Raw genomic sequence first — 144,179 nt, 5'->3', positions numbered from 1 at the left:
GAACAGAAAGTGACTCATGAAATATTTCAGTCATACCAGCTCGACAACAAAATTATGATATTATTATAAATCTCTAGAGAAATGCGGTTTGTGTCTTTACTTTACTTTAAATGGTTACATTTTCCATAACAAAGCAATTATTTGGTCGTTAATTAGCATTCAAAACGCTGAATATGTCATGTATATGTCTACACCGTTGTTGGAATTCAAAGTAGTGTCAAATTAAAGCTGACATATATTTCTGATGTCATTTCAATAGAATTTAGAGGAAAAATGGTCCACATGAATTTTGTTCGAAAATGTGTCTACTTAATGTCAGCCGGTTTACTGACACCATTAGGGGGATTTTCTGAAGTTCATTTGGTAGAATTATTACATTGGAAGTACCCTTATATAAAGTACCCTTATATAAAAAGAATGCAGAGTGTTTATTCTCCCTGAGAGAAAAAACATCTTTCACATTTTGTTTCAATAATGTAAAAATGGTTCAAAAGAATTCTTTACATTCTTGGTTTACATTGCTTTGTAAAACTAATTCACTGCTGTTGGGCTGGTGTTAAAACTTTGATAGTAAATAGTATGAAATTTGATTTTATCAATTTGAAAATTTTGTTTTATGGGGCTGTTTTGGATGATTTACTGAGAAAATTGGTGTACTTTGTAAAGCCTTTAAAATTTACACCAGATTTGCACTTGGTTTGAGATGAAGATCGGATACATGTAGGAAATGAAATATGCTGAATAAAGAGTTAGGGGGCCCTTACTCCAAAGTTGTGGGTGAGTTCCACAAAAACAGGAAATGAAATTTGCTGAATAAAGAGTCAGGGGGCCCTTACCCCAAAGTTGTGGGTGAGTTCCACAAAAACAGGAAATGAAATTTGCTGAATATAGAGTCAGGGGGCCCTTACTCCAAAGTTGTGGGTGAGTTCCACAAAAACAGGAAATGAAATTTGCTGAATTAAGAGTCAGGGGGCCCTTACCCCAAAGTTGTGGGTGAGTTCCACAAAAACAGGAAATGAAATTTGCTGAATAAAGAGTCAGGGGGCCCTTACCCAAAGTTGTGGGTGAGTTCCACAAAAACAGGAAATGAAATTTGCTGAATAAAGAGTCAGGGGGCCCTTACCCCAAAGTTGTGGGTGAGTTCCACAAAAACAGGAAATGAAATTTGCTGAATAAAGAGTCAGGGGGCCCTTACCCTAAAGTTGTGGGTTAGTTCCACAAAAACAGGAAATGAAATTTGCTGAATAAAGAGTCAGGCCTCTAACCCAACATTTGTGGTTGAGTCCCATAAAAATCCTTTATTTGCCAATCAAGTCAAGAAGACCTATCCAGGTGTAAGCTGGTATTCATGCAGCATCGTAAAGAAATAAAGGCAGAGGAAGTCATTAATTTGTGTGTTTCATGAAATAATGAAATCTTAGATATGAATGGCTTGGAGGTCATGTTGCACATTCTCGGCTAAGGTTTCCATGTAACATCCAACCTTTGAACCTGTCAGGCCCAAATATTCCTTTTGTCTGCTCACACATGTACATAAGCATTTCCTTTCACTGAAATTACATAATTGTTTTATTGAGTTAAATATAAAGATTTCTGCCGAAGAAATAATAAAAACCTTGGTCCTGTATTATCTTTGCTGGATGGCAGAGACATGGTCACATGCAGTTGCTAAATAACTAGTATTGAATTAATGCAGACACTAGTTTCCTTAATGAAATAAATTGTTAATATCAATTAGTGTTGAAATATGATTTAATGCTGTATTTTCCAGACTTGAATCGTATGACGCATTGCTCATATGATATAAGTGGAATCCCATGAGATAAAAATAGATTTAACTAACAAAGGACACTCTAAATAAACATAAAACAATCAAAAACAATAGACCTTGTGTATGAATACACTCAAACTTAGATAACACAACGGATATGTCCTCTTGTGCTTTCATATAAAATGTAAGCTAAAAATGACATCCGTTATTAATAAGTGAACAATATATCAAAATATATACATGTTTATGTATCATTTATTTACATACAAATATTGCCTAGCTATGTATCTATAATATTACTATTCATTTTACAAACATTTTGTAACCGCTATACATTTATCATTTTCTCATTGATGGCATCATGTTATGCCGTTAAATTATCAAAATTATTTTATTCGAATAAATCTGCACCATATTTTTTTCAGACGTAGCGATAATAAATGCAAACCTATCAAATATAATATAAGCCAACTCACACGCTGCTCCACAGATTGCCAGCCCTTCTCCACTTCTTCCTTTCCCCATGTTTATATTTTCAAAAAAATAAATAAACAAACTTATTCACAAATATTTATAATCGAAACTAGAATATACGCAGATATCCTGAAACCAAACTTATAAGCGTGAACTGTGTGATCTGTAGCGTAAATACTGCTCGCGCTTCGCCTGTTATTGAATCTGCACACTAATAAAGTGTTCATATAGAGATTATAAAATACTGATCATTGAAGTAGTCTAGTTTCGTTTTCGCAATGATTTGCACATGGTATAAATATTTGGCAAGCGTTCAATAACATATTAAGCGTCGGAGACATATTAATTTCGTTCCGGATGGTTCGAAGGCTACATAAAAGTCTGCTTTGGTTTCAATACATGCACCCTTCCATAAATAAAACTGATAAAATGTTTATCTAAATTGCAAGAATACGCATTGAAATATTGCGAAAATATTCATTTCTAAAATCACTACGAGATTATTTCAACTCATAAGAAAAAGGGCACAGTAATTTTACCTCCCTTATGAGTTTTGCAAAGTGAAAATTAACAGTTTTTTAGCTACTTTAAACACTGGCAGTATTACTTGTAGGGTGATATATTGATGTCTGATTGTGCATTTCACGGTTTGAAATAGGTATTTGGCTCATTTTTTTGTGTCTGAAGTGCCAAATCATATCATTTTGGTAGCGTATAAAGAGATAAACAACGCATATGAGAACATACTTATAATGATTTTAGACTATCGTAGTCTGGTGTATCAAACTGAGTACTCAGTCACTTTATAGGCAATAAAGTGTACATTTGGTATTATTTTGTGACTTATTTCAATTATATATGTTATGAGTGTTAATGTGATACAACATATGTTATGAGTGTTAATGTGATACAACATATGTTATGATGTTATGTGATACATATATGTTAATGTGATACAACATATGTTATGATGTTAACACACAATCATTATACATTTCAAGGTACCACATGAAAAATTTGCTTTCCATCTTAATCACTGCACCATTTGTCATAAAAACTGAGCCATAAGTGGAATATTTTAATCCTACACCAAATGTAAAAAAACTGTACCATAATAGTATGTGAACTTGTTTGTGCCATGCAGCATATATGAAAAGATTATGCAACATTTGTCAAATTTAAAATCTAAACATTTGCTGAAACTTGGTATTTTCATCACAGAAGTACGGTTGAAGCCGATTAGGTAAAGCGTGCATCATATGTGAAATTCAATCCACCATTGAAGTGTAAAATATCGCTGTCTTCAATATCATTGTCATCGTCGACGTCGTCGTTTTCTTCATCTTCAACAGTGGCATGATCACCACGACCACCATTATCCCCATGATTATCGGCATCAATATAAGTGTATATGTGGAGGAAATAATTGATCGTTCATATGAATGTATTAACAAAGTTTAACTTGTATTCGCATTCTTTTTATTCATGCAAACCATTATACATACGCAAATGCAACAAGGATCTGAGACATTTTCGTGTCCAAATTCAATCAAGGACGATAGATAGATAGATAGGATGGATGTCTACCGTTAGAATACATGTTATGTAAGGGTGACAGTATTAGAAATGAGAACAGTAAATAGATAATACAAGGGGAAATAACAATATTATATAGCAAAATGTTGAAATGTCTATTTTATTCCTTCTAGTAATTTCATAATAATATTTAAGAGTTAAGACAGTGTTCATTTTAAGTAAATAAATGAAAATTGGGAGATAATTTTGCAAGAATAGGTGCGAGAGTTATAGTTCTTGAGAAGTTAATATTTAATCATTTATTTACCAGCCATTAATGAACTTCCTGTTTTTAGGGTCCTAATAAGACTCATAACATCTTAAAGGATGTAAATGTACACGGAGAAAGGACGTTAAGTAGAATAAACTAATTTCATTTTTCATAATTATATTATAACATGGAATTTAAAACAGTGTACTCGGTTGAAAGAGCACTTCATAATTTTCGAGAGACTTGGGCCAGAATGTGTTTCTTCCACAATTTAATCCTATCACGATCACTAATAACCTCTCGTTAAAGTGTAAGTAACACATGTTGAGAAACCTCTAATATCATATAACTGAACACGTGTAATTGATTAACAATAACACAATGGAAAATACAGGGACAAGCCCGGCGGTAGATAATAAAAAACAAACCCTGTTTAGGGGAATTAGGCATAAAGACAATGCACTCTTGACACAAACATATTAACATCACAAAATACAAAAAAAAAATATACACATACACAAATACAAACACCACAACAAACCATAATCTCATCAAAATTGCCGTTGAATGATGCGATAACCACCGTAAAACGGCCAGTGAAAAAAGATATGTAAATCTCACCAGAGCAGGTATTGATTGGAATTACAACGTAATAACAAATCCGAACATGTCCTGCTCTGTGTCAAGGTAAAATGCTCCTGTTTGAAAATTCTTGTTTATCAACAGTGGAAAAGGGTAACTAGTATTCAAGTTTGAAATTTTAATAGTAAAGAAAAACAGGCTTACACGGTCGCATAAATATACAAAAGTAACAAGTTTACAAGGAATACAATTCACTTGTTTATGGTAGAGTTCGCAGGTCACAATATGCAGGGAGAATACAGCCGCTTTGAACGACATCATGCAGATGGTCTCCACAGTCATGGCTTCTTTTCAGGAACGACACAAGCAACGTTTTGGTGAAGTTTTTGATGTATGTACAGAAACCAAATTACAGAAGTATCTTAAGTTTAAATAGTTCCTTTTCCTTAAATTCAACAATTTCCTTAACGGTTTTATTTCACTGGTAGAAAGTGTCATGCTAAGTGTATATTCTGCAATCAAAATATGGTCACTTAAAGTCTTAAAAATTAAAACGCCAGTTTAAAGAATTAGTTAGTTTTTTTGAAATAAAAGAAATCCAAATTTAACACAGAAGTTAAAAAAGGTTAACCATTTCTTAAAGCTACACTCTCACAGATGTACCATTTGTACAACATTTTTATTTTTTGTCTTCGAAAGAGAAAATTTTTGCGTAAATATCTGCAACCAAATGATGTAAGATTGCTGACAAAAATCAGATCGTAGATTTTCATATTTCCGTTCGAAAATTAATGTTTAACTAACGGTTTAAGAAAAATGCATAAAACATCAATTTTTCGAACTTAAATATAAAAATCTGCGATCTAGTTTTTGCCAGCAGTCTTATATAACTGGTTGTCATGGATTGTCGCAAAAAATGGCTCGTTCCAAGACAAAAAAAAATTGTCACAACGTTCAGTTGTGTTTGGATACAAGAATATATTATGAAGCGAAGACGCATTACACAAATACTAGAAAACACTTGCATACATATACAAAATCATTGTGTTTGGCTCAAAGAATACACACACTAAGCACTTATCTGCGCTCCCCCACGTGACCGAGAGCAAATTGCACGGAAAGAGCACAATGTGGTAATAAACCAGAATACGAAGAAAATCCAGTCGATTGTGACCATGGCAAACGCGAAGGTCAAGGTCGGCTTATGGCAGTCTTGAGAGCAGCCCGTCGTAACGTTGCCAATACAGGGCACGAAGTCATCGTTGTTTACCGTTCCGAACGTGGGGTACACCCACAATGATCCTGAAAAAGAAGAAATATTATTAGAAATCAAAGTATAAATACATTTAAGAGACACATATGGATATAGATTTTTGTGGGCTAAAATGAGTCCTGGCTAAATGCACTGAGTTCATCATAAATAAGCGGATATTTGTTTTGCAGGAAAGTCATTCTTTTGTAATTTCATTAACGAGGGCTAGGTAACCTCGGAGATAGTATTCTCTATACAAAAAGATATCAATAATATAACTCGAATATGGAAGGTTGTGGTGTGTAAGCTTATTTATACTCGCACTAGGGCCTTGCCCATTCGGCGAGTGCTCCGTTGAGATTGTTAGTCATTTTAGATTGTTGGAGCATAGTGCACAGACAGAATGTAACCCTGGTTAGAGCTACCCTGGTTCTTTAACGTGCACCAGTGTATAGCACTGTCACACGGGATCCCCATTTAACGTCCCTCCCGGAAAACGATTAGTATTTTAGTGATGCGAGGGGGAATCCCCTGAACTGATAGTCAAGTGAGCTTCCACTAGACCAGGGATCCGCCACTAATATGGAAGGTGCATGCGATAGCTAACAAATACTTGTTTTCAAAGTATACATTAGATTGCTACACTATACAATATGCTGAAACGGATTCGAACGAAAGCTACAAATTTTCACTGCAGTTAGTTGAAATGGATGTCTATTATGTGTTGTGTTTATGTGTTGTGGTTTCTTGTTTGTCCATCGAATTATATTTGTATGCAAATAAACAAGGTTTGAACATCTCAGCTAACTTCTGTAGTTTAAAAAAATCAAAAAAATCTTAGAACTTTAGAAGAGCCTTTGCCCAATCACCCGGTATTACCACAAGTAAAACAAGACACCTCAAAAAATAAGCCCTGTTGTTCTATCACTCTCTTAATTGAATTCTTAGTCAGTGGGACTTTTAAAAACACACCATACCACAGATGAGCCAGGCAAGGTTGAAGATCAGCCCTATGACCCCACAGACGCTGCGCGCGGGACTTTGACTTTCATCACCGTCATCCCCTTGTTTACGCGCCGAGCCGCCAAAGAAGATTGGAGCCACGCCGCTCACGATCAGCCAGATGGGCACCAAGTCTTGTAGAGGACAGTCATGAAGATGGATGGCTCCTGTAATATTTGATTTGAGTGAACTAGTAAATAAGTAAACGATACAGTGATACATTAAAAATTAAATTATTGTACTTGGACAACACCAGTTATGAATTCCCTACAAAATACACGCAGGGAAATCGCCGAATGGAACCCTGGGGGCAGTTTTAATAAAAGATGTCAGTCGTCCGTAAATGAAGTTATCGTAAATAATGTATTAACGTCACAAATGACAATACACCGACCTTTTCTTTCCACAACTTCGTGTTCGATTCAAATGTTCAATTCACTTCAACACGGAGAACAATAATAAACCTATGCGACTAGAATAATTTCAACTTACGACTACAATCGACTAAGATCTTTGTTGCGGACGCGATCCCTGCAATGGTTAAGGACCATTGATTCTCCGTTTTTATTGAAAATACGATTCAGAATACGTGTAGCTGATCAAACTCCACGCAGAAGTTACTTTCATTGCCGTGTAATAATCAATGAGATCACGCGAACCACTTCAGCAAAATCACGTGACATCGTTAACCAAGTTCAAATTTGCTTTCAATTGAAATAGAATTCATAATTATCTTTGAAAACAACTATTTTCCGAAATAATTTACACACAAATAGATCATCTCTGATTATTAAGGGAGATCACTGCTTGCTAGACAGATATATAACTAGTATCCTAGTATACTTATTTATAACAGCTCGATTGTAAATAAGCTATCAACTGATATAAACTCGTTTTCGAGGCAGTTTAATATTGTGTTCTTTTTGAGAGGTTATAAGATACATCGAGACCAAAACCTTTTGGGTTAGATGCGGAAACCTATACCAATTGACTATTATCGTCCATTCACTATTTAAAAAAATAAATGTATAACTGCGGTTCTCATTGCTTTACAAAATACTTTTTGGCCATCCCGAGTCAATTAAATCAGTTCTAATTGCCCCTTCCCGTGACTATTTTCGCCAACAAGAGTTGATATGGTTCTAATTGCCCCTTCCCTTGTCAACTTTGGCCACCCCGAGACAATAGTGTGGTTCTTATTGCATCAAATGTTTTACAATCCTTAGTGAACATTTGTGGTCATCATTGCCACAACCAATGAAAAGTTAAACCATCGTGAGTGAACATATGTGAATCTCACTGCCACTACCAGTGACTAGTCGGCCATAGTTAACATTTGCCAAAAATGAGCACTATAACTTGCGTTCTTCATAAAATCACTCATTCATAAAAGAAGCACATATTCCGATGCGGTTTAATATCTCTACACAGTGATTTGAATATTGTAATCCATTCTTGGAAGTTTCATGTAATATAGACTTCAACGAAGAAAATGTTTGTAAAAGGCATTTAGCTATCAGTAGTTTACGTTACGTCGGTCCATAAGTTGCAAGAGGCAATGTGCATATTGCAAAGCCCAGGTAATACTACCTATATAAATATAAAGGTTTGTGGAGAAAGCCAAAGGCTTAAAGGTATCCATTTCCTTCTTTGACTGGTATTGCCATCTATACATTAAACATGAGTCTTATATACACTGACAAAAGTTTGAAAAGAAAACGAGTCACTGAAACAAAATAACACTTAACAATACAAACGTGTTATTGCGTAATCCATGTTTTTAAACAGCCATGGTCCATGTTTATTAACGGCCAGAAAACAACAACAACAACAACAACAATAATAATTTTATATTTAGAAAATAATCAGCAAGATTCACTACCAATACTCAGATAGGAAAATTAAAATGAAATGATGATTTACAGTTTTGCCAGAACTCCAAGTTGGGGCAGTTCTTAAGTACAACATGTTTATGTGCATAGTCTCAAGTCTGAGCTCAAGCGCAAGACGCAAAATTTCATTTTTATTGTAAATTTTCTTCATGGCGAGTGTTGATGTGAAACTTGAATCGTAAATCTCGTAACCATAGTTCTTTGCGAAAAAGTCATGTAAATGAATTTTCTTCAGATTTTAAATATTTCATTTTCGGAGTCTGAGACTGTCTTTAGACTCTTCGTAAACCAAGGTGATATTACATGTACTTAAAGCTAGGTAGTTTAAGTTGATATTTTGTATTTTCAACATATTAAAGTTATAGCGTAAAACAAAGAGCTCTTTATGTTATTAACATCAACATCATTTAACTAGTTATTAAAGAGAGAAAAGAAACCGTGTTGTTTATAAACAACACGTATTTATCCAAGTCTTTAACCCAAGATGGAAACATATTAAATTTACGTTTGGAATCTATACTTGAAATCAATATATAAATATATAGCATGAGTATTTTTCTTCATTCCAATCCATTAAAATCCCAATCACTTAACAAAATAAACACATTTACAACAAAAACAATTACAAAAATACTTGTCTTATGAGGTATTTAGTGTATGCAATTTTCTTCAAGAGTTATCTCCACTTCAGTAGCGAGAGAGATTTTCATCTGATTTTATAAAACTCGTACAGGTATAAACGATGGAAAAGTCGGTAATGCGGTAATAATCTGAAAGATACATAAAGAACTTGAATGAAAAATTTCTAACACGAGCAAAATCAGCCGTTTAAATTTTGCGATTCTTTCGCCTTTGCCAAAACTTGGCGCACACTGCAACCAATAGCAATTAACCAGAATGCAAAGAATATCCAGTCCATGGTCACCATAGCAAAAGCAAAGGTCAAGGTCGGCTTATGGCAGTCGTCAGAGCAGCCCGTCGTAACGTTTCCAGCACAGGGAGTAAATCCGTCCTCGTTTACCTTGCCGTAGGTTGGGTAGATCCATACAGACCCTAAAGAAAGAAACGTTTACAATATTAGTGATACCAAATCCAAGCGTTTGTAACCATGGCAAAAGCTAATGTGAAGGTCAGGTTAGGATAGGCATCAGTTAATTAAGCATGTTGTCAAGCTACATTTTGTTAAGCTATCTTTATACATTGCTATTAGTCTAAATACGCTGGGTTGACTCGTATGACCCTAAATGGGTGATAATAACATTTTGTTCGTACAAGTAATATATTGATGGGACATAAGCCATCACCTAACTTGACCTAGATTACAAAGAGACACACATTCGAACAAAGTGTCATAAAAACATGCAGACAATCTTATCTCGTAAATGATTAGTTGTTGAGCATTTAGACCGGTTGTCCTATTTTTTGACGCTAACATGACCCATAATCGAACTTAATCTTAAGCCATAACGTTACACATGCTAACATTACTCTTAGTCGAACTTGACCTTAAGCGAAAGAGACACACACGCTAACATGACCGAACTTGAACTTAAGCGACAGTCACACATTCTAACATGACCCATAGTCGAACATGGCCGTAAGCGCATAGTGATATACACGCTCACTTGATCCCGAAGTCGAACAGGACCTTAAGTATAACAGATACACTTAATATCACTACCCCAAAGTCAAGCTTAACCGTGAGTGTGTAGAGGCACAAACGCTAACATGAATTGCGCTAGTTACTTACTCTTTATTCCAAAATGACCCATTTATTGAACTTGGCAAGATTTATCATAATTTGACCTAGTTACCTACTTTTTTACCCGACATGCCAATAATCAACTTTGACCAGATTATATTGAAACAAACGCTCCGAGCAAGAGACCATACTGAACGGGTTTATTAACATGGTAACTTTCTTTTTGACCCGACAAGACCCACCCTCGAACACTCTGGTATCTTGAGTGTTAGCAAAGGTATTGAACGTTTGACCAAATTTATAAAGATAATTCTTATCTAAGTTTTATAAATATTAGGAGGAAATGTCACATCAAGCTATTATTAGGATTTTCTGAATATTTCGCCTGGTGACCTACTTTGGAGCGGGTTTGACCCATAAGCAGTCTTGCCTTGAGCATTGTTTAAAGACCGGCACATTGTAGCCAAATTTCATGAAAAATAGGTGGGAGACGTGACTGCTTGCATTTTAATAAACATATTGGTGACGTCTAACGACACGGGCGGCGAAAAACAACCCTGTACTTTAAATAATCTGACCTACACAGAAACAAATTATACATACCACAAATGAGCCATGCAAGATTAAACACCAGCGCAATCGCCCCACAGATGCTTCGCGCCACATGTGCGCAACCTCCGGTCTCCGTCTCCTCCTTCCCCTCTTCTCCATTCGGTTTGCGCACCGCGCCGCTAAAGAAGATGGGGGCGACCCCGCTCACGATCAGCCAGATGGGGATAAGTCTCTCCAACGGACAGTCGTCTATGTGGACCGCTCCTGTAAAATACCAATCGGAAAAAAATGTTATTTCATGAATACATTCAGAACACCTCGGCAATCTCCGCCACCCGCCGAGCCTCGGATGTATGCCGGTGTTTGTAAAAGTAGTTCGCAAAATGAATGGTAGTGATATTAATTGAAGTTTAAACGTGTTTTATTACTAAGGTGCTCCTATTGACATGATTGGACATACGTATTGCATATGATACTTAATGGTCTCATTAGGGTCGAGGTGTGGCTTTATTGTTATTGCTTAATTCATAAAAGTTTGCCTTAATTCACGAATATAAAGGAGCAGGTGAACTTAATTTCGAGGAAAAATAAGTGCCTTTCAAAATGTCCTTTTTTTCTAAAAAAAATATTGAGCACAAAATGCGTATTTTTTTCAACCGTTTAGACGGTTCCATTTTTGGTTGCTAAGTATGACGTATTTTAGGTCCTGAAAGTCGAAAAAGATGTCTTGATAGAAAAATAGAAGGAATTGCGAACCGACGGTAAAGACACTTTTTTGTCTTTCTAGACGTATGCAACAAAATTGTAGCGAATTAAAAGTTATAATATTGTGGATTCTGTGCAAGGAATATTTGTTCACATAATTAGAGTAGATATTTTAAAATGTACATTTTTTTCCTCGAGTCTGAACGCACCTTGCTGCTCCATTATATTGATCTAATAAATAGTACGATTCGTAAATGTAAATACAGGAACCCCGTGTATGCTAAACAGCAAATGTATCACGACGCTCCGCCGAGTAGTGCTGTTGAAGACAAGATATCTTTTAGGATCAATTCAGAAATCAATATTATCATTTTCCACCGTCAGAGTACCATTAAGACTAGAAGACAGTTATACCTGTTAGTATCCAATACCGAAGGCCATCAGGTCATGTGGTTGCGGACATTTCTACTTTAAGATATCGGATCGGACGTGATGCCAGTTATAACCTAAGGCTTAAAACACGCTTCTAACAAAGTTAATGGAGGAGCACAAACGCATGCTACATGTCAAATACGTGTGCGTAGGTTGTTAGCACAGGGGTTAGTGCTCTCTCTTCTCACCAAGACATCCCGGGTTCGACCCCTGGCCTGGGCATACGTGAGTTTGGTTGGTGGTAACCATGCCGGATACGTGGGTTTTCTCGAGGCATACCGTCTCCCCCACAACAAGACTATACACAAGCGCAACAAAGCGGCAACCAGAGTGATCAGGAGAGGAATAACTCTCCCACAATCGTTGTAAAATAGATATAAAATAATATGTGTCTTCAAATTAAATCGGAATTTAGAGAAAACAAAACAAAACGAAAAAAACTCATTGTTTTGATCACTCATAGATTGGATAATTTAAAATGAATAAACCTCAGTGCCGTTTCTAGTACTGGCTTTAAAGAGGACCAAAACATCCATAAACTATGTAAGAGTCACAAGCGGTAAACTCTCTATCCGCCCATGAGAGTGTATGGCATTCGAAAGCCAACACAGCTTGACATCTAAAGTGCACTTAATGACAAATCTGTGTCAGTAACTTATTCAATGACAATCGGCAAGTGGACAGCAGTCAACACCATCAAGATACGACTTATATATGAACGTTTTTTGTTGTTTTTTTGTTAAGTTTAAACTCTTGTTTTCTCTTACAAGTTTATGTTCCATATAACAGGAATGATCTAAGCTCACTATAAAGAGGATAAATGTTTGTTTGAGTGTTAGATCGTAATTCATTATATGCTTTCATGTGGTTTATCGAGATACACCAGTGAAATAAAATTGATATTTCACTGTTTCAAACAGTGAAATATTGCACTGTTTCAAACAGTGAAAATATCAATTTGATATTTTCCACTGTTTTGAAATTTAAGCCCGCTCTCGGTTCCACACAAACGTCAGCGCGCACAGGGGTAGGACACAACGTATGACGTTACGTGTGCATTCAAATTTGAGCGCTTTTTTAAAAAGAGTATTTAATGACTTTGAGGCATAAAATAAAAATTGTTTGTTTCAGTGTAAGATAGCAATATATTTCACCTATTGAACACCAAAAGTAAATATTTCAATCGTGGCTACGCCACTCGCGAAATATAAAATTAATTATATCACTCGGTGAAATATATTATTTGTCATCGTATAATTTGCGTAATATTTTCATTTTGAAGAGGTTTAAGACTTGCAAACAAAGTTACTTTTAAGACAATCACAATGAACTTTTCGGTTTTGTGAAATCAAATTTTAGGCTAAATGAAACTTATGCTTGAACTTGGTCGAGACATTGGGTGTGTATCTGTGTTCCTGTCTTGTATCTAGGTCATATGACTTCATTATTTTTATTTTATTGATTATTTTTTATTGATTTTTTTATATATATCATCATTCGAAATAAATGCATTATCAAATGACTTTTTCAGGGACATTCTTGTTTATTCAGTTTGTACAACACATAAACAAACCGACCAAAGCAATGTTTATACCTACATACTTCATATAAATGTGTTTGTACTTTCTAAGTAAAACATCATTTGGGCTATTTATAATCGTTAGAACTTAACATGTATGGTGTTATACTATGTTTGGGACCCAGAATGCATGACCTTGTTTCAATATTCTACATGATAATTTCCACAACAAGGAAGAACTAAAACACTTATTCAAACGGCGCGTTTCAGATCTCAATGACTTTCAAGTTACAGCGTTCTTTTTAAATAGGGGATTCCAAAACATATTGAAATTACAAGGAAACAGTTGAAGCTTCAAAGCCGTTCAACGACAGACACTTGAAAATAAGTAATGGTAAATCTCTGCTTTAAAACAGAAGCTGATTTCCACTCATTATAACATAAACGACACTGAGGAAAACACACCGACATCAAAAATGACACTATTTGTTTATTTCATTTTTGTCTTTCTGTGTCCAGTTGCTTACGCTGACCAACCAGATGATAAGTTTTCATACGAGTCCAAACTTTTGGAGAAAGTGATCCGTATGGAGATAAAGATGTCGCAGCTGGAACAGGTGCTGGTGCAGACCGGAAACAAGTTCGAGAACCTCTTGATGAACGTCACGGTGACCTTGGAGAACAAAACGGCCGAACTGGACGTCTTGAAAGGTAAGGCGAATTTGTTTCATTATGTAAATCGTTACTCAGACCAGCCAATCCGATTGATTAAAATATAAAAAAAAGAAAATTCTCTTTTTCTTCAGAGCAAAATAAAAACCGTCAACAATTTTGTGCCCGCCAACGCTGAAAATCAGTCAAAATACAATATTTTTACTCAATTATTGATACTGGTGAAATTATAGACACACTTCATGCAATGGATGTAAAGTCATATACATCTGTATAGTAAACGGTTGATGTGATAAGAGAAAGCAAGACACATTTTTATTATGATGGTTTGAAAAAGCAGAACTCGGAAATTCTAATTTGGAGAAAAAATATTTTAAAACAATAAATATACGTGCTATTATATGATGACGGTAAAGTTGGAAGGTAGTTGGTAGTTGGTAGTTGGTTGGGGATTCGAATAATCAACTACTTACCAGTTGCCAATTGGGGATTCGAATATTCAACTACCTGCTAGTTGCCACTTGGGGATTCGACAAACACTGTTTTAATTCACTTTTATTGGTATATTCGCCAGTCGGATATTCGACCATTTCCAGTCGATTATTCGCGAATGTTCAACTGCAAACCAGTCAGTAGTTGGGGATTCAGATTATGTCTTTATGTATGGTTTTAAAAGTCACATATGGGAAAATTAATCGCCAAATGTTTCTTTATGCATGAACACATATGTTTCTTTGCGACAAACACTGTTTTAATTTACTTTAATTCGTATATTCGCCAGTCGGATATTCGACCATTTCCAGTCGATTATTCGCGAATGTTCAACTGCAAACCAGTCAGTAGCTGGGGATTCAGATTATGTCTATATGTATGCTTTTAAAGGTCACATATGGGAAAACTAATCGCCAAATGTTTCTGTATGCATGTACACATATGTATCTTTGCGATACACTATTTTAATTTACTTTTATTCGTATATTCGCCAGTCGGATATTCGACCATTTCCAGTCGATTATTCTGGAATGTTTAACTGCAAACCAGTCAGTGGTTGGTGATTCAGAGTATGTCTATATATATGGTTTTGAATGTCACATATGGGAAAATTAATCGCCAAATGTTTCTTTATGCGTGTTCACATATGTATCTTTGCGACAAACACTGTTTTAATTTACTTTTATTCGTATATTCGCCAGTCGGATATTCGACCATTTTCAGTCGATTATTCGCGAATGTTCAACTGCAAACCAGTCAGTAGTTGGGGATTCAGATTATGTCTATATACATGTATATGGTTTTAAAGGTCACATATGGGAAAATTAATCGCCAAATGTTTCTTTATGCATGTACAAATATGTATCTTTGCGACAAACACTGTTTTAATGTACTTTTATTCGTATATTCGCCAGTCGGATATTCGACCATTTCCAGTCGATTATTCGCGAATATTCAACTGCAAACCAGAAATGTCCGCAGATAGAGGGGACAACAAGTGTTATTTTTTTACCAGATTACTTTTCGAGATGATGATAACTTAATTTGAAGGTTTTAATTGGGATAGAGCATTAGAACATTAAGCCTACGTGCTCTATCGAGTTCGAGATCTCGTGGGCTACGGTAATATATTTTTGAAAACGCCGTTAGCTTATGAATGAAACATTTGTATTTACATTCAGATCATATAGACCTGCCCCTCGTAGCGTTCCATGCCTACTACCCAGTGGATTCAAGCCTGGACACAAACCAAATCCTCATACTAAGCAATGTCACAATGAACGAAGGGGATGGATACGATAACGTCATCGGCACGTTCAGGGCACCTGTCGCGGGACTCTACTACTTCGCTGCGCACGTTTGCAACTACGCAACGCGTGGGTTCTACTATGAAATCGTGAAGGATCACGCAATGATTGCCAAGAGTGTGAAATATAACAACGCGGCTAACGATTGTGGCTCTGTCAATGTCATCACCAAAATGGAAAAGGACGAACGAGTATGGATCAGGTGTACTAGTGGCAACACCTCCCCACAATTGTATTCCAGTACCAGTTTCAGTGCCAGTTATGGCAAAACGTCGTTCCTGGGCATTCTGATGCACAAATAACCATTGCAATGCTGTCACCAGTGCACCAGACAATTGTAACCACGCCCCCAGGTCCAGGATATAGCGGGGACTTCTTTGACTGTCGGTCCAGCCAAGCCCATGGGCGAACTGCTGGTAAAATCCCCGCCAAATGCCCCTCACCCCAGGGACCCTAGTTAAGGCCCATTTTCCACTATTTTTGGCGCGAAGAAAAATCCACCGCATTCATGCGGCACTGCGGGGCCACCTGGAAAGTAGAAACACGGCCCCCCCCCGCCTATACCCGGTATACCTTCGGACCTGGGGGGTCGTGGTTACAATTGACTGGTGCATAATGGTTGATTTTTACACATGTTATGTACGTGATTGCATGTTGTTATTTGTATGTAGCGTTTAATATTTAAACTGCACTGAATACTCCAATCGGACCACCTCGGCCATTATCCAGCATACTCTCGAAGCTTGCCGAAGATGGCCGAGTTGTCACGATTGTGTATACACATTTCCAGTAAAATGTAGTTGAGTATTTTCCACATTTTTAGGGAGAGTCCCGTTGAGGGCGGTTTGACAACCTTTTAGACATTACTTATTGCCATGCAAGACTTATAGCATTATGGATTCCATGTACACTGGATGAATGTGATGCAAGTCCATGTCTCCCATATTGTTATATCCAGTCTTATGAGCGATGCTCTTTGCTTCTAATTGAATGCATACATTTTATGAATTTTGTGCAATTATTTTAAGTTTGTTTTTTAACATATTTGTGCAGTTGTATTTAAATTCAAATCATATGTAATCTCTTTATTCTGAATAAAACTAAGTTGTAATGCTTGTTTTAATGAAGCTATCACACAGAGCTTTCTTTTACGATTGAATATTTCGTTACCGATTTAAAGATACCCGCCTATGATTTGTAAAAATGCACTTTTTGTATGACGAAATAAAGTGTGGCAAAATCATAAGGAGTATAGAAGTTGGAAGGCTTCTGGAAATGTTGCTTTTTGCTCAAATAGTGTCATAGAAGTTTGGCGTTAACAACGAAATTAGTCTCCTAGTTACGGCTTCATTGTTATGTGAATGGTTGATTGACATTATCACGTGATGTTAATGATGTATTGGTGAGAGGTCAAAATATCCACAACTTTGTTAAAGTGCTGGTGACCTTGTGGTCTAAGCGTCTGTTACCTATTTTTTCATTACTTTACCGGAGTGGATTCACACCCCACTTAAATCTAAATACTGTTTATACTTATTGTGATTTTTTGTCTGCAATGTCGATACCATGGAGTAAAATAAGGATACATAAGTGTTTTAGATGAATTACCGGGCTAACCAATTTTTGGTCCAAAAATATGAGCGAGTACCTCTAAAAGTGTTCAAAGGGTCATATTTGTGTCACTTAAGGATTAATTGCATTTTTTCTTGAGTTTATGCTGCATGAATGCAGTAGGGTAGGCGAGCAAAAGTTCCATGAAGTAAGCTAGCGCTTCTTGCTCACTCGCTCACTTGCCCTACTGCGTTCATATAGCATAAACGCAAGAAAAAATGCTATCAATACTTAAATTAATTTTTACGAAAAATATTCCGTGCCATTAAAAATTAGCAGTATCTCCTGCGACTGAATATTTGTTCTTAAAGAAGTGTGACTGACAACATACGTTTGTATAAAAGAATAGCTGAATTTTGTAACGTCGTATATCGTTGTTTAAATGACGTCGTGCTAATCAAATCGAGGCGTAATAAAATTATTAAAGTTAACAACAACGTCATAATCCCTTGCGTGTTATACAATATAAAGTTTTATTTAAACAAAGGACTAGGCGAATGTAAATATGATATTATTTGAATGTAGCGTTACGTAACTCAGCGTGTGACATAACTTCAATGATGATGATGATGATGATGATGATGATGATGATGATGATGATGATGATGATTGTGGTTGTGGGGATAATGATGGTGGTGGTGGTTGTGATTGTGGTGATGGTGATGGTGGTGGTTGTGATGATGTTGTTGATTATGATGATGATTAAGATTAGGGCGTAGCATATAACTGTCATTTTGAAAAACAATACGGGAAAAGTAAACAGGCAAATTGGTCAAATTTAAGGTAATGTTTTAAAGTTTAGCCAAAATTGAAAGTTGAAAATAAATAATTACTCCCCTTGGAGTGTTCACATCTACATTGTCTTGGTTACAAATGACTAGTGCATAGAAATTCAATCGATGAAAGAAAGACGTCCATGATGACCCTATATCAGTCATCTGAGTCCTCTTGTTCAAGTGCCGAAAACTAATGTTGTGTTGATTTTTTTGGAAACAATAAGGTATTCAAAAGTTTTCCTTTCGTTGCTCTGGTGACCAGAGATATACGATGATGTCCTAGACGTGAATAAATTTCACAATCGCACAATTACCAGTGGTTCACGACATTGAAATAATTATTAGCTCATCTGAGCACAAAGAGCACTTGTGGAGCTGTGAGGATTGTTGGATTTCTGTTGTTTGTTCGTCGTTAACAATTGATTTTTCTAGAAACGTTTGAAATAACGTTGGAAGTGCGCATTGTCACGGGTACATGCCCGTCAGTCTGACAAAAAGTCGAGAATATATGTTACGTCATACGACGATTCAATTTTCTGATTGTCCCAAATGACGGTGCGTTGTTGTAACATATATTCCCGCCCTTAGTTGGGCCAAACGTCATTTCAAACGTTTTCGCAGAAAGATCAATTGGTTTGGTTCACATTTAAACCGATCTTACTAAATCTTTGTCAGAATTTACGTCTCAAAAAGTCTAGTTCAAAGCTTGGTTAAGTGGACACAAAAAACTAAGTCCGATCTTGATGAAACTTTATCAACCACTAGTGTACTAGTATGTGTTTTAATTGTTTTTTATGCGGCGAAAGTGTGCCTTTTTGCCACATAAGAAAGTCCTGTTTATGCGTTGAAAATCACTGCATAAACGAGGTTGATTTCGTTTATGCGGCGATGTTGTTATGCGGCGTTACAGCGCACACAAAGTTCGTTCTATGAAATACATGACCATGATTATTCTAAAAAAATCATCATTAGATACCGATTTCTCGAAACTACTTAAGTCTGCTGTTACACGATTAAGCTAATCTCAGTATTTTTGTTCTTCTTTATTTTGTGAAATATTTGCCTCGACTATATATTGAAAAAAGCTGTCTGATTATCACGAACAGGTAAGTTTTAATTATCAAAGTCAGGTTTAAGTAAGTGTATTGTACACAACCACTGTGTATAGATCTAAATCTAATTGCCTAATTTTCTTATCAGATCTCCGATCTTTATATCCTGCTGTGCGGTTTTGGAGGTTTTATTATAGAAATGAACCCTAAATGGTTCTGAGCCAATAAGCAAATATACAGGAAATTGGCACCTACTGTGACATCAGTGCAATAAGCAGGAGATGCACAGCAGGGGATAGCGGCACATTGCATTATATTATATCATTCAGCGTGTTCCCATACATTAAAAATGCTATATACCATAAAAAGTAGCTTTTTCAGAGTGTGTTTTAAAACGAACATATCTAGTTACGCACATAGAGAAACTATAATGGCAATATTATTTTCAAGACAGTTATAAGTCCACAGATGCCATTTTTAAGAAGCAAGTTAAGAATAATTTAAAATACTTGTGTACAATTTTAACTTCTTTTATTTCAAAATATATGCTTTAAAATGGTGCTTTTAAGAAACTTTTTCCATACTTTTATAATATAATGTACATTAAGCGTATCATCTTCTACATGTGGAAAACAGAAATACGGAATTTAAGAAAGTAACAGTTTTAACTCAAGTGTAGTAATAAATGGCTTAAACAGCTGTTTCCCAAGGCAGACCACTAGCCATCCAGACGGGGGGGGGGGTCACCCAGAACGCCCCCCCCTTTCTTAAATCGTCCAAGTTTACGTTTTATATTTTGGTATAGGATATATTTTCGTAATAAAATACGCCCAAAATGCAACTTTCGTACTCAAAAGTGTTAATCTCCATCCTCTCCCCCACTACCAAAAATTTAAACCAAATAAATATTGGTTCCGACGGAAAGGCGCAAGTCAAAAGGTAACGCCGCTCATTTACGCCGCCTATAAACCCAATTTCTTGATCCGCACCTGGTTTTTACTAATTTAGAAATAAAAGAATTATGCATTAATTTATCCCAATTTAACTACAAAAATCCTATTGATATTTTCTCATGACTTCTTTTAACCTTTTGACCCCCAGTTTGATAAAAAAAAACAATTGCATTTATCGCAAGAACAAACGTGCCATAAAACCGAAAGTTAAATCTTAATTTAGGGCGCAAAACATCACTTTAAAAATTGAATACCACGTGACTTTATTTTTTTTTCAATTGACAGCATAATCATATCAATTTGAAGAAAGTATGGTAATAAGAAAATTATACGGCCATGCTTATTGCATAGTTGGGTTACGTATATTTCCTTAATTATATCATTATTACTGTTATTTGTAATAAATTGTCATTGATTTTTCAAGTGTACCCATTTGTAAGAAATAACGTTATTTTAAATAATCAAAACATTCTCCGAAACCTTTTTTCTGAGCTTTTATGAATCGGGTCCTACTGTTCGGAAACTAAGGTATGAAAACCATAGCCTACGATTTTGGGGACAAGTTATTAAATACCCATCGAGTGTGTCCAAATGTTTGTAATAACAGTATAAGCTAGTTATTTGTATCTTGATGTGTCTTTTTTCTTTAGTCAGTTTATTTCAATTGTTTGTTCATGAAGGTCGTTTTTTTATTAAACCTATTTGATTTACAAAATAATGTTGGCTGATCCATTTTAATCACGTGACTCTCCATGATACAACATCGAAAAATTACAAACTGACGTCGCGTTTCCATGCGTCATCAACAACGTTAGAAAATAAGTTACGTTTCTCCAAAGAAAAAGAAAATTGGTTAAAGGTAACAACTGGTAAAATGACCATATTCGGTGTACGAGGACAAACAATGTGGTAAAATGTAAACAATAAAAAGTAGATCCAGCATTTTCAGCCATTCAGCTTCAAAATCTATATATATATGGAAGGTAGCCAATGTTCTGAAATGCTATAACCATGCTTTGATTACTGGCACGTACTTATTAAACGGAATAAGGCATGTAACAATGAGTAGACATTTCCGAATCGAAATAATTTGCCCTATATGATGAATGGTCGCCATCTTTAGGCCTGACGCTATGCTCACTCCGCCCATTTCAGTGTGTGTATACCACGTGACAAATTGCGTCATAAATGCTACGTCGGAAGGCGAACGAAGACCAAGGGCAGTAATGTCAGGTGCGTCCACGCTTCCCGGTTCATTGTTTTGAGTGATAAACGTTCTCGATTCGGTGAGAATTACCACTGTTTTCTATATGTTTCAACGATAATTTTTAGAAACGACCATGTGCACCGAATGAAGAGCAATTGCTCGTTTACGAAGACGCTTGTGTGAGATCAAAATAATGTCTGTATTAAAATATTTCGTGAAAACAATGCACGTTCTTACAAGGCTTTCCGACTCACTCTATGCATTTTTTGCTTCAAAACAACTATTTAATACCGTTCTCTTGCGAATAAACCCCACCCGAAGCTTTGTTTTGGTCAATAACAGTATTGCTATTGTTTTCGAATGCGTAAAGCCAATTTTGGAGTTAAATCGGCTCATTTACGATGAGTTAAATCGGATCATTTACGAAAATGCTTGCTGGTTCATTCTGTACATTTTTAGAACCTAGGTTCATCCCATATCTTAAAGATCTATGGCACATTAAAATAACGAATAAAAGGCGTCGATTTTTTTAAAATTCATGTATATGTTCTAAAGGACGTCTACGAAGTGTAATTTTGTACAGGCAATGTGTGTGTATACCTCGTGATAAATTACGTCATATATGCTACGTCGGAAGGCAACTTTTTGCTGAAAATGAAGACTTAAATCGAAGATAACTTTTCAATCACTACACCATTTTAAATGAAACAAAGGGCAATCTATGCCACCTAAGGAGTCCCGCCTTCGTTGTTTTACCGGAGTTACCGGATAAGGTGATTAGATTCAACAAACACTTCGACAAACCTGTTTCCATCAGAAGGCCGTATTGTGAAACGTTTTGTCGAAGTGTTTTAAGAAACTAAACTCTCAATCAAACACTGGTAAAGGACCGAAGGCGGTGGAAAGTTATCTTTGTTTAAAGTCTTCATTCGAAGAAAAATTCGGATAAATACAGTGTGACATAGATCTTCCAGATTTGGGATGAACCTAGGTTCTAAAAATGTACATAATGAACCAGCAAGCATTTTCGTAACTGAGCCGATATAACTCTAAAATTGGCTTTCTGCATTCGGAAAACAAAAGCAATACTGTTAATGTCAAAAACAAAGCATCGGGTTTGGTTTGTACGCAAAAGAACGGTATTAAATAGTTGTTTTGAAGCAAAAATGCATTGAGTGAGTCGGGAAGCCTAGTAAGAACGTGCATTGTTTTTACGAGATATTTTAATACAGACATTATTTTGATCTAAAACAAGCGTCTTCGTAAACGAGCAATTGCTCTTCATTCGGTGCACATGGTCGTTTCTAAAAATTATCGTTGAAACATATAGAAAACAGTGGTAATTCTCACCGAATCGAGAACGTTTATCACTCAAAACAATGAACCGGGAAGCGTGGACGCACCTGACATTACTGCCCTTGGTCTTCGTTCGCCTTCCGACGTAGCATTTATGACGCAATTTGTCACGTGGTATACACACACTGAAATGGGCGGAGTGAGCATAGCGTCAGGCCTAAAGATGGCGACCATTCATCATATAGGGCAAATTATTTCGATTCGGAAATGTCTACTCATTGTTACATGCCTTATTCCGTTTAATAAGTACGTGCCAGTAATCAAAGCATGGTTATAGCATTTCAGAACATTGGCTACCTTCCATATATATATAGATTTTGAAGCTGAATGGCTGAAAATGCTGGATCTACTTTTTATTGTTTACATTTTACCACATTGTTTGTCCTCGTACACCGAATATGGTCATTTTACCAGTTGTTACCTTTAACCAATTTTCTTTTTCTTTGGAGAAACGTAACTTATTTTCTAACGTTGTTGATGACGCATGGAAACGCGACGTCAGTTTGTAATTTTTCGATGTTGTATCATGGAGAGTCACGTGATTAAAATGGATCAGCCAACATTATTTTGTAAATCAAATAGGTTTAATAAAAAAAACGACCTTCATGAACAAACAATTGAAATAAACTGACTAAAGAAAAAAGACACATCAAGATACAAATAACTAGCTTATACTGTTATTACAAACATTTGGACACACTCGATGGGTATTTAATAACTTGTCCCCAAAATCGTAGGCTATGGTTTTCATACCTTAGTTTCCGAACAGTAGGACCCGATTCATAAAAGCTCAGAAAAAAGGTTTCGGAGAATGTTTTGATTATTTAAAATAACGTTATTTCTTACAAATGGGTACACTTGAAAAATCAATGACAATTTATTACAAATAACAGTAATAATGATATAATTAAGGAAATATACGTAACCCAACTATGCAATAAGCATGGCCGTATAATTTTCTTATTACCATACTTTCTTCAAATTGATATGATTATGCTGTCAATTGAAAAAAAAATAAAGTCACGTGGTATTCAATTTTTAAAGTGATGTTTTGCGCCCTAAATTAAGATTTAACTTTCGGTTTTATGGCACGTTTGTTCTTGCGATAAATGCAATTGTTTTTTTTTATCAAACTGGGGGTCAAAAGGTTAAAAGAAGTCATGAGAAAATATCAATAGGATTTTTGTAGTTAAATTGGGATAAATTAATGCATAATTCTTTTATTTCTAAATTAGTAAAAACCAGGTGCGGATCAAGAAATTGGGTTTATAGGCGGCGTAAATGAGCGGCGTTACCTTTTGACTTGCGCCTTTCCGTCGGAACCAATATTTATTTGGTTTAAATTTTTGGTAGTGGGGGAGAGGATGGAGATTAACACTTTTGAGTACGAAAGTTGCATTTTGGGCGTATTTTATTACGAAAATATATCCTATACCAAAATATAAAACGTAAACTTGGACGATTTAAGAAAGGGGGGGGCGTTCTGGGTGACCCCCCCCCCGTCTGGATGGCTAGTGGTCTGCCTTGGGAAACAGCTGTTTAAGCCATTTATTACTACACTTGAGTTAAAACTGTTACTTTCTTAAATTCCGTATTTCTGTTTTCCACATGTAGAAGATGATACGCTTAATGTACATTATATTATAAAAGTATGGAAAAAGTTTCTTAAAAGCACCATTTTAAAGCATATATTTTGAAATAAAAGAAGTTAAAATTGTACACAAGTATTTTAAATTATTCTTAACTTGCTTCTTAAAAATGGCATCTGTGGACTTATAACTGTCTTGAAAATAATATTGCCATTATAGTTTCTCTATGTGCGTAACTAGATATGTTCGTTTTAAAACACACTCTGAAAAAGCTACTTTTTATGGTATATAGCATTTTTAATGTATGGGAACACGCTGAATGATATAATATAATGCAATGTGCCGCTATCCCCTGCTGTGCATCTCCTGCTTATTGCACTGATGTCACAGTAGGTGCCAATTTCCTGTATATTTGCTTATTGGCTCAGAACCATTTAGGGTTCATTTCTATAATAAAACCTCCAAAACCGCACAGCAGGATATAAAGATCGGAGATCTGATAAGAAAATTAGGCAATTAGATTTAGATCTATACACAGTGGTTGTGTACAATACACTTACTTAAACCTGACTTTGATAATTAAAACTTACCTGTTCGTGATAATCAGACAGCTTTTTTCAATATATAGTCGAGGCAAATATTTCACAAAATAAAGAAGAACAAAAATACTGAGATTAGCTTAATCGTGTAACAGCAGACTTAAGTAGTTTCGAGAAATCGGTATCTAATGATGATTTTTTTAGAATAATCATGGTCATGTATTTCATAGAACGAACTTTGTGTGCGCTGTAACGCCGCATAACAACATCGCCGCATAAACGAAATCAACCTCGTTTATGCAGTGATTTTCAACGCATAAACAGGACTTTCTTATGTGGCAAAAAGGCACACTTTCGCCGCATAAAAAACAATTAAAACACATACTAGTACACTAGTGGTTGATAAAGTTTCATCAAGATCGGACTTAGTTTTTTGTGTCCACTTAACCAAGCTTTGAACTAGACTTTTTGAGACGTAAATTCTGACAAAGATTTAGTAAGATCGGTTTAAATGTGAACCAAACCAATTGATCTTTCTGCGAAAACGTTTGAAATGACGTTTGGCCCAACTAAGGGCGGGAATATATGTTACAACAACGCACCGTCATTTGGGACAATCAGAAAATTGAATCGTCGTATGACGTAACATATATTCTCGACTTTTTGTCAGACTGACGGGCATGTACCCGTGACAATGCGCACTTCCAACGTTATTTCAAACGTTTCTAGAAAAATCAATTGTTAACGACGAACAAACAACAGAAATCCAACAATCCTCACAGCTCCACAAGTGCTCTTTGTGCTCAGATGAGCTAATAATTATTTCAATGTCGTGAACCACTGGTAATTGTGCGATTGTGAAATTTATTCACGTCTAGGACATCATCGTATATCTCTGGTCACCAGAGCAACGAAAGGAAAACTTTTGAATACCTTATTGTTTCCAAAAAAATCAACACAACATTAGTTTTCGGCACTTGAACAAGAGGACTCAGATGACTGATATAGGGTCATCATGGACGTCTTTCTTTCATCGATTGAATTTCTATGCACTAGTCATTTGTAACCAAGACAATGTAGATGTGAACACTCCAAGGGGAGTAATTATTTATTTTCAACTTTCAATTTTGGCTAAACTTTAAAACATTACCTTAAATTTGACCAATTTGCCTGTTTACTTTTCCCGTATTGTTTTTCAAAATGACAGTTATATGCTACGCCCTAATCTTAATCATCATCATAATCAACAACATCATCACAACCACCACCATCACCATCACCACAATCACAACCACCACCACCATCATTATCCCCACAACCACAATCATCATCATCATCATCATCATCATCATCATCATCATCATCATCATCATCATCATCATCATCATCATCATTGAAGTTATGTCACACGCTGAGTTACGTAACGCTACATTCAAATAATATCATATTTACATTCGCCTAGTCCTTTGTTTAAATAAAACTTTATATTGTATAACACGCAAGGGATTATGACGTTGTTGTTAACTTTAATAATTTTATTACGCCTCGATTTGATTAGCACGACGTCATTTAAACAACGATATACGACGTTACAAAATTCAGCTATTCTTTTATACAAACGTATGTTGTCAGTCACACTTCTTTAAGAACAAATATTCAGTCGCAGGAGATACTGCTAATTTTTAATGGCACGGAATATTTTTCGTAAAAATTAATTTAAGTATTGATAGCATTTTTTCTTGCGTTTATGCTATATGAACGCAGTAGGGCAAGTGAGCGAGTGAGCAAGAAGCGCTAGCTTACTTCATGGAACTTTTGCTCGCCTACCCTACTGCATTCATGCAGCATAAACTCAAGAAAAAATGCAATTAATCCTTAAGTGACACAAATATGACCCTTTGAACACTTTTAGAGGTACTCGCTCATATTTTTGGACCAAAAATTGGTTAGCCCGGTAATTCATCTAAAACACTTATGTATCCTTATTTTACTCCATGGTATCGACATTGCAGACAAAAAATCACAATAAGTATAAACAGTATTTAGATTTAAGTGGGGTGTGAATCCACTCCGGTAAAGTAATGAAAAAATAGGTAACAGACGCTTAGACCACAAGGTCACCAGCACTTTAACAAAGTTGTGGATATTTTGACCTCTCACCAATACATCATTAACATCACGTGATAATGTCAATCAACCATTCACATAACAATGAAGCCGTAACTAGGAGACTAATTTCGTTGTTAACGCCAAACTTCTATGACACTATTTGAGCAAAAAGCAACATTTCCAGAAGCCTTCCAACTTCTATACTCCTTATGATTTTGCCACACTTTATTTCGTCATACAAAAAGTGCATTTTTACAAATCATAGGCGGGTATCTTTAAATCGGTAACGAAATATTCAATCGTAAAAGAAAGCTCTGTGTGATAGCTTCATTAAAACAAGCATTACAACTTAGTTTTATTCAGAATAAAGAGATTACATATGATTTGAATTTAAATACAACTGCACAAATATGTTAAAAAAAAACTTAAAATAATTGCACAAAATTCATAAAATGTATGCATTCAATTAGAAGCAAAGAGCATCGCTCATAAGACTGGATATAACAATATGGGAGACATGGACTTGCATCACATTCATCCAGTGTACATGGAATCCATAATGCTATAAGTCTTGCATGGCAATAAGTAATGTCTAAAAGGTTGTCAAACCGCCCTCAACGGGACTCTCCCTAAAAATGTGGAAAATACTCAACTACATTTTACTGGAAATGTGTATACACAATCGTGACAACTCGGCCATCTTCGGCAAGCTTCGAGAGTATGCTGGATAATGGCCGAGGTGGTCCGATTGGAGTATTCAGTGCAGTTTAAATATTAAACGCTACCTACAAATAACAACATGCAATCACGTACATAACATGTGTAAAAATCAACCATTATGCACCAGTCAATTGTAACCACGACCCCCCAGGTCCGAAGGTATACCGGGTATAGGCGGGGGGGGGCCGTGTTTCTACTTTCCAGGTGGCCCCGCAGTGCCGCATGAATGCGGTGGATTTTTCTTCGCGCCAAAAATAGTGGAAAATGGGCCTTAACTAGGGTCCCTGGGGTGAGGGGCATTTGGCGGGGATTTTACCAGCAGTTCGCCCATGGGCTTGGCTGGACCGACAGTCAAAGAAGTCCCCGCTATATCCTGGACCTGGGGGCGTGGTTACAATTGTCTGGTGCACTGGTGACAGCATTGCAATGGTTATTTGTGCATCAGAATGCCCAGGAACGACGTTTTGCCATAACTGGCACTGAAACTGGTACTGGAATACAATTGTGGGGAGGTGTTGCCACTAGTACACCTGATCCATACTCGTTCGTCCTTTTCCATTTTGGTGATGACATTGACAGAGCCACAATCGTTAGCCGCGTTGTTATATTTCACACTCTTGGCAATCATTGCGTGATCCTTCACGATTTCATAGTAGAACCCACGCGTTGCGTAGTTGCAAACGTGCGCAGCGAAGTAGTAGAGTCCCGCGACAGGTGCCCTGAACGTGCCGATGACGTTATCGTATCCATCCCCTTCGTTCATTGTGACATTGCTTAGTATGAGGATTTGGTTTGTGTCCAGGCTTGAATCCACTGGGTAGTAGGCATGGAACGCTACGAGGGGCAGGTCTATATGATCTGAATGTAAATACAAATGTTTCATTCATAAGCTAACGGCGTTTTCAAAAATATATTACCGTAGCCCACGAGATCTCGAACTCGATAGAGCACGTAGGCTTAATGTTCTAATGCTCTATCCCAATTAAAACCTTCAAATTAAGTTATCATCATCTCGAAAAGTAATCTGGTAAAAAAATAACACTTGTTGTCCCCTCTATCTGCGGACATTTCTGGTTTGCAGTTGAATATTCGCGAATAATCGACTGGAAATGGTCGAATATCCGACTGGCGAATATACGAATAAAAGTACATTAAAACAGTGTTTGTCGCAAAGATACATATTTGTACATGCATAAAGAAACATTTGGCGATTAATTTTCCCATATGTGACCTTTAAAACCATATACATGTATATAGACATAATCTGAATCCCCAACTACTGACTGGTTTGCAGTTGAACATTCGCGAATAATCGACTGAAAATGGTCGAATATCCGACTGGCGAATATACGAATAAAAGTAAATTAAAACAGTGTTTGTCGCAAAGATACATATGTGAACACGCATAAAGAAACATTTGGCGATTAATTTTCCCATATGTGACATTCAAAACCATATATATAGACATACTCTGAATCACCAACCACTGACTGGTTTGCAGTTAAACATTCCAGAATAATCGACTGGAAATGGTCGAATATCCGACTGGCGAATATACGAATAAAAGTAAATTAAAATAGTGTATCGCAAAGATACATATGTGTACATGCATACAGAAACATTTGGCGATTAGTTTTCCCATATGTGACCTTTAAAAGCATACATATAGACATAATCTGAATCCCCAGCTACTGACTGGTTTGCAGTTGAACATTCGCGAATAATCGACTGGAAATGGTCGAATATCCGACTGGCGAATATACGAATTAAAGTAAATTAAAACAGTGTTTGTCGCAAAGAAACATATGTGTTCATGCATAAAGAAACATTTGGCGATTAATTTTCCCATATGTGACTTTTAAAACCATACATAAAGACATAATCTGAATCCCCAACTACTGACTGGTTTGCAGTTGAACATTCGCGAATAATCGACTGGAAATGGTCGAATATCCGACTGGCGAATATACCAATAAAAGTGAATTAAAACAGTGTTTGTCGAATCCCCAAGTGGCAACTAGCAGGTAGTTGAATATTCGAATCCCCAATTGGCAACTGGTAAGTAGTTGATTATTCGAATCCCCAACTACCAACTACCAACTACCAACTACCTTCCAACTTTACCGTCATCATATAATAGCACGTATATTTATTGTTTTAAAATATTTTTTCTCCAAATTAGAATTTCCGAGTTCTGCTTTTTCAAACCATCATAATAAAAATGTGTCTTGCTTTCTCTTATCACATCAACCGTTTACTATACAGATGTATATGACTTTACATCCATTGCATGAAGTGTGTCTATAATTTCACCAGTATCAATAATTGAGTAAAAATATTGTATTTTGACTGATTTTCAGCGTTGGCGGGCACAAAATTGTTGACGGTTTTTATTTTGCTCTGAAGAAAAAGAGAATTTTCTTTTTTTTATATTTTAATCAATCGGATTGGCTGGTCTGAGTAACGATTTACATAATGAAACAAATTCGCCTTACCTTTCAAGACGTCCAGTTCGGCCGTTTTGTTCTCCAAGGTCACCGTGACGTTCATCAAGAGGTTCTCGAACTTGTTTCCGGTCTGCACCAGCACCTGTTCCAGCTGCGACATCTTTATCTCCATACGGATCACTTTCTCCAAAAGTTTGGACTCGTATGAAAACTTATCATCTGGTTGGTCAGCGTAAGCAACTGGACACAGAAAGACAAAAATGAAATAAACAAATAGTGTCATTTTTGATGTCGGTGTGTTTTCCTCAGTGTCGTTTATGTTATAATGAGTGGAAATCAGCTTCTGTTTTAAAGCAGAGATTTACCATTACTTATTTTCAAGTGTCTGTCGTTGAACGGCTTTGAAGCTTCAACTGTTTCCTTGTAATTTCAATATGTTTTGGAATCCCCTATTTAAAAAGAACGCTGTAACTTGAAAGTCATTGAGATCTGAAACGCGCCGTTTGAATAAGTGTTTTAGTTCTTCCTTGTTGTGGAAATTATCATGTAGAATATTGAAACAAGGTCATGCATTCTGGGTCCCAAACATAGTATAACACCATACATGTTAAGTTCTAACGATTATAAATAGCCCAAATGATGTTTTACTTAGAAAGTACAAACACATTTATATGAAGTATGTAGGTATAAACATTGCTTTGGTCGGTTTGTTTATGTGTTGTACAAACTGAATAAACAAGAATGTCCCTGAAAAAGTCATTTGATAATGCATTTATTTCGAATGATGATATATATAAAAAAATCAATAAAAAATAATCAATAAAATAAAAATAATGAAGTCATATGACCTAGATACAAGACAGGAACACAGATACACACCCAATGTCTCGACCAAGTTCAAGCATAAGTTTCATTTAGCCTAAAATTTGATTTCACAAAACCGAAAAGTTCATTGTGATTGTCTTAAAAGTAACTTTGTTTGCAAGTCTTAAACCTCTTCAAAATGAAAATATTACGCAAATTATACGATGACAAATAATATATTTCACCGAGTGATATAATTAATTTTATATTTCGCGAGTGGCGTAGCCACGATTGAAATATTTACTTTTGGTGTTCAATAGGTGAAATATATTGCTATCTTACACTGAAACAAACAATTTTTATTTTATGCCTCAAAGTCATTAAATACTCTTTTTAAAAAAGCGCTCAAATTTGAATGCACACGTAACGTCATACGTTGTGTCCTACCCCTGTGCGCGCTGACGTTTGTGTGGAACCGAGAGCGGGCTTAAATTTCAAAACAGTGGAAAATATCAAATTGATATTTTCACTGTTTGAAACAGTGCAATATTTCACTGTTTGAAACAGTGAAATATCAATTTTATTTCACTGGTGTATCTCGATAAACCACATGAAAGCATATAATGAATTACGATCTAACACTCAAACAAACATTTATCCTCTTTATAGTGAGCTTAGATCATTCCTGTTATATGGAACATAAACTTGTAAGAGAAAACAAGAGTTTAAACTTAACAAAAAAACAACAAAAAACGTTCATATATAAGTCGTATCTTGATGGTGTTGACTGCTGTCCACTTGCCGATTGTCATTGAATAAGTTACTGACACAGATTTGTCATTAAGTGCACTTTAGATGTCAAGCTGTGTTGGCTTTCGAATGCCATACACTCTCATGGGCGGATAGAGAGTTTACCGCTTGTGACTCTTACATAGTTTATGGATGTTTTGGTCCTCTTTAAAGCCAGTACTAGAAACGGCACTGAGGTTTATTCATTTTAAATTATCCAATCTATGAGTGATCAAAACAATGAGTTTTTTTCGTTTTGTTTTGTTTTCTCTAAATTCCGATTTAATTTGAAGACACATATTATTTTATATCTATTTTACAACGATTGTGGGAGAGTTATTCCTCTCCTGATCACTCTGGTTGCCGCTTTGTTGCGCTTGTGTATAGTCTTGTTGTGGGGGAGACGGTATGCCTCGAGAAAACCCACGTATCCGGCATGGTTACCACCAACCAAACTCACGTATGCCCAGGCCAGGGGTCGAACCCGGGATGTCTTGGTGAGAAGAGAGAGCACTAACCCCTGTGCTAACAACCTACGCACACGTATTTGACATGTAGCATGCGTTTGTGCTCCTCCATTAACTTTGTTAGAAGCGTGTTTTAAGCCTTAGGTTATAACTGGCATCACGTCCGATCCGATATCTTAAAGTAGAAATGTCCGCAACCACATGACCTGATGGCCTTCGGTATTGGATACTAACAGGTATAACTGTCTTCTAGTCTTAATGGTACTCTGACGGTGGAAAATGATAATATTGATTTCTGAATTGATCCTAAAAGATATCTTGTCTTCAACAGCACTACTCGGCGGAGCGTCGTGATACATTTGCTGTTTAGCATACACGGGGTTCCTGTATTTACATTTACGAATCGTACTATTTATTAGATCAATATAATGGAGCAGCAAGGTGCGTTCAGACTCGAGGAAAAAAATGTACATTTTAAAATATCTACTCTAATTATGTGAACAAATATTCCTTGCACAGAATCCACAATATTATAACTTTTAATTCGCTACAATTTTGTTGCATACGTCTAGAAAGACAAAAAAGTGTCTTTACCGTCGGTTCGCAATTCCTTCTATTTTTCTATCAAGACATCTTTTTCGACTTTCAGGACCTAAAATACGTCATACTTAGCAACCAAAAATGGAACCGTCTAAACGGTTGAAAAAAATACGCATTTTGTGCTCAATATGTTTTTTTAGAAAAAAAGGACATTTTGAAAGGCACTTATTTTTCCTCGAAATTAAGTTCACCTGCTCCTTTATATTCGTGAATTAAGGCAAACTTTTATGAATTAAGCAATAACAATAAAGCCACACCTCGACCCTAATGAGACCATTAAGTATCATATGCAATACGTATGTCCAATCATGTCAATAGGAGCACCTTAGTAATAAAACACGTTTAAACTTCAATTAATATCACTACCATTCATTTTGCGAACTACTTTTACAAACACCGGCATACATCCGAGGCTCGGCGGGTGGCGGAGATTGCCGAGGTGTTCTGAATGTATTCATGAAATAACATTTTTTTCCGATTGGTATTTTACAGGAGCGGTCCACATAGACGACTGTCCGTTGGAGAGACTTATCCCCATCTGGCTGATCGTGAGCGGGGTCGCCCCCATCTTCTTTAGCGGCGCGGTGCGCAAACCGAATGGAGAAGAGGGGAAGGAGGAGACGGAGACCGGAGGTTGCGCACATGTGGCGCGAAGCATCTGTGGGGCGATTGCGCTGGTGTTTAATCTTGCATGGCTCATTTGTGGTATGTATAATTTGTTTCTGTGTAGGTCAGATTATTTAAAGTACAGGGTTGTTTTTCGCCGCCCGTGTCGTTAGACGTCACCAATATGTTTATTAAAATGCAAGCAGTCACGTCTCCCACCTATTTTTCATGAAATTTGGCTACAATGTGCCGGTCTTTAAACAATGCTCAAGGCAAGACTGCTTATGGGTCAAACCCGCTCCAAAGTAGGTCACCAGGCGAAATATTCAGAAAATCCTAATAATAGCTTGATGTGACATTTCCTCCTAATATTTATAAAACTTAGATAAGAATTATCTTTATAAATTTGGTCAAACGTTCAATACCTTTGCTAACACTCAAGATACCAGAGTGTTCGAGGGTGGGTCTTGTCGGGTCAAAAAGAAAGTTACCATGTTAATAAACCCGTTCAGTATGGTCTCTTGCTCGGAGCGTTTGTTTCAATATAATCTGGTCAAAGTTGATTATTGGCATGTCGGGTAAAAAAGTAGGTAACTAGGTCAAATTATGATAAATCTTGCCAAGTTCAATAAATGGGTCATTTTGGAATAAAGAGTAAGTAACTAGCGCAATTCATGTTAGCGTTTGTGCCTCTACACACTCACGGTTAAGCTTGACTTTGGGGTAGTGATATTAAGTGTATCTGTTATACTTAAGGTCCTGTTCGACTTCGGGATCAAGTGAGCGTGTATATCACTATGCGCTTACGGCCATGTTCGACTATGGGTCATGTTAGAATGTGTGACTGTCGCTTAAGTTCAAGTTCGGTCATGTTAGCGTGTGTGTCTCTTTCGCTTAAGGTCAAGTTCGACTAAGAGTAATGTTAGCATGTGTAACGTTATGGCTTAAGATTAAGTTCGATTATGGGTCATGTTAGCGTCAAAAAATAGGACAACCGGTCTAAATGCTCAACAACTAATCATTTACGAGATAAGATTGTCTGCATGTTTTTATGACACTTTGTTCGAATGTGTGTCTCTTTGTAATCTAGGTCAAGTTAGGTGATGGCTTATGTCCCATCAATATATTACTTGTACGAACAAAATGTTATTATCACCCATTTAGGGTCATACGAGTCAACCCAGCGTATTTAGACTAATAGCAATGTATAAAGATAGCTTAAACAAAATGTAGCTTGACAACATGCTTAATTAACTGATGCCTATCCTAACCTGACCTTCACATTAGCTTTTGCCATGGTTACAAACGCTTGGATTTGGTATCACTAATATTGTAAACGTTTCTTTCTTTAGGGTCTGTATGGATCTACCCAACCTACGGCAAGGTAAACGAGGACGGATTTACTCCCTGTGCTGGAAACGTTACGACGGGCTGCTCTGACGACTGCCATAAGCCGACCTTGACCTTTGCTTTTGCTATGGTGACCATGGACTGGATATTCTTTGCATTCTGGTTAATTGCTATTGGTTGCAGTGTGCGCCAAGTTTTGGCAAAGGCGAAAGAATCGCAAAATTTAAACGGCTGATTTTGCTCGTGTTAGAAATTTTTCATTCAAGTTCTTTATGTATCTTTCAGATTATTACCGCATTACCGACTTTTCCATCGTTTATACCTGTACGAGTTTTATAAAATCAGATGAAAATCTCTCTCGCTACTGAAGTGGAGATAACTCTTGAAGAAAATTGCATACACTAAATACCTCATAAGACAAGTATTTTTGTAATTGTTTTTGTTGTAAATGTGTTTATTTTGTTAAGTGATTGGGATTTTAATGGATTGGAATGAAGAAAAATACTCATGCTATATATTTATATATTGATTTCAAGTATAGATTCCAAACGTAAATTTAATATGTTTCCATCTTGGGTTAAAGACTTGGATAAATACGTGTTGTTTATAAACAACACGGTTTCTTTTCTCTCTTTAATAACTAGTTAAATGATGTTGATGTTAATAACATAAAGAGCTCTTTGTTTTACGCTATAACTTTAATATGTTGAAATACAAAATATCAACTTAAACTACCTAGCTTTAAGTACATGTAATATCACCTTGGTTTACGAAGAGTCTAAAGACAGTCTCAGACTCCGAAAATGAAATATTTAAAATCTGAAGAAAATTCATTTACATGACTTTTTCGCAAAGAACTATGGTTACGAGATTTACGATTCAAGTTTCACATCAACACTCGCCATGAAGAAAATTTACAATAAAAATGAAATTTTGCGTCTTGCGCTTGAGCTCAGACTTGAGACTATGCACATAAACATGTTGTACTTAAGAACTGCCCCAACTTGGAGTTCTGGCAAAACTGTAAATCATCATTTCATTTTAATTTTCCTATCTGAGTATTGGTAGTGAATCTTGCTGATTATTTTCTAAATATAAAATTATTATTGTTGTTGTTGTTGTTGTTGTTTTCTGGCCGTTAATAAACATGGACCATGGCTGTTTAAAAACATGGATTACGCAATAACACGTTTGTATTGTTAAGTGTTATTTTGTTTCAGTGACTCGTTTTCTTTTCAAACTTTTGTCAGTGTATATAAGACTCATGTTTAATGTATAGATGGCAATACCAGTCAAAGAAGGAAATGGATACCTTTAAGCCTTTGGCTTTCTCCACAAACCTTTATATTTATATAGGTAGTATTACCTGGGCTTTGCAATATGCACATTGCCTCTTGCAACTTATGGACCGACGTAACGTAAACTACTGATAGCTAAATGCCTTTTACAAACATTTTCTTCGTTGAAGTCTATATTACATGAAACTTCCAAGAATGGATTACAATATTCAAATCACTGTGTAGAGATATTAAACCGCATCGGAATATGTGCTTCTTTTATGAATGCTTGGTGTATGTATACAAATATTTCATTTTCGGAAAATAGCTTATTGAGCTATTGTTTCTTGTTATCATATACTCGACTTTAATAAAGAATCTTGTATTTTGTATCTTGTATTTTGTATCTTGTATTTAGTATTTTGTATCTTGTGTCTTTAAAACTGAGTAAATCTCACATGTGACATTTCCGTTCGGTTGTTGTGGACAAATCAGGATTATTTTGCAATATGGGCTCATTTGTTCCAAAAGCGTTACATAAGTTCGCGGATATTATAAAAAGTAGAAAATATGTTTAAATAATGTTTCTGACTTTCCCATGTCTAGCAAAAATGTCACACGCGCTAAATTAGTATTCATTACCACGCCATTTGGTGGAATGAGCTATACAGTAAACACATTGTTCCGACCGTATGTCTGTCCGTCCTGGGATATTGGGAGCAGTCTACTTTTTTCCATAACTAGTAACCTCATATGTTTAGTTTAAACGATTGTGAAGAAAGCTATGATAGCTTATACTAAGTCACTCTCGTTGGCAAGATATTGCTCGAGAGCGTGGTCTTGTGTTGTGGGGGAAACAAAAGTACCTGGAGAAAACCCACTTTTCCAAGCCCTGGTGACCACTGACCAAACTCACATACGCCCAGGCCAAAATCGAACCCGGGTCGCATTGGTGGGAAGCAAGTGCGCTAACCACTGCGCTAACCGGACAACCTTACATATGTTTTTGAGGTATTGGCTTCAATCTTCATATTGACTGTGTCTGGAGAAGTGTTGTCCAAAACAAACTCTATTTTGTGAAAAGTATTTTTGAGTTGCTGCCCTTTGGTTATGAAATATTATTTTCTTTAATTCTCTCCATAATTCCACACGTTTTTAAGGTACTGACTTCAAACTTCATATAGTAATTGATTAGACAAAGCCGATTTTAGGTAATTCATATAATAAAGGGCGATTCCCCTTGAGCGACTGAAGCAATATAGCTGGTTAAAAAACTTGTCTAAAAATTATTTTATTATTTTGGCAAAATATCATTCCCATACACATTCTGCCAAATTGAGTGTTGATTGGACAGAGAATTATACAATAATTAATCGGACAAGACCGATTTTTAGGTAAAATCTATAATTAAAGGGCATTAACCCTTCACTGACTAAAGCAATATGGCTGGTTATCAAACTTGTCCAAGATTCCCATAGGCAATCTGACCAAATTTGGTGATGATTAGAACAAGGCTTCTTCTGTTATTGAGCGGGACAACATACTGGACGAATTCGTCGCAGGTAAAGTATAATATGAGCGGGCGTTAAAAACCCTTTTTTGTAGTTAGTGTTTATTCTTGGTGTTCTTAAAAACTTCTTGTTTAGAATAAGAAATATAAATCGTAACATTCTTAGTGCTGAGCTCGAAATGCCTCTATACTAGTCTTTGCGTAAGTGTGAGCTTCTAATGACCCACTTAATAAAACCAATTAATAACTACATGGAAAGTTGGCAGTTTTTTCGTCACGGTCAAAATGTTTCTGAATGATGGTCAGTATAAGAGCTCAAATGAATGGCTGTGATCAGTTGGAGAAGGAATGACTTTGAATACTAAGTAGTACAAGGGAATCATTGTTACAATTTATTAAAGTATATTACAGTGTAAGAATACATTATTCCAGTAAAAATAAATACACCATTATGTAGATACACAATAAGAGATATCACATAGCAATGATACTTTTTACAATGAAAACACTTGTACACATGCACAACACTATCTTAATACTTCACAAATTCAATTAAAACGTTTATAAATAAGCAGATCTTTGACAGTGTTCAAAAAATCTCAATCTAAACGGATTTTCCATATAACATCAAAAGTTATTTAAAATTGTTTATGTGATTACTGTTTTAAAAATGTCTTCTCATAAATGTGTTCATAAAAAAAAAAAATTGTACTTAAAACAAATTCTAAAGCAAAAACATACTTGGGTGATTGGTCAAAGAACAATGAGTTGTACTTAATTAATTTTCTTGCTGTAAAATGATTTTTTTTTTTGTCTAAAGTTTTTAATCAACCTATTTTACTAATATCTTTTATCGGTACCTAAATCTTACGCTTTTTGTTTTGTTTTAACCATTTAAGTCAATTGAGATAACGACGATAATGCATTTAAATTGAAAAACATTTTTTTGCATCAACCTAATTTGTGCACCTTTAAGATATAAACCCAAATTTAAAGTATAGCCATGTATTAGGGAATTCAAATTAGCTGTTTCTAATATGACCAATATATTTAAAATAAATCATGTTTCTACTAGGAAATACCTATTTGAAAAACAATCATTCATAAAAGAGGTCCCTAATTAAAAAAATCCAATATTAGCAGCATTTAAACCTTCATGTATGTATACTGTATGTTTACCTTGCAAGCAAAATGTTGACACTAATTTCACAAAATATATGAAGCATGATGGCTTCAGAAGAGCTATCATATTTTAACACAGCTGTATCATGATTCATTTTCAACATTTTCCTTTAAAGTCACAGAACTTCTTTAACTATTCATATCAAAATAAAAAATAGTGATAATACCTTGATCCTTTATTAGAGGTATTAATGATTATTCTAGAGATTCAGGGGTCCAGGGCCCAGTTTCTCTCAAGATTGTACAGCTTCAGAATGTTAATTGTACAGCTTCAGATTGTTAATTTCCATGCGAAACCTCGAAACCCCAAAAAATATCAAAAGAACATTATAATTTTTATCCCATAGATTTTGCCTGTAACTTTACAGTTTTCCTTAGCATCCTTAGGCAGCGTTAACTTTATGACTTAGATATCTTATCGAAATGGGCCCCTGTGTTTTAATAACAAACTCTCTTCAATGGTTGAACTGTTCTACAAGTTATCCTAGTTGACATGAAAAATATTCAAATTATAAAAAATCGAACCATTTAAGGAATAAATTGTGTGATTGATGTCATTTTTGGGGTATGAGCACAGTTGGACTGGTTAAATTGTGTGGAGTCCGACTCCATACTTTGACCAGCCCAACTGCATTCATATCCGCAAAATGGAGAAAATACATGTTCAATAATGTTAATACACTCCAGCTAAAATGTGTTACTGTACACGTTAACAAAAGCCGAGACAAACATGGAATTCTCTGACAAGTATGTGTCATGACAAAGGAACCAAACCTCTTTGTTGAGTTGTGTTACAAAATTAAAATGATGACAAAAAATGAAAAAAATCAAATGTTATAATGCCAAATGGAGAACTTTCTTTGGTATTGAATATTGCAACTCACTGATTAATCTGACTAAAGAATCTATATAACGTAACGCTAAATGGTCTGACTAAACTATTTATATTGCCTAATGTGAAATTATCTGACTAAAGTGCTTAAATAACATAAGTCTAAATTATATGACTACACTATTTATATTACATATCCCTTAATGATCTTATTAAAGTATCTATCCAAAGTTAGGCTAATGCATACATACCATATCCCCCCGGCGGGGGAAAAAATCCCCCAGAATTTCGACCTATCCCCTGGTCCCCCGCCGGGGGATCCATATCCCCTGGAATTTAAAAAAACAAAAAAAACTTGCTTATGGTTGACAGTGGAAAGCATCAATAATATTATGAGTGTGAAATTCCATGAAGGACCATGATGACTTAGTCCAAAAATTATTGTAAATTGAGTGTATTTCTGTTTTTATTGTTATATTATAAATGCAGATATTGCGCAAATTTTCGCCGCATAAAAATCCCCTGGTGTAATATCAAAATTCCCTGGAATTCAGACCGAAATCCCCTGGGAAGCCTCTCAGAAATATGGCATGTATGCTAATGGAACTGACTTTACAATTATACTGACTGAAGCACATTAACATAGGGCTGCGAAGCGACAACCAATGCTTACCAAAACTTGGTATAAGCTAGCAATGATCAAATCCAGAGTTATGGGCCTTGTTGTACATTGTCTCTTGCATCGTATGTACCAAGTTTGATTATCTCAAACAGTTTCTTAGATATGTTCCTAGGTAATAAAGTAGGTAAATTATGTTTAGGTTTTACTATGTCAACACCAAAGCTATCGCTATATCTGAATTTTTTGTCTTTTAAAAATCATAAGAAAGAAAAAATAAATATTAAGAAAATAAAGTAAAATAGCCTATTATTTACAATGAAAAGAAAAGAAACTCTTCACTTTCGGGAAAAGATGTTTTGTCTTTAACTCCATTTTCTTATATCTCTTGTAAAACCATTTATTCAATATTTATCATAAATATACAGGGAAAATTACAACAAATTATATGAGGGTATATAGAAATGAAATAAGACAAATGTGCAGTTTTGCTGGAACACAATTGTTGATAAAATATAGTGATAAAACAATCCAAATAAGAAATAAACTGATAAAAACTATCAAATAATACAGAAAATCAAAAAAAAATAATGCTATTAATCACTCTACCAGTATAAATCCCTTCAAAGTTGACAGTAATGTTATAAACACACATATAATTTTTTATCAATACAGCGACCTATATTCTAAACAAATTGAACATATATAAAACATATATGAAAAAGAAAACAGATAAAAGAACAAAAGTTATGACGGGATTGTGTCTTTTGTAGACATCTGGTTGAATAGATAATACATAAGAGTCCTCAATAAAACATAGAATAGATAAAATAGGCTTTCGACAACAAAATAATACATACATTTTTTTATGAACACACCGTACAGTGAGTAGTTAGTGTTATCAAGGTAAATCAGTCTGAACAATGGCACCTAAGTCATGTTTTGTAAAATCAACATAGGCTTCATGACATTTTAAATCTGGCAATAATTAATCAACAGCTTGTTTAACATTCAATTACAAACATTTTTAAGTGTGCGCAGTTATACTAAGATAATTTTTTTTAATTTTTTTATGGGGTTTTCACCTCCTTACTGCTTGAATTTCATAACAAAAAATTATTACAACAAAAGATGCTATAAAATGATTTGGATTAAAGGGTTTTTGTGAGTCGATTACAGCTATATGACTATTATTTATGATTTTAGCTGAAAAGGTTCACCGGAATGATAAACATAGTGAAATTTTTATATTGGAATTAATGGACACATTTAAAATCACTACTACAAAACATAACCTGTATGTAACAAAAAGTGGATAAAACAATTTATTCACAATTATACTGTAATAAGATCTAAATGAAATACAAAATATTGCTTGTTTGAGGTTTATAATAATGTTTCCTCTGGACATGACATAATAAATTAATATATGTACTTGCATTTCAGAGTAGAGACAGTTACCAGCAACAGGCAAGATTAATTTTTAAAAAAAAATACCTGAATAAAAATCAAGAGAATCATGGAGTTAAACACTAGTCTGTTGATATTTTTCACTCTAAAGAGGGGCATAACTCAACCATTGATAAAGCCAGAGTTATGGGCCTTGATACAAATGTGCGTATTGTCTCTGGAAACATGTATACCAAGTTTCATTTAAATAGTTTGAATGGTATTTTACATATAGCCGAGGTTTATGTATTTGCACTAAGATGACACAGACACTGCGCCAACAACACCGATGCCATAACAATACCTAGAGTTTATAAGATTTAGCAACTTAATAAAATGAATTGCACTAGATCTATGAAAAACATGCAAAATTTCTAAAAATTAAATGCATGAAATGAAACTAGCTATAAGCCACAGGTTCTCAGTTTAAAATGAATAATAAGTAATCAAGAACATTTTTCAACAAATATGCTGTAAAAATATAATGAATACACATAACAAATAACTTCAGTCAGTAACAAATTCCCTCAATATCAAACACCATCAATGTCCCAAAATGTTTTTATGTAATAAATGTAACATGTGAACATGTAAAGTAATTCGGTTATGGCCGTAGGTGGACCATTTTTGATGTGTAGGCACAAAACTACAAGGGTCAGGGGAAAATTTACAGAGAGAATTTACAAAAGGTTCTGATTTGTGGGTAATTTTTGTTCTTTTCTGTACAGGAAAAAAAGAAAAAACAAAATTGTGTGCAAGGCCAGGCCTTTCCGCTTGTCAGCGGAAGCTACGCAATTGTAAATACTTAAGTGTCTCGTATGTTTTATTGTTGACATATGTCCATATTTGTATCCACAATTAGTCAGCAAATATCCCGGTTACACACTCAAATTATGAGAGAAAAGGAAATAAAAACTATGATTCTTTTTTATGTCAGTTTTTTTTAATCACTCTGGCATTTCCAGCGATCTTGTCAATCTTTTAAAAATGAATTCCTAAGTGATAAAGCTGATGTAAAGAAAATTGCACTAATCAAACAATAACTTTATCAGTAATGCTACTTTCTTTATCTCTCTCGTGATATGTATAGAACTCTTATTTCAATGACTATTGACGATGATACGTTTCCAATCATTGAAAACTATGAAACTAATTTACAGATTTGAAAACATCTATCGAGAACAATTTATCCATCAAACACAAGTGTGGCATTTATGTGATTCCAGACAGTGTGAAATATCATTAAGGTCATCATTCTTATCAACATACGTACAACAAAATATCCTAATATCATGACTTTACGTCCAAACTTAAACAAAGTAATTTTTTTAAAACATAGTATCAGTGTTTCTGCTGGCAAATCAATTATACTATGTTTGAACTGATAAATACAACTATTTTTGTCAGAAAAGATATTATAACTACACAATACTATTGATTTAAAAAAGCAGTCATTCGTTATTATCATTTGATATTTAACTTAAGATGAGATTTGTTACCGTGGAGACAAGATTTGTTACCGTGGAGACAAGATTTGTTACCATGGAGACAAGAGACAAAAATATGTAAATATATTTTTGACTTCAATAAAATCAAGGTATATTTGTGGAATAAACATGTATACATGAGTGATCTCAGGGTTCATGGTCGGTTCTTTGTTCTTTGGCAGTGGTCAACAATAACAGTTACGCGCACAGTGTTTTGTGCATACCTATCTAGTTGTCTGAGCAAACAACTTAAGTCCCACTTTTAAGTGAATTTAAGCAAACAACTGAAGTCCCATCATTAAGTGAATTAAAGCAAACAACTTAAGTCCCATATTTAAGCGAATTAAAGCAAACAACTTAATTCCCATATTTAAGTGAACAACTTAAGTCCCATCTTTAAGTGAATTTAAGCAAACAACTTAAGTCCCATCTTTAAGTGAATTAAAGCAAACAACTTAAGTCTCATATTTAAGTGAATTAAAGCAAACAACTTAAGTCCCATATTTAAGTGAACAACTTAAGTCCCATCTTTAAGTGAATAAAAGCAAACAACTTAAGTCCCATCTTTAAGTGAATTAAAGCAAACAACTTAAGTCCTATCATTAAGTGAATCAAAGCAAACAACTTAAGTCCCACCTTTAAGTGAATAAAACCAAATAACTTAAGTCCCACCTTTAAGTGAATTAAAGCAAACAACTTAAGTCTCACCTTTAAGTGAATAAAAGCAAACAACTGAAGTCCCACCTTTAAGTGAATAAAAGCAAACAACATTAGTCCAACATTTAAGTGAATTAAAGCAAACAACTTAAGTCCTATAATTAAGTCAATCTAAGCAAACAACTATACTCACATCATTTAGTCAGATCAAACTTAAGTCAAAACTTTAAGTCAATTCCATCAAATAACCATATATTGGAACATAAACAAAGCAAAAATCTTTACTACATGTGATGGTACTATTCCAACATTGAAACATATATTTTTTTCTATAAATAGAATTATATACAGCTGTACATGGTATCAGCAGAAACAAAATACTCTCTGGTCATCAATGAAATGTATGAACAAGCAGCAAAATTACCATCCAAATATGTGAATCAACTAACAAACCTTTTTACTCTTTAAGCGATGTCAATGTTCATGTACTTATTAAAACAACCAAATGTATGAAAGACAATAAGTCGGCAACTTTTTTCATCCCTTCACCAAATACAAATAACCTTGAATACATGAGTAAGCAGCCTTGAATTCCGATACCAAAAGTCTTCAACAGTCTTTCATCTTATAAACGTGACAGCTTTGTGTTTGTGCACATGACACCTGTAATCTGTGGGCATCTGCTAACACACCTGCATCTGTACAGCACCTGCAGCCTCTAAGCTGTATTCACCACCTCTCCATTCACTTCACCTGCAACTTCTTCATCCTCATTAGGTGGTGTGAGCTCCTTATCGCTATCCTTAGAATTGTCACTGTCCCCTTCTTCGTCTTGGATTTGAGTGAACTGTCGGGGTGTGTCTGCAAACCTGAGATAAAGGGAGGTAATCAGGGTTAAACACAACTAATATTTGATAATGACAAATAAAGTAAAGAGTGTGCATTAGACTAGTAAACACTTGGTATGGATATTGAAAGTAACTAATGTTTCTATAAAGCTTTTTTTCTAAGATGTGGTCATTTCATATTTTCAAAAACAACTTGTCAGTCTCATTCTATAGTATTTCAAATCCTGAAGAAAAAAAATATTAACAATTTCAAAACAGAGTGAAAATACATACATGCAGTTCTTGAACAAAATTTGGGCAATTTTCGAGAAAGCAGGCCACAGTTGAAAATGGTGTGTCACAGAAGCATGTTCCTTCAACATGCTTATTTTTTATATGTGACATTGGATCTAATTTTACTGCCTTTTTGTTTAAGTAAAAGATAAAATCACTGTCACACTGGGAGAGTGTTGAAAAGAAAGAAGTGATTTCTAGCTTTTTTTTTTATCAATTTCACCTATGGCCTGGGTTTTGCAGATTGTATCACATCCTAAGTTATCTATATTTAAATCACTAACCATGAGGGGGTGGTGTGGATAAGTATTGTATACAACTAAAGAGCAGATTGATAACTTTTACAAAAAAAGTAGGCCTTAAACCTACCGATAGCAGTAACTGTCTTACGACCTACCTGCGCACATTATCCCCCAGAGTTTCAGCTCGTTCCAGGGGAAAGCGTTTTGGTGTGACAGTAGGAGACAGGAGTGGGGTTCCATCCTCGTTCTTGAGACGCGAGCGAGAGGCAATAATCTCATGGTGGGGAGGCAAAACATCCTCATGGCCAACAGTAGACTCATGCGGCATCTGGGTAAGAAAAGTCAAGTAACGTGTTATTGTATGAACAAGATGTAACGCCAAGACACAATGTTACCACGTTTAGTAAAGATTAGACATCAAATTCTTAAGTTTGAGAATGCAAATGGAATTATGACGAAGATGACATGGATGATGCCAACACCTAAACAATATAATCCTTCAACGACTGCCATGCTTCCATAGTTGTGAGAAAATATTCTTGTGGGTTTCGGGACAGTTTCAATAAAAAATTAAAAAAATTTCATTAAGTAAGCACTGACGCCATTATGTTTCCATTGACACCGGGCAAGGATTATTATGTGTTATCATATGATATACTTACACTGTTTCCGGTGGCTAATATTAGGTCAGACACAACTTATACACGAACCAATGCTTTTTTCCGATTTATTCATAAAACCATAGTATTTATTTTTGTGAATTTGTTTAATTGAAATGCGTGAGAAATAACATATTCAGTGTGAGACCGTGATTTCATTGCAAAAATTGTGAGACTTGACAAGTATTAACAACACATAGTTCTTATTAACACTTTCTCCAATTCGATAATGATTGAAAGACATTTATCACTAGCTAGATTCTTTAATAATTTTAAAGGTTCGACCAATATTTAAGCTTCTTCACAATGAGATGACAATGACACTGCAGCCACTGCTGATAATACAAATGCTATGAAACCAGACATTTTCAACCCAATCTCACCAGCATTGCAGGAGCTCTGAACACATAGGAAAACGGGTAGTGTAAGAGGTTAAGGAATGATGCTGCATACAGGTCAGCGTAGCGCATCACTTGGGACGCAAAAAACGTCTGCCGTGATCCTGAAATTGATAAAAAGAAAATTTACATTTTTTTAGAGTATCTTTTGGCTGTGTACCTATTATTTAATTGAAGTTTTGCACCTTCAGGGCTGATCTGAAATCTCGAAGAGAAATCTTCTGAGAATGAGCATGATCACTTTTTTATCCTAAAAGAATGTAAAAGTATACTTAAGATAAAAATTGGATTTAACCATTTGGATCACCTATGTCATGTTGATTTTTCCTTCATAAAGATGAAACTTTTAACAGCTAAAACACAATTGATAAAGCTTTCATAAACATAACTTGCATCAAAAAATAAAAATGGCAGACATTTAATGCTTTGACAAATACACTTAAAATAACATAAAATTCAAAACAGGTTTAACTAATAATGCAAACATTCTTCTAAACATTCCAACATTCACCATATTTCATAGGCCTTAACAGTGCACTAAATGGTGTCCTATACATCAAGCCTACTGGGCAAGTGCTTAATTCTGGACAGTCCATAAATAATTGGAGTAAATAAAATGTAATCTTTCATACAAAGTTCATGTTAAAAAATTAAAAATATACCAAAATGCATTGATCTACATATGATTTTAGTCAGAGAAAGACATTTGAATCCTTCCTGCTAATGAATGAATCCACAAGTCAAGCGGAGAACAGGTTAGATTGTGTTCATGTTTGTTAACTATCAAAAACATATTTGTGGTGTTTGGTGCGGGCAATTTTGAAAATATTTATTCATTAAGTGTCCAAATAATAGAACTCTTTGATTAAAATATCCCACGGTGTTGCTTAGCAACTACTTTGGTTAAGGTAAGTATGCTTTTCCTTTTTTATGGAAATATGTTATAGGAACCCATACTAATTTAGTCTAAAATTCATGCTTGTTATTGCAAAATAACATTAAAGTCTCCAGAATGAGGCGCTTGCCCAGTAAGGACCACTCTGAATATAAGCCATTCACTCTCAGGACTAGCGATCTACTGTAAAAAATAAGCTTGATGCCCAAGAACGTACATGTATAATACCAATTTCTTTCTGATCAACTTCAAAATCCACATTTCACAATAAATTTATCATAAGTTTTGTTTAGTTAGAGCTTTTGTTTAGTAAGTAAAAGTTTATTCTAATCTATTTCAGCTTGCCTTTAAGGTAAGCTGAAAGTTTATATAAATTACTCTTGATTCCGTTTCTGTGTCCGTTTGCCAGGTCATGAGAAATACACCGTTAGGGGATCGAACCCACAAACACATGAGAAAGAGGTGGATAATTAACCTATGAACTAGACCATTCTCACTCTTTTTAAGAATTAATTGAGCCTTATTTAGTAAACCAATGATTTAATATACAAACTTGATCAGTAAACCTACAGTTTTATACATAATCTTAAAAATGGCTATTCTAATCTGAAATTCTGACATATATTGTAGAAATATAAGCTAAAATAAACATATTAAGCCAATATAAAGTCAAGTCATTGTGTTTCAATAGAACAATGCTGCACGATACACGTGGGGTTTTCCCGGCTTACCATAGGTATCAATGTCGGGGTCCACAAAAGAACTGCCTGAATGTACACACAAGGAACTCTTTTTATGCACAAGAAAAAAACATGCTATTGAGCCACAAGGAAAAATAGCAGAAAGAAACAAGTGCTTTTAACTTTTTCATATGTGATTCTTTCGAACTATATACATATAAGTCATAAGTACTATTCTACCAAAGTTCAACTTTGGGGGAATTAGTGCTTAATAAGGCAATTGTTATAAATCTTCGACAACTATATATATACAAAAACAAGATTTGTAGCCAAATTTACAATTCTGATGATGGTGAAAAACTATGGAAGCATATACCTGTAACAACTCAATATTAAGTCTTAACAAGAGCTGTCATAGTATGTAACGAATGCCCCCGAATGTGACATTGACCTATGAACAAGGTCAGTACATGAAAAGTTAAAGATCAAACAAATACATATGGCAAGTTATTTTAAATTGCCTCAGAACATAAAAAATACCACCCATACTTGACAACCTACATTCTTATGTCCTTATATTCAGCATTCCATTGTGAATAAACACTAAGTGTATCTTTCACCTTAGAGGTAGGGACACGGGTCTTGCACGTGACACGTGTCGAAAACATGTGGCAAGTTATTTTCAAATCTGTCCGTACAAGAAAAAGATACAGCCCGGACATAACAACCAACACTCTGTATCCTTATATGCAGCACTCCATTGTGAATTAACAACTAAGTGTGACCTTGACCTTAGAGGTAGGGACACGGTTCTTGCACGCGACACGTCGTCATGGTATGTCGAACACATGTGGCAAGTTATTTTAAATTCTGTCCATACAAGGGAAAGTTACAGCCCGGACACGATAACCTATACCCTGTGTCCTTATATGCAGCATTCCATTGTGAATAAACACCTAAGTGTGACCTTGACCTTAGAGGTAGGGACACGGGTCTTGCACCCGACACGTCATCTTGGTATGTCAAACAGATGTGGCAAGTTATTTTATTATCTGTCTATACAAGGGAAAGTAACAGCCCAGACACGAAAACCTATACTTTATGTCGTTATATGCAGCATTCTATTGTGAATCAACACTAAGTGTGACCTTGACCTAAGAAATAGGGACACGGGATAATCTATACCCTGTGTCCTTATATGCAGCATTCCACTGTGAATAAACACCTAAGTGTGACCTTGACCTTAGAGGTAGGGACACGGGTATTGCACGCGACACGTCATCTTGGTGTGTCGAACACATGTGGCAAGTTATTTTAAAATCTGTCCATACTAGGGAAAGTAACAGCCCGGACACGACAACCTATACTCTATGTCCTTATATGCAGCATTCTATTGTGAATAAACACCTAAGTGTGACCTTGACCTAAGAAGTAGGGACATGGGTTTTGCACGCGACACGTCGTCTTGGTATGCCAAACACATGTGGCAAGTTATTTTAAAATCTGTCCATACAAGCGAAAGTTACAGCCCGGACACAACAACCTATACTCTAAGTCCTTATATGCAGCACTCCATTGTGAATAAACACCTAAGTGTGACCTTGACCTTAGAGGTAGGGACACGGTTCTTGCACGCGACACGTCGTCTTGGTATGCCAAACACATGTGGCAAGTTATATTTAAATCTGTCCATACAAGGGAAAGTTACAGCCCGGACACGATAATCTATACCCTGTGTCCTTATATGCAGCATTCCACTGTGAATAAACACCTAAGTGTGACCTTGACCTTAGAGGTAGGGACACGGGTCTTGCACCCGACACGTCATCTTGGTATGTCAAACAGATGTGGCAAGTTATTTTATTATCTGTCTATACAAGGGAAAGTTACAGCCCAGACACGAAAACCTATACTTTATGTCGTTATATGCAGCATTCTATTGTGAATCAACACTAAGTGTGACCTTGACCTAAGAAATAGGGACACGGGTCTTGCACGCGACACGTCGTCTTGGTATGCCAAACACATGTGGCAAGTTTTTTTAAAATCTGTCCATACAAGGGAAAGTTACAGCCTGGACACGATAATCTATACTCTATGTCCTTATATGCAGCATTCCATTGTGAATAAACACCTAAGTGTGACCTTGACCTTAGAGGTAGGGACACGGGTCTTGCACGCGACATGTCATCTTGGTGTGTCGAACACATGTGGCAAGTTATTTTAAAATCTGTCCATACTAGGGAAAGTAACAGCCCGGACACGACAACCTATACTCTATGTCCTTATATGCAGCATTCCATTGTGAATAAACACTAAGTGTGACCTTGACCTAAGAAGTAGGGACATGGGTTTTGCATGCGACACGTTGTCTTGGTATGCCAAACACATGTGGCAAGTTATTTTAAAATCTGTCCATACAAGCGAAAGTTACAGCCCGGACACAACAACCTATACTCTAAGTCCTTATATGCAGCACTCCATTGTGAATAAACACCTAAGTGTGACCTTGACCTTAGAGGTAGGGACACGGGTCTTGCACGCGACACGTTGTCTTGGTATGCCAAACACATGTGGCAAGTTATTTTAAAATCTGTCCATACAAGGGAAAGTAACAGCCCAGACACGAAAACCTATACTTTATGTCGTTATATGCAGCATTCTATTGTGAATCAATACTAAGTGTGACCTTGACCTAAGAAATAGGGACACGGGTCTTGCACCCGACACGTCGTCTTGGTATGCCGAACACATGTGGCAAGTTATTTTAAAATCTGTCCATACAAGAGAAAGTTACAACCCGGACACGAGTTATTGAGCCGGACACAAGGACGGACGGATGGACGGTGCGATTTTAATATGCCCACCTTCGGGGGCATAACAACTTAATAACTTGTTCAATGAGATACTAAGTTGTATATATCTATATAAAAAGAAATATTTTTTTACACATTTAGTTACTCATTTCCAAATATTTCATTTTATTAAGACTCTTTCTTCAATAGTGTTATGTATATTCAACCGAATTTCATTTCTCAAAGTGTAGAAACTAAACCATCAATTGGTTAAAACAGCAAAACTCCAGGTCGGGTATATCCAAAGTGGGTTAAAGCTCAACTCAACGCAGGTTAGGTTTATCTGAACACACTCACCACTCCTGAACAGACTTCCCAGGATGCCATACGACATGTCCATCACGTGGGTGACATTCTGTAAGAAATGTAAAACCATTGTTGTCCAGGTTTTTTACAGACAATTTTAACAATAGGTCCTTTCTGCAGACTTCCTTTAAAACTGCACTTTCACAGATTGAATGTTTTGACAACGTTTTCATTTTTGTCTTTAAATGTGCCAATTTTGCAAAATATGCATGGAAACCTGTGATTTATGCATGAATACAAAAAATCAGATCGCATGTTTTCATTTTTATGATGAAAAATTGATGTTTTATGCATTTTTCTAAAAATGTTTTAGTCTTAAACCATTAATTTTCGAACGTATATATATAAACGGAGATCTGATCTTTTGTCAGTATTCTTATATCACTGATTTTCTGATATTTACACAAAAATTGGCTTATTTAAAGACAAAAAATGAAAAAGTTGTCAAATGGTATATCTGTCAGAGTGCAGCTTTAATTTGTTTAAGCACATCCTTAAAGAGATCACTAAACTGAACACACATCATACAAGAAAAATGATCATCAAATGACTCAATAATTGAGTTACTCAATAATTAGATCTTCAGGTTTTAGTTGATGTTAACCTATAATTCTGTGACGTTTCCTCAATGCTATAAAATTAAAGAAATCCTATTTATTTGCTTCATAAAGGAACACAATATAGGTTGAAGCCAATTATTTTTTTAACTATCATAAATAAGTTAAACACATGATAATGCATTGAATTATTTAAATAACAACATCAACCTATATTGTGCGCAAAACAAAACAACACAATATTGATAGAATGCATACACTTCCAACCACGTGTTTTGTGCAGATTTTTCTAATCGCCGCTTCTTTTCTTACTTTTAAATCTATATTTCATTATACCCCCCTATATTAGCATATTGCCCACCATGTATATTTTCTATAATTTTCCCCGCATTCCATCGTATCAAGTCAACACTATGCGCTGCGTTACGAAGTGTTACTTAATGGTAATTAAGGTAATAAAGGTATCTTTCAATGTTCTGAAGGCTATTTTTTTATTATGTCCTATAAATATAATTCTAGTCTGTATAATTAAACTCATGCAAACTTGACCTTGTAATCTACAAATCACTTATTTCGTACTCAAACCGACATAGTTTGACCCCTGAAAAGTATGCTTTGCAAATGTGAAAGTTTTCTGATGCTATTGTCACCTAATTCAGGGTGAGGAAGTTTGCTAACATTGGTTGTGACCTACAGTGACCAATGTGGTAACCCCTACAATCTCACGTGATTCCTCACCCTTTTATTTGCACTTATGAAATTTTGAATGCCCTCATTTAACTTGCTTGAATGTGAATCAATAATATATTGAATACAATGTAGCGTACCTATATTCATATATTTATAAATGGTATTCAAATACAGCTTGAGACGTTTAGGGGAATTTCCGCCCGAAAACAAGACAAGAAGGCATTCAGCCATGCACTATTAACCCGTGTTTGACCCCAAACACTTTCAATCATAATTTTCCGAAAATCTTTTAAAGAAACAAACATATAAAATCACATTTAAACGAACACTGCGCAACAATAACATTTTAAATGAAAACTAAATTAAATTTTGTTTAATTTGTTTTGACGCTTACAAAAACACAATAACCTCTGCTCTTCCAACAAAGACGCGTGAAAAAACGAACAGAGTTACTAATATCAATTAACTTTTTTTCAAAAATGCTTGAACAAACACTTATTATTCCACAGCCTAATTATCAAATGTGGGCGATGAGATTGTAAACAATCACAATCTGGTGAAAATAATTCTGCGAGCATGGTACAATTTACTATGTTCCATTTGTAACAATAGTACCTGTTAAAATAATTGCATATCGCAGTAAGCCACATTGCTGTGATATGCCGCATGCATGTTTTGCAATTCGTTCGCGGTAGCAGCAGATGAACACGATGATACGTGCACCACCCTGATTTACCGCAAGACGCAATCTCTCCTGGGAGGGTAACACATTTTTTTGCAAAAAACACATGGTTTGTAGTGTATGAACATAAATGTATAAAGGATCACAAGTGACTTTTGTTTAACTAAGAAATACATATGATTGGTTGCTGCAATTATTACCTTGATATTGGCTTGGATCTGGCTGATATCCGGACCCTGTTCACACGACATGTCTAGGTTCCTGAGGAATAAATATCAGGTTTGTTTTTTGTTTTTTTAGTTTAAACATTATTTATTTTACAACGATTGTGAAGAAAGTTATCATAACTTATGCTATGTCACTCTCGTTGGCACGATGTTGCGTGAGAGTGTGGTCTTCTGGGTGGGGGAAACCAGAGTACTTTGAGAAAATCACTTGTCCAGCTTGGTGACCACCAACAAAACTCACATGCACCAAGGCTGGGAATTGAACCCGGTTTGCCTCAAATTGCGTGGTTCTTAGTAACATAACCATTTAGTTACCTGTAAAGTTCTCCAATTTGAAAATCCAACTCCTCCAATTGTGAGTACAGATCCTTTTTCTCGGTCCAGACTGACAACTCCTGGGCCAGCTCGGGAACCACGAGGAATGTTCGCCAACCTTTCAGCTTCTTCGACTTGAGAATGTCGCCGAAAATGTGGTCTCCGATGTATAACACCTCCTTGTCATAGGAGCCCATGATTTCTGAGAACACCTCAACGGACCCTGTGGGAAAATGGCATTTTACCATGTTGCTTGTTTCAATACCATTACATATAACTGGTACATTTTAACATAGTAATATACTGATAGATGTATAACACCTCCTGGTCATAGGAGCCCATGATTTCTGAGACCTGTGGGAAAATGGCATTTTATCATGTTGCTTGTTTCAATACTATTACATATTACTGGTACATATTTTCTTATATTACACTATAGTATTATAGCTTGACACTCGGAATTATTTTGCTGCAGTAGTTAAGCTTCCAAAGTTATACGGAAAAAGTAAAAAATTGAAATGTTCTTTTTGGAAGGTTACATAAAGCTCTTCAAAGGCTACTTGATATTTTTTCATAATCTTGTTTCATTAAAAAGCTTCCCATGTAAGACCCTATATATAATTTCAACAAGAGCACCACAGCGTGAATGTAAATGCCCATCTGTTTTTAGTTTCAGTAAAGAACAAGGGCATAACACAATATATCTTATTGCCAGTGTAATAGGTTTGGCTCTGTGCGTATTGACTCAGGTACGTGTTTCCACTATGACAGCAATGCCAACACCAAAGCTATGACTTTACCTCACCCTTAAGAGCTAAAAGATGAAAAGTACTTGTGTTATTTGAGCCACACCTTTATAGATGCACTCTTACTCCCAAATAAATGTACCACAATTAATACAATTGTTTTAATTTACCGAAAGGGTGAATAAATATCCAAAACAATGGTCCTTACTAAGGATACCTTGTATTATTTGTAGAAATGTGCAGAAAACACGTTTTTTCTACCTTATGAGGCGATAGTTGATCACTGGTAATCTTTTAAACCAACCAGTCATTTAATATTTGTGCATTTTCAGCTCTTTAATACATGGTTCCAATCATGTTATCAATAATTAATATTTTCCATAAATGCATTATTTATCAATCAAAATTTAGTGTGCTATATATGTGTATGTTTAGATTTAAAATAAAAGTATCACTTTAAGATATCTTATCCTGAACCCTTGTGTAATATTTTATAAAATCTACAAATTTTACAAGAGCTTTTGAAAGTAGCAACACTTTTGACCATTTTTTTGCAATTTAATTGTTGCCAAGGAATAAAAAACTGATCAAATCCAAGAGACTGATTTATTCAGTCTATGAGCCTGTCAAAACACTCCACCCACCTCCTGAGTAGATATGTCCAGATCTGATTTCCCCAGTGTGAGTGCCCAGCTTCAATGCTCCTGTTGCCTGAAATGGAAATACAAACAGTAATCTATATTGAACTATACTGTTTTGCAACAAAAACATATAGCACCTTAATTTATATATTGTTCATCTTCATGAGACTTCATATCATAGGTATCAATGATCATAAAAGGAAAACTTTGAACAGATGATAAGCCCTGCCCTAGCACTGACGGATTACATTTACCTAACTATAGAAAAGTATAAGTACCAAGACGCTATACACAGAGTTAATACAGGGTTTTAGAATTAAGTCCCTGCTGCTATTTTATGGCTAGGGAACACCATTTCCTAATTACTGTACATCCCTTTAGACCCCCAAATAATTTTTTATTATGTATCAACCATAACATTTGGACCACATAAATTCAACAATGACCCCCAGTTTGTCAACCATGCCATAGGGAAAACCCTGCTAAAGAAAGTCAGCCTTGTAACATTTGTAATGGAATTCATCAAAATATCAAATTACCAAAATCACCAAAAGTATATGAATTCAAGAACATATAATACTAAGTTGATCATAAATTCCCTCACCCTGTCCACCTGTCGAAGCAGTGTCCCGTTACTGAAGAACAAAGGCTTCTTGGCATCACAGACCACGTAGTCAAAGTACGAGACCCAGTCACGCTTTGTAGCACCAGACTGGAACATACACAAGAACATGATAACTTCTAAGAGATAATATTACACATGCATTCTAAGATATTGTATATTGTATAGCTCTTTTTGCATCACAGACCACATAGTTAATGACAACTAAGGGGATCATTTCTTTAGAAAGGTATGCAATATATAACATTTACTTCTTGCTTTTTGGTGGTTGATTAAAACCTATGCTCACTGTTTGAAACAATGAAATTATCGAAACCCATGTGAGAAAGCGTGTCAAATTTTGGCCTTTAAAGATGTCATACCAGAAATGACATCAATGATTTTTTGATATCTAGCACTGTGAGCCCTTATTTTTGCTTTTCATAGTGGAACAGGCTAATATGTCAGAAACAGCATGTTTCATTATGAAAAGCAAAAATAAGGGCTCACAGTGCTAGATAGATACAAGAGCTGTAGTAGGACAACCTGCTTGACCATAGGCCTCTTGGTCTTAAAAATGAATGCATTAATGAGGTAAAAATTGTATCAGTAAAGATCACAACTTGATGGCAAATTTTAAACAGAATTCCTTAGTCAATCAAGGGCCATAATTTGAATCAGGGGCAATAAATTGAATTTAGGATGATAAACAGTTATCTAACCTAATTTTGTGATGGTCTTTAACAATTCTGTGAAACATGAAATGGATTGAATGAAGGGTATTGGAGTAATATGAAAAAATGCCAACGCAATTCCATGAAAGGTTTTCCTAAAGACACTCCTTAAATACCAAGTTTAGTCAAGATATGTCAACCCTAGCTAAAGTTATTAAGTTTCAACCATTTTTCTATTTCAGTAACAGTGAACTTGACCTTTACCTTAGAGGCCCCAAACCAAATATCATGAAAGGTCTCCATAAACCCTTCTTTAATACCAATTTAGGACAATATATGTGAACCCTAACTTAAGTTTTACAGTTTCAACCATTTTTCTATTTTTAGTAACAGTGACCTTGACCTTGACCTCAGGGGCCCCAAACACAATCCCATGAAAGGTCTCCATTAACATTCTAAATACCAAGTTGTGTCAAGATATGTCAACCCAAAATTACATAAGTTATTCAATTTCAACCGTTTACTATGTAAAATAACAGTGCCCATGACCCCATGACCCCCAAACACAATCCAATGTAAGGTCTCCATACACCCTTCCTAAATACCAACTAAGGACAATATATGTCAGCCCTAACTAAAGTTATACAGTTTCAAATGTGTTACTATTTTTAGTAACAGTGACCTTGACCCGACGAGCCCCAAAGACAATCCCATGAAAGGTCTCCATAAGCTCTTCCAAATTACCAAGTTAAGTCAAATATAATCCATTATGTCAACCCATTATAAGATATTCAGTTTCAACCGTTTTCTATTTTTAGTAACTGTGAACTTGACCGTAACCATAGGGATCCCAAATTCAATCCCATTAAAGGTCTCCATAATCTCTTCCTATATACAAAGTTTGGTCAAGATTTGTCAACCCTAACTTAAGTTATTCAGATTCATAGGTAAGTTTGACGCCTACTGACCGCCCGCCTGCCCGCCCGAACAATGTCATTCTAATAAGCAGGTTTCAGAATACAAAAAGCTGGTTAAAAATGCAAACTAACCTTTACTGGAAAGTCCATCAAGTACTCCATGATTGTCTGAAACATAAAAACAATGCATTTATGATAAGGAGAAAAGTATGTTTACTCTTTAAAAAGAAAAGGCAATATATGGTCTGTAATAACATACTGTTTGAACTGTTATAATCTATAGTCTATATGTTCGTATAACAAAACTTTTAATATTGAATATGTACTGTAATTTTAAGTAAGAAAAGAAAACTATGTTTCAATATGACTGTGTAATCCTTTAACTTTCTTTCTCAAAAATCATCTTGCAAAACTTAGATTGCTAGCTGTACATTTGTGTAGACGTAATCGCTGTTCGTTGCTAGGAATACTTTTGAGCCGTGTTTCCGCATTCTGAAATAAAATAACAAGCAAAAATAAGACTTGTCCTTTTTCTTGTTTTTGAGAGCTGTGATTAATTCATGTTTTAATATTACACTATACAGAGTATGTAGCTCAACATAACAGCTAAACAACAAAGCAAGGGACAAATGGTAAATCTCATTTTTTTATTCCAGAGAAGTAAGGGGCATAACTCAATAATTAATGAAACCAGAGTTATAGACATAACTGTACACTGTACTTGCTGGCAACATGTGTACCAAGTTTCAATTGAATATCTCAAACAGTCTTTTGAGTTATTGCCAAGGTTACAGTTTGTGCACTATGATGACCCTGAGGCCAATGACAGCATACTCAAACAAGAGGCCCTTTGGGCCTATGCTCTACTGGCATGGCTCTTGTGGTCATTTTTAATCCAAAGCATGTATGTATGGGTAAAAGGCAAGAGACATATAGTTCACATTTTGTGTTTGGGTTACCCTGAAAACGTTGCACGTTCAACATCTGAGCCCAGAAAGAATTGTAAGGAGATAAGTTGCATGAACTATTTTAATATGTTCAAGTAAAAGTCATCTGACAAAAAAAAAATGCTTTCAAAACTGTACTCATGGTAAAAATTTCTGTAGTTTTAAAAATTTAAAAAAAATGGTCAAAAGGTCAAAGTCAAGGGCTTCCGAGGACAACATTGATAAATTTGAACAAACATTCACAAGCAATTGTGCCGAGATGGATGCAAAAACACTACCTTTCAAACCTATCCCAATTTAATTTTACCAAACCTGTGAACCCTGTGTGCGCCCAGTAATGACCCCAGGTGCATAACTTGAACAAACATTCACAACCAATTTTGTTAAGATGAATGTGCAAACTACAGGCACTTAGAGCTAAAAAAATGGCCTTTTGGCTTTCAACAAGAACAGGGCAGAGTAAATCACAAAATCAACTGCAGTACAAAAAGCAAATTCTCTCCCTTAGTCCTAGACTTGAATTTACATGTACATGTAAACTTGGCTAAAAATAGAATTCGCTCATGCAGACCTGCATGAGTTAACTAAAAATAGCATTTCTTTTATTTAAAACTTTCACGGCCCATAATCTAGGCATGCATAGGCGGATGGTTTTCGAAAGGAACCAAGCTCTAATATCTAAATACTGTACAAGTTTCATCGAGATACAATCAAAACTGAAGACTGTATCGTGTTAACAAGAAATTGTTTACAAGAAATTGTTTACAGACGCACATACTACGTACACATTACCATCGCATAAGCTCTTCTGGCCTTTGGCCAGTAGAGCTAAAAACAGATGAATTAAAATGAACAGTCTTGCTTACTGTATTAAAAACTAAAATTCCATGAAATTATCTGTCTGCCTCTCAAGAGTGGCCATCATTTGTCAAACCAAATATAATACAGATTTTAATTGTAAACGTTGCAGAATTTTGTCGAATTAAATACCATCCAATCATTATTAAAAAAATTACCTAATTTCTTGTCTGCACAAGAAATAAACCAACTATATTTCAATGTAAAAGGCCATGACTATAGTGTTTCTCAACACAAATTCATCTGACAATTCACTTGACAAGGATATTATATTGCCCCTAAACACAAAGTGTCACCATGATTGGATGATAAGTATTTAATTATTGCCTGCACAAGGTGTAGCTGTTGCCGCCACGAGGCTTAAAGTAAAACATATATATCGCATTTCCTGGCATTGAATACATTAACACTTTTGTCTTTTAATGGCATGTGAAAGACTAGACATTCACATTCAATTAAACTGTTCAATCATTTCCATAAACTAGTAATAGACAAATTAGTTTGCATATTGCTAGACAGGGTAATTGACATACTTGTCCAGAAGATGTGGCAGTCTGTTGTCTTTGATCACATACTTCTCCTTATTTAACATTGTTTCTTTCTTCAAAGAACCCTGAAAGATATAAAAACATAATACCATACATTTTATGAATTGAATTTTAGTATCAGGGGTGAAATATGGCTGAAAAGGAAGAATCCCTGCACTTAAGCTGGGGTTCCAGGGAGCTGAGTTTGGCCCCCTACGAGGGTCTACTCAGGGCAGCGTTTCTGTGCGCATCAAAGGTGGCAAAACTCCCTTTAACCTCCTTGCTTTGAAGCATATTAAGAGCCTAAGATTACATTTCAAACATATCTGTAACTATTTTAGGGGGAAGGGGTGGGGGGGGGGAAGCCTTGGAGACAACAATCTCCAGACCTCTAAGAATCTATGGAAGATTTTCTGAGCATCCATATAATCCAGTAATTTGAACAAAACTCATTATTAAAATGATATAGATATAATCTATAAAACTATATGTAAAAAATGTTTAAATTCCAATTAAGGGGAAACAACAAAATTTCATGCAGACACATATAATATGACATGATTTCACATTATTACTAAATATAATTTTCTACAAACCCCTTTGCAATGAACAATATCAGTTGCCACTATAACATCCTGGTATATAGATGAATATGTCATCGTCAAGTCACCAGACTGAATTCCTGTTGACTTCCTGCAAAAACACGGAGAACTGGATAAATGCGCACACCGTTAGAGGACTGTGCTTATCAGAAGAGACGTGACTGCACGTAGTGTTAGACAGGTTTAGTACATTTTTGCCAGTTCTAAGACGTGAACATGAAGCTGATGCATTGGTAAGTTGAAACAGGGTGCATAACCCAGCAGTTATTAGTTTAACTTCTTTATATTACCGCTACAATGATTATGAAAGAAATTATTGCAACATTATTTCAATTACTGTTGTTGGCGTGATGTTACGTGAGAGTGTGGTCTTGTGTTGACGAAAACTACAAACCTTTATTCTTCCTAGCAGAAAATATTTAAAAATTATTACCAGTTAAAAGTTTGAGTAACATTAAACATTCCGTAAAAATCATTTAATAAAAACATTTGTTTGTTTTCTTCTTTGCTAAGTCAGGACCTAGATTGTGACTGTGAACACCCGTTACAACAATGCTGGTATTTTCATGCTTAAATTGGTCTCAAAAAGGGGAAAGGGATTATCAAGTCACAACATTTCCATTATTGGAAATTAAGGACAAGTTCCATCCATAAAGTATAACTTTTTAACAGAGGGAAAAACAATTTCAGGTTCAAACCTCGCTAAGTTTAACATGTATATATGGCTCAATTCACTCCAAACTCATAAAAGGCAAATGTTAAATGTTAGCTTGGATATAGCCCAATATATAATATATCAATCAAGCTTTGTAATTAATCATAAAAAAAATCTATTCTATGTTAAAAAAAATATATCCACCATGGCAATCAGTTCGCCATTTTTAGAAAGTCTTAAGAGACCTCCTAGTTGGCCCAGTAATGAAAAAAAAAAGGTTTTAATAAAGGTTTTAATCTAGCAAGTATAAAGAAAAAATGCAGGCTAAGTTTGACCATCCATTCTGAACTAAAAACTCTAGAGTGAAACCAAGCATCGATGATGGAATGGTATTGAATTAAAAATTACATCTTCTTTCTTACTTGTATTACAATGTGTATCTCGCATTCTGACTTGCACATCTTGTTTTTTTTTACATATTCATATTGCTTGATTGCATCCTGAATTCGGTATTTGAGCAACTGTATTGCTAGCCTCATGCGAATTCTTTCATTTATATTGGCTGATCCAGTAACTTTCAATGTTTGCTTATGCATGAATGTGCATGTAAATGTTTTCTGAATTAATTGGCGGTCAATTATCAAATCATTTATCAATCTCAGGTATAATCATGTTAAATATTCTTATTATAGCTATCGTTTTACTCTAAGCTAGCTTAATAGCTTACTTTCTCTCTAAACTTTCTTCCCTTGCTTAGTTTTCCAAAATTGAGCATGGATGACGAATGTCAGCAAGCATCAGGACAAATACTGCATAGCCATCTATCAATGACGTTAATTTCCCTTATTTTCTTAAAATAGTTTATAGATACAGAACAATGACAGGTTCTTTCTAGTCGAGAGTTTCAGTCAGGTTACTTATAACTTTCTGAACTTGCCTCATCTGATGTCCAAAAACGGAGCTGTTTTACTTTCTGCTTCGTGGCATGTTATAAATTGCTTATCATACATGTGCTCTACAATCACTAGGAGAATGCAGTTTCTTAATGATTTGTAACAGATAATCACAACTCCAGTATTTATAACTTTGAAAAATACACTGAACGGAATATAACAAGATGACCAATATGAATTATAACCCTACTGTTGCTCAGATGATAAATTAGCGATACAAGCAAGATGTAGAAGTCAGTAAGCAAGATATAGTTTATACTTCAGTACCCTTCAAATCTCTTTACTCCTACACAGGGTACAGGGTGATTGAAAAATATTTAATTGTTACATGTAAAATCATTGGAAGTAGAGTTATCTGCCCTACATCATACATATTCATTAAAACAAAATTTTGTCAATCAATTATCCAACAGTATATATGAAGTATAACAGAATTAAGTAGCTTGGTTGCTGAGGATAAACTAGAATGTGCAATTCCATTACATTGTTAATTTGAACTTTTGTTAATAAGTGTATAAAATATTACATACTGTATATAATATGAAAATTATTCAATTATCTTTGTGGTTTTACATATATTAATACTCTTGAATATGTTCAAAATAAGAATTGAAATATACATTCTTCAATAGTTTGTTTGCAGATTTTAACTAAAAATTCAAGAATATTATTAGAGTGTATCCATTATCTTGCACAAATTTCTTAAGTATAACAAACTTAAAAAGCTTATTTTAGCCAATTTTTTATTTATTCATTATTTTATAAGAAGATGTTTCAAGAAACGGGGGCCTGCTTAAGAAGAAAATGCAAATTAGCAAAGAAATTGGGTTTGGAGTGTGAATTCAAGTCTTTTATAAGTTTTTCAGAAAAAAATAAAGGTAATAAAGGAGCCTCTTGGAGGCCAGTCTTTGAAAAAAACAACAGCCCTTGAAAATCTAAATGGTAAGTGTATGATTCCTTTAAGCAGTTGGTAGTGTACATGTAGGTATGAATCTGCATGTGAAAATGATATTAATGAAAGACATGACCACAAACACAAAGTTAGCATTTATTTTTGCTATACTAAACAACCAAATCGACTGCTGGCTTACACAAAAAATATGCCAATGATTTAAAATGACTCAGTTAAGCAATAATAAACTTGATATTAAACCACCAAACATTTTATAACAGTTACCTGCTTTTAGGTGAATCACCACTGAAACCAAACAAGCATATGAAAAGTCAGCATTCCAAACAAGGAGCTTTCAAAAAATAAAATCATGCCAGGTCTTTAAATGGAAGGAAATGGGGGGAAAACTTTCTCAGCATTCGTCCTCACCTTCTAAATCTACTTTCTCTGAAAATACCCATTGTTGGCTGATTTCACAGAAATTTATTATAATAAACTATTAATATATACTATGTCTAGACTATGTCTTTTTACAAAAACCAATAACTTTAAAAATCAGATATTTAATACAGCTGTTGACAAGATATCTGCTATATCTAATTAACTCATGAAAAAACAACCCCACAACAAGCAATGGCAATCCTAATCAGTTGTTTTGTATGTTTTTTTACCTATTGATAAAGGGACATAACTCAGTAATTGTTAAAGCCACAGAGTTACGGACCCTGCTAAGCATGATCATATTGCCACTAGTAATTTGTGTACTACGTTTCATGTGAATATATAGTTGGAATAGATTTTGAGTTATGGCAACGGTTAACGTTTTCAAATAATAAAGGGGCACAACTCTGGATACATGTTCGATGGTTTTTGTAAGGTGACAGCACCAATGAAATTGCTAACAACAACAACACCAATGCTATGATGAAAGCAAGACTTCTTTACCTTCGAAAAACATACAAGCTTAAAAAAATCCAGAATCACAAGAAATACAACTTTACTTCTACAAAGCCATGCAAATTATCTATTTGTTGTGGATTTGTTGTTTATATCTGACTTGATGGGTGTGGTAGTTACCTAGTGTAGGCTGGATCGTGGCTAAACAGGTCCACCACACAAGCCAGCACGTACATGACTGAAACAAAATTAATAGTAGAATTTATTAAATGCTTTCAGGGAATTAACATCTGGATATTCTTCACTGTCCCGCTTTCAATTCCAAATCAAACGTCAGCATGCATATGGCTGGGACACAAATTCAACGATTGTCATTTCCGAAATGACATTATCCCGCTACGTTCGCATACGATTTGGCGCTCTTTTCTGAAAAACTAAATAAACTCTCATTTAAAATCCTTCTTGGCATATAATAAACATAAAAATTGTTTGTTTCAGTGTAATATCGCAAAAAATTCCACTTTCTTAACACCAAAAGTAAATATTTCACTTGTCGACTATGCCACTCGTGAAATTCAGCTTTTGGTGCTTACTCTGTGAAATAAATTACAATCTGAAACAAACAATTATCCTCTATGTATGCACAAAAAAAATCCATGTATTTTCATATATAGTGATGCAAACTTGATACTATAATTAATAAAGATTTATGGATATTAAACGTCATTTATAAATGTTTTAAAACCCAAATTCAATTTATTTATTTTTGTAGTTATTGACATAGTATTCAGGGACAGAGTGCATTCAAACTTAAGGCCAAAATTATCCTGACATGGCATACTTTATACCTTTAATTACCGGGTATTAATGACATCTGCTTTTGCCAAAGTACATTGAAAAAATATATGTCTACAAAACATACATTGTATACTTGCAATAATTATATGAATATGGAAATGCTTTAAAACGTAATAAAAAACAGATCAATAACCCATTTATTGAACAATATGATAGATTATGATTTACTACCAAGTATTGCATTTTAATGAAAGAGACCTGGAATTTTCCCCCATCTAGCTGTTGCCACTTGGATTTGATATAATTAAAGCACATATAATTTAACCTCATCAATAACTCAAAGTACGCAAAAACCAAAAATGGGTCACAATATCATTAAAATGCAATTATAACTCATATCCGTATGATTATTAATTATGCATTAAAGTTCTATGAAAATTAACCCAATTACCGGAAACAGCTTTCAGCCAGAAGCTAGCAATAATCTAAACTGCTTATATTCCAACAGATGTTTTATGGCATATTAATTATAACAGGCCGTTTCTATAAACTATAAGTCACTTTTCATCTATTTCTGATACTTTTTGTTTATGGAAACCACCATGAATTGGTAAGGGAATTTATTGAAACAATATCTAACAATTTTGTTCAGAGTACAGTCATAATAGTTATATGAGCTTCTCCAGAGTTTTTTGCAAATCAAGTCAGCTTAAACATGAATACAATATCACATTCTTATAATCATTCAGATTAAACAGTTGTTGAAATAGGCACAAGCCCGCATGCCCTGAGTGCATTGGTAAAATGCTTTTCAAGCTTGCTCAATTTCTGGATTTTATACAGCTGGGTATCGTATTCATAAAACTTCTAAAGTAATTTCTTAACCTAAGTCAAGTTCCTAAAATGTTCAAGGTCATATTAAAAAAAAAGAAGAGTATTTACGGTATACATAAATGTTTTTAAGATAAAAGAATGTATATTCAAATTAAATAAAGTATTTCACATAGTATTATGTCCTAATATGACTGTTAAGAAGTTACTTAAAAAAAATCTTAAATCGTTTCCTCACTGAAGTCATTTACCTATCTTTTTCATATTTTCTTTAAAAGGAAAATATAGGTGTTTCTGAAATAAAAGTAAGTATATTGAATGAAATCAATGTCTATTACATATTTCGGATATTTTCAAATTTTTATATCATATCATATCATCATTGATAAATTTAACTTAGGAAAATGGATTTAGACTTAAGATATTTTATGGACTTGCAAAAAATATATAATGCAAAGAAACTAATGTCAGTAACAGGCTAATGTTAACCAAAATTATTATTTTGGCAACTGCATAATTATACTGAAAGATCAGCTAGTTTTGCATGAAAATGATTAATGACAAGGATTGTAGAAAGAGCAGTTTAAATATTCAAAATATTTCAATCCTGCCAGTCAGACCATATTTCATAACTTCAATTTTTTGCTTCAAATTTTCTTTTCAAACTTTGTTTCTTTGAAAACTCAATTACCAAGGAACACACAAGTAAGCCACAAAATAATTACTGTAGGGTTTAAACTATCAATTTCCCGTTATAAATCTATCAATGCCATTTCAAAACTGTTTAGGCTAAAATTTAAACAGGTACATTTTCTAATTAGGTGAAGGAAACAGTAAACATTGAAGGGGAGAAGTTTTGATCAAGGGAAGCAACTGTGGTAGAATTAAAAATCTTGTGATAGTTGTGGTTGCTGCCCTTTGCATACTAAAATGTGTACTTCTTTTTTGCATTATCATTCATCAGAGGATCTAATGCATAGCATTAACACTCTTGAAGTATAAGAATGTATTATTAATGATTGAGAGTAATTGACATCAGGGTATCGCTGACTCTTTGTTATGAAGCCATGCAATCATAGAATTAAGATGAGATAAATTAAAACATCAAACTTTACTAATTTCGATAAAAAAAATTCAAAATTTCAACAATTCCAAAACGTTGAGGGTTGCAGAGCTAACAGTGGTGTGTAAGCTTATTAATACTCGAACCCTGCCCATTGAACGAGTGCTCCGATAAGATTGTTAGTCATTTAAGATATAGAATTGTCTCACGTAGCACGCAACGCTGGTTCTTTGATGTGCACCAGTGTATAGCACTGTCACACGAGACCACCATTTCATGTCCCTCCCGGAAGACGAACAACATTTTTTTAGTGGTGTGGCAGTGAATCAAACCTGCCACCCCCTGACAGCCAAGTGTGACACCACAAGACCACAGATCCGCCACTGACGCTTGAATGTGGTGTATTTATTGTCAAACATGGGGCATAACTTGATAATTAAAGGCAGAGTTATGAGCCTAGCTTAAAATATGCTTATTGTCTACAGCAACATGTGTACCAAGTTTCATAGGAATATCTTCAATAATTTTGATCAATGGCCAAGGATTAAGATATTGCATATCAACAATTGTCATTGATGACAACAAGACTATCATATAACCAACTTTTTTTTCTTGGACAGTCAGACACGCTTAAAAAAATCATACTTACTTGGCAGTTCATAAAGGGTGTTGAATATTCGGAATCGGTTTTCATCCAGCTGTACAAATTTGTTTGGGTACATCTCATGTATATTAGTCCTGAAATGGAAATAAACATTGTGAAGGGCATTATAATACCCTATTGGATTGAAATTGTGTGGTGTGGAGTTGTGATGTAATTTGAAAAACAAGCCTTTACATCGAGGAATAGAAAATGAAGAATACAAAGAATATCTAAGCTAATACAGCAGCCTAAGTTTAAGGAAACTGTTATTAAATTCCACATTTGTTGTCTAAAAACATTTTTTTTATTCTAAAAATGACCTTTAACCTCATTCAACTCATTCAGCCTAATAAACAATAGTGTTTTATATTCAACCAGGTGCAAGGATAGAGTTTTAACTTTTTCTGTTATTTCTTCAGGATGCCAAGATTAAGACTATATGTCAGGTCTTGTTAAAGCTGTCCCATCAAATCGTAGACAGCGTAATTTCAACCATAGAAGTCAGCCACCTTACAAAATGAGCTACCCAATTTAGCAGCCATCAGAACTCAAAAAAGCGAGATGAACTTTAATCCCTGAAATTTTCTATAATGTTCGGACTATTGTTAAAACCTGTCAGCTAAAAAACATTGATTCAACTTTATAGCATTTAAATCAGATTTGTGCGACAAAATGACAAGATGACCCTTCATGTCCGAGGCGACTGCTATTTGAGAGGCGGGTGGGGATTTGATCGGGGGATGACGCCATTGTAAGGTGACAAACGGAAACAGGGGAATTACCATCCCGGACTCACGCCCTGTAATCTGATCTGATGGCCCATGTAATACAACAAGTTAATTAAAACAGACTTTGAGCCTCCGACATTGGCACAAGGTGGTCTTGACCACTGGCTGTAAAAATAGTTTTCTAAAGCTCCTGTTTTTCTGAACAACAAAGTTTTTCTTTCACACCTAGGTGTTAACTCTCTTCTCCATCTTTTCTTTGATTTTTGATACATCAAATGCAGGGGGAGTGTTTCCTTTTTCTTTCAGATGTATAATGTCTATAATGTTGAGTTTGTTTCTTCTCAATTGCCTCACTGGAAACAACTGACAACTGTATCCTCATGTTATGGTGTTTCATTTGGGAATCTTTTTGTTAGCTTTCAAAATGATCACATGTACTTAGGAACAGAATAACACTAATGCATACATGTACATACAAATCTTGTATTTTGATCAATGTCTTCAATATGCCACCAATCTAATCAACCACTTTGTTCCAACCCCTGTCTTGAATTGAGTAAAACCTTGCCCCTGGGTTACACAAACACAACCTGATCCAGGAAGCCTTCTCCTTAGACGAGATTAAAAACATCTTGATATACAAAATATGAATTTATATAAAATTAAGAACAAAAACACAATTCATAGATGAAGCCAAGTATGTCTCCAATGATTTCCAAGTTTATAGCCGCCATATAAACATTTTTTTGCAAATCAAGTACAACTGCACTGATGTTGGCACCAAAACAACACCGACTTTCTCATAAAATCAGACAAATCAGATATACATTTGAACTTAAACAGAGTATTATTGTAACATATATATAAAACTGTAAGTAAATAAATTTTGTTGTTGTTTTGAAGTTTGCTGCTGGTTTCTCAGTCATCAAAATTAGACGTTGGTTGAATGAGCCCAAATTCTGACACTAGTACATGTGGCTTCAACATTGTTTAAAAGCCCCGCTACATAAAATCCAGAATTTGAGCAAGCCCGCTAAGTATTTTACCAGTGCAGTCCATGCGGGCTTGTGCTACTTTAGACCACTGGAAACTTTCTCTTTCCTGTTGCGGTTTGTGGTTGTAACAAAAGACACAGTGCAAACATTCATTAACCTTATTAATAATAGATGACAATACAAAAATACAGTCTACAACATGAATTTCTTTTGTCTCGAAAACCATATAGATATATGTATACATTCGGACCATTTCTGATCTGACCATATATTGAACCTATGATTTGTAAATAATTAGTCCCTTTAATAGAAATGAGCTGATAAGATCTTTCCAATATGGTCAACGACCACGAGCGTGTTCTTTAACATATTCAACAGGTAATTAGTATTCACTGCTAAATAAAGGAATATTTGCAGAACAAACTGCCAAAAACACACAAAAGTCATAATTTATCGGATCTAAAATGATAATTTTACACCAGTATTCACTGAATACAAGATTAACAAGGCAATAAAAGCCGTATTATCTTTTCATTCTAATTGGCTCCATTCAACAGTCAACTAGCCCCTTGTCCTCCTTACACGTTAAGGGGTCTGCCATGTTGACCAATCGTGACTCCATGAAAGGGCCAATACAAGGGGATGTACGAAAACAGGTAGATTTAATCACCGGGTGCTTGTTTAGGGGCCAAGGGTCCAAATGTGCCCTTTTGTTGGAGTGTCCATGGACAGCTGGTTATGACTTGTCACAAGATCTGTCTTATTATCATCATGGGTTAAACTACTATCATATGAAACATGGTACCATTGAATATCAGCCAGTTGTCAATTTTGAAGTTCACATAATTCATCTCAAATGTTCATCTTAAACCCATAAATGGGATAACCTTGCTGTCAGCCAATAACTCAAAGTTGGGTCATTCTGGAAAGTTTTCTTTGAGGGAAAATCAGACACAAATGTAGAATGACACCAGTTTAAGGTTAATTATAATTCAATATATCTGACAGCTGCACTAGCTCTCACAGATTGACCATTTTGACAACTTTTTTATGTTTTGTCTTGGAATGATAAATGAGCCAATATTTCATAAATATCTGGAAATCAGTGATATAAGACTGCTGACAAAAGATGGGATCGCATATTTACTTTCGAAAATTGATGTTTTATAGCTAAAAGCCTTACTAATTAACAATTTAATAAACTTTGGCAGTTTATTCAACAATTGTGTTTATGAGTTCTATTGTGAGTTTGATCTCATATGACTAAAATGAAGGCATTGATACCAATAATAGCTGATTCTGAAACAAAAACTATAAAAATGTCAAAACAGTCAATCTTTGAGAATGCAGCTTTAATGGTTGCGCATGGTTAATATATCTGCAGAGACGGTAATTTTGCTTTTAACCTAAGACTGCATGTAAGAATCATTCAGTCCTCTGAATGCCTGGAAATAATTATTTCTGAATAATCTCAAACTTTTACAACTATTGAATACTACTGTTAGATAGTTGGCACCATCAAGGACTAGAACAGTTTTGATCAATCAAAATACTCTACATCCATACCAATGAAATCTCATAAATACTATTAAAACCAGTTGTTCGTAAGATTTATTCAAAGTCTTGAAAAGTCATGATTTTCTGAGATAATGCCAAAGTCTGTGATTTACTTCAAAACAGACTCACTGCTCTCAAAATCTTCCAAACCTCTCTACAAACCACTTAAATTTTACTGTTTTCTTTGAAAGACAGGAAATGAAGTTTAGGTTGAAGTTCCATCAGGCAGAAGTCGCCCTCTAGCCTGGCTAAATATCTACAGTCTTAAATATTGTTTGCTCTCCTCCATTTTATACAGTAAATTGAGGGGCTTCTAATTGGTACTGTTCTTCTAAAACTTAAATTAAATAAAAAAAAAAAATTGAGCTCTGGTAAACATTTTTTAATTACTCCCATGCCGAAGAGATTTATGAGCGCCAGTTTACTAGTTCTGTTTGTGACAGGGTTATTCCTGATGCAGAAAACACGTACCCTTGCTTGACTAAGACCCCTCTTAATAACTTAATTTATATATCACTGAGACCCCAAAGATAAAGTGTTTATTGTAAACCATATACCCTAAGTTACCACAGACCCTAAAATTTATCAACCATTCGTGACACTGGAAATTTCCAAGGGAAAACCGTGTTAAATAAGGCATCCAAAAACATCTCTAGACCAAACATCAAGTCTAGGGTCTGTGTCAATTATGAAAGATTTAATTGTTGCAAAATGAAATCATCCTGATGTCAAATTTTTATTATTTTGATTAAAAAAATAAAATAAACTGAATATTTTGCCAGCATAAAAGTCGAAGAGCTAATGAAAAGAAAATAATTAAATTCTGTGATGTTCCTACTGACTTGTCTTGCACCAATCAGGGGCGTAGCTAGGCTTGTAGGCCTGATGGTTCTCTGTGAGATTGGGAACTTTTATATGCATATTACATGCACCTAATTATATTTGCAATGATTACAATAAAATCAAGCAATATTATCCTGCATGTAATTTAAATATACACCAAACTTTGGTTAAAATAAAACAAACTTTTGAGTTGTTCAAAGTGTTTGAGTAGCTATAAGTTTTTATTGCATTTTTAGGTTATTTTAATTTTCAAAAATGTTATAGGCCCATGCCTACAAGGCCTATATGTAGCTACGCCACTGCCAATCTGTGTCTATTCAGGTATGGAATGAAACTCTCCCCTCTCCAGGGTTGCAAAACTGGAACATTTGTGGCAAGTTGTTTTGTCTTAATTGTGACAGTGTCCCTGCAAGGTATTAAAGTCAGAACCTCTCAAGCAAAGTAGTACATTTGTTACATGGTATCATTTATAATGCGGACAGCAATACCACTGCACTTTCCTCCAGCATAGAAGCAAGGCTCTGAACACTGCCTTCCAACATGCAGGAAACAGAAATCCTTCAGATATATTGCCCACACATCCAGTAAAAACAAACCACTTTGATGTCATTCTTCAAACAAACATTGCCTTGTGATTATGCCAATTCTAAGAGCTGAAGACTTTTACTTTTTTTCTTAATGAATGATCTCATTGTAATCCTAAAATCATGTAGCCTACAAATGCATTTTTTTGTTGGAACTGTTTCACTCATAAACAAATAAAGGTTTTGTTGAAACTATCTTTGGAGTTCTGCATGGTCAGTTTGTTCACTTGTTTTGCCTTTTGTTGTGTGGTCTTGCATTGCCATGGAATCCTGGGAATGCCCGGATAAAACCAACTTGTACCCTGTGCATGCTTCTACAGCAATATCATCATATATGCTTAGACAAGGGTTATTCAATTCTTTGCATGCAATCATATTGTCAAGATGAACATGCAAGATATTCACAGATCTGCCAGACTCATATACAAACACGCCAGGAGTCCAGAAGCGAGGGTGCTAACTAATGCTCTAACCAGAAAACCTAATCCAATTCATTAAAGATTTTACAAAAACTGTTGCACATTCAACAGAAATAAAATGATTCATGCTTCGAAGCTATGAAACTGTCATTATACTGTTAAGGTCTAACATATCAAAACATTGACCGACAGTTACTTTCTATAAAACATTGACTGACAGTCACTTTCTATAAAACATTGATTGACAGTCACTTTCAAATAAACATTGATTGTCAGTCACTTTCTATAAAACATTGACTGACAGTCACTTTCTATAAAATATTAATTGACAGTCATTTTCTATAAAACATTGATTGACAGTCATTTTCTATAAAACATTGATTGACAGTCACTTTCAATTAAACATTGATTGACAGTCACTTTCTATAAAACATTGATTGACAGTCATTTTCCATAAAACATTGATTGACAGTAACTTTCTACAACACATTGATTGTCAGTCACTTTCTATAAAACATTGATTGACAGTCACTTTCAATAAAACATTGATTGACAGTCACTTTCTATAAAACATTGATTGACAGTCACTTTCTATAAAACATTGATTGACAGTCACTTTCCATTAAACATTGATTGACAGTCACTTTCTATAAAACATTGATTGATAGTCACTTTCTATAAAACATTGATTGATAGTCACTTTCTATAAACATTGATTGATAGTCACTTTCCATAAAACATTGATTGTCAAGCACTTTCTATAAAACATTGATTGATAGTCATTTTCCATAAAACATTGATTGTCAAGCACTTTAATTAAAACATTGATTGACAGTCACTTTCTATAAAACATTAATTGACAGTCATTTTCTATAAAACATTGATTGACAGTCACTTTCAATTAAACATTGATTGACAGTCACTTTCTATAAAACATTGATTGACAGTCATTTTCCATAAAACATTGATTGACAGTAACTTTCTACAACACATTGATTGTCAGTCACTTTATATAAAACATTAATTGACAGTCACTTTCAATAAAACATTGATTGACATTCACTTTCTTTAAAACATTGATTGACAGTCACTTTCTATAAAACATTGATTGACAGTCACTTTCTATAAAACATTGATTGACAGTCACTTTCCATTAAACATTGATTGACAGTCACTTTCTATAAAACATTGATTGTCAGTCACTTTCTATAAAACATTGATTGATAGTCATTTTCCATAAAACATTGATTGACAGTCACTTTCTATAAAACATTGATTGACAGTCACTTTCTATAAAACATTGATTGACAGTCACTTTCCATTAAACATTGATTGACAGTCACTTTCTATAAAACATTGATTGATAGTCACTTTCCATAAAACATTGATTGTCAAGCACTTTCTATAAAACATTGATTGATAGTCATTTTCCATAAAACATTGATTGTCAAGCACTTATATTAAAACATTGATTGACAGTCACATTCAATAAAACATTGATTGACAGTCACATTCAATAAAACATTGATTGACAGTCACTTTCTATAAAACATTGATTGACAGTCACTTTCATTAAAACATTGATTGACAGTCTTTTTCTCTAAAACATTGATTGACAGTCACTTTCTATAAAACATTGATTGACAGTCACTTTCATTAAAACATTGATTGACAGTCTTTTTCTCTAAAACATTGATTGACAGTCACTTTCTATAAAACATTGATTGACAGTCACTTTCAATATAACACTCATTGGCAGTCATTTTCAATAAAACATTGATTGATTGTATAGTCATTTTCCATAAAACACTCATTGTCAGTCACTTTTATAAAACATTGATTGACAGTCAAGTTTTGGCAAGGTTCTGATAAGCAAGGACTCAAACATCAGGACTGAACTTGGAACCAACCTCCCTAAACTGCAGCTTATTTTCGCTGTTTTTTTAGCTTTCCTGTATCTTTGCTAACTTTCTTTACCCCTTCAATAAAACTATCAACTCATCAAAGATCAAGATTTGCCTTTTTGTCAAGCAAAAAAATGCAACCAAAAAACTTGCCATTAAACACTATCATACAAGCAGTATTTCATGGTAGTTTTATTGAATGAATACCTGACTGTACAACACTTTCTTGAGACTGCTGTGCCTCTGATCTGAAAAAAATGCAGTAATTACCCTGATCATTATCCTGATTTCTTGTCAGATAAATCTCTTCTTATCAGATATAAAAAATACAGCTCAGTTTCTCTTAAATGCTACAATGTTGTCTCTATTACCAATTTCAGCCGTTTTTATTTTGAGCAGGTGATTCTCTTTGTTTATAAAATATACAAAACTTGGAGAGCACTGCAATGGAATGCCATCATAGAGAGCACTGTAAGGGGGCCCAAACATATTGGTTAATACAGGAGGTGCCAACATAGAGAGCACTGCAAGGGGGGCAAAACATATTGGTTAATACAGGAGGTGCCAACATAGAGCACTGCAAGGGGGGCAAAACATATTGGTTAATGCAGGAGGTGCCAACATAGAGAGCACTGCAAGGGGGGCAAAACATATTGGTTAATACAGGAGGTGCCAATATATAGAGCACTGCAAGGGGGCCCAAACATATTGGTTAATACAGGAGGTGCCAACATACAGAGTACTACAAGGGGGCCCAAACATTGGTTAATACAGGAGGTGCCAACATAGAGAGCACTGCAAGGGGGGCAAAACATATTGGTTAATACAGGAGGTGCCAACAAAGAGAGCACTGCAAGGGGGCCCAAACATATTGGTTAATGCAGGAGGTACCAACAAAGAGAGCACTGTAAGGGGGCCCAAACATATTGGCTAATACAGGAGGTGCCAACATAGAGAGCACTGCAAGGGGGGCAAAGCATATTGGTTAATACAGGAGGTGCCAACATAGAGAGCACTGCAAGGGGGGCAAAACATATTGGTTAATACAGGAGGTGCCAATATATAGAGCACTGCAAGGGGGCCCAAACATATTGGTTAATACAGGAGGTGCCAACATACAGAGTACTACAAGGGGGCCCAAACATTGGTTAATACAGGAGGTGCCAACATAGAGAGCACTGCAAGGGGGGCAAAACATATTGGTTAATACAGGAGGTGCCAACAAAGAGAGCACTGCAAGGGGGCCCAAACATATTGGTTAATGCAGGAGGTACCAACATACAGAGTACTACAAGGGGGCCCAAACATTGGTTAATACAGGAGGTGCCAACATACAGAGTACTACAAGGGGGCCCAAACATATTGGTTAATACAGGAGGTGCCAACATAGAGAGCACTGCAAGGGGGGCAAAACATATTGGTTAATACAGGAGGTGCCAATATATAGAGCACTGCAAGGGGGCCCAAACATATTGGTTAATACAGGAGGTACCAACATACAGAGTACTACAAGGGGGCCCAAACATTGGTTAATACAGGAGGTGCCAACATACAGAGAACTACAAGGAGATGCCAACATAGAGAGCACTGCCATGAAATGCCAATATAGAGAGCACTGCAATGGAATGCCAACGTAGAGAGCACTGCAATGGAATGCCAACATAGAGAGCACTGCAATGGAATGCCAATATAGTGAGCACTGCAATGGAATGCCAATATAGAGAGCTCTGCAATTGAATGCCAATATAGAGAGCCCTGCAGTGTAATGCCAATGTAGAGAGCACTGCAATGGAATGCCAATATAGATAGCACTGCCATGGAATGCCAATGTAGAGAGCACTGCCATGGAATGCCAATGTAGAGAGCACTGCAATGGAATGCCAACATAGAGAGCAATGCAATGGACTGCCAATATAGAGAGCACAGCAGTGTAATGCCAACATAGAGAGCACTGCAATGGAATGCCAATACAGAGAGCACTACAATGGAATGCCAATATAGAGAGCTCTGCAATTGAATGCCAATATAGAGAGCCCTGTAGTGTAATGCCAATGTAGAGAGCACTGCAATGGAATGCCAATGTAGAGAGCAATGCAATGGAATGCCAATATAGATAGCACTGCCATGGAATGCCAATGTAGAGAGCACTGCCATGGAATGCCAATGTAGAGAGCACTGCCATGGAATGCCAATGTAGAGAGCACTGCAATGGAATGCCAACATAGAGAGCACTGCCATGGACTGCCAATATAGAGAGCACAGCAGTGTAATGCCAACATAGAGAGCACTGCAATGGAATGCCAATATAGAGAGCACTGCAATGGAATGCCAATGTAGAGAGCACTGCCATGGAATGCCAATGTAGAGAGCACTCCAATGGAATGCCAATATAGAGAGCACTGCAGTGGAATGCCAATATAGAGAGCACTGCAATGGAATGCCAATATAGAGAGCACTGCAGTGTAATGCCAACGTAGAGGGCGCTGCAATGGAATGCCAATATAGAGAGCACTGCAGTGTAATGCCAACGTAGAGGGCGCTGCAATGGAATGCCAATATAGAGAGCACTGCAGTGTAATGCCAAAGTAGAGGGCGCTGCAATGGAATGCCAATATAGAGAGCACTGCAGTGTAATGCCAACGTAGAGGGCGCTGCAATGGAATGCCAATATAGAGAGCACTGCAGTGTAATGCCAACGTAGAGGGCGCTGCAATGGAATGCCAATATAGAGAGCACTGCAGTGTAATGCCAACGTAGAGGGCGCTGCAATGGAATGCCAATATAGAGAGCACTGCAATGTAATGCCAACGTAGAGGGCGCTGCAATGGAATGCCAATATAGAGAGCACTGCAGTGTAATGCCAACGTAGAGGGCGCTGCAATGGAATGCCAATATAGAGAGCACTGCAGTGTAATGCCAACGTAGAGGGCGCTGCAATGGAATGCCAATATAGAGAGCACTGCAGTGTAATGCCAACGTAGAGGGCGCTGCAATGGAATGCCAATATAGAGAGTACTGCAATGGAATGCCAACATAGAGAGCAATGCAATGGAATGCCAATATAGAGAGCACTGCAGTGGAATTCCAACGTAGAGGGTGCACCAATGGAATGCCAATATAGAGAGTACTGCAATGGAATGCCAACATAGAGAGCAATGCAATGGAATGCCAATATAGAGAGCACTGCAGTGGAATTCCAACGTAGAGGGTGCTGCAATGGAATGCCAATATAGAGAGCACTGCAGTGTAATGCCAACGTAGAGGGCGCTGCAATGGAATGCCAATATAGAGAGCACTGCAATAGAATGCCAACATAGAGAGCACTGCCATGAAATGCCAATATAGAGAGCACTGCAGTGTAATGCCAACGTAGAGGGCACTGCAATGGAATGCCAATATAGAGAGCACTACAATGGAATGCAAATGTAGAGAGTACTGCAATGGAATGTCAACCTAGAGAACACTGCCATGGAGTGCCAATATAGTGAGCACTGCAATGGAATGCCAATATAGAGAGCACTGCAATGGAATGCCAACATAGAGAGCACTGCCATGAAATGCCAATATAGAGAGCACTGTAGTGGAATGCCAACATAGAGAGCACTGCCATGGAATGCCAACATAAAGAGCACTGCAATGGGATGCCAATGTAGAGAGCACTGCAATGGAATGCCAACGTAGAGAGAACTGCAATGGGATGCCAACCAAGTGGCCACTGCAATGGGATGCCAACAAAGTGACCACTGCAATGGGATGCCAACAAAGTGGCCACTGCAATGGGATGCCAACAAATTGACCACTCCAATGGGATGCCAATATAGAGACCACTTCAATGGGATGCCAACAAAGTGGCCACTGCAATGGGATGGCAACAAAGTGACCACTTCAATGGGATGCCAACAAAGTGGCCACTGCAATGGGATGCTAACAAAGTGGCCACTGCAATGGGATGCCAACAAAGTGACCACTGCAATGGGATGCCAACAATGAGACTGCTGCAATGGGATGCCAACAAAGTGACCACTGCAATGGTTTACAAATATGGTGAGCAATGCAATTGGGTACCAACAAAGCCAGAACACAGCTAGGGGATTTTTACATTGAGAGAACTGCAGTGAGATATCAACATAGAGCACTGCAAATTATGATGAGAACAAAGAGAGCACAGCTAAGAGGTGTCAAAAGACCAGCCAAAAGCTTATGCAAATTTCAACACAATTTGGTGTTAAAAATGGCTTATAACCATTGCCCATTTCAGAAAACTGGTAAAAAGGTTGATATCTCTTATCAGTTGGGAAACATTCATTTTGACCAAAAATCACATTCTAAAGAGTTTTAAAGATTGATAGAAACACAATACTTTTGACATGAAGCAACTTAAGAAAACAGTAAAAAAAGAGCATTCCCTTTTTAAGAACTTACAAAAAGCTTACAAAAGGTTTATTGATTTCCCTTCTGGCAATTTTTGTGATTCTTTGAGATTAAAAGAACTCATGAAATCTTTTTCCCAATAAAAACAGCAACAATCAATCTCTTCTGACCTCCTGAAGCAGGATGGACCATTGTAAAATACATATGCACTCTATAACTATTTCACACATTTGTTTATAAACTGCCAACATCCGATTTGGCAAGTCTCAGGGAAAAAATCGGAAACATTAATGGCTTGGAAAGCCTCCAGGGTTTAAGGGCATTACCCAGGAATCTGAGAGCTCTGAAAGCTATCATTTCAAGAATAATTAGAAATTAAAGTGACAAGGGAAGTGTTAATGTTATTGGCACTCCAGAACGGTAGTACTACAATTTCACAATTATTCCAGAATCATTACTTTTTTTTTCAGTAACGTTCCACAAACTAAACTTCAGGCTTACCAAAGTTTAGCAAAATATTTGACAACTCTTCTTTAAAACATTTTATTCCACAGCAGAGAAAAAAAAGATTTGGACACAAAACTTGAATGTCTTGGGTGGCAGAAAAATGTTAATCAGAGTTATTTCCCTTACTATTTTTTAAATAAAATTAAGTAAATGCACTCTATTTCATAATTTTAACAGCCATTAAGATAAAATAACTAAACCGATGAAAAATGGTTTAATGATCCAATATTCTTTTGGTTTTATTAATTTTTTTTTTAAATATTTTTGGCATTTGCCATTACGGGAGCCGTTAAAATCTATGATAAAGCATAACTGTTGCTTTTATCAGCAAAACCATCATATTTGTTAGCTCATAACAACGATCTTAACCACAAAATACACATAATGAACAAGAAAATATCTCCGAAAAAACTGAACAACATGAAAATCCCTGCTTATCATAGATACCCCGTTGAAAAAAATGCAATGTTATCCGGATCGTAACTTACCCCCATTTATATTTTTTTCTGCGCTAATTGGCGGTGGAAAGACGTTTGAAATATGTACACTGTTTGACAACTGTTGACTGCAATCAAAAAACACATCCCAAAATATGGTAACCATCATTCCAATAATTCGTCCCAGACTAGCATCTGGTTTTATGGAGTTTGTTTTTGTCCGATCAACCTTCCAACCTTTTTGCAATCAGACCCCAGGTTAAAGAAATAAACTTTTTTCACCTGATTAAATAGACAGAATTAATTAATCAATTAAACAAGTCTGGGAATCTTCTGCCAATTATATAAATGTATAGTTCGTCTGTCAGCCATATATAATGTAAACGATAAAGTATGAATTATGAGGGTGGTCTTTCCAGAAGTGAAATAATTGCTAACGATTTCTGTCCAAGCAGAAAGTAGGACAAAATAGCATTTGGTTTCAATTATTGGACTAAAACTTTACACAAACTTAAATTCTAGTAGACAAGCTAAAGAAATATAATTCACATTTACCCCTTTGAATTTTATTCAAATAAAAAAGTTGAAGGCTGTGGATTGCATTGTGAGTTTGCCAAAGGGCATAAAAAAACAGAGTAAAAAGGGTATAAATCTACACACAAGCAAGTTGTGACATTGGAAACGTAATTATGAACTAACTTATATGTGGGAAGCTTGATTGGCTTTTTGATTTTACCCAAAGTTTAAGATTTTGAATGACTTTGCTGCCAACAACGACACCAATGTTTTAACATGGTATCCTGAATGGTTGATTAAGATTATGGATACCTTTGCTGCCAACAACGACACCAATGTTTTAACATGGTATCCTGATTGGTTGATTAAGATTATGGATACCTTTGATGCAGACAATGACATTAATGATATGCTTATACATGGACAATTTTGTTCCAAAAAAACAGACAAGCTTACAAGAAGACTGTGGAAAAATAAACACTCAAAAGACTGTAACTCAATCAAAGAGGGAACACCCAATCGAAGACTGTACACTCAATGGAAGACTGTACACTCAATGGAAGACTGTACACTCAATGGAAGACTGTACACTCAATGGAAGACTGTACACTCAATGGAAGACTGTACACTCAATGGAGGACTGTACACTCAATGGAAGACTGTACACTCAATGGAAGACTGTACACTCAATGGAAGACTACACTCAATGGAAGACTGTACACTCAATGGAAGACTGTACACTCAATGGAAGACTGTACACTCAATGGAAGACTGTACACTCAATGGAAGACTGTACACTCAATGGAAGACTGTACACTCAATGGAAGACTGTACACTCAATGGAAGACTGTAACTCAATGGAAGACTGTACACTCAATGGAAGACTGTACACTCAATGGAAGACTACACTTATTGGAAGACTGTACACCCAATGGAAGACTACACTCAATAGAAGACTATACACTCAATGGAAGACTGTACACTCAATGAAAGACTGTACACTCAATGGATGACTGTACACTCAATGGAAGACTACACTCAGTTGAAGACTGTACACTCAATGGAAAGACTGTACACTCAATGGATGACTGTACACTCAATGGAAGACTACACTCAGTTGAAGACTGTACACTCAATGGAAAGACTGTACACCCAATAGAAGACTACACTCAATAGAAGACTGTATACTCAATGGAAGACTGTACACTCAATGGAAGACTGTACACTCAATGGAAGACTGTAAACTCAATGGAAGACTACACTCAATGGAAGACTGTAAACTCAATGGAAGACTGTACACTCAATGGAAGACTGTAAACTCAATGGAAGACTGTACACTCAATGGAAGACTTTACACTCAATGGATGACTGTACACTCAATGGATGACTGTACACTCAATGGAAGACTGTACACTCAATGGAAGACTGTACACTCAATGGAAGACTGTACACTCAATGGAAGACTGTAAACTCAATGGAAGACTGTACACTCAATGGAAGACTGTACACTCAATGGATGACTGTACACTCAATGGAAGACTGTACACTCAATGGAAGACTGTACACTCAATGGAAGACTGTACACTCAATGGAAGACTACACTCAATGGAAGACTGTAAACTCAATGGAAGACTGTACACTCAATGGAAGACTGTACACTCAATGGAAGACTGTACACTCAATGGATGACTGTACACTCAATGGAAGACTGTACACTCAATGGAGGACTGTACACTCAATGGAAGACTGTACACTAAATGGAAGACTGTACACTCAATGGAAGACTACACTCAATGGAAGACTGTACACTCAATGGAAGACTGTACACTCAATGGAAGACTACACTCAATGGAAGACTGTAAACTCAATGGAAGACTGTACACTCAATGGAAGACTACACTCAGTTGAAGACTGTACACTCAATGGAAGACTGTAAACTCATTGGAAGACTGTACACTCAATGGTTGACTGTACACTCAATGGAAGACTACACTCAGTTGAAGACTGTACACTCAATGGAAAGACTGTACACTCATTGGAAGACTGTACACCCAATAGAAGACTACACTCAATAGAAGACTGTATACTCAATGGAAGACTGTACACTCAATGGAAGACTACACTCAATGGAAGACTGTACACTCAATGGAAGACTACACTCAATGGAAGACTACACTCAATGGAAGACTGTACACTAAATGGAAGACTGTACACTCAATGGCAGACTGTACACTCAAAAGAAGCCATTTATAAGCATTGCCTTTCTGTTCTTGTTAATATCACTCAAAAGACATTGTCTTTACACAAAGCTCTTGCACTAATGAACCATAATATGACAGACACATCATATTAATTTTAGCTGATTATCTCCCCATAATTTAATGCCAGTATTAATCTGCCTGTTCATAAGCGAATCAAAACACCATTACCTAGATTTATTTAATGGCAAATGGGTTGGCCTAGGAAATATAAGTTTTATTACACAGATTCACCATATGCCTCTGAGCTGCTTAGGAACTTGGGCAAAAATTGTTGCTTTTTGATATGTGAAAATGCTAACAAAATACTATTTAATGTCACAAAATGTCCCATTAAACTTGAGCTAAACTCTTTTTTTGACAGATTCTTCCTGATTTTTTAAGTGTTTTGAAACCAAATGTTCACCAAAGTGCTCTGAAACTTTTCAAAACTCTACCCCATATATCTGTAAATATTTTTAATCCAGGACATAAAACTTTCAATTAAAGTGTGCCATGATAGTAAATTAAGTAAAAACAAAAATAACAATTTACACCAAGGGATGGCATATGTTTCAAATATTGACATTAAGTGGTTCCAACCTTCCAAGCTTCCACAATAATTTTTTCTTCCATGGAATATAAAAGCACACAGCATATCAAATGTTTTTTGACCCCAACAACCACACAAAGGCATATGGAAATACTTGAGAATAAACTTAAAATGCCTTAAACCTATGGAAGATTTGAATATCTCAATTTTAATGACCAGCATGTGGTTCAAATACCTGATGAAAGTGTTACAACAAAAATGATTTTATGAAATTCTAAGGCAGTATATATTTATTGTAATAACAGTCAGTTCATTAAACCAGTCAATAAAATTTACAGTTTGAGGATAAGAGTGGTCTAATGGTATAGGTGTCCCCCTTCCACCCAAGCGGTTGTTGATTTTTACACCACATGGGGAACTTTCTCATGGTCTCTTCTAATGGACAGTCCAGGTGGTGGTGGTGTGTAAGCTTATTTATACTCGCACTTGGGCTGGAGTGCTCCGTTTAGATTGTTTGTCATTTTAGGTTTTTGGAGCATAGTGCGCAGGAAGAATGTAACCCTGGTTAGAGCTTCCCTGGTTCTTTAACATGCACCAGTGTATATCACACGGGACCCCCATTTAACATCCCTCCCGGAAGACGATTATTATTTTTAGTGATGCGACGGGGAATCGAACCTGGATTGATAGTCAAGTGTATTGCCACTAGACCACAGATCCGCCACAGGACACCAGGTGGTATTCAATATTCAACTTAAGTAAATCTTATCATCATATATATCATTAACTTCATTCTCTATTGGTCAGTTATTAGATATAACAAGTAATCCAATTAGCTACACCGTTAATAGATCCATTTAAGACTCATATTGAATACCAGCCTAGGGGCAGTATTTTTAATAAAACATCTTAAGTCGTTTCCTAATATAAGTCATTTTTTTAACTTAAGTATCTCACTTAGCAATATTATGATATAATAACTTTATAATATCTTAAATACTTCATTTTCAATGATTTTATCATAAATGCATACTTTGATTTCAAAAACACTTAAATTCTTTTCTTTCAATTTGACAAAGAAAATTCTTGGAAATGGACTGAATAAATTTCATGAATACCGCCCCAGTCCCCAGGGTTCTATAAGCTATTAACTTTCATAAAAATACTATAAACTTTTCAATCATTACATAAACATTTTAATTGGCTCTATCAGCAAGCATCAAAGAAACAAATGAATTCACTGAAAATCTTTCTTTCAATTAATCTTGCATGGATGTAATAAAATTATGGACAAAAAAATAATGTTATCAAAATAGTCCAATTACTGGATCATTTTAACCCAACAATCTACAAAATTGAAGCCAGCATGTATTTAATCAGATGCATCAAAGACCTTCTCAACATTTTATTTGTTTTAATTTAAAATGCTTCACAGCCCTAAATAACCGATAATGGTCATTATCTCTTTAAAGCATTGCAATCAAAAAGTCACTTGGGAGGCGATGTATGAATTGCCCCACCCACATCTTCTGACCCTTAAAACACCGTGAACTTTTAACAAATATTAGTGCTTTTGATGCGGAATTATAAAATGTTCATGTGGTTGGACTTATTGGTGCCTTAGGAATTAAAATAACATTTAAGTCATGTTCAACAGGTGATTTATATGATATTTAACAGAAGTCCTACCACAATAAATCAAGGCATTATTTAAATATCAACATTTATCCCAGAAATAAAACAAGAGACATTATCAATTTTCATTTAATATCATTTAAAAGCTAAATAAACACATAACATTCCTGCAAAAATGTGGGCATGTATCTGCATAATCAGCTTGAATAAATTATTTATTGTGTTATAACTCGCTTAAATAAGACTCAACTTTATTTCAATAACAACACAAAATTGCAATTAACTGTGGAACTATTTTCAACATCATGCAATTTAGATCTGCAGAATACAATTTGATGTAGAAGCAATAATTATCTTTATAAAACAAATTTTAAAAGTTTCTCTCTCGAACACACGGCATAATGCATTAGCTTCTTGAATTTTCTAAGAATTCTTTTTTTTTTTTCGTTTTCCAGCAGGTGCATTTTCTCAAACATAACTTCATATTCTGGCTAAGCCGTTACATGAACATCTTGAAACAATAATGGTATGAAATATATGTTTATGAGTGCAAAATCTTCAGTTTTATTCTCGAAAGAAATCAGAGGTGACAGGAACATCGAAACTTCGTAGACTTGCGTCTGTCTTGGGCCCATTCAAACTGTACCCCATACTATACAAAATTCCCCATATTATTTTAAATAGAATCAAAGAAACTTACAAATCAGTTTTGATGTTTGTATTTAAAGTGTTCAAGCGAAATAAGTATTTCCTCTTTTCTAAAATTACTACTTCCTTAATTTTAGCCAGAAAGTTATTAAATGTACCATGAATATTCTAACAAAGAGATAACTAACAACCTATGATGTTTTCAATGAAAAATGTCAAAATCTCATCAGAAATATCAAACAGGAAATCAAATCATGAGAAAATGTCTAAATTGATTATTTTCTTATTTCTAGACATGGTATTTAGTGTGACAAAATTAAGTCTGTATCCTGTATTTAATGGCCGGTCAGTTTTGAGACTGGTCAGCTAGATGTTTTCTCACATGCTGTTGTGGTCAGTTTCAATCATGGACTGGTCAGATCATTTTAGACAGGAGTCAACATTACACGGTCACTTCATCCTGGATTAACATGGTCCAACTTTCAATTTCCTATTTTTCATGTCACACAGTATTATTAAAATTAGTTTCACCAGCATTCTTGATGAGAAAAGAATATTTTTCACAAGCTCATGGGAAAATATCACCTAATGATCCTAGGCTTCCTGGAGGCTGTATGATGAGGACAGAATTACAAGTATATAGATAATTTCAAGTATATAGAAAATAACTGAGAACTGGGAGTCAACTGCAATGCGACAAAACCAGATTTTTAATATGGGTAATCAGAAATTATAGCCAATGAATATCTTGTATGAGTTAGGTAAAAGTAGCAACCTTTAACTTTACTTATATCAAAAAGAGACGTAACGGAAAATTACTCTAGTTAAGAATCTTAAGTGTTTAGTTTCCATCAATTCTAATTAAAGTTGTTGGGCAGAAACCATCTTTAGTGTCAGTGACCTTGACTTTACCCCCTCCCCCACCAAAAGCAATCCCATGCTAGTTTTTCACATAAGCTACCTACACACCAACTTTCATTCGTTAATCAAAACCTGGTAAAAATCAGTTACCAATATACAATGGGCCAATTTTCAGAAATTTGTTAAAGTTAACATGTTGTTAATGGAATCGTTGTTCACTTTCAAAGGTGAATATATTTTGAGATGTGCTGATATATTTCAGTATAAACAAGCATGGCTGAATCACTTGTTATACTGGTGAAAAGTATCACAGATCACATAAATTTATGTGTCTATAAAACTTTGATATAAAAGATTTGAAAGTTAACAATCCAGTTATGAACGTTGTTAACAATGTTCTGAAAAATTGGACCAATACTTTGAACAGTGCTGTTTCATTCCTTTACAATAATTAAATAATAAAATAGATCAGGAATGTAGTTTGACCATTTTTACAGATATATTCCAACTTAAGGGTGAACGGCCTAACCCCAAGATAAACAAATACTTTTGTACACATAAAGCTATAATTAACAATCTACAAAGTTTTGAATGAACACATCAAAATCTTAGAAAGAAATAACAAACAGTAAATGAAAACATGCTACAATTATATGAATGCAAAAAATATTTTTTATTAATATAATTTTACATCAACATACATTATTTTATTTAGGTCAAACTTTCAATTTTGAGCAACACTTGAAACAGGCAGTGACACACGCAGTATGCCACTTTTTCTCCATACTTTACTACCACATAATGATAAGCAAATATCATTAAATAATAATGACATTCATGATTTTTTACTGATAAGCCCGGCTATGGCATTTAGATGCTTCTTCTAGACTCTAAGAGTATTTTTTATCTTGAATATGTATGTGGCATTATGACCTGGTTCATTTAATCAATCCAAGTAATTTGTGAAATGTTTTATTATTTTCATACTCCAAATGACCAAATTGCAGAAAAAAACAAGCTTTTATCATCGCAACAGGTACAAGATATTCAAAAGCATCAATTTTTAAAGACACCAGCAATACCAGACGCAGAATTCAAAGAGGCATTCATGTTACGGTGTACTGAAATGTGTCCACCTCTCACCCAAGAGGTCATGGGTTCAAGCCCCAACATTAGGATCACATATTTATTCTCCTTGTCCTTTTACCAAGAAAACAAATTCAAGCATGACTCATATGAACATATACCCGTAGACGAGTAGTTCTCAGATAGTTAAGTAGTTCTCGAATAGTTTAAGTATTCCTCATACAGTCACGATGTGTTTCTTTTGTGTTGAAAGAAAAATATCAAATGCCCATACGAAATCAATGAAGTATTTTTGATGTATCATTATTTTGTTCAGTAACAATTTCATCTAATTTTCTATGATTGCTGACTACATGCAAAAAACAAGATATGTGATACTGCAAAAGACATCTTAGGCGACTACCGTATTATATCATGCATAGGACGCACTTTTTTACCCCAAATTCTCGTCTTAAAAATTGCCTGCGTCCTTTCTATGCTATTAGAATTTCATCTGTTTTTTTCCAAGTCCATTTCAGGTCGAAAATATCGGACCGGGGAAGAACGCAGTAATAGTAAGTATCTGTACTGCGTCACCGAAGAGAACAACTGACATAGGTAAAATCACGCAAGTTAACACACGCAGAAATATATTGAATGTTTACTTTAAAATGATTTATTGAGAAATAAATTGAAAACATACATGAGTGTTTACTTTTTTTACAAAAGGGACGCTACTCACAAAAACTCAATGTGAGTCAGCATTTAACTGGATTGAGTTATAACGGCAACGGAAAAGCGGGAAAGGAGGTATCAATTAATCGTTGTTCATGATTTTAATGTTTCGATATTTTACAAAACATTTTGTTGTATGTTACTGTTTTAAAAACATAATAAAGGAATGTGCATAATGCATTATTGTCACCATCAAATCTTTTCAAATGTGTGAAGGTGTGAAAAACACCCACTGTCTGTCATTAGAAAAACATCAATAGAACAAACTATTGCGATGGTAATACCGTATGGTTGTTTGTTCGCACTTTACCCGTCGTGCCTTCCGCTGGCAAGGCTAATTACCGACACGCATTAATTATGCCTGCCATGCTTTATTCCGCGCAGCGACAAGCCTTATCAAAACAATCATCAGTTTTGACAATACACAGTTTTGCAACGGTTGCAACGGTTGACTATCATCCAGAAGGCATGTCAGAACTATTGCAACGGTTGACTGTCAGTCAGAAGGCATGTCGGGACTATTGCAACGGTTGACTATCATCCAGAAGGCATGTCAGAACTATTGCAACGGTTGACTGTCAGTCAGAAGGCATGTCGGGACTATTGCAATGGTTGACTATCATCCAGAAGGCATGTCAGAACTATTGCAACGGTTGACTGTCAGTCAGAAGGCATGTCAGAACTATTGCAACGGTTGATTATCATTCAGAAGGCATGTCAGAACTATTGCAACGGTTGACTATCATCCAGAAGGCATGTCAGAACTATTGCAACGGTTGACTGTCAGTCAGAAGGCATGTCGGGACTATTACAGCATTTGTATAAGTCTTATAATATGCGTGAATGTTCTCAAAATGTCAAGACTTATATCATTGTTGTGTACACTAAATTACCGAAATACGACGATAATTATCAAAATACACACGACAGTTATCAAAATATGCCTCATATACATGTTGTTGTTGTTTTTTTACTTCAATATATGTTATAAATACTTTACCAACCTCGATTTTTCGGCTCCGATTTTGACATTTTTCCGCTGCGTCCTACCTTATATTTTTACCCGTTTTTTTCAACTATTTTTTTGCCTGCGTCCTATCTATGCTAGCATCCTATACATGATATAATACTGTATAGATTATTCGCTAGATTTTCATCCCTGCCTGCCTCTCTCTTTTTTCTGCAGCCCCTTAAATTTAATTCACTCCAATAAAAATGTTTAACTAGTATCTGTATTTGCATTATGGTCTGGTACTGTCTGGGAAAGAAGTTTTCATACCAACGGTTATATTTACATGTATAAAAGAGAAATGTAAGGATTCAACAGGGCAACGGTCGTGATGAGAAAAAAAAAAAAATATTACCCCTCACCCCAATTTAAAAGAAAATTGGATGAAAATTTAGCAATTAATTTATTTTGGCCTTAGGACATGGTTGTGAAGAAGCCAAATGTTGTGCTGAGTAATATTATTTTAATCCAGATCTACAGCCCTACTGCTACTGTTTCTGTCTTTCCAATAAAGCTTAAATAAATAGGTATAATCTAAAGAGGCATGTGACAAAAGTGGTAGTACCAGTTCTCAAGTGGTTGCACAAGGTAATTGCTAAACCCAGCAGAAACAAACACTGTATCACTACCCACCATCATTATTAATACAGTCGTCATTATGGTTATTGCATGGAATAAGTGTTTCCCTGCTACCCAACTTGACAGATTGATGGGAAAAAGCACAAACTTGTTCTAGTTTTTGCAATGTTGAAGATTTGTTTGACTCATTTTTTGCCTATCCAGGAAGTTGAGATATTTGTGAGCAATTGTTTATGAATTTTTGTTAGGTGTGGAACTCAAGAAAAATGTAAAAAAATATGGGGGTTTTATGACTGACTGATGAGTATTTAAAGAAGTTCCATATGATATAAACTTAAATTCTTTTTTTTTCTTTTTTTTCAGGTTCAAGGGTATGGTAAAATTATGATCAATATGTCAAAATGTTAAAATTGAAAAAAAAATATTGGAACAAAACGTATTGCATTTATTTCTGGCAAAAAGAAATTAATCTCATATAAAAAAAACACACATAAATTGTAATTTTTTTACATTTCATTCCAAAATGAACATATAACGTATAAAAATTTCTAATTAACACTTCCATTCAAACCATAAAAAAAAATTCAACAAAAAAATATAAAAATATCGAATATAATTTGAAGCAATCCCACCCAATTATTATTAAATCCACATCAATTATTATAAAGTGTTCTATTATAAAAATCCCATTATCATCTGGTTACCATACTCAGAACATCTGGTGTTTTCCTAGAATGGAATAAAGCCTTTGATGTTAAACACATAAGTTTAATTTTATGTTTAAAATGAGATCATGCATCTTTGTGTTGATAGAAATTAGTTCTGACCATACAACCTTGACCAGAGCATTTCTGACCATGCAACCATGAACAGAAAGAAGATTCCAATGTTTGCCCATCTTTATCATACGGTCAAGGTGCAAAGCTTACTAACAATTCTTTAAGCAAGAGCTATGGCCTTACTATACAATATACAATATACACATTGCCATAATAAAAAAATGTTAACATTTGCTTTCATTCAGCTATTGAACATAGTTTTATTTATTGCAAGATGTTACAGATTTTTAACGCTGCTGCACAGACAACATGCAACACAGACAAAAATGACACTGACACGACAAGAGTTAATATCAGCACTTTTTCTTTGAAAAACAGACATACACATAAAAACTTATATGCATATCAATCCTTTATGATACTAATTAATATCAAAACATTATAAGGAAACCACACTACCCTCTCTGCCAGATGTCAGGGCGGACTTGGAAGTATCCTCCAACAATAAATCTCTGCTCTTTAGACATTGTGCCAACTTCTGGCAGAGATGATATGCAGACCTCAGCCCATGGAAATATAGCACTTCTGATTCTCATCCCCTGTCCCAGTGCCTTATAACCCTTGCCAAATGGTTTCATTTTGATAAAAGTTTGGCTTTAGCAAAAACATGGATTATAATTGGGGAAAAGGCACCATTTACCTCCCCTCCACCACCACCATAAGGTTTTAGATCAATACAACAAAAAGTGAATTTCACCAACATCACAACATATAAACTAGAAACGCCGAACTGCGACGAAGAAACCAGGTTTTTAATATGGGCAATCAGAAAATATAGCCAATTGATTTCTAGTATAAGAAAAAGCAGCAGCCTAAAGTAATTGGGTAAAATTTTTTTTCTATTTTTGGTTACAGTGACCTTGACCTTGACCCCCCCCCTGTCAATAGCAATCCCAAGGTAGCTCTTTATATAAGCAAAGTACACACCAACTTTCATCACTATCCATCCATTATAACTAAAATTGTTGGGCAGAAACCATTTTTCAATTTTAAGTAACAGTGACTTTGACCTTGACCTCAAAATCCCTCAAAACCAATCCAAAGCTAGCTCTTCACATAACCTACCTACACACCAAATGTCATTACTATCCATGAACGCTTGCCTAAGATATTGGGTGGAAACCAATGTTTGACGCCCGTCCGCCCAACAACATCCCCATTCTAATAACCTGATTTTCGTTGAAAACCTGGTTAAAAGTCTGGATGAAAATCTAAGGCAACATCTGACAAATGTCTCTGTCTCTTTAACAATAGCTGCAGGTCCTAACTGCCTGGCATCTTAATTGTATTCCTGTTTTCTTATGCACTGCAAGCACTTGGCTTAATATATTCTTTGATGATTAATGATAGACTTAGCGCTTAACTGAATGATCTTTCCTCAAGGTATGTAGGTAAAAAGTTTCATTTCGCATCAGGCGCATACGGTAATACATTTTCGTATTATGATAGGCATGGTTTTAGAATGATCTGCATATCTGGATAATTTGATATTTCAAGAATTTCAAATTCCATGTCATTGTTTTAAAACTGGCATTTTCACAAGATCAATTTGAAAATTATTCCAAATTCTTGTTGTCTTTCTGGCATTATCAGAAAGGCATCGATAGAAATCAGCCAAAAAAACATCAGAATAGACATGAATATTAAAACATGATAAACGGCTGCGCACCCTTTCTATTTACTGCAAAGAATGCATTATTTGAATGAGAATTAATCACGTTTGTCTTCTTTTCAGACCATGATATATTATTTCACCTGCACTGAACAATTTTAAGTTCACTCAAGAAAAAGTTGAACAAAACAGTTGTTTCTGGATAGAAACTAAGCATTTTAATCAGTTTTATTTTCTTGGACCTTTGCGAATTTTGAACAAAAATGTAGAACAAATTCCATTTTCCAATAACAGGATAAGACAAACTTGTATTTCACCAATACCACCAGGATTCAAGTCGCCTCATCAAAGCATGCCAGCATGGTTTTCTTTTGAAAGTTAACATTGTGCATTTTGTTTTATGTCTTACTCTGTATTGCCAACAATCAAAAGCCACAGATGTTGCTTAAATAACAGCATACCTATGACTGTAACCCGACATAACTTATTACAAACTTTTATGTAAATCAGTAATTATAAAACATCAATGTCACGTACCCTTTGAGGAACTCGAAGCCATGGACGCACACCAGGATGTTGCCAAATGGATCGACCTTGAGCAGATTTCCGTACAGCTGGTCAAACCACAGCCCTCTGCAAACATATAAAGCATCATTATTAATGTTAATGTTTTGAATGGAGCAAAAAAAACTAGCACTGAGACTGCACTGAAACATCACATAATTTTTAAATGATTTATGGCATGGATAATGTCATCAGTGATATTATCAAAGCTATACTGTTTGAATGTGGTGGTGTAGTGAAATCAGTGAAATGGTAATCCATCTCTCAACCAAGAGATTGTTGATTGGATCAGGGCCACCAAGGGTACTTCTTAAAATGGACAACTGCAGTTCTACTTTCTACCCTAAAACAGACTCATTTCCAGAAAAGCTCATGTATCATAATCCAGCTAAAATAAACTTCATCCGAACCCTGTTTGCCCCAACTTGCTTGGTATGAATTCCTTATCGGCTTGAACTGGATGTAAAGGACTGATTACTTTTATATTGAAGGTATTTTTTAGCATTGCCGCTAAATGGCTCCAATTCTTTGAGGTTCGAGGTATTATTACCAGTTCCTGAGAGCTCAAGCCAATGCGGTTCGACTACACTATAAACCCAAACCTGTTTTTTTACTTTTCTTCAGAGGAGGAAATAAAAGGCTTTTCTCTGTGTTTTTTGTATAACAATGCTGATTTTTCATATTCATGGATCAGTGCTTCAATTTGCAGCTAGTCTGGGGATTGAAGTCAAAATCTACATTTAACTTCCAAGTATAAGCTGTGAAACTGCTAGAACAAGTACTTTCCAGTTCAAAGGATAGAGACAACATTATCTTTTGACAAGAAGCAGCAGATATATTTTGCATATTTTGATAAGTCCTATACTCATTAAAAAGATTGAGGACCCAGCAATCATCGAAATTAGACTTTTGGATGAACAAGTCCGAATTCTTATACTATTGCTTGACATCAATTTTAGCTCTACTGGCCAAAGGCCAGAAGAGCTTATGCGATGGTAATGTGTACGTAGTATGTGCATCCGTGCGTCCGTGCGGTCGTGCGTTCGTGCGTCTGTAAACAATTGCTTGTGAACACGATACAGTCTTCTGTTTTGATTGTATCTCAATGAAACTTGTATAGTATTTAGATATCCATTAGAGCTGGGTTCCTTTCGAAAACCAGCCAGATCCGCCCATGCATGCCTAGATTATGGCCCTTGATAGTATAAAAAAATGCTATTGTGTAAACAATTGGTTGTAAACAATTGGTTGTGAACACGATACAGTCTTCAGTTTTTATTGTATCTCAATGAAACTTGTACAGTATCTAGATATCCATTAGAGCTCGGTTCCTTTCGAAAACCAGCCCGATCCGCCCATGAATGCCTAGATTATGGGCCATGAAAGTTTTAAAGAAATGCTCTCTATTTTTAGCCAGGTCTGCATGAGCGAATTCTATTTTTAGCCAAGTTTACATGTACATGTAAATTCAAGTCTTAGAGTTAAGGGAGACAATTTGCAAGTCTAGGATTTTGAGAGACAATTTGCTTTTTGCTTCTGCAGCTGATTTTGTGAATTACTCTGCCTTGTTCTTGTTGAAAGCCCAAAGGCCATTTTTTAGCTTTAAGTTCTGTAGTTTGCGCATTTATCTTAACAAAATTGGTTGTGAATGTTTAAGTTATGCACCTGGTGTCATTACTGGCCACACCCAGGGTTCACAGGTTTGGTAAACATAAATCTGGAAAGGTTTAAAAATCTTTTTGTGTGTTCGTTGGATCCATCTCAGCACAATTGCTTGTGAATGTTTGTTCAAATTGATCAATGTTGTCCTAGGATGCCCTTGACTTTGACCTTTTGACCAACTTTTTTTAACTTTTAAAACTACAGAAATTTTTACTATGAGTACAGTTTTGAAAGCATTTTTTTTTTTGTCAGATGACTTTTACTTGGCACATATTAAAATAGTTCATGGAACTAATCTGCTTACAATACTTTCTGGGCTCAGATGTTGAACGTGCTACGTTTTCAGGTAAGCCAAACACAAAACATAAACCATATGTCTGTTGCCTTTTACCCATACATACATGCTCTGGATTGATATGACCACAAAAGCCATGCCAGTAGAGCATAGGCCCTTTTGGGCCTCTTGTTATAACAAGCCCTGCTATATGAATTTCAGAATTTGAGCAAACCAGGAAGACACTTTACGATTGCAGGGCTTGCGGGCTTGTGTGTTAATTTCGACCATTGGACCCATTATTATTGAACATGTGCATCAGGACACTCAATATTATGCTCAGGACCCATGGATCTGAAATATTGGAGTCCACAGGATGCATTCATACATATAAATATACATCCATTAACGTAAGGTAACAACTGGTAGCATGTGCTGGTTTATGCCTATAATGCAACGGGGATTAACATCCTGATTAAGAATTATTATATTCATTAAAGCAAATCATGATTCTTACTTCCCGTCAAGCAACTGTTGCGAGTGATATGAATAGTTGTTATAAGTGTTATTAATTGCTCAATTTACTGCTAATCGAAACTGCAACATTAGTTATAAACTCCATGATTAGCAAACAGACAATGAAGGATACTCATTGTTTCCTTAAGTTTGAACACACACAGGCAAGCAGCAACACTCATGTAATAGCACCATGTGAAGTTGTAAAATGGCTGCACAAAATCAGATATTGGCTGCTGTGTGTCTGACAAATTGAAGAAACTTTTGTGAATACCTCAGGATTTATTGAACATTTAAGTATCTTCCCTGAAGTTTTCTGGAAACATAAGCAGCTGTTATGCAATAACTCCCGTGGTTATTTTATAGTCTTTGTGAGAATTATTACCGATTTATTCCTTAAATTAATTTTCTCTGCAGTTTTATTGGATTCCCGGAGGGGGGAAGGTCTATATCTCACAAGCTAGCTATATACACATTTTCTTTTATTTACAGAATGTAGAGCATTATTGAAAGCAACCTTTTAAGTAAAGATGCTATGGTGCTCTTTTTTGTAATGTGCTCTAGTAAGAATCAGATGCGCTGTTAGCTCACGATTAGTCAATAGAGCTCCATGCTCGTTCCAGAGGTTGTGGGTTTGAGCCTTTCAGGTTTACTTTTCATGTGTAAGCAGCATTTTACTCACAAGAATTCCTGATGGCTAATTGGGGGAAAGGAAGGAGGGTAGTGTGTGAAGGTAAGAACTAAGACGCCCTGTTGGTAGAGCTCTGTACTAGTGCTTTTGGGGGTCATGGTTCAAGCCCTGTACCAGGCACATTTACCCTCCCAGATTTATTTACTAAATTGTGTAAGAGTGCCTTGATCTGCCAAAATGGTCTGAGTGACTGTTGTTTAAGTGTATCAATAACTATCCACCAGTATAATTAAGTCTAAAGATCGCCACGCTAGTGTCCACTTAAAAGGTGTTAAAGCCCCAAACCAGGCACACTTAATTTTCTCCAATTTTTTTTACTTATGTCTTGCTCACTAAAAGCAAAACATTTTATATAATTATTCTCTGCAAACCTCATGGTGGCATTTGACCCTTATTCTGCCAAACAGTGGCATGTGACCTTTAAAAACAAGATCTTTCAGGATAACACTCCCCCCTGCTGTGAAAAACAGAACTGGTTCATAGCCTACTTTAGCAACAAAATGATGCCATTAATGACACAACAAAATACTAGCATGCTGATCCTATGATAAATATCTTGTTGAAAACCAAATACCTCAACCATTCTTTTTAATGATCATTCTTTTTTATGGAACTGTCATAAGAATTGTCATGATTTCCTGGGCGAAGCTTCTGCTCGGCTGCTCGGTGAGCAAAGATGAAAAGTATGATAGTTAGGAAGTGAAAGCCGCATTACGCCTGGGAAGCATAAACCACTTGTAAGTAATAGCTGCGAAGCTAAATGATCATATCTTAAAAAGTTATGGCTCAATTATATTCCTCTCCTATCATACAGATCAACTTTGAATATGGTAGCCACAATAATGCACGTTAATGGAACTTTTTTAATATTCGGACATTCATTATGTTCCCTTAACATAACCTCTGGTCGCCAAAACAAAAATTGTCAAAGACTCTGAAGCAGCTGTTTATATGGACTTCTTTGAATGGCGTGTTTTTCTAATTTTCTAAAAGCTGCACTCTCACAGATTTACCGTTTTTACAACTTTTTGTCTAGGAACGAGCAAATTTTTGTGTAAATAACTGCAAACCAATGATAAAAGACTGCTGACAAAAGATCAGATGCAGATTTTCTTATTTCTGTTCAAAAATTAATGCTTTATGGCTAAAAGCATTACTAACAGTTTAAGAAAAATGCATAAAACATCATTTTGTTAACTTAAATATAAAAATCTGCAATCTAATTTTTGTCAGCAGTCTTATGTGACTGGTTTCCATGCATTTGGCATAAATTGGCTCGTTCCAAGACAGAAAATAAAAAAAGTTGTCAAAACGTTCTATCTGTTAGAGAGCAGCTTTAAAACTGAATTCAACAAAAAAATATCTAAGTTTTCACTAAATATGTTTTTCAACAATTGTTTGATTCAGATATATAAATTTGAAAACAAACCTCTCCCAACCCCAGATGTTATTTGGCAGGCCTTAAATTTATATGTAAAATATCTAGCCTGATTAGAACTGATGGCACAATTTTATGTTGGTGTCACTTGGGGGAGTAGGCAGACATCTGTCAAAATAAATTATGAGTAATAGCTTACATTTATATGATATTTTTTTATACAATTAGTATTCACTTGTCAAATAAATATGACAGGAAATCCACATTCTTTCTCTTAATTTGAAGGTGACTTTGTAAAAAAAATCTCCCCTTAGCAGACGCAGGACTCAACAACGAGCCGAGCCGTAAATTTCATTAGCAAATATTAGCAATTCCACCCCAAAATGAAAATCCTTCAAAAAACCTGTTTTAAATCAGAAAAACTGTAAACAAACATTGAAAACCATTAAAGTGAGAAGAGCGAACATTTCATTACTTTTTCAAACATGTAAATGTTGACACATCCTGTTAAATTTCATGGCAATCCCTCTGATAAAAAGAATTAAAATCTCAAAAACTTCTTTGAAAATCGCCTTATTGAAGTTTTCTGACAATAGTTTCATATCATCCTTTGTGACTTAAATAATTTCTGTTACCATATGAACCGCTTGTTTTCAGCGATACAAATTACATTTTTTATCTGTCTTGTTTGCTCAACAATGAAAATGGAGCATCTTAATTTAAGGACACAGTCAATATAGGCCCAGTTAATTTATGGTTGTGTCCCATGTGCAAATATCAAACTGTTTCGCTAACAAGCAGGTACTAAATACAGCAGGTCTGTCAAACAGTACAGCAAAGATGCTTCATCATAGCCGCGTCTGGTGACGTTCAAGCAAATATTTGCACACCATCAGATGATAACTTTAACAAGTATGTTGACTTTAAAATAAAATTTATAATTTTTGAAGGTCATACAAAATAATTCAAATCAAATAAACAGAAGGTTTGCAAAAAGAATGTTCATTTATATTCTTGTACGGTAAAAGGGTCAAGATGGTTTATAGGTAAAAGAAAACGTGAATACATAACACAAAAATATGCATTCTGGTTAGCGCAATAATCATTAAACAAGAGGCCCAAAAGGGCCTTTTTTTTGGGCCTATGCTCTACTGGCATGGCTCTTGTGGTCATTTTCAATCCAGAGCATGTACGTTTGAGTAATAGGCAACAAATATATAGTTCACTTTTAGTGTTTGGGTTAGCTGAAAACGCTGCACGTTCTGAGGACAGGAAGTGTTGTAAGCAGATTAGTTGCATGAACTATTTTAATATTTGCCAAGTAAAGGTAATCTGAGGGTAAGAAACATTTGCTTTCAAAACTGTACTCATCGAATTTCATTTCTGTAGCCTTAAAAATAAAAAGTCGGTCAAAGGTCAAAGTCAAGGACATCCGAGAACAACATTAATGCTTGTTTGCAAAACCGTTCACATGGTCAAAATTTCATTACTGTAGCTTTAAAAATTAATAAGTAAGTCAAAAGGGTTGGGGCCAGCTTTTGCCCAAGGGGCATTATTTCAAATGTTTTCAATTGCATCATATGATGCTTCACAACAAATATCAAAGGTATGGGCCTTGTGGTTTGAAACAAGAAGATTTTGAAAATATTTCTTAAATAAGTCTCTAGGAAAATTGTGACACCCAAGGCAGTGCCAGTTTTGACCCAAGGGGCATAATTTGAACAACCACTTGTGGGTCAATATCCGAGGGGGGGGGGAGCAGTCATGATCCCAGGGGCATAATTTGAACAAACCTTCACAAGCAATTGCAAATTTACATGTACACTTGGCTAAAAATAGACTTCGCTCATGTAGTCTTGGCTTAAAATAGACTTAGCTTAAAATAGCATTTTTTATACTTTCAAGACCCATAATCCAGGCATGCATGGGCAAATCTGGCTGGTTTTCAAAAGGAACCAAGTTCTAATGGATATCTAGATACTGTACAAGTTTCATCGAGATACAATCAAAACTAAAGACTGTATCGTGTTCACAAGCTAGTGTTTACACAATAGCATTTTTTATACTATCAAGGGCCATAATCTAGGCATGCATGGGCGGATCTGGCTGGTTTTCGAAAGGAACCGAGCTCTAATAGATATCTAGATACTGTACAAGTTTCATCGAGATACAATCAAAACTGAAGACTGTATTGTGTTCACAAGCTAGTGTTTACACAATAGCATTTTTATATACTATCAAGGGCCATAATCTAGGCATGCATGGTCGGATCTGGCTGGTTTTCAAAAGGAACCGAGCTTTAATGGATATCTAGATACTGTACAAGTTTCATCGAGATACAATCAAAACTGAAGACTGTATCATGTCCACAAGCTAGTGTTTACACAATAGCATTTTTATATATTATCAAGGGCCATAATCTAGGCATGCATGGTCGGATCTGGCTGGTTTTCGAAAGGGATCGAGCTCTAATGGATATCTAGATACTGTACAAGTTTCATCGAGATACAATCAAAACTGAAGACTGTATCGTGTTCACAAGCTAATGTTTACACAATAGCTTTTTTTTATACTATCAAGGGCCATAATCTAGGCATGCAAGGGCGGATCTGGCTGGTTTTCGAAAAGAACCGAGCTCTAATGGATATCTAGATACTGTACAAGTTTCATCGAGATACAATCAAAACTGAAGACTGTATCGTGTTCACAAGCTAGTGTTTACACAATAGCTTTTTTTATACTATCAAGGGCCATAATCTAGGCATGCATGGGCGGAACTGGCTGGTTTACAGACGCACGGACGCACGAACACACGGAGGAACATACTACCTACACATTACCATCGCATAAGCTCTTCTGGCCTTTGGCCAGTAGAGCTAAAAATAGCCAACAAATGAATGTGAGAAGGCTAGATGTTTTATCAAAGTTTGAAGATGAAAAAGGAAGTTTCTTAATTGCTGGTTACTGCAAGTTTGGTTTTCAGGTTGGTGGTATAATGTGTAAAACTTGTAGAGTTTTTTTAGATATAATTTACGTGATGCCAAAATGAAGGGTTTCTCTCCTGTCCTCATCAGAAGTTATTGCAAGGCATCAAGTTTTGTATACTTTTCAATGATAAAACTCTTCCCCCTCAATGATGATATGAAGGGCCTCACCTCAGGGTGAAAGGAAAGACTTGCAGAGCCTCACCTAACAAAAGACATGAATAAAGGACAAGCGTTCCAGGGCGTCACATTTGATGAAGGACAAGCCTTCCAGGGCCTCACCTTCAGGTAGAAGACAGGCCTTGCAGGGCCTGACATTGGATGGAGGACAAGCCTTCCAGGGCCTCACATTGGATGGAGGACAAGCCTTCCAGGGCCTCACCTAACAGCACACATTGGATGAAGGACAAGCCTAGCAGGGCCTCACATTGGATGACGGACAAGCTTTGCAGGGCCCCACATTTGGATGAAGGGCAAGCCTTCAAATGCGTCACCTTGGAGGATAGGCAAACCCTGCAGGGTCTCACCTAATAGCGAACATGGATGAAGGGTAAACATTGCAGGGCCTCACCTAATAGCTGACATGGGTGAAGAACAAACCCTGCAGGGCCTCACCTTAAAGAAGACTTGGGTGAAGAACAAACAATGCAGAGCCTCACCTAATACAGACATTGGTGAAGAACAAACCCAGCAGGGCCCGACCTAATAGTGGTCATGGGTGATGAACAAGCCCTGCAGGGCCTCACCTAATAAAGGACATGGGTGAAGAACAAACCCAGCAGGGCCTCACCTAATAGCGGACACATGGTGAAGAGCAAACCCTGCAGGGCCTCACCTAATAGCGAAAACCTGCAGAGCCTCACCTAATAGCGAACACATGGTGAAGAGCAAACCCTGCAGGGCCTCACCTAATAGCGAAAACCTGCAGCGCCTCACCTAATAGCGGACACATGGTGAAGAGCAAACCCTGCAGGGCCTCACCTAATAGCGGACATGGGTGATGAACAAGCCCTGCAGAGTCTCACCTTATAGAGGACATGGGTGAAGAACAAATCCTGCAGGGCCTCACCTAATAGCGGACATGGGTGATGAATAAACCCAGCAGGGCCTCACCTAATAGCTGACATGGGTGAAGAACAAACCCTGCAGGGCCTCACCTTAAAGAAGACTTGGGTGAAGAACAAACAATGCAGAGCCTCACCTAATACAGACATTGGTGAAGAACAAACCCAGCAGGGCCCGACCTAATAGTGGTCATGAGTGATGAACAAGCCCTGCAGGGCCTCACCTAACAAAGGACATGGGTGAAGAACAAACCCAGCAGGGCCTCACCTAATAGCGGACACATGGTGAAGAGCAAACCCTGCAGGGCCTCACCTAATAGCTAAAACCTGCAGAGCCTCACCTAATAGCGGACACATGGTGAAGAGCAAACCCTGCAGGGCCTCACCTAATAGCGAAAACCTGCAGCGCCTCACCTAATAGCGGACACATGGTGAAGAGCAAACCCTGCAGGGCCTCACCTAATAGCGGACATGGGTGATGAACAAGCCCTGCAGAGTCTCAGTTAATCCTTATAGAGGACATGGGTGAAGAACCAATCCTGCAGGGCCTCACCTAATAGAGGACATGGGTGATGAACAATCCCTGCAGAGCCTCACCTTATAGAGGACATGGGTGATGAACAATCCCTGCGGGGCCTCACCTAATAGAGGACATGGGTGATGAGCAATCCCTGCGGGGCCTCACCTAATGGAGGACATGGGTGATGAGCAATCCCTGCGGGGCCTCACCTAATAGAGGACATGGGTGATGAGCAATCCCTGCGGGGCCTCACCTAATAGAGGACATGGGTGATGAGCAATCCCTGCAGGGCCTCACCTAATAGCGGAATTGGGTGAAGAACAAACCTAGCAGGGCCTCACCTAATAGCGGACACATGGTGAAGAGCAAACCCTGCAGGGCCTCACCTAATAGCGAAAACCTGCAGAGCCTCACCTAATCGCAGACATGGATGAAGGATAACCCTTACAGGGCCTCACATTGGATAAAGACAAGCCTTTCATGGCCTCACCTTGGGGTGAAGGACAACCATTGCAGGGCTTCACCATAAAGCAGACATGGATGAAGGATAACCCTTACAGGGCCTTACATTGGATGAAGGACAAGCCTTTCATGGTCTCACCTTGGGGTGAAGGACAACCATTGCAGGGCCTCACCATAAAGCATACATGGAAGAAGGATAAACCTTGCAGGGTCTCACCTGATTGGAAATGTAGGATCATATTCAAACTCCAGAAGGGCCTCAGGGTAGCCAATCTGCACCAACTGTTCCTTGATAAGTTTAAAACCCAGGGCCTCATAGTCGGGAGATTTGTACACTGAAATGAGAATAATATTGAATCAAGGGAAATCAACTTAAAATAACTTTTGCTTACTCCTTAAAGGATAGATTTTTTTCGAATAGACAGTCTGCTTTTCCACTGAACATATATGTTTGCAGAAAAATGATTATCTTAGAAAAACTGTCTGGAAGGCAGTTTATTGGATAGCAGCCTTATGTGAGTGTTTGAATATACACCAAAAAGACTATCAACCAGATAATTGACAAAAATTTCTCCATAGAAAATTGCATGTACAGAAGCCTAGCTGGTGTGGTATATATTGAATTCACACTACCATGCATCATGTCTGTTATACAAAGAAAACATAATATCAGTATCTATATAAAAGATAAGATATAAAGATAGAAGATATAAAGATAAAGTTTATATTCAATCTTGGGATGAAATTGAAATAATAAATCGCTTGTAAATCACAATATATAAGTAACATAGGAAATTAATCAAATCAGTAACGAAGTTTGTACTGCAAATAAAGCCAAAGTCGAACGCTCAGTTCATCAATATACTTAAACATGTTTGAACATGTCTAAAATATGCCATGCATGTAGTTAAAGAAACATTGACAGGTGTTGACATTTTTCTGAAACACTTCATAATTTTGACTGTTTTTTTTTCAGCCATTTAATATGATACATAAATCTGACAAGCTAATTTTTTAGACAGCTGAAAGTAAAAAAATCCAAGTAACCCAAGTAACAGTATCCTCTCTCAATCCCCTTTTGACCCCTTTTCCTTCAGCCACAGGAAGCATGGAGTCTGGCAGGGGTCAGATTCAGCCCCTTGTCTGTTTTTAAGGAAATTGGGCCACTAAACACTGACCACAATAAAACACAAAACATAATGTGTGTTTACTCCATGAAAGACTGTTTCTCCATGAAAGACTGTTTTAACCTTCTGAATTTATACTTTAAGATAAAACATTATTGAAGCAAGCCTTAATACTGAGAAGAAAGGCAAAACTAACTCATGTGCCTTCAACTCTCATTGCATGGTGGGTCATTATTGCAACAAACCTCACAAAATATCTCTATTACCTAATGCAGGCTGGGTTGAAATGTGCCACCAGCTAATGACCAGGTGACAGTTGTGGACATCCAATGTCCCCTCAATGTCATGAGAAATGAAATGTGTATAAAACTGATGTCCATTTCCGGTCTCCCACAAGAGAAAGGCTAAGGATATAAACAATACTCTCAGGCTTGGCAGGATGTATTTTATACAGCAATTTGTCTGTGTGAAAAATGATTGTAATTTATGGTCAACCATTAGCTCTGTATTAGCCCTTTTTGCCATCCCAGTTGGCCTATTACCTTGCTGTGTTGGTTGGTGATAATGGTTGGTGAATTGCTCTTTTAGTAGCTGTGTTAGGCTGGTAATTGCCTTAAATTTGGTAATGAAATTGTGTCATCTGTGGCTTAATAGGCCTCAATCCTTCAAAAAAATGACAAGTTGATTCTCAGGATTAGATCACTTACAGCTCCTCAGTGTTTCTTTATGAAAGTTGGCACAGACATGTGACAAGTGAAACATCATCAAAAAGAATTAGCCCCAGTGGTCTCCAAGCTATTGAATAAAAACAGAAATATTCTATATATAATTATGTGAATTTATTAGAAAAACGGATTGATGTGTATAAAGAATATACAATTTATAATGGTTAGGTTACCATAACCTGCTAATGAGCAACAGAATATCATAAAAACAAATATGAAACTGCCATAGATCTTATTTTCTCTGACAATGTGACACATAATGAAGGGAAAATCAGGAAAATGTGTGAAATAATGGCTGTGAAGAAAATAAGACACCACAGCAATCAATCTTTCTTCTGTCAATTTTCTAGGGAATAGATTTTTTTTTCGGTGTTTCCAGTATTGTACAATCGGATCTGCATGCATGCAAATTGGGGATTTTGAGAGGAAATCATTAGAATTATCTGTTGTTACATGTATTAACTGAGAAACTGAAAAATAACACAATTTTCTTATGATTTTTTGACTACCTCAAAAGTACAGATGGCTCAAGTTCTGGTTGAACTAAATGGTTTTCTCTTTATTCTTCAAATGCTCCCCCAGCATTTCAATATTTTCTTACACCCAAAAGGCCATCATGGGTCCATCCACTTTAGAGGTTCCCATGTTTCTGCATGAGAGCCAACTATAACAAACCTTGGTCAACTTAAAACAAACCTTGAACATTACTGTCAAAACAGGAAACAATTTACTGGCTCAACTGGAGTGAAAATTGCCCCGACCACTTTCAAACTACAATCTAAGGTCAAGGGCCACTCCTTTTTCAAAACTGACCCCTACAAGGTATTAAAATTATCATGAAAGTTATGGCCACAGGTCCATTTTGCTTGACCACCGGAAAACAAGGGAGGAAGTGCCCCTACTTAGACCCAGGCTGTTACAACTCATTTGAATTGATGTGCAAATACTATTTTCAAAAGCTTTATGGGGTGTGAACAAGTTTAAATGATAAAACTGACCAATTTATCATAATTCACTTTGATGTGAGTTGGTGAAATTGAGTGGACACAACACTGGGATTTAAGAGATCAACCACTGCCAATTCCATTTCCTGCAGCCAAAAGGACTTCAAAGACCTTTTTTGTTTTGAAAACATTTCCTACATTTCCTGTCTGTTATAGCTTCCTCAAACTGATGTATGTTTTTTGTTCTAAATTTGTTAACATCAATCACTAATAACATTTTTTTAATTGTGGGCTCTTCAAATCTTCCTCAGGTACTAATATATACAGAACAAGATGTTATTTCTTTGAGGAGAGAGTTGTAGCAGGAATTCAAGACTGGCAATGTTCTTTAAAATCTACTGAAGAAGTACATTAAAAAATACTGCCTCCTAAATCTGATATGTAATCTTAATATAAATAGCGAATACGTCTACATAGCATGCTTTTGACATAATATCGAGGCACTAAATGAAAAACCAGAATATACATTTTGTCACAAAATCTTTTTTAATTGTCTTGAATATGCTCATTTCCGTGCTTCTTTTGAGAAAACAACCACTTCTCTGTAGCCTATCAGAAAGCAAAAAAATCAAAATGATACAAGGCTGTAAAAGCATTGGATGAATGAAATCCCTGTATTTTCAGACTTAGTGCAAGACAGTTTCAATTCTGTGTAAAATTGCTTGAGCAATATCAGTTTTGTACGAACCCTCAACATTATGCAAAAAAAGTGCAGGTTCGGCATTTTAACATTGTATTTTCTGTCCCTTCTTTAAAGGTAACCATTTTGGCATCTACTGGTTTTTCATTCGGTGCCATCAATATCTTTAACTTTCCATATTTTTCCTTTGACCTACTCGCTATGAACAAGTATCTTGTGATGAATTTGTGTCATCTATGGCTTATAAATAGACATTTTTCATAAAAATAACAAATAAATTCTTAGGCTTTGATCACTAAGAGCTCAAACAAGTTTCTGTAAAATGTCAGCAATAAAATGTTTTGTATTTGAATGTAGCTTTCCCATAATAGAATTTGCTAACAATGCAATATTCTAGCCCATCCAACATTCAGACTATTCTATCCTCATTATAAAGGAGAAAAAAATAGTTCAACATGAGAATGTCGAGCCCCCTGAGGCCTGAGGAATCCATCAGGATGGAATTCAAGCAGGGAGTAAAGGACATTATTATCCAAGTCATTTAACACTTCTGAAATCAAGCTCAGAGAAAAATGGAAATCCTGAACGTACCAAGTCTAAAAAGAAGTTTTAATTTTAATGAATTATTATGTTTAACTTATTTGACTTTACCATTTAGAGCATGTATACGAGTTTGGCCAACTTACCTAATGAGCAAAACAAAAATAGCATATACTATTTGTGTACAGATAAAAAAAATAGCCTTTATAAATGGGGGTTTTCAATTAAAACTGCACTCTCACAGACTGACAGTTTTGCCATTTTCAATGTTTTTGTCACAGAATCAGCTGATTTTGGCATCTGAAGGCCTCACTGAAGAACAGATCTCAATTGTATGGAAAACTGCCGAAAAATTCATTTTTTTTAAAGAGAAAGTATTGATTTTAGCCATAAAACATAATTTTTCAAAAGTAAATAGGAAAACGGTGATCTACTCTTCTGTCACCAGTCTTATGTCACTCAGGTTTACAGACATTTACTCAAAAATTGGATCATTCCAAGACAAAAAGGGGTCAAAAGGATCAATCTGTGAGAGTGCAGCTTTAATGACAATGTGGCAACAAATTCCCAGTTAAAAATAGTGTCAAAATATTGCTAGTATTTTTTTTTTCTTCCAATATTTTGTAATACAGCTTACAATTCTGCATATTTGTAATGGTTTCTTTATTATAATGGGGGGGGGGAGTCATTCTTTACAAGGCCAAAACGCTTAAAACTAAAAATAAATCGCCTTGACTTATTTTTTGACATTTGTTTTTATTTCTTCTTTAATCAATATCAGAATTAAAAGCATATTTGACAGTATAAACATTGCCAGACAAAGTATTATTGTTGCGTTGTGTTTTTTTAGCATTATACTCAGTCATTGTCTGTTTTAATTTTTGACATATTTTTTCTCCAATTTTGGGACATGAATCTATTACGGAAACACAGTCATATTGTCTGTTTTGAGGCGGCCATGAATAAAAACACTCTTTTTTTTAAGTCTTTCTTTATCAATTCAATTTTTAATGCAATGGAACGCAAAAATGTTTTGCACAAATTCCAAACAGATATTGTTACCATGGTCTGTCATGGAAAATCCTTAGTTATGTCATAGATATGAAGTTTGGTGGCAGTTTGCGTATGGTTGTCGAGTACAAAAAAAAAGAATCCTTTCAAATCCCATAATCTTTCCTTGGCAACGAAATTATGTAGGATTTAAGACTAAAATCTTCTATAGCGATAGCCACAATTTATTTCATCTTTCAAATAATGTATCATGGCGTTTAAATCTTTTGTGTAAAGATGCAAATTTCAATATTACCCAATACCCGCAAAAGCTAGAAAAATCTTGTTCGTAAGCCATAACTGTCAACAAATAAAATAACAGGGCAAATTTGAATAAGCCTTTCCTCACATCCTGTCTTTTTAAGATTTTTATTAGATTATCAGATGAAAAAAAAATGTGAATTTTTTTAATCAGACTTTATGGCTTGGGAAGCTTTTAAATTGAACTTAAGTAAATAGTTTAAATGGCTGTCATCGTTCATTAGCGCGTAACTTAAAGCAATGTAAATAGCCTTAATATGTGTGCGAAATCAGTCTAACAGTCTTAACATATTCATGCAGACACTGAAACGGTTTTAAAATTATCTAAAAAATAATGAATAGATATGATATAATCTGCCCTTCGGGTCTTTATGGTAATGTTAATAGGAAATAGCACAGGTTTTTTATCACGTAGTGACAATTTCATTAAACGCTGTGATGTCATCTGTTAAACAATGTTAATCCATTGATAGCAAGAAAGGGTAGCGTTACTCAATCTGGTGTCATGTCGGTGCATAAAATGTCCTTAAATCATGCTGACATATATAGAGTTGGAATAAAACACTTTAGAAATGAGATCTAAGGCAGGGGCGTAGACCAGCTTACAATGATGAGTAGGCTGATATTTTTAGGTGGATTTTTGGAGGTGCATCTTTGTGTATATTTCCTACCTGAAATATAGGTTCAAATACACCAATTTCCTTACATTTTAAATAACAATCTTAAATATACCAGTATAAGTGATTTTTGCTTTTATGACTTTTCAGAAAAAAAGTGAAGGCCAATTGGCCTATATGGCCTATAGGAAGTGTAATGCTCCTTCAAAGTGTCATTTAACAGTTCAATTGATCAATATAGAGATTAAATTTCATCAGTCAATAATAGCACATCCCTGATGGTTATATAACTCAATGGACTACTTTGACCACCTCTGACAAACTACTTGGAGTGACCAGGTGGATAGAAAATCCCAGTCCATGAAGCTGGTTGTCACTTCACCATTCAATTGACCAATAAAGGCATTATATTTCACCAATAAATACCCTAATAGCACATAACTGGTTGTATAACTCAATGGATTACTTTGACCACCTCTGACAAAGACCAGGTCACAATTCCTCAAGCGTATCTCACTTTAAGTTTAGCAATATTACTTACTGTTACATATTAAAAAGTATGATTTTATGAAAAAACAAGTAGTTTATCTTATTTTATTATCTCAAATATTATTTCCTTTAAAAGCCACAAAAACTCTTTAACAAGAGAATATTATACAATTTATACCAACCCCAAAATAGATTGCTCAGCTTGATCCTGTTATAATCCCGATCTTGGGACTTAAGATGTTTTGAACTGGGGCCGGGAGGAGCTGGATTTCCATACATATCACTTTTATTGATTTGTGTCTGATAATTTTCATAAAGATGATAAATAAAATGTTTTGTACCAAACAATGCTGTTGGTATGTTTCAGTGAGTGGTATTTCAATTTAAAGATCTGCGGTGCTAGACACATTACAATTCTCATACGAGCAAGATGCAGCATCGCCGACAATAATGACTTTATTAATCCTTTCCATTTAACAAAAAAATAAGTAGTCAGTACCGTATTATATCATGTATAGGACGCTAGCATAGATAGGACGCAGGCAAAAAAATAGTTGAGAAAACGGGTAAAATCCCTTAATATATAAGATAGGACGCAGCGGAAAATTGTCAAAATCGGAGCCGAAAAATTGAGGTTGGTCAAGTATTTATAGCATATATATTGAAGTAAAAAACAAACAAAAAATTGTATATAAGGCATATTTTGGTAACTGTCTCGTGTATTTCGATAATTATTGTCGTATTTTGGTAATTTAGCGTACACAACAATGATGTATGTCTTGACATTTTGAGAATATTTACGCATATTATAAGACTTATACAAACGCCGTAATAGTCCCGACTGACAATCAACCGTTGCAACCGTTGCAATAGTCTCGACATGCCTTCTGAATGACAGTCAACCGTTGCAACCGTTGCAATCGCAGCAAAACTGTGTATTGTCAAAACTGAGGATTGTTTTGATAAGGCTTGTCGCTGTGCGGATTAAAGCATGTCGGCATAATTAAGTGTCAGTATTTAGCCTTGACAGCGGAAGGCACATCGGGTAAAGTGCGAACAAACAACCATAAGGTATTACCATCACAATAGTTTGTTCTATTGATGTTTTTCTAATAACAGACAGCGGGTGTTTTTCACACCTTCGCACATTTGAAAAGATTTGATAGTGACAATAATGCTACTTTGCGTTATGCACATTCATTTATCAATTTTTTAAAACAGTAACATACAACAAAATGTTTTGTAAAATATCGAAACATTAAAATCATAAACAACGATTAATTGATATTTACCTCCTTTCCCGATTTCCGTTGCCGTTATAACTCAATCCAGTTAAAGTGCAATCACATCGAGTTTTTGTGAGTAGCGTCCCTTTTTTAAAAAAGTAAACACTCGTGTTTTTTTTCAATTTATTTCTCAATAAATCATTTTAAAGTAAACATTCAATATATTTCTGCGTGTGTTAACTTGCGTGATTTTACCTATGTTAGTTGTTCTCTTCGGTGACGCAGTACAGATACTTACTATTACCGCGTTCTTCCCCGGTCCGATATTTTCGACCTGAAATGGACTTGGAAAAAAACCCAGATGAAATTCTAATAGCATAGAAAGGACGCAGGCAATTTTTAAGACGAGAATTGGGGGTAAAAAAGTGCGTCCTATGCATGATATAATACGGTAGGTTTTTGGTATATTACTAATCAAGTTAAAATCCTAACAGAATTGAAAATATGTACAGTGCTAGTACAATGTACGTTGTTCCATCGCATGATGCAGATCCAAACAGCATTATTCCTCAATTAAAATTGTAACCCTTGTGGATTTTTAGCTTTGATGACGTGTTGAGATGTGGAGATATCGTGGATAATTTGTGATTAATAGTTGTTTTATGTCCCATGACGTGAAAAGCAGCACATAAAAAGTTGTATTGTTTATATTTTAATGGTCAAGACTGATTTTACCCAGCTGAGGCCACAGGCAACTATTTAAAGTAAGCCAGGGGCAGCTGTTGGGATCTGCATCAAATTTTCAAGTCTCTGTGTCAGTTCTACATTGATTTCTAATTTGCAAAAGGAGAAGCTAGACATCTATAGTACAGTTCTAAATTGGTAGATGTATGTGTCCTCGAATAAAATGCTTGAGAACAGTGATGCCAATATGGTAACTGTCGGCCGACAGAGATCACTGGATATAAATGAACATTTTAAAACAATATTGATTTTGGGCAGCTAGGTTATATAGGGTATGCAATTGGAAATCGATCAGGTTTCCAGACAAATCCAATCTGCACACAAACATCAATTCTGCATCTCTTGTCATTGACTCAAGTATGATGAATAACGAGAGAACCACCATGCCTTTCCATTTTCTCACTTTATCAAGGGACATAACTCACCAAGTATTAAGCTAAGGTTACATGCTAATAGAATGTGCAGCGCTATCATGAACATATATACCAAGTTCAAAGCTAAAACCTCAACAGTTTTCAGTGCTGCAGCCAGGGTTTGAAAATTTCAGGGTGCTAGGCCAAAAGTCACTTTTGATGCGCACTGAATGAGCCTTAATGGGGCACTTGCATGGGTCAATGTTTGATTCTTATTGTGTATGTGTTGTAACTACTTTCAATTATAAAAGTTTGTTATAAATACCAAAGCTGTTATCTTTACTTATTATGTATATTTATTGTTCTCATACTTAAATATTTCCGAAAATTGACTTGACAATATGTCCAAAATAAATATAAAAAAACTCATAATCATCAAAGGCAGCTCTGGGAAACAAAAGTACACAGGGTGCATATTACATATTAGGCAGCAGAGCACTCCCCCCTACTATTAAGACCAGTAGCTGGAGCACTGCAGTTTTAAATACCAAGTTCAAAGTTTACATCTTTACAGTTTTGTATACCAGTTCAAAGTTAATATCTTAACAATTTTCAATCCTGGCCAACAAAAGTTTTTGCATGATGATATCACATCAAGGCTACAAAAAAACCTTAACTGTTTCTTCAAAAAAAGACAGGCACTAAATCTAAGTTGAGTGTAAGCAAAGAAACCTTTAAATGAACTAAAGAATGACGACAAAGGATGTGAAGTGAGGATACAGCTGAAAGAGGAGCAATAAACTCATCAAGCAATCATAATTTACAGTAAACCGTCCACCTTAGCACAATAACTCAGCTTCAGGACATGGACACAAGAATTTCCCACCATTTATAATGACGTCTGCCTGTAAGGGGCGATTCCCACATATCATGGTATGAGCAGGAAAAAGGCTTTAATTCACTCACACAAATGTATCAAAATAATTAGAAATGAGCAAGAAAAACATCGTATGAAATTGAGCGTAACACGGTAATGGCCTATGGACAGACATCAAGGTGACATTGGTCATTTCACAAGCCGGAGGTGTCCCATACGTCTCTATACATGTACAAAACCCTAGGGGCTTCCCTTAGATCTCGGATCGCTGACCCCCTAATCCATCACCCCTCGTTGGCTTCCGTCCATTCCCTTATTTGTGTCCGTTCGCGGGTGTTTTAATTTAGGATGTAGTTTAAATCGAAGGGGTGGGGAACTGGTATTGTTGATGAATAGAAATATGCGAATGAAGATGTATTAACTTAACCATGACCCTGAGCAATTTATCATGTTTCAATTACTTTTATTGAGGATTCTGATGGGCTGTTTATTTTTATTGAATTGTTTGGAATTTTAATTTGCATTTACAAGGAATAAAACGAGGGAAAAAAACTTGCTAGATAATTGAATATGCTTCAGCCAAGTCCATCAAAAACTCATTAAGTTTTTATAGGTAAATTGATGCAAAATATGAAGCTGCAAAGATTTGCACAAAGATTTTATGAACTCGTCTTTAAGAACAGTAGAATTAATTTATCCAAATTTTAAATCAAAATGCTTGGAACAAACACATATAGTTATGATTTTAATATTGAATTTAATCGCACAAATCAATCATTTTAATATAGGTAAAATGACAACTTCTCTCATCAACTTCTCACTAATTGGCTTGCGATTACTTATATGTATCTCAATACCATTAATAACTGCTGCAACATTCCTAATTAGGCTAATACCTGCACGCATCATGTCATAAATCCGCTGGAACACAGGCACACAGGCCGCAGGTGACAGGTTTTATAACATGATATGTGCTGGGATTAAGCAATATAGCATGTTAGAATGCTAGCTCGTTTTTTGAAGGGATGTCAGCATCAACACCAATGATGGTCCTGAAGGAAATACCGATTACAAGTGATGTTCATTACATAAGAGAAAGTAATTAGTATGATATAGTGAACATTAGGGTTGTAATATAGTTGTGCTAATTGAAGCTACTTGATTTTTAATATGAGCTATAGATGGCAACTCTCCTTAGGTTGAATTTAGTCTTTCTCAATTTAATAGTGGTATGTGACCTGAACTGTCACATGCAGGCCTCGTGACTAACTCAAACATTCTCAACAACTGCTCACATGCCAACTGCTATTATTTTTTTAAAGTTAAGCAAGAGGCTAAACATTTTTTTGCTTTTTGATTTGTAACATGTGTCAGTGTGATGGTTTTTGCTAATCAGTTGAAAACAACACCAAGGCCATGCCGAATGAACAAGGAAAAAATAAACTATAAGAAAAAAATCAAACTGACCTGCTAGGGTGTAGTCCATGTCGAATCCAAAGAACTTGACCTTCTCCAGCATGAGGCTGCGGTTGACGAACACTCTGGAAATTGGAGAAATTTCATTTTTAGTGGAACTGCAACTAAACCTACGCCCAAATGACATGTTTTGTTTTTCAAAAAATATGTCTTTGTAGCTTCCGAAATCATGAAATTAGGTCACACGTATTTCCACCGTTTTTTATGGGCCTCAACTCAAACTTCGCCAACGTGTTTTGGTTCTCCTCATTTACTGTCTGTGGCTTGTAATTCTTAAAATAGTTCTGTTAATTTTCTCGGTTATATAACACACTTTATGATGACACCTACACATGAATATTTAGATTGTGATTTTTTTTATACAAATACCACACTGCAATAACCACCAATTTCTCCTTCAACATTGCCAGTCCATATTCCCGGAGTATTGTTTAAGTCAGTCTGCAATTCTCATTGTCCCAAAATGTCACTTGAAATCCAATATTTTTCCAGACAAGGATAAATAATGTTAAACATTACAATTGTATATAATTATGCTAGAAGATAATCTTTAAGGTGTCCAATGTCAAGGTCACATAAAATGATGGTAAGATGTTACTGTCATGGCTAATAAATACTTCCATAATAAGACACCTTCCCTTTGAAAGACAATAATGGAATCTGAGACGTGCGTTAATTGAATTCCCTTGCACAAATATGGCAATATTTTCTTTTATTACATCTCACGCCAATAACAAATAGATCCTATATATTTCTTCCCAAGCTGATGCACGACAGTTCACAATATTATCACAGACTAAACGTATAGAGCCATAACTGCCAATGGTCCAATATTACCGTTAGAGTGCTTTTTCGCAACAATGAATACAGAATGGTTTGGAATCAAATAATGTTCTTCAACATTGTGCATCATACACATTTCAAATATGGTCGGCATAATCAAATATGGTCGGCATACCACACAGATTTAAGTCAAGTTATAAAAATATATCTATCAGCTTAATGTATTAACATTTGAGCTTTTCATTCAAAGAAAACTAAAGGCACTTGAACATCATATAAGATTTCCTTCCTTCCTTTTCTACTGTAAAATTCTGACGGTGTAATTCCGATCAATACTTTTCGCCTCTTCAAATTGGCGACAATTTTATATCTGTACTACATGGGTAAAAGGACACATCATATATTGAAAACAGTTGTACATTAAATACCAGAGTTTTGATTAATTAAAAAGTGTTATATATTTGTCTTAAAGTGTTTCATATTAATTCATAAGAGCTTTTGGCTTAATACAATTGTTTTGCAATGAAACAAAAATGTATTTAGCTGACAGTCATCAAGATATAGAAACATCTGCTGTCCCAGACGTCTTAGGGGTACCAGGCTTGAGTCCAACACTTGGTGATTCAGACAATATTCTTAATTTATTCCTTTTAATAATTTAGCAATATGTTATGGCAAACATAGCCAAAAATTGTATTTGCATCAGCTGAGGGACATGAGCGTGCACCCCCCACCCCACCCCTTAAGACTAAACATTGCATCATTTGCCACCCAAAACCTGCATACACAAAACATTAATCACGTTTGAGAGTCTGTGTAACAAATAATGCTTGAGTTTTATTTTCTGCATACAGCCCCTAGAGTTTCAATTACTCCAGTGCCTTTAAACACCCTTGAATACTGCATACCAAAGGGGGCGTGTGGGGGGGGGGGGGGGCTGCTGAGGGGGATTGCACCCTCCCTTCTTTCCTTCTGGATTTTAAAAAAAAAAGTCCAAAGTTTAAAGAAAACTTCCAAAATAGGTTTATTGAGTGAGTCTGGTGATCCCTTCTCAGGCAAGATTACAGTCAGAGCCTTATATAACGAAGATCAATATCCGGCTCTAACGGTACATGATTACCATGTCTGGAAAATATACCATCAGTTTGTCTGTATTAGTTTACAAGAATGTGCATTTCAATTTATTTTCAATTGTTTTGTGGGTGCAATGAGATTTTTAGAAGTATATTATTAATCTTGTCTTGACTTTATTAAAACCTTAATTGTAACACTGACCTATTTAATACCACAATAGAAAACAAATTTGCCACCATCTTTCACATAATTCGGAGGAAATAACAGAATAAAGTAACAATTAAAATGCCTCTATGACATTTTTACCAGAAGATTGATACTACCCTTGTGATTTTCTTGAAAAAAGAATTACAGTGCAACAAAATTTCAGCATCAGTTGACATGTCTCTAAGCCCTTGGAGAATTCCAACTTTCACCAATACGTATTTCCAACTTCCACTAAGATAACATTAGATTTTTTTTCACCAAAATATAGTTAAATTTATCATTAAAGCATAGACAATATTTGTTCGTTTTGTTTGTGTAAGATTGTTATATTTTTCACTGAGTAAGCACCAAAACCTATATACAGTTGAACCTCGTTGACTCGAACTCCCAGGGACCAGCCAGAATACCTGGAGTCTCGAAAAATTCCAGCTAAGCGGATATGCTTACATTGAGGTTAAACATATGGGACCTTTACATCCAATTTGAGCCAACAAGAAATTCGAGCCAAGCGAGTTCGAGCCAACCAGTTTCGACCGTATATATATATGAAATTTTATGGAAAAACATTTTTAACCTTTTTAACCATTAGGGTATTTTCTTAGCATTATTTATTATTTTTAACCAATCATTTGATGACATTGTTCTTGGCCATTCTCAGATATTTTTCGGCGTGGGCGATTGTCTCGCCAAACTTAAATAGATTTTTGATTATTTGTACAGTGATTTCAGGAATTCAAGGTTATTCCTTTGTGACTTTATTACCCCTGTTTTTTATTTGTTATATGGACTAAAGATAACAGGGCGGCGACCTTTATTATTAGCGTGATATTTCGGGTGCAAAGTGGACATTGTATAACACATTCTCCCACACAGCAGCGCTCTCGCGATTCCTTTGTTATTTAAAGAGATGCAAGATGGCGGCGCCCATCTCAGAAAATTGTAAAATACAAATCTTGGTTTTCCCTTTGTCCATACAAGTTTGCCTTAGACTGGTTTCGTTCTACCTAACCTTGGTCAATATATAAATATATATATCACGAGTGGCATTACTGTAGGCCAAAAGTGAAGTATTTACATTTAGTGTTCATGAGTTGAAATATATTGCAATCTTACACTGAAACCAACAATTCTTCTTTTAATTATAATATTATGCCTAAAAAGGATATTAAATGACATTAAATTGCGGATTTTCAGAAAAGAGGGCTGTATGTAGACATAACATCATTGCAGAAATGATGTTGTTAAAATTGAGACCCAGGCCTGTGTATGCTGACTTTTTATTTGGAAGTGAGAGCAGGCTGAAATTTCAAAACAGTGAAAAATATTGAAATGGTGAAATAAGAATAAGGTAAGATTTTAATTCATGTCATCTAACTATTACTTTAACATACAATGATGTAAAACCTTCATGATTAAGAAGGGCAGAGTCAATAAGCGTAGGACTGATGTAGAATATAACATGTTTTCAGAAAGCCAAGTGAAATATTAAGACACCATGTCAAATAAGTGAAATTCTTCATGATTAAGGTCAAGTACCAATGTACTTATTGAGAGTCATTGTCAACTTCATTGGCTACAGCAGCAACACATTGGTTATATCTCAAATCGAAAACAGAGAAAAATCTCTGCTCATTATTATTATTGCCTATATGGATATTAAAGGGCTGATTGCTCCTGCAGGACCAGTGAAGTCACCAGGCAGTGACGTCCAATCAATAAACCATTATTACAAAATTAAGAGAAAGGCAACATTCTCATATATGCATTTAGGCCATAAAAAGTCATGTTGAAATTAAACTTGATAGGAAACTATTTTTGTCTTTTAGCTAGGTGGGAACAGCTGGTTGGGAAAAGCTGTTATAATAATAAAAGCGCTAATAGGGCTTATAGCTTCAGGAAAGCAGCAACCATTGGAAAATGAAATGCAATAACATGATCTTTTAAGATTTGAAACTTATGATAATGTATTTAGAGTTTCTAGGAAATGTGTTTATTTAAATACAATCAGTATAAAGGTGTGGCATATATAACTCTGTTACGGTTTAACAAAGCAATTAATAATGCCTCTATTTTCAAGGAAATTTTAACTGAACAAAAAAGTCCACTCCTTTCAAAACAGAATGGCATGTAATTTCATTTAAACATCATGTACTTTCCTGCTTTCCCAATCAATACTGTTTCCACTAGAGAGAACCTGATTTACAACATTGCACTTGGAAACATGGGTGAAAATTAGTTCTTTAATTATTTACAATGACACTAATATGGGGAATATAATATCACACGATCTTTCTTGAATTCCTACAATTTGGAATTCCTGGTCTTGGTATATCAATGTTATACTTAAAAATATGGTCAAATTCTTGGACTACCTTGACATGACCTTGAGAACTGACCTTGAAAATGAAATTGGACAAAAACTCAAGGTTACATGATTGTAAAATTTATGTTGAATGATATTTCATGTTGCTTTTCAATCAGGGTTGTTACTAAAATATATTTATAACTTTTAGCTTAAAGACTGATTCTTTTGAAGTTATTACTTCTATTGTTAGAACCAAAAACATTCGCAACTGCTGGTCATTAACAAGAATATGAGGGCTCTGTGCAATATTCTCAACACTCATTGTGATAATTTCTAACAAAATGTTGTCAGGCCCAGTTGAGCAGTCATCAGCAAACTTGCTTTTCCTTTAAGCCTTTTATAGTTTGATCCTCAGCCTCAGCTTCAGCGTATGCAAGATGACTGGAGATCATCCAGACAGATAATGAGTTTCTCTAGGTTTATATGGTTTCCTCCACAATATTCCACCAGGGAGCATGATTGGGTTTGTAATGTGACAAAACAAAAAAATGTCTGTTTCATTTCCATATTTTTCCTCCTTTTGGATTGTGTACAGCGAAAGTTTCTAGATTCATATTTGTTGTCTGTTTAGCAGTCCGATTCCCAGCCTGGTTGCATGTGAGTTCAGTAAGTGGTCATCAAGTCAGATGAGTGGGTTTTCTCTGGGTACTCTGATTTCCCCCACAACACAAGACCACACTCTCACACAACATCATACCAATGAGAGTGACTTTGTATAAGTTATCAGAACTTTCTTCACAATCGTTATAAAATATATAATGTTTGAACTGAATTGGTAATAATGCCTGAAGGTTTTGTTTTAATAAAGCCATCTAGTTTTATCATATTCAGACCATTTTTTTTCTCTCAAAATACTGCCCGAACTACCCTTTTATTTTGTGGCACTAAAACTGTTAACAGACTCATTTTTTTTAGCCCTACTTATTAAATAATTGTTGTCAATTAAATAAGTTTAACAAACTTCTTACATGAATTCAAACATTGATAAATGGACCCAAAATACTTTGCATGACTATAGTTACCCATATATATTTGGATACTGGTACGTGTACAGGCTTGCGGAAAACTAATAATGAACCATCACTAAATTTTCGTTCATGATTTTATTCTTCATCTTATCGGATTGGTTTCATTCAATAATAAAGGTAAGTTACCTCTTATCCGGTTCCCTCTTGAACATTCTGTAGCTGGTCGACATACCCCTACTTAGTCTTAAATCAGCAAAATCTAGCTTTGGTCTCATTTTGACATCCATTGCTGATCAATTTTCTCTTGCTCTACTAGGACTGAGAATGCTTCCTGAAAAAAAAAAATAACTTTAAGCTTTTGACATCTTAAGACAGTTCATCACATACTATACCAACAGAAATTTGTAAAGAAAGAAAAAACTAGTATGAACTAGGAGTACCCCCCATCACACTATATATATACAATTTGTTTTTGTCTAGATCAGACAAAAGGTCACAATTTAAATTTTTAAGTTTAATTTTTAAAGTTTTGTGACAGAAAAGGGGAAAAAAGCTGAATCGAGGAAATTTGGTATCACTGATTACCCACAAAGCTTCGAAGAGATGCAATTTTGTGTATACATACATGTTCCTGCTAAATGTACAAAACACATAACTGTTTTAGAAGACCTGATTGCTTACTTATTCAGTCAATCTTGAAGATTTTTATTATTTACTGCAGCAGATAATCTTATGTTATAATTATGTTAGCACATCATGACATCAGTCTAAAATAATAGACATGTTATACGGGATTCTTCTAATCCCTAACCTCTAAACGGGTTTGTGCAAAAACAGGGGGGTTTTGTTAAAAATTGAAATTGTATTTGGAGAAGTATTTTATGTTTAAAATAGATAATAAAGGTTTATATTCATATTATACCATGTAAGTGCAAAGATATTTTTCACAAAATAAGCATTACATGCATTACAGCACAGGATTTACCTTTCCAATCAAACAAAACTTGACTGACACAGACAACAATTATGCTAAGCATAATAACTGGGCCATCTCCGGCAAGCTTCGAGATAGACCTCGTAAATACAATCATAACATCTCGGCCATGGCCGAAGTGTTCTGATTGGTGTAAAACAGTGAACCGCAGCCTTGCAGGTGCCCTTCATATATATCATATTGTTATGTTTTGACAGTATGGAATGAAGACAAACACATCAAACTCATTATAATTTGTGGGATAGGTTTTTTTTGTATACAAAACAAATATAAAATAACATATCTGGTAATATTTCTTGTTTTTGTGATATTGAATAGACGCTATATGCTTTAACCCGGAATCCCAATCAGAATAACTTCCCACTTTTGGTACAAAACAATTTGTACGTGAAGGATTTGCCATATCAAAAATTGTAAAATAAATCCATCATCGTACAATTATTTGGACATGACATGTATTGATTTATCCTGTTTATTTGTGATATATTATATATATCACAGATAAAGGGAGTAAAAATACATTCCTGAGCATTATTGTACTAATTTAATAATGATGTATATTCTCACAAAAATACAAATTCTTGAATATAATGTATTTGCAGGCATCTTTGTAAAGACTAATAAAACTATTAAAAGAAAAAGGAACCACCTGTTAATATATATTTGGCTGGCAAAGGGAAATCCAAACCCCAGTCTCCCACTTTACAGACAGAGATACTAACCACTATACTAACGAGGATGGTGAGAGCTAGCTTTTATAGTGACATGGTAGAGTGTCCACCAGCAGAGCAATGGGTCGAGGGTTCAATCCCAGACAGATGCACATAGCAATTACATTGTAGTGCAGTCCGGGATTTAATTATAGTAACTATCAACAGATACACAATTAATTTTGTATATTTGATAAGTTTAACATTTGAAAATGAATATCTTAATAAAACAAGAGCTGTCACAGTATGTGACGAATGCCCCCGAATGTGACATTGACCTACGAACAAGGTCAGTACATGAAAAGTTGATCTTGCCTTTACGTGTCAAATACATATGGCAAGTTATTTTAAATTGCCTCTGAACATAAAAAATACCACCCATACTTGACAACCTACACTGTTATGTCCTTATATTCAGAATTCCCTTGTGAATAAACACTTAGTGTATCTTTCACCTTAGAGGTAGGGACATGGGTCTTGCGCACGATACGTCATCTTCGTATGTGGAACACATGTAGAAAGTGATTTTAAAATCTGTCCATACAAGGGAAAGTAACAGCCCGGACACGACAACCTATACTCTATGTCCTTATATGCAGCACTCCATTGTGAATAAACACTAAGTGTGACCTTGACCTTTGAGGTAGGGACACGAGTCTTGCACGCGAAACGTTGTCTTGGTATGTGGAACACATGTGGCAAGTTATTTTAAAATCTGTCCATACAAGGGAAAGTTACAGCCCGGACACGACAACCTATACTCTATGTCATTATATGCAGCACTCCATTGTGAATAAACACTATGTGTGACCTTGACCTTTGAGGCAGGGACCAGGGTCTTGCACACGACACGTCGTCTTGGTATGTGGAACACATGTGGCAAGTTATTTTAAAATCTGTCCATACATGAGAAAGTTACAGCCCGGACACGACAACCTATACTCTATGTCCTTATATGCAGCACTCCATTGTGAATAACCACTAAGTGTGACCCTGACCTTTGAGGTAGGGACACGAGTCTTGCACGCGACACATCGTCTTGGTATTTGGTACACATGTGGCAAGTTATTTTAAAATCTGTCCATACAAGAGAAAGTTACAGCCCGGACACGACAACCTATACTCTATGTCCTTATATGCAGCACTCCATTGTGAATAAACACTAAGTGTGACCTTGACCTTTGAGGTAGGGACACGAGTCTTGCACGCGACACGTCGTCTTGGTATGTGGAACACATGTGGCAAGTTATTTTAAAATCTGTCCATACAAGGGAAAGTTACAGCCCGGACACGACAACCTATACTCTATGTCATTATATGCAGCACTCCATTGTGAATAAACACTATGTGTGACCTTGACCTTTGAGGCAGGGACCAGGGTCTTGCACACGACACGTCGTCTTGGTATGTGGAACACATGTGGCAAGTTATTTTAAAATCTGTCCATACATGAGAAAGTTACAGCCCGGACACGACAACCTATACTCTATGTCCTTATATGCAGCACTCCATTGTGAATAACCACTAAGTGTGACCCTGACCTTTGAGGTAGGGACACGAGTCTTGCACGCGACACATCGTCTTGGTATGTGGTACACATGTGGCAAGTTATTTTAAAATCTGTCCATACAAGAGAAAGTTACAGCCCGGACACGACAACCTATACTCTATGTCCTTATATGCAGCACTCCATTGTGAATAAACACTAAGTGTGACCTTGACCTTTGAGGTAGGGACACGAGTCTTGCACGCGACACGTCGTCTTGGTATGTGGAACACATGTGGCAAGTTATTTTAAAATCTGTCCATACAAGGCTAAGTTACAGAGCCGGACGGATGGACAGACGGACGGTGCGATTTTAATATGCCCACCTTCGGAGGCATAAAAATACAGTAGAAATAACTATTCAAACACAGTTAATTTATGAACTGGTTTGAACTGGATTTGTTTATTTGGTCTGGTGTATGTTTACCACATTCCTATTTTCTTAGCCTGTTTATACAGATTATCATTAATATTTTTCACTTTAATAATTTATAATACTTCAATCATAAACATTTCATGATTAGCTGCATTTTTTTTCGGGAGTAAAGGGCCAAAATAACACCGAATTTGGGCTTTGTTTACATTCTCCACCCACCTCAAATTTCTAAACCTGTAAACATTTTACAAATATACAGAAGTTTTTTCGTAATTCTGCACTATAAATTAATTTCTGTAGAAAGGGACATACATAAATGCCAATGAACAAACCTTAACTGCAGAGAATCTACCTTTAAATATCACAAACGTAATACTGACAAACAAAGATGGTTTTTCTACAACTTTCAGTTTGACTTTCCTTGTTTCCAATTCTTCTTCCGGTTTAAAATTGAGAATACTTCATAGGTTTTTAAATTTAAATTGTTCAAACCCTGGCCTCTGTTTGTAAATAATACTGTAATATTATAAACTTGGCATGTTTATATCGTTCTCTTTGGACTCTTTACGATAAGTCCTTTCAAAACGATCTTCAAAGATCAATATCCACTGAAGAGCTGTTATTGCTTTCAACGCGCATGCGCAGAAGATTCTGCACAGTGACAGATGGCGGGAAAGCAGCATCGCATATCTCACACGTTTGTGAATTTATTGTTTGGGGACTGATTAAGTTGGAAAATCAGACCACATGCCTAACACTTGTATGCATTTTTTGTTGCCGATCAATTAATAAATTGCTTTCATTGAGATCAGCCAAGGAAGTTTACGTCCCACATTTGATGTTTGCACGTGTACGTGATTTGACTCAAAAGTAAGGCCAGTTAATAAAAAATGTTAACTATTTTAATATTGTAAATGATTGAACTAAAACTATACTTGAACATGATAACAGTAGAATATTTTTAGGGTTAACAGGCGCGTAGCTAGGGTCAATTTGGGATTACGCAGATCGATGCCTTCGGGGCAGGGGCGTAGCAAGCCCTATTCATGTGGATTCATAATTATGTAGGGGGGTACGGGGGCATGCCCCCTCGGAAAAGTTTGAAAAAAATGGTGCAATCTTTCCCATTCTGGGCGTTCTGAGCTACTTTAGTACTGGAAAACAGTCCGTTCTGAGGTACTAAAGTACTGAAAATGCATGTAGTCAAGTATGCGTACTGCAACTTAGGCTGATATTTTAGTCGGAATGATGTGGATTCAGTCATGTACTCGCATTATGCAGCTAAGTGCCTGCTTGGGTGTATATTAACCTCATCTCACTCTAACCCCCTTCAGTTTTTATTTAAAATTTAGAGGTTTTGGAATGACAAATACTTGGACCTGTCAAAATTTCATAACGCAACTGCATATTAACTTTTTGGGTACAGTCAGCCACGCGCCTGGCTAACTACAGTCTTATAATTGATGTTTTGTCAAAAAGAGAGCTATATTGATACATGTAAAGTTATTTATTACATGTTAAGGTGTAAACAATGCTGGATGCAGACAGATGATAGGAAAGCGTACACAAACCTAGAAGCTGTTATCAAGGTTGCACCACATGTTTCATAAGAAAGTGATTTTTCTGAGTGACGTCCAAGTAGATCTAAGTTTGCAACATGCAAGGCACAGTAGATGTCTTACACTTGTATGAATTATCTGTAAATGATCACAACTCTGCTTTATTGGGGCCAGGAAACATTTCAATAGTATAATATGAGGCTCTGCAAGTGCACATACTTACAGTCTAGAATACTTGGTAAGTCATCATGGTGACAATCAATATTACATTTGTTTAAACTTTAATATTTAAGATATTACATAACTGAAGTAGTGAACACTTCAAAATGCTTTTAACTTCTTATGCACATGTATTTGGATTATTAAGTCGAAAACCAGTACTGGTAACTGAAATTAATTGTCTTGCTCATTTGCTATCAAAATAGCAGGAGCATTCAGTCCTCAAGATTTAGATACATTTAAGTGAGTGGTCAAAATCCCTGTGGTAGAGAATGTTCCATCTGGGACCAATAACAAAATCCTACTCTCAGGTTCCGTGCATATGTAATGCTCTGCTGTAGGCGGCAGATGTGCGTTCATAGTGTAGCATTCCGTTATAGACGGAAGAACGTTCATAGTATGTATGTTAACTTGGTTGGTAATATGCAAATTAGCAAAGCCCGGGCTCTGTGTGAATAGAGAATTTAGTGTATATGTGGATCAGTGGACCCTTTCAGAGTCGAGCATGCTTTTCTCTGAAGGGATCTGTTGTGTTTGTTTGGTCTCGCAAGTTACAAATGGTGGCAGCGGGGGGATAATGACAACTGCCGGACCGGAGTTGCCTTACCCATGTGTTTCCCAGTCCAAGACTTGGGACGAGCTTTCTCTGAGGGGAAAGTAATGTAACGATCCGCTGTTTTTGGCGGATGTGCTTTCATAGTGTAATGGTCCTCTGTAGGTGGCATATGTGCGGTCAATGTATAACATTTCGTTATGGACAGAAGTACGTTCATAGTATGTATGAAATGTATGTACAATTTAGTGTATATATAAAGACCAGTGAAACCCTTTAGGGTTGAGCATGCTTTTCTCCGAAGGGATCTGTTGGTGTTTGTTTGGTCTCGAACGTTACACATAAAAAAACTGTGTGTCACTAAAGTCCAAAACCCTTGTTTTGGTGTTCAGTATTATGTTTAAGGGACTCCCTCATGTTTTTTTAAATGTACTTTCTTTATTTTAATTACGAAATAAAAGAGTGGCTAGTCATCAGGAGTATTAAAACTAAAATATCAAAAGCTGGAACCTTTCAGCAAATATTGATATTTACTTAATTATTGTTTTTAAGGACCAATATTTTCATTAACGTAAACAACAGGTTTTTTGATGCATGATTGGTCGATTGACACTTTCACATGATGTTATCAATTTGTATTGTCAAAAGGTCAAAATATCAATCTGATACAATTCTGGGGGGCCTAGTAGTTAAGGCGTTGGTTTTCTAATATATTTTTTACTATACTGGTGTGGGTTTGCACCCCACAAAAAAATCAAAACAAAATTGTTTATACTATAAATGAATTTTTTTTCTGCAATTACGATTTCAAAGAGTAAAATAATTATAAAATAAGTTTTCAGACGCATTTACCGGTTTATTCATTTTTGGTCCCAAAACATGAGCGAGTCCCTTAAAATATCATCAGATCTGATGTTGAAAGAAATTGGAACTTATCCTGCCCCAAAAAACATTTTCATTTCAGGCTTGTTCTAAGAATCCAATGAAAAGAGGCGCAGCTATGGCGTTGAAGCTGGCTGACATAAAACCAATTTCTCTCCCATCTCCTGATATGGAAATATTTCTGCAGACTGCTGATCCATGATGTATTGTGTGGAGATTCTGTGAGTAGATGTATACAGTTGTCTTTCTTTTATTGACATCAGCATGCCTGACAGCTAGTGATGTTATGATGATTGAATAGTTCAACATTGAATGGCAATTTTGAGAGTGAATTTTTGTATAATGATTTTCAATGTGTTTTGAATTTCTTTAGCTTTCTTTTCATGATTTAAGACGTTTTTTGGCGCCATTTTCCTCTTTTTAAACAAAATCTTATTGCCAACTTCTCAGCATAATTACATTTGTACTCCTGCCTCCCTCATACATATTTGTCTAAACAATAAAGAAATATATATATATATAGCAATAAAATAATGAAACTATTAAAGATGCAGAATAGATTTAGGGTCTAAACATGAATGGAAATAATTTTGTATTGATTGCTAATTGTTTGGTCTTCAATCTTTCATAATAGATGGTAATCATTGCCATTGTTAAGATTTCCAACTTGACTGACAACTCTAAAAATTATTGTTATTTAACTTGGTAGAAATTGTTTTGTAAAATATAAGTTTTTAATGAATTGAAAGTATTAATATACCAGTATGCTAATTAAGATGCTTTATGCTCGGACAAATCAGTGTACATGAAACTTAGGATCCGACCTAGGACAGGTTTAACATGTATAATAGACTTCATAACTAAACCTACTATAGCTCTTGGTTAAAGTTGTCTCAATTGTATTTTAATTTATATAAAGATCCATTGTTCTATGTTCTAGTGTTGTCTTTCAAAAGGGTATTGTTTAGCTTGCTTGCAGGGCGCTCTACATAGTTGTCACAATGGTGGTTTATGCTTGCTGTTTCAGCAGGCCAATGTTGTTGGGGCTGTAACTTGTCCAAGCATTTTGGGAAATTTAAAATAACCTGGCACAAATGTTATCCATAAAAAGAGTTCTGGCATGTGTGCAAAACCAATAACTTAGGCTTAAGTCAATGGTCATTTATGAAAAATTTCTTGTAATTTAGCTTCAGTGTCTGGGCTTTAATGTGGCCATGATTTTGCGGATTAGGAAATAATTTTTCACAAATGTTAACCATTTAATAGAAGAAGAACGTAAGTTCTAGCATGTGTGGAAGACGTTTGACTTAGTCTGTAGGTCGACTGTCATTTGTCAAAATTCCTTGTATTTATATTTTATATGGCTTGTCTTGGCGTTAACATGGCCATGCATTGGGGGATAATGTTAAATAACTTTGCGCTAATGTTCTACATGAGAAGACAGTATCCCAGTCATTAAACAATGCCGATATTTTCATATGATTATTATATTAATGAAAACTTTTTGATATTTAATTCAACAAAACTTTCGTGGAACTGTTTCACAAATTTGTATTTTAAGGTAGTCTATTTCATGATTTTGCTTTCAACATTGGCGGGCTTAACATTGTTGGCGATTTGCAGACATAGCTTTAGTTCACTGTGAAGACTTCCAGCATTAATTCAATATTTTTCAATGTTAAATTGTTTAGTTTACTTCTGTTTTTATTCTAGTTTGTTTGTATTTTCTGTTTCTTTTCGAGGTAATGGTGTTAAATGTTTAGACTTCATTCTTTCATCAGATGGAAGAGCCTCAAAGCTATATTATTTTATTTCAGGTAATTCATGTTAAAACATTTTAAATTGGCAAGTTTTAATTTGGCTTGAAATGATCTGCTAGACTAGAAATGGTCCATCTGTCTATTACACTTCCTTGCCCGCTCTGTATCTCCTAAACCCTACCTAGGATTTTCATGAAACTTGGGTCAAATGTTAACCACATCGAGACTACATAAAGAACCAACATTACATGCACGATGGCTCCATGTCTAGGTCAAATGTTGGAGCCATAGATTTTTGTGTCCACTCTTTATCTTCTAAAACCCTTAAAGGATTTTCATGAAACTTGAGTCAAATGTTCACAAGAACAAGACAATGAAAGATCCCACATTCCATGCACGATGGCTCAAGGTCAAGTTCAGTGTTAGAACAAAAGATTTTGTGTCTACTCTGTATCTTCTAAACCCTTTCAAGGATTTTCATGTAACTCGTTTCAAATGTTCACCTCATCGAGACGACTTGCAGAATCTCATGTACATACAAAGTGCAGAACTCAGAACTTAAATTAATTGAGCATGTTGGCTCACGTTCATAACTGAATAAAACATGATACCAATTACATTATTTACTGCAGTAAATAGAAAGGTCTTTAAGATATGATTTGTTTCTAAAGACCCATAGATAAATCTAGCATTGTGGAAACATGGGTGACTGTTTCAACCAGAGATGGTGAAAAACATATTTTTATACATCTTTCTTTAGTTAATAAATATATACATTGTAGAAAAACCCCACCATGCATATCTTCAACATCACTGAACTTTTGCATTACTGTAAAGATTTGCATGCAATCGTTCACAACACCTCGGCCATTTTTTTGTTGAAAACCAACCTTGGATGCTGGTAAATCAGTTGAAGTAATTGGTAAGATATAAAGTAATAGTTAATTAATTGCAGTGTTTTAAAGTGTATTTTGTATAACTAAGTTTAAATTGATTGCCAGTGAAATGTATTATTGTATAAATAATTAAGGCTCCCAAGAGTATTGTCATTAAGTTTAACTGCTAAATTGAAATAACTACACTATCTTCTTGCAACTTAGTTAAATGTTAAGATTTCTGACATTGTAAACCATCCATATACATCCAAGGTTGTTTTTTAATGGAAAATGGCCAAGGTGTTCCGAATTGGATGCATTATTTTGATGTTGACCAAGTATGATAATTCAAGTTTAAACATTTTTCATTCAACATATAATATTTATTAGGTATCCAACATCAGCAGCCAATTGTATAAAATTGTTAATTCTTTGGTTAGGATAAAGTTACCCAAATTATTTATTGATTGGTCATTATTTATCCCATTTTTTTCAGTTAACCAATCAAAGTGTTTTACTATGTGAACTGCCCAACAAATAACCTTTTATGGGTTAACTTTTTAAGGCGGATCCGTGGTATAGTGGTAACACACTTTACTGATAATACAGGGGTCAAAGGTTTGATTCCCCGCCGCACCACTAAAGAAATACTAATCCTCTTCCAGGAGAGACATTAAATAGGGGTCCTGTGTGACACAGCTATACACTGATGTATGTTAAAGAACCAGGGTAGCTCTAACCAGGGTTACATTCTGTCTTTGCACTCAATGCTCCAAAAACATAAAATGACTGACAGTCTTATCGGAGCACTCGCCGAATTGTGACTGACAATCTTATCAGAGCACTCGCCGAATGGGCCTTGAATTCAGATGTGAGTATAAATAAGCTTACACACCATCACCTTTTTAAGGTTTTATGCAATTGGCTGCAGATTGCAACATTGTATGTTATGCTAGTATACATGATGTCCTGAAACAGATTAAAACAAAAGAGCGTATAATGTTTCCCTCTGAATGGTTTTACTTACACTAATAAGCGGTACAATGTACACTTAAGAAGATTATTTGTGAATGAATAAGTATAAAATGTCATCAATATTTAATTTATGATAATATTGACTGAAGTAAACTGTAGAAGGGATATCGCCCAAGACGTTTCAGAATAATATTGGACAGTGCCTATGCAGTGATTAATTTTCAACGCTGATTGAGTGCATTCCTTGGAACTCCAAATATTTCACTTTCATAGGTCCAGCAATCATCTGAGAGTCTCGAGCTAGTGTTGTGCATACATTTTGTACTAAAAAAATAGTACATGTCCCTTGTCCAAAAAAGCGCATATATTTAGGATTAGGAATGATTGGTCCCCTCGAAAAAGTGTAATATATATGGAAAACAAAATAAAGTATTAAAGGGATTTTGGATTAAAAACGTAAAGGGTGAGGTTTAGGTTTAAGGTTAGTTTTGAATCCCTTCCATCATTTAAGTATTAAAAAAAAAATCCTGTATGACCTATCCACCACTCCGGATGCGCAGCAAAAAGGAATCACTGCCAATGTCAAATGATGGTTAAGATTTGTACCCTTTGATAATACCCCTTCATTTTCACTATATCATCCTATTTGTCTGAATTTGCATTTACAGCTACCCTTGATTAAACAACCCCTAATCCTTTATGGGTGATTTATACCTGACCCCTTCTTAACATATAGCTGGCAATTGGTCAGTCAATATTTAAACTTTTCTGAAAGTTACAAAAGCTAACAGAGACCCCTCAGCCCTGTCATAAAATCAAATTTGAAAATTGTCTAAAAGACTGGAGTGTCCGTTTTCAATTTGTACTGGCATGAAATGCAAATATGGCTTTAAGATCAAATCAGAACCCTTGACCCTTTACTTTATGTTGTAAATCATTATTGTTATTGAAGGTTGTAAACCTATTGGCATAGTTGAAACTACTATAGGGGCTGGAAAATACTAAGTCTATGCAGTTATCTTTTTTGGTATAATTATATTAATGGGAAAAGCAATTCTCATGTTCAGGAGGGGCTCTTAAAACTGGTTAATAGTATTCAATGCAAAAAACAAGGATTTTCTCTGCTTTAAAATGGGCATATGTTGGGCCTACATACAACATTTTAAAACAATTAGATCTTCTTTTTTACCGGAGTGGTAGAAAAAGTCTCAATTTCTCAAAATTATTCTGTTTTTCAGTATAATGTTAATGAAAATAAATTATTTTAGCATTGAAGTGGTAGTAAGCAGTGTTATATAATCCCAATTTATAGCAATATTTCATTCATAAATGTATATTTTAAAATGATGGCTTTCTTTCACATTTCAGTGTCGCCATACCAGTTATTCATATTCACAATTCCAAGGCCCCTGTCCACAATCACAAAAAGGTGAGAAAAACAACGCCATCAAAAATATTGCACAAATGTTTAAGGGCATCTTTTTGCACAAATGGTCTGTGTGTAAGGGCAGCATCCTGCTCAAATGGATTGTGTGTAAGGGCAGCATCCTGCACAAATGGATTGTGTGTAAGGGCAGCATCCTGCACAAATGGTCTGTATTCAATGGCAGCATCCTGCACAAATGGTCTGTATGCAAGGGCAGCATCCTGCACAAATGGACTGTGTGTAAGGGCAGCATCCTGCACAAATGGTCTGTGTGTAAGGGCAGCATCCTGCACAAATGGTCTGTGTGCAAGGGCAGCATCCTGCACAAATGGTCTGTATGCAAGGGCAGCATCCTGCACAAATGGACTGTGTGCAAGGACAGCATCCTGCACAAATGGTCTGTATGCAAGGGCAGCATCCTGCACGAATGGACTGTGTGTAAGGGCAGCATCCTGCACAAATGGTCTGTGTGCAAGGGCAGCATCCTGCACAAATGGACTGTGTGTAAGGGCAGCATCCTGCACAAATGGTATGTATGCAAGGGCAGCATCCTGCACAAATGGACTGTGTGCAAGGGCAGCATCCTGCACAAATGGTCTGTGTGCAAGGGCAGCATCCAGCACAAAAGGTCTGTGTGCAAGGGCAGCATCCTGCACAAATGGTCTGTGTGCAAGGGCAGCATCCTGTATGCAAGGGCAGCATCCTGCACAAATGGACTGTGTGTAAGGGCAGCATCCTGCACAAATGGTCTGTGTGCAAGGGCAGCATCCTGCACAAATGGACTGTGTGTAAGGGCAGCATCCTGCACAAATGGACTGTGTGCAAGGGCAGCTGGTCTGTGTGCAAGGGCAGCATCCTGCACACATGGACTGTGTGCAAGGGCAGCATCCTGCACAAATGGATTGTGTGCAAGGGCAGCATCCTGCACAAATGGATTGTGTGCAAGGGCAGCATCCTGCACAAATGGATTGTGTGCAAGGGCAGCATCCTGCACAAATGGTCTGTATGCAAGGGCAGCATCCTGCACAAATGGTCTGTGTGCAAGGGCAGCATCCTGCACAAATGGACTGTGTGCAAGGGCAGCATCCTGCACAAATGGTCTGTGTGCAAGGGCAGCATCCTGCACAAATGGTCTGTGTGCAAGGGCAGCATCTTGCACAAATGGTCTGTGTGCAAGGGCATTTTAACATTTTTAGCTCTACTGACCAAAGGCCAGAAGAGCTTATGCGATGGTAATGTGTACGTAGTATGTGCGTCCGTGTGTCTGTAAACAATTGCTTGTGAACACGATACAGTCTTCAGTTTTGATTGTATCACGATGAAACTTGTACAGTATCTAGATATCCATTAGAGCTCGGTTCCTTTTGAAAACCAGCCAGATCCCCCCATGCATGCCTAGATTATGGCCCTTGATAGTATAAAAAAATGCTATTGTGTAAACACTAGCTTGTGAACACGATACAGTCTTCAGTTTTGATTGTATCTCGATGAAACTTGTACAGTATTTAGATATCCATAAGAGCTTGGTTCCTATTACTCAAACGTACATGCTCTGGATTGAAAATGACCACAAGGGCCATGCTTGTAGAGCATAGGCCCTCTTGGGCCTCTTGTTTGTTTATGCAGAATAATGAATGTCCTGATACCTGGACGCTGAAACTGTGTTCTTAAAAGTAATTTTGGTCTTTGATCCTTGAGCTTTTGACAGGACCACAGGAACTTTTGGGCTCATGGGATTGTCCCTGAAGTTTCCACTACATTATTGAATGGGAAAGACTGGAACTATCCTTGTAGTTTCCACTGCAGTATTGAATGGTAAAGACTGGGATTGTCCCTGAAATTCCCACTGCATTATTGAATTGGAAAGACTGGGGTTGTCCCTGTACTTTCCACTGGATAATTTAATGATAAAGACTGGGGTTGTCCCTGTAATTTCTACTGGATAATTTAATGATAAAGACTGGGGTTGTCCCTGTAATTTCCACTGGATAATTTAATGATAAAGACTGGGGTTGTCCCTGTACTTTCCACTGGATAATTTAATGATAAAGACTGAGGTTGTTCCTGTAATTTCCACTGGATAATTTAATGATAAAGACTGGGGTTGTCCCTGTAATTTCCACTGGATAATTTAATGATAAAGACTGGGGTTGTCCCTGTACTTTCCACTGGATAATTTAATGATAAAGACTGGGGTTGTCCCTGTAATTTCCACTGGATAATTTAATGATAAAGACTGGGGTTGTCCCTGTAATTTCCACTGGATAATTTAATGATAAAGACTGGGGTTGTCCCTGTACTTTCCACTGGATAATTTAATGATAAAGACTGGGGTTGTCCCTGTAATTTCTACTGGATAATTTAATGATAAAGACTGGGTTTGTCCCTGTAATTTCCACTGCAGTTTTTAATTGGAAAGATTGAGATTGTCCCTGTAATTTCAGCTGCAGTATGTTGAAGACTGATTTTTTTTTCAATTTACATTTCGTGTTGGACAGTTTGGTTTAAATTTGTTTAGAATCAACTTTGATTAAAACTTTAATTAATCTGGCTCATCCCTTCATCTTGTTTTTATTAAGTGTTTGCTGACTTGGAACTTTTTTTTAATTTTCTCTGAACACTACTTTGTGCTCATTTTAATGGTTATTTATTAAGTTACTGGTAAAACTTTTAATTAGTACAGGAAATCTTAGAATATTCAATGAAGCTTCAATTATTTGTCCTCGGGGAAATTCCATTTCTGGGTGTGTATTTAATTTCATTGTCAATTGTTGTAAATAGTCGTGTCTGATATGACTATTTGAGTAGGCTACAACTTTATTAATAAAGATGAAAGTGTTCAGTTATTATCACGATTTAGTTGATGTATCTTTTCATTTATTTGTATTTCAGCCAAAGTCAACTCAAAGCCATCCTTATGTTTTTTAATTCGAACAAGAATATATTATTCTTATTTAAGATCATATTTTTATCGGGGTAATTTTGCTGTACAATTCCCGGGGTAATATTCATATCAGGGTAATATTTTTGTATAGTTTTCAGGGTAATATTGTTGTATATTATACCTTACATAAATATATCCCTTTCTTTGTATATATAATTATAAAGTCAATCATTCTGTATGTCGGTGTATTTTAAAAATGTCTCTTCCCTTTTTAGCAGACATATTGTTTTTGCCCTGTCTGTCAGTCATTTAGTTTGTACGTCACACATTGTTTCTGCTCAAGAACTAGAGAACGCTAATTAAGACCCAGAAACTTCAAACTTAGTATACAAGTTGGTTATGACCAGTAGATAACCCCGAATGATTTTGAGATCAGTAGATGAAGGTCAAGGTTGGAGTGACCTTCAGGTGGAAAAGATATGTTGGCGGTGACCTAAAGCCCTGAAAATGGTTTCCGCTAAATGGTAAAGAACGCTTCCATCCAGGAACTTCATACTTGGTGTGCCAGTTGATCATGTCTAGTAGATGACCACATTGATTTTGAGGTCAGTAGGTCATTGGTCAAAGTCGCAGTGACCTTTAGGTGAAAAAACCCAGTTTCTGCTCCATAACTTTAGAACACTTAAACCAAAGATATTAATTCATATTTGGCATGCCAGTCAGTCATGAGTAGTTGATGACCCCTAATGCTTGTGAGATAAGGAGGTCAAAAGGTCAAGGTGACTTTGAGGTGAAAAAAATGGTTTCTCGCTGAAGAACTAAAGAACGCTTGCACCCAGGAACTTTATACGTGATATGTCTATTGGTCATTACTAGTATGACCCCTATTGACATCAGCAGGTAAAAATCACGGTGACCTTGAGGTCAAAAACATTTTCTGCTAAATAACTTAATAAGAATGCTTGCACATATATGAACTTCATACTTGATATGCCAATAATTTATTGGTCATGACAAGTTGATGATGCCTATTGATTTGGTGATTACTAGGTCAAAGTTCAAGGTATAGGTCGCAGTGACCTTTAGGTTAAAAAAAGGTTTCAGCATAAAAAATAAAGAACGCTTGCGCCCGGGAACTTCATACTTCACCTCTACTGATTCAAAGACCAGAAGGTCAAAGATCAATGTAACATTGAGGTAAAATAACGGCTTCTGCTGAATTATTATAGAATGTTTGGGCTCAGAAACTGCATACCTGCTTTTTTAGTTGGTCTTGATTAGTAGATGACCCCTTTGAGGTCAGTAGGTCAGGGTCACAGTGACCTTCTGGTGAAAAACAATTTGTTGGTCACAAGTCATGCAGTACCTCACACTTCTTTCAACTGAAGAACTAAAGAACACTTGGACCCAAGAACTTCATACTTGCTCTGCAGGTTAGTCATGACCTACGACCACACAATGGGGGAGACCAGCGCTTTTTAAAAAACAAAACAAAAAACATGATCTTTGAATAGAATAAAAAAAAAACTGTTTTTAATTGAATATCTGGTGTTTGTTAATTAAGGTATGTTTAAAAGTAAATGCATTTTATCAGTTTGGAAAAAAATGGTGCAAATAAATGGTATTTGATACATTTTCAGTGAACCTGGTGCTGTTGTTTCTCCATTTGTTGACATGCACACCTGTCAAATTTGCCCTATAAAAATGGTAGATCCTACCTAACTCTGACATGTGACATAACCATCTACACCTGAAGAGCTTCTATTTATTTTCAGGATTCTGGAGATGACAGTTTATATGTTACTCTTGTCATGCTGTTGATGGAGCACAGGATATAAGCACTTTTTCTGTAAGAAATACTAGAACAAGACACAACCCAGATGTGAGGGCATTGTTCACACTTCTCTGCTTTGAAACAATGTTTTCTATATGTCTTTGGTGTTCAGGTCTTTTTGCGGGAAATAAACAAGGTAAATCATGTACAATCTGCATACATGTATTGCAAGAGAACATTGACTTGCGTCTGGAAGAACGAAGTTATACTTCGTCCGTCTGAATAACCAATAGTACGGCTACCAGCTTCTAAACTGTTTTACTCATTCCTTTTATCTTTTATGAATTTTCCAAATGTTGACATGCCAAGAAATCCTATCCAATTTTCGATTAAGAAGGAAACCCCTGTATGCCAGCATATACCTGGAGTTTAGTAGCATATGCATTATGTTCCATTCAGTGGTTTTGTGCAAAGGGTTAAAGGGCTGACTTGGTTCTCCATGTAATTTTTATCAGTTATCTGCTGTACAGCTAATTCATTTCATTTAATGGCCATTACGACCAGCTTGAAATTCAGGGGAGCAATGATTTTGGTCATTTTTCGGAAAAATATTTCTATTGTTCATGTTTCTTAGGTTTAACGCTTCATCTCATTTTGTTTATTACGACACTTGTCAAAAATAAAACAAAAATTTCAATCATAGTTTATTATTAAGTATTGACATGATTTTCTTAACCATAGAAAGTATAATTATTAATTAACTAAGCTAAGCATTACATCTTTGATATTGTTTATGAACAATCTCCTTGATAACAATATTTAACTATCTAAACCACACTCTTGAATTATGTTTAAAGATTGAAAACAAATCAAATGTACTATAACTATATTTCTTAGTTCTCCAACAGCTAAATATTTTCCTCACGCAGGCCAAATCCTAATAGCCTCTTATAGATCAATACCGTAATCAAGTCGTTTAATTTAACAACTTGATTACGGTATTGTTCTATAAAGGATTTGGCCAGCGTGAGGATGTATTTTGACCCAAATAGAATCATGAACCCCAGTCAAACTTATCGACTACCGGCTCAAAATGTTGTGACTCATGTATATTTAATAAAATGATACCGGGGAGTCGTTTATCTGTGGATGTCGAAAATCTGCTTAAAGGGGCTGTACTCCGTATGATAAAATAGCGGGGGAAAAAGAAAATTGTCGAAAACTTACATAAACTTGGCATCGATGTGTACAATGCATTGAAACTTCGTTAAATAAAGTTATTATTATTATTATTATTATTATTATTGTTATTATTATTATTACTTACTAACTGAAGTACCACATAGTTTACAATTTATTTAAGTTTAGCAGTTATTTCGTATTTTTCCATTAAAAAGATTACTGGGTATGTCTACCAGGTAGAATTAATTCCTTATGCGTGATTGGCTAGTCGCTGTTATCACGTGATATTACCGAAGTACGTGTATAGCTTAATTATGTAATTAATAGAGTAAGCCGTCGAGCTCATTGGATACGACGCTGGACTGCAATTTTGGTGACACGGGTTCGAACCCGGTCTCCGACACAATTTTTTTTTACATTTTGGTACTTTTTTTACAATTATGATATCAAAGTGTAACACATTCCATTAGATAATTGTCCTGAGATTCGTTACAGAAAAAACTTTTTTTGTGCGAATCCGGTGTACAGTCCCTTCAAGGATTCATTGCACTTTGCGCTCATTATAAATAGATAAATAAAGGGTCTTCGCATTGATACAAAAAGCTTAGTTCCTTCATTCACAGCAACATATAGTTGATTAACGCGAGATGTGTAGCCTCAGTAGTAGTAATATGATAGTTAGTAGAAGGAATAGTAGTAGCTGTTGATGTAGAAGTGGCAACAACAACAATTCAGCAGGAGCGGCAGTAGTTTTAGGGATATCATCATTATCATCATCATCGTTGGTGGGGGTGGTTGTTGTGGTGGTGACGGTGGTGTTGTTGCGGTGGTGTTGACAGTGGCAATAGCAGAAGCAGTAGTGGTAGTATCAACAGCAATAGCTGCAGCATTACCACCTGTATTACGAAGACTTAAGAGCACACGAATTAAATGACCAACATAGTCGGTTCTGTTCGGTGGGGTTAAATACCTATTTACAGTAACGACCGTTGAGAGTCATGTTATTTTTTGGGGTGTGGGGCTGTGTCAATATTTTACAGAAAAGGAGTCACGCAAGGACAGCGACCATTGTCGTGATTTTATGTGGGTCAAAATATGTTCTTTCACCGGTCACGGTATGAAGACAATGCCAGATGAACACAAAACTAAGCAATTTTCTAGATTGAAACATTGCAAAAACAAATCGCAATCAGTTATACGAAAATGCATTTTAAACGCCTCAGAATGTGTTCATGATGATATGAACAAAATTGAAGTAAATTTAGCATTAGGAGATTCAGTTTCGCCAATGTGATGGGTTTTTTTCAAGTTTCGTTTGTATTTTTCATGGTGTATACGTATTCTTACGAACTCAATAATTTTTACAGTGAAAAGAGAAAAAAGCTTTAAAAATGAATAATAAGAGTGTGTGTTTTTGTTAAAAAATGCGAACCCAATAAATCTGACATTTTAAAATCAATATCCATACGCTTAGTAAAGCATACCCTTAAATATAATTTGACCTATGAGACGGCCAGATTCATATATATATGCTGTAATATAGGTTACATTTTCATTCCAAATAAAACGGTTGGTTAAGCATACCATTTTCATTAACATCTGTCATATGTCTAAACAAATATTGTTACTCATTAAAAAAAAACATATTTTTGTTTAAGAGTAAGTAAATAATAAGTTTTACTAAATTAAGTACTCGGTAATTATGTCTAACACTTGATACTTCTTCACGTTTTTCTGGGCAAAATTAAATACATTCTTCCAAATCTTGACCCGAACTACAGCAACTCCCTAGATATGATAACATGATTAAACACATGATCAGATTCTCGGTCAATTAGGGGTTAATGTGTAGCTGAAATTGACTCTCGTGTAGAAATGAAAAGTGGAAAAATTGGCTGGTATTTCTTGGCATGATATATGACTTTAACACGAGATGGTCTAACACAATATTGGGCGTCTTTGGGCGCTTCGTTCTTCTTGTTCTTCTGTGTCCGATCCTAGATACAATCGCCCTAACGACACGAACAAGGTCCAAGAACATTGTTCTCGGGTCAAAATTCCACGCTACCTACAAACCGGGAGGACCGAGAACTACACGAGAACAAAATGGCGGAAAGTAAAGTTAAGAACGATACCATTCGGAGCTCCTCGGCCATTTTTTCAAAAACAACGTTTTTGACAAAATGGCCGAGGAGTTCCGAATGGAACGATACGTGTAGGATTTACAGCGAACAACTCTACTACCGGTTCCCGGTGTTAGGGCGTTATACGCGAGTTACACGTTCCGAATCGACTCGATTCTATCCTGAAAACAAGCGCCCAAAGACGCCCAATTGACTGTTGTTGTGTGTATATTTAAATGTGATGTCATCTATTAAAATGTTATGCTGTTACTGTATTGATCGATCATATTGAAGTGTTATTCAAGAAATTCTTTCTTTTCAGACTTTACCACTTTCCTTTAATGGAAAAGAAAGAAAAACATTGCTGAATAAATACTTATTTCAAACACTGCTTTCTCTTTGATCTGATTTTTACGAATTACTTCTTTACCCTTCATTCAATTGACTTCATACTTCACATGATTAATATAACGGCCATCACTAAGTTGGGTTACGTAACTCCATATTATCCTAAACACAAAATATGGCCCTTGATCGACTTAAACAGTTTCGTTAAATGTTTTGGTAACTTTGTGTTTCAACTTAGATCTCAAATACTGTACATTCAATGGCTTTCATACTTTACACAGTATCTATCACAAACTAAGGATAAATTAATCCATATTACCCTTAAATCCAATTATGGCCCTTGATTGACCTTTTTTATTTCTTTTATATGTTCACAAAGAAAGAGAAACCTGGTTATTAGAATGACTGACGTACGTCGTTGTTCCGGCGAGCGAGCGAGTGGGCGGGCGGCGTCGCACTCATCTGTTGTGTCGAATAATTTTAGTAAGGTTCTACATATAATGATCGAACTTTATTTGTACAAAGAGTTAATGGCCCCGAGTTGGAACCCCGAGAGTCATGGTCAAGGTCACTTACTAAAATGGTTAGTACTGAAATAGTTTAATTGGGGTTAACATATTGGAACCATACTTGGTATATAGGAAGAGTTTATTGAGACTTCTTTGGATTGCGTCCGGGGTTCCTACGGTCGAGGTCACTGTAACTAAAAATAGAGAAAATAAACAGTTGAAACTGAATCTCACAATGAAAGTTCTTCTGTCAATCATTGAAAACCTGGTTTCGTTGCATTGCGGCGTTCCTTGTTTACTTTGTTTATTCTGGGGGGTTTTATTGCTTTTGACAGGGACATAGAACAGAATTATTGTATTCCAGGGACATAGTACAGCACTATTTCATTCCTTTCTAAGACAAAGCGCATATTAATTACGTCAGCTCTTGTTGTAAAGAATAATGACCAGGGTTCGTAAATTCTATGGCGGCCAAAATACTTTCTTACACCGGCGTACCTGTAGACAGCCCACATCCTCGGTCTGTAGTATGCTATGTATGCTACTAGCAAACAATAGAAAGATTGTACCATGTTTTCTGACGGCACACGTTCAACTAAAAGTGACAATTTGACGCGCTCATGTATTATTTAGAATTTTGCGATCTCCAGTTTTGAACACGATAATCCATCATTCGCGCCATGAATGAGAGAGGCTTCTTGTCTACCAGGTTCATCCTTAATTCTCAATTCAAACGAGGATTAAGACTGGGTGACTAATGTTATAGAATATGTTTGTCTGGAAATTAAACACAAGGCCTGGAAATTAATTTTACTTTACCAACCGTAAATATAATTTGCGAATGCTAACAGATAGATTGTAAACAGTATTAAGAAACCATCAAAGGGTGAGACATGTCAGTCTCTAAAGTCTGCATTTTTCATGATGCATCGTTTGATTTAGCCATGATTTTTTTTTTTGAATTCTTCACACTTTTGTCAACTAAAATAGACCAGACCTGAACCCGCATCAGCTACCTCAAGTCTGTGTTTTCCATGGAGCCTCATTTGATAAACCTATATTTCTTACTGAAAGTTCTTTGCACTAATACTTGTGTGATAAAAACTATAGAAACAGTTAAGATCAGTAGCCAAAAATGTAAGCATAAACCCCGTTTAATGGCACAGGAATTTAACGCCAAAGACTTAGAACACACACAAAAAAAATCACAAACAAGTAACATGGAACAACAGCACAAAACTCCATAAACAGCACAGTATATATATACTACGTAATGTCAACTAAAATGGACTTGAGACATGCACCAGCTTTTACCAGTCAAGATGTGTTAATGAACAGTTAATTGCCTGTTTTGCCTTTTATGTTGCATATGCTAAAGATTCATGATAACAGAATGAAAATACGGGTATTGAGTTTCAAGATATAAGATAATAGAATCTTTATACTGAAGTCGGGTATTCTAACAAGAAACATAAGCTGAATGAGCTATTTTCAGACATGAATAACAAAAATACACATCAAAACATGACAAGGAGCTGGTGACCTGGAAATAAATGCATATAGTTTTAAATAGGTACAATATTTAGAAAAAAAAATATTGACAAAAGCAGTTTCTTTATATGTTCATGCATAAAATTACAAAAAGTAAGATTGGTTAGAGATCTGTAAAGTTTCACTTGTTATCCAATTGAAATCAAATGACCACACTAATTAAACTCGACAAGCTCAAAGACTCTTCAGGAAGTACTTCACATATTCAATAATTTCCTGTATCCAAGGAAATATCCAGGAAAACGGAATTAGATGATTAATTATAAACGTGTTGAGGTAATTGGTGTTAATCCAAGTTAATTGATCAGACAATGTTTTGATGATTTCCGCTCTAAGGTTGTCCAGGTACACATTAGTTGGGGTGTAAAATATTAGTTTGAAATTACTTTGGTCTGGGTTGCCGATGGAGGTTTGTTTTTCGTTGTACGCTTTTCGTCACTGGCAATGTGTTTCCGACCAATGTTAATACAAAAAATCTACTTGTAAAATGTCCAGCAACAACAGCCTAAACATCCGTTTTTGCAGGCATCTGGCATTCCCCCACTGATCAAGTTCAAACCTTTCGATATCTGGCACTGTCCCAGGGTGGTGAATCAAGTAGTGGGTCTGAACATGTATTGCGCAATAAGACTAGAAGGGTGTGCTTGATTCGTATTGTCAGAGGATTGCGGCTTGATGTGCTAAACAATTGTGCTGTCAAATCAAAAATATCAGAAATAGTGTTACCTATAAGTGATACGTACCTTTCTGATGGTAATGAGGGTTATCGAGGGGTGGAAAGGTGTGAATCAATGTCAGGGGGCGATATTTACGAGGAATCCAGGAAAAAAAATGTCACAAATAAGATATATTGCACCTTTATATCATTACGTCAGACACTTGCATCAGAGATAAACATTTTTGGCAAGAGGTGCTACCAGTTGGTAAGGTTTCGTTCTCGACCACCTGCCAGACATTGAACGATATATATTGAACGATATTTGCAAGTGCATTGAAACAATTTGTAAATCAAATAAAGTCGGTACAGAGACAAACTCGTGTAGTGTTGTTGTTTTTTTACCTTGCCCATCCCATACAATGACTAAGACCATGTGACCACAAAGAAGGAACACAAACACATCAACTCTTCTACGGAACAATAGCACCATCTAATAGTGGAGTGGTACATACTGTTCTTTATTATACCTCTAGAGATTGTGTTATGGCACTATGACAATGATTCTAGAAGTGAGTATGACCACAGAAAGGGATAAAACAAACAACATCAGAAGCATGGTCCAACAGCACAAGATGGATCTATTTGGCAGGCTCACGACAAACGGTAGTACTTTCTGCACGAAGTTATGAAGGTTTGACGACGTTTAAGTATTAATTGTTTATACTTTTCTGTTATCTGTTCTGAAACAAACTCCAACCACTATGGCCTGCCTACGTTGTCATGCAGACGTCAAGATTTATAATTTCAACACGCTGTAATTTTAAAGAAAGTGAATTCCGGCGAAATTGAGGCTATTTGAGGAGCTGTTTGTCACAGAGAGTGTTTTATTTTGTGACAAATCCCCCACTTCACAGGAGACAGCAAGAACGATTCTCAAGTGTTTGGGTTTTATCCATTGATCATGTGCGATACGCACCCTTGGGGACGGTCCTTTTCGACAGGCTGTTTTTTCATGAAAAGTTATGAAATGTATCCTTTTGAGATTGTGCATGTTGGATTTTGATATGTACATACCACCGAGAACCTAAAAGCCATGGTTTATAGGTCCATAGTACTATAATTATACTAGTACTTGGTATATATAAGACTGTAAAAAATGGTTTGTTTTTAATCTTTGCACATATTGTATTTTGAATGTAACAATGTTAGTTGTGTTTAATACAGACGCCTATTTGGCTGTAAACGTATAACATGTATAAGGGGCGGTTCCAGGAGTTGATGTAAGAGGGGTGAATTTGAGGGGTGCACTTAAGGGGTACACATCGTGTCCCACCATATGAATCATAAAAGTAGGCTCTAAACATGTGAACTAGAGTTTGGGTGCTTCCCCCCCCCCCCCACCCAAAGAATAACTTAAGTCTTTAACGGTGCATCTTTTGAGTATGCATGATTTATCTACCATATCGACATAAAATATTAAAGTATTAATGATGGGGTTCTAAACGAGGTCAAATTACTCGGATATAATGGAAAGTTTTGTTGACCTTATTTTGAACAGAGCTCCGAAGGAGATCAAACGCAAACTTTTGTCGATGGAAAACACTTCTATCACTATGTAGAATAAATCTTGACAGTTCTCACAGTTCTGGAAAAGGTATATAAAACAACTACATAACTTAATTTCATTTTATAGAACCATGGCCACCTTGTGTGATCTGTAAAACACATTTTTATATGGAAAATTTACTATATTCCTTAGACTGCTAAACAGATTATCCGTCAGCTGTCTATTAATGCTCTTCTTAATTAAGTTATATATGCTGCTATGACTTCAATAATATAGACGTCAGATGTTTGCTTAGTTGCGTAAACTTTCCAGAAAATTGCGAAAACAGTCAACAAAATACGTTACGGTTCTTTTCACTTGGAACTTATTACTTTCAACTTCGGTAATTAAGTTGGATAATCGATTTATCAGGCAAAGTTTCCGCTTCTGTGGTCGTACTTTTTACTCAGTTTGAAATAAGAATAAATGATGCACTTCGAAAAAAGTAATCATTATATAATTATATTTGTTTTATATTTTTAAAAACGTAATTGAGTTCCCACGATCATAAATGTATTTCCTTCTTTTTTGCTTGATTCTTTTTTTGGACAGTCTTTATGTATTGTGTAGTGTTTATAGAATATATTAATTGATGTAATTCGAGCATTTTTGTAATGGAAAAGGTTTTTTTTTACTATGGAGTTTCTAAAGACATCGATGTTCGTGTATTATGCTTTAATAACATCTTTGATTAAGGTTTTTTTTTGTACAGCAGCTTGTCTGTATTTTATTCAACAAAATTAAGATTTGTGCACCGCCATAAAATAAGGCAATGTTATTACATGAACTTCTTAATTCCGATGTTGTCCTTGACTGAACTAAGTCTATCTGGTCGTCAGTTAATTTAAATTTGGAATAAGCAATGTCGTTGCTATAGAAATAATCTTTTTGTAAAAATCTTTGACAGAAGTTATATTTATCACTTTTAATGTTATTCAATCTTTCATTTTGAATACTGGGGTATAGTGTTGCATCTTTAGATATTAAAATATCAACCTATTTCTATAAAAAAACTGACAGATTTCCATATTCTGTTCCCATCTGATAAACGAGCTAAATGATAAGTAAAATAACACAATGGTTGACATCCTTTCACTTCATCATTAATTAACAGAAAGGATGTATGGTTTTCGTATATTAAATTTCAAACAAACACTATGCTGCAAAGAGCTCAACAAACAAGGTAAATGTGAATCTCAGTTTTAGCTATTTATATTTAAAATTCAGTTATATCAAAATTGATGATTATGTCTACATTTCTGAAAATGCCATAAATGTTAATCAGCTATTTATATTTAAAATTCAGTTATATTAAAATTGATGATTATGTTTACATTTTTGAACATGCCATAATAAAAGTTAATCATGTACGAAAACTAAGTTATCTAGACCAA

At 35.6% G+C, this 144,179-nt stretch overlaps 5 protein-coding genes and 1 long non-coding RNA gene across 11 annotated transcripts in view; 3 read left to right on the top strand and 3 right to left on the bottom strand.

Annotated features, from left to right (window-relative positions):
• The window catches only part of LOC128210747 (complement C1q and tumor necrosis factor-related protein 9B-like), a 19,825-nt gene extending 2,574 nt beyond the window's left edge, over positions 1–17,251 (top strand). Inside the window, exons 3-4 of the mRNA XM_052915100.1 lie at positions 14,189–14,380; positions 16,015–17,251. Coding sequence (XP_052771060.1) covers positions 14,189–14,380; positions 16,015–16,442 — 620 coding nt within the window. The 3' untranslated portion in view covers positions 16,443–17,251. The remainder of the gene's footprint in view (positions 1–14,188; positions 14,381–16,014) is intronic.
• Positions 5,530–7,131, bottom strand: LOC128210386 (transmembrane protein 272-like). Its single transcript, XM_052914715.1, has 2 exons — positions 6,843–7,131; positions 5,530–5,915 (listed from the first exon to the last, which is right to left on the bottom strand). Exons 1-2 carry the CDS (start codon positions 7,087–7,089, stop codon positions 5,683–5,685), a joined length of 480 nt encoding a protein of 159 aa, XP_052770675.1. The 5' UTR covers positions 7,090–7,131; the 3' UTR covers positions 5,530–5,682.
• Positions 17,252–27,218: 9,967 nt separating the features above from the next.
• Positions 27,219–30,852, bottom strand: LOC128210384 (complement C1q and tumor necrosis factor-related protein 9B-like). Its single transcript, XM_052914713.1, has 2 exons — positions 30,548–30,852; positions 27,219–28,910 (listed from the first exon to the last, which is right to left on the bottom strand). The coding sequence occupies exons 1-2, from the start codon at positions 30,780–30,782 to the stop codon at positions 28,483–28,485; spliced, it is 663 nt and encodes a 220-aa protein (XP_052770673.1). The 5' UTR covers positions 30,783–30,852; the 3' UTR covers positions 27,219–28,482.
• A 2,135-nt stretch (positions 30,853–32,987) lies between these two features.
• LOC128210746 (uncharacterized) lies at positions 32,988–35,740 on the top strand. The gene is made up of 3 exons (XM_052915099.1): positions 32,988–33,000; positions 33,652–33,864; positions 35,118–35,740. The coding sequence occupies exons 1-3, from the start codon at positions 32,988–32,990 to the stop codon at positions 35,348–35,350; spliced, it is 459 nt and encodes a 152-aa protein (XP_052771059.1). The 3' UTR covers positions 35,351–35,740.
• Positions 35,741–38,590: 2,850 nt separating this feature from the next.
• On the bottom strand, positions 38,591–122,496 carry LOC128210379 (cytosolic purine 5'-nucleotidase-like). 6 transcript variants are annotated; one of them, XM_052914701.1, is made up of 21 exons: positions 122,234–122,496; positions 118,462–118,606; positions 112,870–112,943; positions 101,967–102,084; positions 92,172–92,267; positions 67,007–67,095; positions 63,846–63,903; positions 63,054–63,074; positions 60,263–60,377; positions 59,673–59,752; positions 57,766–57,826; positions 57,467–57,502; positions 55,747–55,854; positions 55,146–55,212; positions 53,756–53,978; positions 53,414–53,474; positions 51,276–51,333; positions 48,175–48,210; positions 46,534–46,652; positions 45,647–45,819; positions 38,591–44,997 (listed from the first exon to the last, which is right to left on the bottom strand). In XM_052914701.1, the coding sequence occupies exons 2-21, from the start codon at positions 118,560–118,562 to the stop codon at positions 44,847–44,849; spliced, it is 1,845 nt and encodes a 614-aa protein (XP_052770661.1). In that variant the 5' UTR covers positions 118,563–118,606; positions 122,234–122,496; the 3' UTR covers positions 38,591–44,846. The 6 variants fall into 6 exon arrangements, with proteins under 6 accessions (XP_052770661.1, XP_052770662.1, XP_052770663.1 ...); XM_052914702.1 differs by having other exon boundaries at positions 60,263–60,359; XM_052914703.1 differs by lacking the exon at positions 63,054–63,074.
• A 2,754-nt stretch (positions 122,497–125,250) lies between these two features.
• LOC128210388 (uncharacterized) lies at positions 125,251–136,003 on the top strand. Its single transcript, XR_008257154.1, has 3 exons — positions 125,251–125,335; positions 130,093–130,153; positions 134,810–136,003. It is a non-coding gene; the product is annotated as an uncharacterized LOC128210388 (long non-coding RNA).
• Positions 136,004–144,179: the final 8,176 nt, after the last annotated feature.

The sequence above is a fragment of the Mya arenaria genome, chromosome 12, assembly GCF_026914265.1.
Source record: "Mya arenaria isolate MELC-2E11 chromosome 12, ASM2691426v1".
In the NCBI taxonomy this organism is placed as follows: Eukaryota; Metazoa; Mollusca; class Bivalvia; order Myida; family Myidae; genus Mya; species Mya arenaria.
Note: the sequence above shows the minus strand (reverse complement) of the source record. Positions and strands in the feature narration are given on the sequence as shown.

Bases quoted from the DNA above. Each gene is read 5' to 3' on its own strand.
- LOC128210386 (XM_052914715.1), bottom strand. From the start codon at position 7,089: ATGTATCACTGTATCGTTTACTTATTTACTAGTTCACTCAAATCAAAT. The intron at 5,916-6,842 runs GTATGGTGTGTT...CTTCTTTTTCAG, and splicing joins CCTTGCCTGGCTCATCTGTG to GATCATTGTGGGTGTACCCC.
- LOC128210384 (XM_052914713.1), bottom strand. From the start codon at position 30,782: ATGACACTATTTGTTTATTTCATTTTTGTCTTTCTGTGTCCAGTTGCT. The intron at 28,911-30,547 runs GTAAGGCGAATT...ATTTACATTCAG, and splicing joins CGAACTGGACGTCTTGAAAG to ATCATATAGACCTGCCCCTC.
- LOC128210746 (XM_052915099.1), top strand. The intron at 33,865-35,117 runs GTATGTATAATT...TTCTTTCTTTAG, and splicing joins TCTTGCATGGCTCATTTGTG to GGTCTGTATGGATCTACCCA.
- LOC128210379 (XM_052914701.1), bottom strand. From the start codon at position 118,562: ATGGATGTCAAAATGAGACCAAAGCTAGATTTTGCTGATTTAAGACTA. The intron at 53,979-55,145 runs GTGGGTGGAGTG...ATTTTCCCACAG, and splicing joins TGGACATATCTACTCAGGAG to GGTCCGTTGAGGTGTTCTCA. The intron at 44,998-45,646 runs GTAGGTCGTAAG...CCTTTATCTCAG, and splicing joins CTGGGGGATAATGTGCGCAG to GTTTGCAGACACACCCCGAC.